We start from the raw sequence: 144,179 nt of genomic DNA on the forward strand, positions 1-144,179 counted from the left end.
TTTTTCCGATTGTAAATGATTAGATATACAATCAATAGTTCTACACCAAAAGGTTGACACGCAATAGGTCGCAGAGAAGATAAAAGGTCAACAGAATCAAAAGGTCAACAGGGTCAAAATGTCAACATGAAAAAGGTATACACATGAAAAGGTAGACATGAGTTAAAAAAGAAAATTGGTGCAAATGTCGACATCCTATATGGATGGCGGTTAAAAAGAAAATCACAAAATACTCATGTCAAACTTGGCATGTGTTTACCTTTTTTATTTTGACATTTTGACCCCGTCAATCTATTACATGTTAACCTTAATTTTATAAATATGTTTTATTAACATTTTTTGAATACATGAAAACCTTGACATGCTCTAGGCCAGGGGTGTCCAAACTTTTTGCGACGAGGGCCAGATTTGGTGAAGTGTAAATGTGTGGGGGCCGACCATTCAGCCTGACATTCTTTGAATCATTAATCACATCAGAATAGTCCCCCACTCTGCCCCCATTCACTCTATGTTCCCCAGCCTGCCCCCCTTCTCTTAATGTCCATAAGTGCCTCCATTCATTGTATGTCCCCAAGCCTGACACTCCTTCACTGTATGACTCCCAATCACTGTATGACCCCCATTCACTATGTACCCCACTCTGCCCCCATTCACTGTATGTCCCCCAGCCTTCCCCTGCTCCCCCTTCTCTGAATGGCCATCACTGCCTCCATTCACTGTATGTCCCCCAGCCTGACCCTCCTTCACTGTATGTCCCCCACTCTGCCCCCTCCCTTCTCTGTATGTTTCCCAGCCCCTTGTGTGAGCCAGAGGAAGGAGAGGCAAAGCAGGCACTGCAAGGACAGGAGATGCTTGGGCTCCCGCTGCTGCCCTCCTCCACTCTGCATGTTATGGGCGCAAGCTTCCCCCTTGCTGCACCCCCTCCCCACACACTGCTGACACTGTGATTGTGGAGTAGGGTGATATACGATTGCAGCAGCAGGGGTAGGATGCCAAACACATCTGACTGTGGCGGCCTGCACCTCCTCACTGCAGCAGACAGCAAGGTAAAGGCGTGCTCGCCAGGGCCCCACCTTTTAGTGTCCTGTGCTGTGCTTCCCACATCTGATGCTCTGCCCGCTTCCAGCTGTAGGCTGCGGGCCGCTTGAAATGACAGCACGGGCCGCAATTGGCCCCCGGGCCTGACTTTGGACATGTCTGCTGTAGGCAGTTTGGCACTCTGGCCCAAAATTAGTACAATTCATAAATGAGGGTCACCTTATGCTGTCATTATGTAAAGCTGCACTAAAGCCATGTTTATTAGTTACATTCATTGAACAAACTGACTTTATTAACAATACAGAGCACTTCTCACAGAAAAAGAATAGACTAGCCAATAGTTTACAGAAGAGCATTTACATATTTATATAAATTCAAAGATGTGCAAAAAGCTTGGGGCGGGGGTATAAATTGCATTTTATAAAGGTGCGTACACACGGGGCAATATGATCGCTGGCAATATATTGCTCAGCAATATATTGCTCAGCAATCATATTGCTCAGTGTCCCGTTTTCATCTGCGACCAGAGATGGTCGCAGATGAAAATGTCACACTGCCGGGAGAAGAGGCAGTGGAAGTCGCTGGTCGGAGGAGCATGCCAGCGACCATTCAGGGGCTGAAAACGGGAGCGCGCACTCAGCGATTTATCGCCGGTGCACACTCCCATCACTGGCAATATGGTCGCTCAGCGACCATATTTCCAGCGTTATTTGCAATAATCGCCCCTGTGTGTACGCACCTTATGTGTAAAAAAAAAAATAGAATCAACTGTAATACATTGGGGGAATTAAATTGTTTCTCTCCACAGCTGCCACTAGATGGCGCCAAATGGAGCAATTCAATTGTTGCTGTGATTAGCTGTGGGTAGACATATTTCAGCACAGATTAGCTGTGGGTAGACATATTTCAGCACACGGCTCCATGTGCCTGTAAACAGAAATGTGCGAAAAGAGTCTCTGTGGTTGGGTTTAGCCTTCAAAGTGGCTAAACTCAAAACTTATGGGCGTGATCAGCACAAAAAACATCAAATTATGAGTAATGCCGATCAAAGAATTTGTGTGCGATAAAACATTTGAATTACCCCATTTAATTCAGGCCATGGCAATCAAGGCTAAGGGGCAGATTTATTAATGCACAATATTGGACTAGTTATTAAAGAATATTTTTAAGGGTACAGAAATTGTGTCTTCTGTGCATATTTTCAGTTTGTTCCTATTTTTACAGTTTTGTACAAAATGCAGGAGGTTTCCTGCTCTTCCCGAAGATTGCTGGCTTCATTCAACTGAAGGAAGACAGGGACGCAGCAGGAGAGCCTTGCTTTCTTCAGCTCCTCACAGTGTGTATTATTTAGACTAGGTACATGCATGGGGCAGAAGAGAAACTTTTTTTTGTCCTCATTTAAAGCTTCTTTTCTTTATGCTTCTTTTTTTGGGGGGGTGTCTATTCATCATTACTTAATTCATACAAAAACATGTAATTAATAATGTTTTACCTACTTTTGTAAAAATAAGTGTCAATGCCATTCATCAATTCTGTAATGCAGGAGATACCGCTGATATCCCCTGATTATAATACCCCTCCTGATAATTTCCACAATTCCCATATGAGGAAGAAAATTCATCAATTTCAGAAAAAGTACTTTTTGGGGGGAACTTATGTTTGAAACTGTATGCCATCTAGGTAGGTGCCTATGTGCCAGCTCCCTGTGAAGCCTCCTCCTGGACCCTCAATCAGCACCTCTCTATTATCCAGACAGATTTTGGAATGACTGGGGGATCTGGGGGCGGTGCATGTGTGACAGACAGCTAAGCCCTCTCTGCCAGTGCAGCTGAAGCATGAAAGCAACTGCAGGTAATAAGTCCAACACTTCTCCGCTGAAAGAGCAGGTCAGAAGTGATACTATAGGTGGGTGTGGATCATAGAGTTGACAGTAATTTGGTCACCAGTGTTTAGTTTGACCCCAAAAAGTGACATGTAAAAAGGTTGACACAAGCAAAAGGTAGACGTGAAACATTTTTCACTTTTTTTGTGTCAGTTTGAAGATTTGACCACGTGGGCCCCCCAATTAGTGTATGTGTACCCTCACTTTGCTCACCATGCTTCTGGACAGATACCTTGCACTTTACTGTTACCAATTCTTGTCAACCTTTTCATGTATCAACCAGTACCATGTCAACCTTTTGATTGTGTATACCTATTGTCCATGTCAACCCAACACATGTCTACCCCAGGGCCATCTTATCGTATGGGCTCACTGGGCAGCTTCCCAAGGGCCGTTGATTCTAGGGGCCTTTGAGCAGAGGCATTCTAGGCTGTGCATTTGCTCCAGGCCAGTCCCTCCGGAAGCTTGGGAGGCAGATAGAGGATACTGTCCAATTGCTCTTATTGTAAATGACAGAGTGGCAAGCCAGCATTCCTACCTGCCTCCAGTCTGCAACCAGACAGTGAATGACTGTCAGAATACTGATTGGTGGATGGATATAGTTATCCACCAATCAGTGTGCTTACAGCCATTACTGTATGGATGCACGTGAAGAGAAGGTGCGGGACTACAGGAATGTGATTTATTATTTTAATTTATTATAAGAATGGGTGTGGAGGGGCCCTAGCGCATTGCTTTTGCCCAGGGCCTACAATGCTGCTAAGATAGCACTGGTCTACCCTAATTTCCCTTCGATTATGAGGCATATGAATGCTTCTAAAATTATATTTTATTTCTGATTAATAGGCCCTTTAGTTTTTACAACCAACAAAGGTAACAAAATATTGGACTGAGGTTATGAGAATCTTTAAGGGCACAATTACTAATTTAGGGCACATACACTATTACACTCAGAATGCCTAGACATCATAAGCTCAACTTCCATGTGTGTTGTACATTGCTCTTATGCAATTTCCAGTTGACTAATAATAACCTCCTTGTGTTATATGCCTAGGAATCCATTCAAAACTCCTGACAATTTCGTTTTTCCAGAACTGTTCATAGAAAGATTTGAGTTGACGGTTATAATAGGTCTTTGTGTCTTCATGGAGATGTATTCGTTTTCTGTGTGTTCAAATGAATCTAAACCAAAGTGAAGAAACACAAAATAAAATGATGAAATATTCAGTGCTACACACAGGTAAACCAGATACACGTCCTCACTTCCTTCCCCTGGTTTTCATATTTGCAACAAAATCATACTTGCAATGCCGACTATTAGGCTGCTTCCTCCACCTGATTATAAAAGGCCTCCTGGCCAATACGTGTAGTGAACCGAATTTGGCCCCTTCCCCGCGATGGTCAGGGTTTGCGCATGCATACCTCCCAACATGACCCTCTCCAGGAGGGACACAATGCTCTGTTTCTGGACTTCCCTCTTAATGTATGATTATCATCACCTGTGTTGAAGCAACTTTCTTATCAATTAACCTGTTTAAAACAGGTGATGGCAATCATACATTATGAGGGAAGTCCAGAAACAGAGCATTGTGTCCCTCCTGGAGAGGGTCATGTTGGGAGGTATGCGCATGCTCATGTGCAAACCTCAATCTGACATCAGCATCCGCATCATAGCTTAATTAGCACAGTCTCTGCTCCTGCAGCAGATCTATGGGGACGCCCATGAAACGCTGGGTGTTCCCATGGGTGTTCCCATGGGTGTTCCCATGGGTGCAAGCCCTTGCTGCTGCCCCCCCCCCCCCCACCCCACCCGCACTGCTAGGTGCAAACTGGCTGACGAATAAGCAATTTGCTGCGCCCATTCGCATAAAGTGGCTGCACATGCGCATAAACGTTCAGTAGCAGGCGCCGCATAAACAAGATTTTAATGTTTAATGTAGGTTATAGAGTACTTTCATGGCGGCCATACTAACATGACAGGCAGATGGGGACTTTCAGAATTACAGGTATATTTTATATGTTGTTTTTAATTACATTTTATAATTGTTTTATATAAGCACACAATTAACTCTGGCTAAAAACCAGTGCACGTGAAAGGCACTGCAAAAAACAGACAAAGTTTGTCTGGCTTTTTGCTGTCCACTCAAAACCGAGAGTAGCCCTTTACCCATGGTGCAACCCAGAGCTGGGCTATTCAAAATCCCATTCTGAGCTGGAGGGCTTGAATAAAGAGAATTGCTGCTGCAGATCTGCTGCAGGAGCCGTGTCCAGAGCCAGCCAACTGCTATGTGAATGTGGAGGACCTGGGAAAACGGTTAGTGGTCGCTACAGTGTAATGGGGCCTATACATCTATTGCCCAATTTGTTGATTAACAGATACATAGTAAATGAAGAATCCCAGACTTGCTGATCCAGAAAATGCTTTTGTCCGAATCTGTGAGTTGAGAATTTCCAACATGCTTGAGTTCCCCGTTCTCTACCCAATATGAGAAATTGCCTTGATATCTGCGTGATGAATTGGCTCCATAACAACTACTTCAATTGTGACTGTACAGTGGCAATATATGGACACTGGGCCTGATTCAGACTTGTTTGCTTGGCTGCGAATTAGAAGCCCAAGCTATTATTAAATAACCTTGCATGCGCATGGTACGTAGTGCACATGTGCAGGGTCCCCCTGTGAACGAAGCTAACGATGGATTGCCATGACTGGCTATTCACTAGGTGATTGACAGCCAGTAGCTGTTTGTGGGCGCAGGCAGCGCCCATGGCCATTGAAGCGCTGCATGAGACAAAACTTACTTGGCGGCCAAGAATAGGGGGAAATCCATTAGATGGAGAGTGATTGCAAATGTATTTTACCCTGTTTGCATGGCTGCAAATGCATTGACACATGCACAGGGGGAAACTCTGACAGGGTGGCGTTTACCTGATCGCTGTGTTCAGAAGATTAGCTGCCCAGAGTGACATCTGGTCAGTGGCGGTTTTTACCTATGGGCTGCAGCCCCCCCAGGTAAAATCATCCACTGTCTCTGCCTAAAGTGAAGCCAGATGCAGTCTGTGAGACCGCACTGGCTTTACTGTGGCTAGCAGTGACTACCTATTGGAAGTCTGACCTGCCAGTCACTCAAGGCATCCCATCGGGAGGTGTTCCCTCCCTCCGGGATGCCTCTCTCTGCGCAAATGCGCGGCAGCCCCCAAATTGGGTTCTGCGCATGCGCAGTACCGTGGACCATACTGCGCATGCGCTGGAACCAGGGAACTCGACCAAGCCTCCGGGGGCTGCTGCTAAGTCAGCCCCCAGAGGCTTGGGCCAGTGCATGCACAGTATCTATGAAGTTACTGCACATGCGCTGGCCCTGTGCAGAGGACCGGGGTGTGCAAGCGCGGCTTCCGGGGATGGCGGCAGCGGCCCGGGACAACAGCGGAGGTGGCCAGGGACAACAGTGGTGGCGGAGGGGGGGGGGGGCCGCATTGCTCCGCCACCACATAATTACATATTATGCCGCACACGATGATGACAATTACACATTATGTCGCACACCGTGATGACAATTACACATTATGTCGCACACCATCGCTGCTGCCCTCCCCTACCCCTACCCCCTCTCCCCTCTCCTCAAGGCCACAGCAGAAGCACATAGTCATCATATTTACTTACATAAATTTAGTCATTCCGAACTCCTGGCTGAGCTGGCTCCCGGCCACTAAGCAGCGTCTGGAGTGGGTCTGCTGGCTGCTGCTGTAGCCTTCTGACTATGTCCCTCCGCACTGCAGTGACAGCCTGCGCATAAACGCGCGGGTACCTCCCTCCCCTGTCCCCTGCTTGGCTAATCCGGATCAGAGGAAGGGGGAGGCACTACCCGGCAGTCACTCTATAGCGCACTTACACAGAGCTCCGCCTCCACCGCCGGGTCCACTCTGCTCTGAGTGGTCTCCCCGGCTGAGGCTCCCTCTATGCCCGCCTCCGCTCCATCATTCAGCCACCCAGTTCCCGCCCTGTGCGCCGCTCAGTCACAGCCGCCTGTCACTAAATAGACTCTCTACACATCAATGTCATTGAGTGACAGGCGGCTGTGACTGTGTGAGCGCCGAGCAGGGCACATAATAAGACACTCTCAAGTCACTGCAGCCTTGTAGCCACTGCCCGGCGCCCTCCGCTACAGCTACAGCCTCAGGCAGCCTACAGCCGCCTACTACAGGTCAGCAGAACAGTCCAGGAAGCATTTAAAAAGCGGGGACGAGCCGTGCGGCGCCCCGGGCAGATGCACGGCTCGTCCCCCTGTAAAAACAGCCCTGGCCATGGCTAGTCATAGTGAGTCACGACCGAAGGAACAAAGTTGACAGGGGCTCCAACTGTATGTAAAGCAAGCTGTGTGTGTAAGGATAGACAAACGTGCGCAGATTAGCAGCCAGGAAAATCCGTAAAACTCAGAAATAAGGTTCTCCTTTAAAACCTTCACCACAAATCACCAAAATACAAGATAGAGTTAACAGACTTATCCAGCGCTTGGTAGCGTGATTTTCTGCTGAAATTCCTTCAGCCAATATTCCACATGTAGGGATAAAACACAAAACCTCTTATGGTGTAGTACCACATGCAACACAATTTATTACATAAGAGACAGTTTCCTCAACAAGGAACAATAAAAACATGAATGATAATAGACATGTTGCTGGACAAAGCTGGATATGCGGTGCGGGCTGTCACCACCGGGTGGTGACAGCCCGCACCGCATATCCAGCTTTGTCCAGCAACACAGCAGGAGTTATCCAGAACACATTGTGAACCAGACGGCGTTACAGAGGGAGAAGGAGAGCCGGTATCCTGACCCCGGGGAATTAACACATCATGCCCTTTTGAACTGTACGTCTACAGTTCCTAGTGATCTGGTAATTAACCCCCTATTTGCTGACAAACGGAAGATTTTGGATGAATGTTTGTTTTGGATACATGTCTATTATCATTCATGTTTTTATTGTTCCTTGTTGAGGAAACTGTCTCTTATGTAATAAATTGTGTTGCATGTGGTACTACACCATAAGAGGTTTTGTGTTTTATCCCTACATGTGGAATATTGGCTGAAGGAATTTCAGCAGAAAATCACGCTACCAAGCGCTGGATAAGTCTGTTAACTCTATCTTGTATTTTGGTGATTTGTCCAACTGTATGTAGTTCAATAGATCAGGTGTCCTTTTTTAGATTTGCTTGACCCCAACTCTTCAGCATCAGAGTAGATTTATTATTTAGGTAATATGTGCAACAGGGCGGTACAAAGGATACACCTGTCCTGGGGCCATGAGGTTTTGAGGGGTGTGGTGCCTTATTCTGATTTATAAACTCACCTCAACCTACTGGGGTACAATTAGAAAAAAAAAAAAAAAAAATAGCTAGCTGGCCCCCTTCTCTCCTAGTCCAGGCTGTGCTGCTTAGAATAAATTACATCACACCATCATTACGCATGATGCTGCACATGCGCCTGTGCTGGCCCATTCAATGCTTAGTCCCTACTGCTGCAGCAGCCACCAACTCATTAGACGATGCACTTAAGGCAGAGTTGCCTACCCTCCCGGAATGGCCGGGAGGGTCCCTGAAATCGTTTCCCCCTCCCGGCCCCCGGAAAGGGTGGCAATCCTCCCGCATATCCCCCCAGCTCCCGCGATGTGTCCCTCGGCGGGGGGGTCCGCAGGTAAAATGGCGCGATTGCGGCATTTTTAGCCCCGCCCCCCGCAGTGCAATGCCTGAAATACCGCCATTGCACGGCGGGGGGCGGGGCTAAAATGATGCGACGCTGTAGGCACGCCTCCACAGGGCATCATCTGTGTGGCCACGCCCCCGAACCGACTCTTTTTCCACTCCTGGATATGGCCCCGCCCCCCTGCCTAACAGAGCTGGCTGCCCTCTCCCAGAGAGCTCAAAATTCGGCAAGTATGACTTAAGGTACATACACACTGTGTGATTTTGGCTTACAGTTTTGAGTATATAGTCAAAATCGTATAGAAAGTTATGCAGGCAAGACAATTTTGACTATGTCACTTGTAATGTATTTGGCCATAAACCAAATATTACATCAGAATCAGAATCACTTTATTGGCCATGTATACTCTCGTATACTAGGATTTTTTTGGGGGGATACAGTGCAGCTTCAAGCATGGTACAAGAGGGATAACAGGACATACATACATACATACATTGCATCAGTTGTGCATACAAATTCACATGTTATGATTTGCAAGGTTAGACAGAGCAGCTAGGTGTTTAGGGGCCAGATGCACTAAGCTTCAAAAGTGATAAAATGAAGAGTGATAAACATCCAACCAATCAGCTCCTGCCTGATATTTTTCAAATACAGTCTGTGACATGGCAGGTAGGAGCTGATTGGCTGGCTGTTTATCACTCTCTATTTTATCACTTTTGAAGCTGAAGTGCATCTGGCCCTCAATTTGCAGTATCTTAGAGTCCTTTGTTCAATAGCTAAATAGCTATCGGGAAGAAGCTTTTTGCGGTTCTTGACGACTTGGCAGGGATGGACCTGAAGCATCTACCTGATGGGAAAATATCAAACAAGTTATGGCCAGGGTGGAGTTTGTCCGCCACGATCTTCCCAGCTCGCTTCTTGATCCTTCTTAAGTATTGTTCCCTCACAGGGGGGAGATCCGTAGTCGCATAGCAGCTACATTGGCCCTAAATCTTGTTTGATTGGTCCCCCGCATGTTTGCATGGGGGACCGCTGTTGAAGCTCTGTGCATAGCATATTCTCTTATGCGCATGTGCAGGACTTCTGTGTGGGGGCCTTTGCCGGCCTGCACAGTTGGCGTGATGGGGGCGGTGTGGCGGTGGGCCATGGGAACGCCTAGCATTTGATGGGTGTCCCCATGCAAATGCTTGGAGTTTCCATGCCAATGAGGATGGGATGCAGTGTGCAGGGGGTAGGCCACTGACGTCACATGGTGTCAGCTGCCAGCCCTGTGTCCACTGACTTATATTTGTGAGCCCAGGACACCGACCATTAAATGATTTCTCCTGCTGCGGGCACATGCCAAGGGATGTGTTTTAATAACACAATCCCTCGCATGGTTGTGAGGGGATATGGTGGTGGGGGGGGTATTTTTTTTTGGTGGGGCTGGGCACTCTGGGACTCGGTAAGCTGTGAGCTTCACAGCTTACCGATTCAACCAGAATCAGCCACATTGTCCGCTCTCTACAGACACCCTTCACACTCCAACCTGTTAGGCAGCCATTGTACTCAGACTGGCACTGCCTGGCCGCTCTGCAGTTTGCCCCATGGGCATGGTGGCATGATAAGTGTGACAGTGGGGATACATGCAGGGGAGGGATGTGTGGGTGCAGAGATCAAAGTGTGAAGGGGGTCATCTCTATTACGCTGTGAGTGGTATTTTGCTGCATCAACAAAATATAAAGATTTGCTAACCCTCTCTGTGTGAGTGGGTGATTCTATTGTATGGCGTACAGACACACAAGGAGCTATATTTACTGAAGTGCGGATTTGCAAAAATTAAATTTTGCCTTCTTGCCATAGTTCCCAACATTTATCCTATACAGATCCTGAATACCTGGTGATAGAGGTTTTTTTTTTACCTCTTGGGGCTGTGCGGACCGTGTGGAGCCCCCTGTGAACCCCTGCAGTGATTCATGCCATGGTGGGATGAGAGGTGGCTGTTATTCCTGACAGTGGCCTGTGAGGGGGCTGAACCGCCGACACCGCACCACTGCTGTGGTGCCCCCAGGCTTCTGTGCTCCCTGTCTCTGCTCACCGCCGCAGAGGTGCCCGTGCGGCTGCCGTGGCACCGGGAGGAAATCCTGTCTGCACTGCGCGGTGCTCCTGGGAGTGACCCGATGCGGATGCGGCTTTCTGCCTAGCAAACATTCGTATTTTTGATTAACCTCATTTGAAGTATCGCTTTAACATTGTACATCAATGATGTCTGGCTCTTTGCACCTGATACTCCAGGCCATTAATTCTTCCACCCAGAGATTTCCTGCTAAACTTGGGGATGTGGATATTGCACCTTCAAATACCGTGTCTGTGATTAGCATACTGTCTATGTCCACAAACCTTCTGAATATATCCTGCCAAGTTATCCCGCAATGCACTCATGGGAACGGGAGGCGGAGAGGGGAGAGCCCGCGGACCAACCAGCACACGCTGGAGCGGGGCCCGGGAGCTCCAGGAGGAATGATTTCATGGTGCACCCACTGCAGTGATTAAAATATCGGTACATTCGGTACAAACTGGATTCGGCAAATTCGGTGCAGTTGGAGGGTAGGGGGTAGGGGGGGGGGGATTAGATGGCATAGAGAAATGAGTTCCCCCACTTCTGTATGTCCATTGTCCAGATTAAGCCCTGGGATTGGGTAGGGACATGTTACGGGATCCAAGTGTGCCTGGGTTGGGGATACTGTAGTTTGTACTGCAATTTGTACCTTGATATCTCTTCTTGCTATATATATGCAATGTCTGCCAAATTTATTGACTTATAGTATGTTTGGTTTCTTTTTGGGTTGCTTTGTTACCAAAATAAATAAAAATGACTAAATAAAAAAAAAATATCCCCTCCTAGATGTATGAGGCCACATATGTCCAAAGCCGATACAGAGGGGGTTTTCGAGTACCTAGTAACCCCCACTGCCTGCCAAACGATTGGCCCAACTAAAGGTGTGTACACACGGCAGATACTGCCGTGAGATGCGAGTCCCGACGCGATCAGATCGCATCAGGACTCGCATCTCACGGCATGCCAGAGGGGCACAATTTACACTATATATAGTGCAGATCTGCACTATATAGTGTTGCCTGCCCTCTCTACCTGGCTGCCGATATGCGCTCACACGGGAGCGCGCATCGGCAGCGCATCGGGCTCGGAAGCTCTAAAAAAGCATGCGATTTGCATGCAACTTGGCTTCCGATGTTCCCTATATCAGGAACATCATAAGCCAAATCTAACCGTGTGTACACACTATGAGCATACTGGCTGTGCGACAGCCAGCAGCTTCGTCCTGTCAGAGAGTGACAGGCTGTAGGTAGGGGGAGCTAGAGTGCAGTGTCAGGCCGTGCTCTTTGTGGATGTGAGAGAGCTGGCCAGGGAGGCCGGGGCTGACTCCCAGCTGCTGAGCAGGTACTCTCTACTGATTTTTGAGGAAGCAAGTGGGGGGTGTTTGTGTGTATATGCTGTGTGTGTGTGTGTGTGTGTGTGTGTGTGTGTGTGTGTTTGTATGTATGTATGTATGCTTATTTATTTATTTATTTACAGGTTCTTATATAGCGCAGCAGATTCCGTTGCGCTTTACAATAGTAGACAGTGATAAAACAAACTGGGTAACAACATACAGACTTGGAGGTAGGAGGGCCCTGCTGCAAGCTTACAATCTATAGGGTATGCTTGCATATATGTGTGTGTGTGTGTGTGTGTGTGTTTGTGTGTAAATACTGTGAGTATATATGCTATGTGGGGGTGTGCATGCTGTGTGTATGTTGCTATGTGTGTCTGTGTATACATGCTCCTTATATATGAAAATACTTTATATTCAAATAAACCCTTTTTCTATTAGCACCGGGGCCCTTGGGAGATTGGGACTTTCCTCCTCTCCTAAGTAAAAAAACTCCAATTCTGTGTATACATGCTGAATGTATATCTTTGTTGCATGTGTGTGTATGTATGTATGTATGTATGTATGTATGTATGCCATGTGTGTGTACAAGTTGTGTGTATGTATGCTATGTATGTCTGTGTTTACATGCTGTATGTATCTATGTGTATGTGTGTGAATGTATGCTGTATATATGTGCATTCTGTGTGTATGTATGCTATACTGTATGTGTGTCTGTCTGTGTGTATATTTTGTCTGAGTACATGGTGTGTATTAATGTGTGAATGTATGTTATGTGTGTGCTTTTTGGGTGTATGCATGCTGTGTGTGTATACATACCTCCCAACTGTCACGATTCCGTCGGGACAGTCCCGATTTTCGGGTCCTGTCCCGCTGTCCCACCCGCGGCAGGCATTGTCCCGCTGCGGGGGGGGTGGCAGTTGGGAGACCCCCCAATCTAGTAGAATAGACGCTGTGCGCATGCGCACAGCATCTATTCTCGTATGAAAATGAGGTCGAGGCTAATTAGCATAAGCCGCGTCCTCATTTGCATACGCCCGCCCCCTTTTTGCCGCGCGAGTGTCCCTATTTTCCTCCGGACGGAAGTTGGGAGGTATGGTGTATATGCTGTGAGCATGTATGCTATGTGTGTTTGTGCCTGTAGTGTGTATGTATGCTATGTATGTATTTATGTGTACGTATAGAAGAATGTGTGTATGTTTTTATCAGTGGCGGTTTTCCGCCACTGTAGTGAAGCCAAATGCAGTCTGTGAGACTGCACTGGCTTCACTGTGCTGGCAGTTACTTCCTTTTGGAAGACCAACCTGCTAATCACCAAGGCAGTCCCATTGGGAGCTGTTCCCTACCTCCATGATGCCTCTCTTCGGGCTGTCAAGCGAAATCCGAAGATTGCGCAAGCGCAGTACCTACATCGGTATTGCACATCTGTATTATACAGGGGCTGGGACCATGATTCCTCTTCTATAGGGAGCGCAGGCAGCCAAAATGGCGCCCGGAGCGGCATAGGGGGGCGGGGCAGTGGCGGACCAAGTCCGAACGAAGGGAAGGTCAGGGGGCAGGCAGGTAGGCCTGACCCCCTCCTTTCACACCTGGCGATCCGGCCAGCCAGTCATAGAGAGCAGGGGGGAGCCTAGCCGGGAGGGGTTTAAATAGTCAGGCCAGTGGGGAAGGCAGCATTCAGCACAAGCAGAGCCAGGACACAGACCTCCCCAAGCAGCATCAGCAGCTTAAAGCTGAAGCACAAGGCCTCCTTACCTGCTTTAAGCAACAATGGGGATATCCATCAGCCAGGGACCAGAGCAGGATATTAGCAGTTTGTGTCATCCTGCTTCACAGCTGCGGGGAAAAGGGCCAAAGTGTGGAAGGGGCTTCAGCGACAGAGGCAGCATACAGCCAGCATCCATATGACTCGAGAGGAGAGGCCACAGCCAGAGGAGCAGCAGCATGGGGACACGGCACAGGCAGAGACAGGAGCGAAAATCACCATCAGCAGCTAGCCAAGGAGCGGAGCGGAACAGTGGCAGCCTATATCATCCTGCCTCGCAGCCGCTAGAAAATCGCCTTAACAACATCGTCGCCAGAAGACATGGGGTAACCTATCCACGCCATCTGAGTGAGTACAGCAGCAGAATCCAGCCATTTGCCATACAGCACCCAGGCCTTGTCCCCATAGCCAGCATGAGCACGAGGAGGAAGAGGGGGAGGAGTCCAGCAGGACAAAGGGAGCAGCAACAGCAGTTGAGGAAGTGGGGGAGGATTTCAGCAGCAGCAGCAGCAGCAGCACAGAGGAGCTCGGTCCGGAGGGGCCCCCCCTAGTGGCAGCAACACATCAAAGCGATCAACATTCGCCAGCGCAGAGCAGCTAACACCAAGGCGCAGCAGTAAGGGTCGGCTGCAACCGCACACTTCGTTTAGAAGAGGCAGGAGCAAGATTTTCATGGTGAGCATGTTTATCAGCACGGATGGAAGATGGGAGCACATCACCGCAGTTGTACAAATACCCACAGGGAAGGAGCACATACATCGGCCCAAGAAGGCGTCAGGGCAGGCCATCAGGCCGCAGGGAGCAGGCAAGGACAGCAAAGTACGGGCACCGCTATGATCGGCGTGGCTTCAGCATTCACGTCGTCTCAGCCAGAATCCATTTGCTCACCTCCTTGCGCATTGCTCGGCGCGGGTAACGGGTGGCATGAGAAGAGGTTTCCAGGGTCAACGCAGGAGCAATACTAACGACGCACAGGATCGGTAAGACAAATGTTAATAACCTGAAAAATGTGTAGGATGCCAAGGTAGATGGTATACAGAATTTTAGCAATGCTATTTAGGATGCCATGAGCTCTATATACATTATCCATAAGGTTAGCAAGGCTGTCTAGTAGTTACTGTTTCCCTTGTGGCGCCTTATAAATAAATGATAATAATAATAATAATAATAATAATAATAGTATGCCAGTAGGCATTATTCAGGATATAATACGCCAAGAAGGGAAGGCAATAATTACCCAGAATGTTAGCAATGCTAGGTAGCATTCCAAGGGACGTAGAATGTTTAGCAATGCTAGAAAGTTATGCATTATGAGAACCAGAATGTTGCCGATGCTAGGGGTGATATTGTAGGGGTGCCTAGGACGGGTTGCAAAATGCAGCTATATTAGAAGGCAGGCCCTTTTAGCATAACCCCTGTGGCACCATATAAAGGTAAGATAGTTATAATAATAATAGTATGCCAGTATGCATTATCCAAGAAAAAACAGAGAGTTAGCAAGACTAGGTAGCATGCCAGGGGACGTAGAATGTCTAGCAATGCTGGGAGGTTATGCATTAGAAGAGCCAAATGCTAGCAAAGCTAGGGGTGATAACAAAACAAAACATATGGCCAATCTATATTAAAAGGCTTGGCCTTATCGCCATCACAAGGGGTACAAATTTAGCCACTGTAAAACGAATTTTAAGGACATTGGTTATGGAGTATTGCTCGCAATGAGGTATAATGGACATTTTCAGTCATTCCTGAGAGACTATAGGAATTCCTTTGTTATACGGCCAGAGGGCAGGTTAGTAGTTGCCATGGTTTTCAGGGCAGGAAGTAGTCTAGGGGGAGGGGGGAGGTAGTATCCCTCACCCCCCAGGGTGATAACAGCGACACAGATCCTATGCTGGGTCTGGGAAGAAGGGAGGGAGGGGAGGTTGTGTTTCTCTCACCCTCCCATAGTGATAACAGGCACACAGATGCTAGGCTAGGTCTGGGAGAAGGAGGGGGGGCTGCATTCTCCTCACCCCCCCCCCCCCCCATGGTGATAGCAGCCACACAGCTGGGCAATCTGTATTGCAAATACAGGGCCAGAAGGTATGTATGGTTGGAGAGATCAGTACAAGTAATGTTCTCATGGACATCATGGCATTTCCTAAGTGAGTTGGGAGGCAGGGGGGAGTCGCGGCAGCGCAGCATCCCCTTGTTTGGAGTGGAAGTATTTTTGTTCGGACAGGCAGGGAGGTGGGGGGCTCGGGGAGGCACCAAGGTGCGAGGAGCGAGCAATGGGCTGCACGGGGGCGGTTGTTAAGACGCCTGGGCGGCAACTACATTGGGAGGATAAGGTCCCTTGATTTTAAGGGAACAGTGCGGCACGACCTGGCATGGGCAAAAGTGCGAGGGCCAGAGTTGCGCATTATACGGTCCCAGGTCGGCCGGGCAAGAGGCGCGCAAGGGAGCGCCAGCGGAAGACAAAAATGCTTAAAAGCATTTTAGGGGTGAGCATCGTACATCGCACGGATAGCATTCAGAAGGCACCAGGCTTATACAGGGGAAAAGGGGCAATGCACGCAAAGGCGCCGGGGGGGCTAAACTAAGTGGAAGCGGCAGGGTGGGGGTTTTTCGGCCCCGGGGCAGGTAGAGGGGCCTCAGTGGCGGGAAGAAGCAGTGCGCAAGGCATCGGGACAGGAGGAGCCAGCTGAGGTTTGCAGATTCACCCTCGGTCGGGCCGCACGCCAGGCTCTAGCTGTCGACGGCAGGCCAACCGGCTGCGCGCCAGCCAACGGGTGATCCGCGGGGGGCTGGCTCACAGGTAAGGGGCGTAGCCAAGGGCCTACAGCGTAGGCGGGGGGCACGCCCCGCGGTTTAAGTCAATGAAGGTCATTGACAGGTTTCTTGCCTTGCCCACTGTTCTCTGTCCCTACCCTGCAAAGGTAATTAAGGTGTGGTAAATAAACTGTGGCCAATGATTCAATCCCACGCACTGTCTCTGAGTATGATTTCGGTTGGGGTTGGGAGTGAGGTCACACGGGGACACAGCACACAGCCCTCGCACCCTTAAGGGAGCGCAGGCAGCCAAAATGGCGCCCGGAGCGGCATAGGGGGGCGGGGCAGTGGCGGACCAAGTCCGAACGAAGGGAAGGTCAGGGGGCAGGCAGGTAGGCCTGACCCCCTCCTTTCACACCTGGCGATCCGGCCAGCCAGTCATAGAGAGCAGGGGGGAGCCTAGCCGGGAGGGGTTTAAATAGTCAGGCCAGTGGGGAAGGCAGCATTCAGCACAAGCAGAGCCAGGACACAGACCCCACCCACCCATCCCATCTAGTATTTATAGGGTCCGGGACCCATAAGGGAGCAGGCATTTAAGTTGTGTGGTATGTAATGAGGTGATATGTAATGGTGTGATATGTACTGTATTATTGTATTATTGGGAAAAAAAAAATAATTAAAAAATAATAAAAAATTAAAGAAAAGAAAAAAAAATTAGAAAAAATTTAATAATAATAATAAAAAAAAAAAAAAATTTAAAAAATAAAAAGATTTAAAAAATTTAAGAAAAAAAGTGATAATGATAACAAGGGAATTAACGTGATCATGTACGAATACATTGGTGTTTCAAGGGGAATGTATTGTATTCAAGAAAGTGTTGAGTGGTGGTTGGGTAACCAGCTATAAAGGGAAATGTTTTTAATGTTATGCAATATTGTCACAGTTGAGTGTTGTAAGCATGTCGCAGGGCGGGAAGAAGCAGTGCGCAAGGCATCGGGACAGGAGGAGCCAGCTGAGGTTTGCAGATTCACCCTCGGTCGGGCCGCACGCCAGGCTCTAGCTGTCGACGGCAGGCCAACCGGCTGCGCGCCAGCCAACGGGTGATCCGCGGGGGGCTGGCTCACAGGTAAGGGGCGTAGCCAAGGGCCTACAGCGTAGGCGGGGGGCACGCCCCGCGGTTTAAGTCAATGAAGGTCATTGACAGGTTTCTTGCCTTGCCCACCGTTCTCTGTCCCTACCCTGCAAAGGTAATTAAGGTGTGGTAAATAAACTGTGGCCAATGATTCAATCCCACGCACTGTCTCTGAGTATGATTTCGGTTGGGGTTGGGAGTGAGGTCACACGGGGACACAGCACACAGCCCTCGCACCCTTAAGGCTGCTGTCGAAGCAGCCCATAGAAGCTGGCTGCATGCGCAGTAAAGAGGTTTGTACTGCACATGCAACAGTCCCAGGGCCTGTTCATCACAGCACAGGCACCGGGTATATGCTGTGGGGACCAGGAGGCACAGTGGCTGCGGTGGCAGGGGGGTGCCTGCATTGCGGGACCCCTGTGGCTGCCGTCAGTGGCAGAACCCTCCCCACAAAAGGTATGAGCCACCACTGGATTATATATATATATATATATATATATATATATATATACACTAGTAAGCCCGCTCAAAGCTAATGCTTGTGTCGACCTAATGACCTGTCGCCCATTAGTCATGTCGACATTTGTGCATGTCGCCCTTCAGTCATGTCGACCTTCATGCATGTCAACCTTCAATGCTTGTCGACCTAATGCTTGATGACCTAGTGACCGTATCCCCATTCTACATAGGGTCCAGGTAGTTACAGGATCCCTAATGCTCTTCCTACTAGGTACATCATTAGTTTGTGGTCCTTATTCTGGTTCACTTGCAAAGGCAAATTCCTTATGAAGTGGACAAAACCCATGTGCACTGCAGGTGGGGCAGATGTAACTTGTGCAGAGAGAATTAGATTTGGGTGAGTTATTTTGTTTATGTGCAGGGAAAATACTGACTGCTTTATTTTTACACTACAATATAGATAATAAATCTAGTTCTCTTTGTACACGTTAAATCTGCCCCCCCCCCCTACAGTGCACATGGTTTTGTCCATTTGAGAAGGAATTTACCTTTTCCAGTGAACCAGAATAAGGGCCTATGTGTATATCATGAGTGACCAAATAAAACTGCCCCTTCAACAGTTTTAGTTTAGGTTGAGCACATATATTTGTATTTATTTTCTGAATTTATTTTTGTCTATTTCTATGGACTGTTTTATTTAATTCTTTCTTGTTTCTTCCTTCCTTCCGTTACCATCACTTTGTAATTTTGTGGTTTTTGCTTAGTGCATATATTTTGAGTAACTGAAATAATTTGAGACTATTGTCTTTATCATTTTCATTTGTACAACCATAATCATTTCATAAATCATAAATCATATTTAGAAGAATGTGGGGTGCTGTTATTATACAGGGGGAGCAGCCTGTGGTATTATTTTGATACAGGGGTAGCAGTCCTGTTAATATACAGGGGAGCAGTATGCGGGGTCCTGTTATTATACATGGGGAGCAGTCTGCGGGGTCCTGTTATTATACATGGGGAGCAGCCTGTGGGGTCCTGTTATTATACAGGGGGAGCAGTCTGTGGGGTCCTGTTATTATACAGGGGGAGCAGTCTGTGGGGTCCTGTTATTATACAGGGGGAGCAGCCTGTGGGGTCCTGTTATTATACAGGGGGAGCAGCCTGTGGGGTCCTGTTTTTATACAGGGGGTGCAGTCTGTGGGGTGCTGTTATTATACAGGGGGAGCAGCCTGTGGTGTTATTTTGATAAAGGGGGAGCAGCATGTGTGGTCCTGTTAATGTACAGGGGAGCAGTCTGCGGGGTCCTGTTATTATACATGGGGAGCAGCCTGTGGGGTCCTGTTATTACATTTAAATAAAATCATATTATCACAACAAATGCATGCAGTATGCAAGCCTTGGTTGGATTCTAAGATAGCATAAGCCTCGGTACTAGTTTCCTAGCACGGTGCCCAGATTTCCTACGTACGGTACCGTAGGGAAATCGCATTGCATCGCCAGGGCCATTATAGCGGCATGCGATGCGATTTTTTTAATGTAATTTTTCTTATGCTCATTGTACCCCACTATATCGCATCGCATTTCATCGCATGTCCTGCAAAATCGCATGCAATCGCTTGCGATTTAATAGGATGTGCGATGCCATGAAATTAGCTATACAATAATATGATTGTATGTCCCAAAAATAGGTTTAACGCACCCCCCCACTATCTACGCCAGCTCGAAGTGTATAGAGTGACGGCGGAACGCGTCCTCCGACCTTTTCATTCCCGCACTATCCACGTTGGCGTGGAGTTGATTTTATATAGTGTGGCGAGCGGACGCGGATTACTTTACATGTACTCCTTGTCTGCTTGCCACGCTTCAGGCTCAGTGGCTCGCTGCGCTCGCCACACTATATAAAATAAACTCCACACCGACGTGGATAGAGGGGTAATGAAAAAGTTGGAGGACGCGTTCCGCCACCCCTCGCGGGGCGCGCGGGGCTCGCTATGCTTCGGGGTGCCGTGGATAGTGGGCTATTTTTGGGATATACAATCATATTATTGTATACCTAATGTCATGGCATCGCACACCCTATAAAATCGCATGCGATCGCATGCGATTTTGCGTCAGATGCGATGCGATTCGATGTGATGGCCCGGGGCTGAGAGAGCAGTGAATAAATTATATAGGAAAATCGCATCACACATCGCATGGCCCTAAAATGGCCCATGCGATGAGATTTCCCTACGCCGAATAGCCCACTAAGCAAATTGCTTAGTGGGCGCCGTTCTAGGAAACAAGTACCTAAGCCTCACATTTGTTAAACGTATTTCAAACTTCTCATCATCCATTTAAAAAAGTTTCTGTACCTTCTTCACTTGTTCAGTTAATTGATTATTGTCAGCTGATTTTGCATGTCTTCTTGTATATGTTCATACTCATGATCAGTATCACTGTCTGTGTAGAAGATATACTTACAGTTATTCTCTTAAATGTAACTTAGTATCATAATCAAAGATGTGGGAAGAGCAAAGCCACAAACTTTATATAACAATAAAAGTCTGTCATCTGATTAAAAGAAAAGTACAGAATATACAAGTTCTTGTTCGTATCCGGTAGATGGATCTGCACTGTCTACATCGATCATGTTATGGTCGAACCCATCCATTTAGATGCCTATAGATCGTCAGGAGCGTGGTCGACATGAGTTTTTTACTTTTTTTTGGTGCCGAATGTCACAGGTCAACTTGGTTCATACCTTACTATCCAAGGTTACATAGAGTGAGACTATAATAGTGTGCCAAGCATAGCGAGGCACAGTGCCTGAAGCGAGCACAGCGAGCCATGAAAGGGGACACTGTGCACACATACAGTGTCCACGGGGACCCGTGTCATGCAAAAAAAAAACATGAAAAACTCATGTAGACCAGGTGACCATTGACCACCCGTTGATCAACCAGTGATCCCATTGATCCTGTTGATCTAACAATTGCATCTAACTTTCATTACTGTTGATCTAGATGGGTCGACTATCTGTAGGCGTCTAAGTTGACGGGTTTGACTAAGGGTGGTCAACAATAATATGGTCGATCAAGACAGCGTTGATCCGCTATACCATAACCGTTTTTGTTTATAGGGATTAGTAATCCTTTTAGTTAGATGCATGAGTCAGGGGACAGTCCAGCAGCAGCGCACAGGTGCACTGTTCCATGCTGCAGCACAGGTCAAGTGGTGCCAGTCAGGAGATATCCTGTCCGCTATTGTAGCTGATTATCAGGACTCTAACTAAAGGCCCCCATACACTATGCGATTTGGGCACGATTTTGCCCGATGCGCGGCCCCGTGCGCATCGAATCGGAGTCGGCAGGTTGGACGGGCTGCACATAAGATTTTCTAAATCTTATGTGCTGCTCGGAGCCATGCGGGGACTGCAGCTGGCAGGGGGACCTACCAGAGCCGGGCATCAGGAGGGAGGGGGGGGGGGCGGCGCAGAGTACCAGGGAGCCGGGCAGGAAAAGACGCTGGCAGCAGCGGGACTCGGGAGCAGAACACTTAGAAAAAATAAAAGCCCATACATACGCATAGGAAGCCATTGATTGGCTGAGACCTCTCTCAGCCAATCGCTAATTGGCTGAGAGAGGTCTCAGTCAATCAATGGCTTCCTATGCGTTTGTATGGGCTTTTATTTTTTTTAAGTGTTCTGCTCCCGAGTCCCGCTGCTGCCCGGCAGCGTCTTCTCCTGCCCGGCTCCCTGGTACTCTGCGCCGCCCCCCTGCTCCCGCTGACGGCAGTGGCTTCTTGCACGGCTCCCTGCACCCCAGCCCGGCCAGCTAAGTGCTCAGGGACCCGCCGCCCGCCCCACTGATGAGGATCCCCGGCGCCCCCCTGCCCCTCACCGCCGCCCCCTGCTCCTCACCACCCGCAGCTCCCCGTTACATGTGGTAAATCGCAAGCGATTTATCACATGTAAATTTGGCTTATCAAGTGACAAATTGTATGTGAGCCTCTCGGGGAGCTGCCGGGCGGCTCACAGGAGAATTGGGTCCGACTTGTCCTAAGGACAAGTCGGCCTAATGTATGGGGGCCTTAAGGGGCAGATTTATTAAGCTTGGAGAAGAGATAAACTGGAGATAAAACAGAGAAAAGGTAAAAGGAGATAAAGCACCAGCCAATCAACTCCCAACTGTCTTTTTCAAACACAGCTGATTAGCTGGTGCTTTATCTCTTCTCCAAGCTTAAAAAATCTTCCCCTCTGTATCTATGCAGGTGTGCTGCAGAGCTTCGTTTGGAAGAATAGCGGTCATATCTGTATCCCACTGTGAACCACGTGGGTGCTTCTATACATGCAGGTGCTCCTTCAGGGCTTGGAGTCCGGAGGCTGGTGCCTCCAATGCCTCTGGGAGTTACACCCCTGTGCAGGGCGCACTTTACAATGAATCACATTATACTGCATAAATCAGGAAAAATGTATTGGCTTTATCTTAAACTGGATGTCTCAAAATATCAGAGGCTTTAATTGCTTCTATCTAGGGAGAGGCCCGCTGTACAATACATTTGCAAATTCCATATTGATGATGATGATGATTATTATTATCTTGTACTAAGTGTGATGGACCAGCAACAAATGCACCTCTTAACATGATTATCTGTGCCCTGCTTCCATCCCTAGATAGTACACAAGGTGCAAAATTTGCCCCTAAATGTAGAGAAACACATTGAGGAGGTATATATCAAATGTATGCCTGCACATGTACAGTAAAATAAAGGGCATTACGCACACAGATGTGGGACTTATGTCAACATACACTGAGACTGTTGTGGCCTAGGGCATGGTGGACTAGGCCACCATGGGCATTAGCCTAGGGCATGGTGGGGCATTAGGCCAAACATCACTTAAACAAGAGGCATAATAGTCACTAATCTCATTCACCCGTATGCAGGGCCGGATTAAGGTCTGTGGGGGTCCTGGACAACATAATTGTGGGGCCCCCCTCTCATCTCCCCCTTCTCTCATCTCAATCCCCCCCAGCATGGCATCTATCCCCCAGCACTGCTGCAATGCTTCCCACGCTGAGATGGATGGGCAGTGGCGGGGTTCCAAGTGACGGGGTCCATCCGCCGCAGGGACCCCACCACTGCCCATCCAGGGACCCACGCTAAGGTGGATGGGCAGTGGCAGGGTCCCTGCGGCGGATGGGAACTAGTTCCCTTCCGCCACAGGTACAGTACCACTGCCCATCCAGAGACCCCGCCACTGCTGACTGCCCAGCTGCCGCAGGGACCTCCTGCCCACCCCACGCTGCCCGGACCCTAAGGAAGCGCTGTCCGGACCCCGCTGCCTGCCACCCACCCACCACCCACCTGGAGTGTGGGGGCGGCTGATGTGCGGGGGCCCGGGGCGGCCGCCCCTAGTCGCCCCTTGGTGGATCTGCAACTGCCCGTATGACTTCTCTTTCTTCTAACCAGGTTGTGTTTCCAATGTTAAGCACTGGTTTCCAACAGCAAACATAACTTTGTAAAAATATATAGACCAAACTTTTTAAGATATAAAATTAGAATGAGTGGAAATAGACCAGATGGATCATTAGTTATTCTCACCAGCGCTGGCATTTGCTCTACATCCACTTCTGTTTTGACTCAGCAGGAACTTCTATTTAAAGATTTCCTGTTTTAGTTAAATGCTTACAGAACACAACACTAATACTTTATGTTACCCCCCCCCCCCCCCCCTGTGGAGTCTGTGTTTTTGGTAACTAGTCATCTTTTATCTATCATTTTAAAGAATGTGCTACATAAATGATATCTAGAACCTGATTGGTTGTTATGAGTAACATCTCTGCCTATCCACTTCTCCTGTTAGACAATTTAAGTTAGGGAACACAAACTAACCTTCATCTTTAACTAAGATCTTTTTTGGTGTTGGAGTGTACTCATTACTCTTCTGCAATTTATATGTCTCACCAATTGTTTTACTTCCATCCGAAGAGCGCCTGCGGGGAATGGCAGGGCCACAAAAGATGTCTTCTGATTTCTGCATCAGGAGAGAGAATACAAATTTTTCTCAGTCATTAACAGTGGGAATTAAGACAAAACAGAGACAGTTGTATTGAAACACTGGTTAAATATAGGTGCATAGATATGGAAATGTAAGTGTCGGGATAAATTAAGAATTTCTGCTAATTGTTTTGTGTCTTATGTTTATTTAAAATGGAGTGCATCACTGAGCAGACTCCATGCTGCTATGCCTTCAGGGAAGCACCAAGGCTATTTATAAGCATGTAGCCATCTTGAGACTATGGGGGAAATTTACTAAAGTAAATTTGTAAAAAATAGGTGTATTTGTATCCAGAAATACACTTATTTTTGACATTTACTATCCCGAAAATACGGCAATTCGTAGTCGTATTGATGTGCTATCAATACGACTATGAATTGCCGTATTTTCGGGATAGTAAATGTCAAAAATAAGTGTATTTCTGGATACAAATACACCTATTTTTTACAAATTTCCTTTAGTAAATTTCCCCGTGTGGCATCTGCCTAGGGTCCTACAGGTCCAAAGGGCTCCATTATGATATCCTGGTCCTTCAAAACGTTCCCAGAGGAGCATTGTGGGACTACTGACACATAGACCTACATACTGTACACTCCCAAAGTTTCTTTCTCTGGTATCCTCCACTGTATGTGGGCAGTCAGTTTACTTTATGTGACACAAGTATTAAGCCTACTTCCAAAAGACCTAGAGTCTGATTCAGATTTGTATGCAATGCCGATGTTTATGTAACAGAGCACTTATCAGTAGACTGTACATGTGCCAAGGTACTCTATCCATGAAGTGTGCATTCAGTGTAAAAAAAACTGTGCTAAGGATTTTTTCAACACCAATTTAACATAGTAACATAGTAGTTGAGGTGTTAAACCTTTTTTTGCAGATCTAACTAAGGTGTATGGCCTAGCTGTGACACCCCCCTGTAATATAATCTACCTATTGTAGCTTTGGGCTAAATACTGATTATGGGTTGTACCCCTGGATGTTTTTTTTTCCAGTAAATGTTGTCCAACCTTATTTAAATGTATTTAATGTGTCTGCTCATACTACCCCCTCCGGAAGGGAGTTCCATACTCTTACTGCCCTAACCAGAAAGAAGCCTTTCCTCCTAATGGTAATTTGAGAGATGCCTTGAATTATTAATACTGTATGTGCTGCTGGTTACACCCTTTCTAATATTTAGTATTCGGCTTATTGCCTACCAGTATTCACCTCACTATTTCATAACACTGTCGTTGGTATAGACCAGGGGTCAGGGAACTTTTTTACCTTTTACATTAAAATATATTTATATCTGCCAATGTTACCCCCTTGATTTGAAAATAAGGAATTCATATATTTGTAATACACACTGTACCCACAGAAATTGATGATATATCCTGCTAGTATGGTACACAGCCTGGCAGCAATTGATGATGATGATGATTACCATGTATGGCTGTGTGTGGTACAAAATTTGCACCACACACAGCTATACATGGTAATCATAGTCATCACTAATGGCTGCCAGGCCGTGTGTGGTATAGTCATTGATAATATGCTATCCAGGCAACTATTAATGTCAGTATTTCAAAGCGATATAGTGACAGTCTGTGCAAGTCGTCCCCCCCCCCCTAGACTACAGATGGGTATACCTTGACAGGAGCCTATAACCAGGCAAAGAAATTTGGCACCACAGCGGCAATACAGACTGCGCTCTACCGAGATGGCGCAGCAACTACTCGACTCTACTGAAGAAGCGGGTGTACTTTGAGGCGGGGCCTGAGGCATCACACAGGGAAGCGTGTTATACACAAGGGCCTGATGCACTGCACTGTCAGGTCCTTGTACACTACAGTACAGTAACACACACTCACAGCCGGGCTTGCATAAAGAATCTATATATAGATTCTCTATGCAATGAAATAAACATTTATATGCATGCCCGGCTGTGTCACGGCAGCACGACCGTCCATTACCCCCAGGAATTTAATTTTTACCCCATTTGGGGTAAAAATGACCTCAAGTATAGAGAAACAGAAAAAGGGGATAGAAATGAAGTACCAACTAACCATCAACTAACTGGCATTTTCTAAACATGATATTTAGGAGCTGATTGGCTGCTTCTTTATGCCCAACCACTTTATCTCTCCTCAATGCTTAGTACATAGACCTTATAAAACATGTACAAAAAGTAATAACAAGAAAAATAAATAGGGAAATATTACCAATAATAACGCACCTTTACACTGAGAGGAATTGTATTTTTTGATGTCGGAGCTTTAGTGCATGGTTTTTCTTCTTTAGTTTGGACTTGTCTTTTAGGTGGCCTTGGAGGCGGCTGTTGATTGCTTGGCAGGCTTCTCAGCAGACTATAGTAAAACCCTTCCTGAAGCTCTTCCACCTTAATGGAAGTAATCTGTGGTTCAAGTGATGTAACGGGATCTTCCAATAAAACCACTGACATATTAAAGTATTTAATAGGCAACTCAAAGCATTCCGAGACCTTGTCAACTAGACTGATCAACAACACTGGTTCTTCAAGTATCTCTTCCAGCCTGAGAGAACCAAAGGAAGCCAAAGGGTCAACGGGCAAAACTGTGTCCTTTGATACAACTTTAACTTCACAAGGAAGTTTAAGTTTCTGGATTATATTAGAAATACTGTATTTTTTGTTATCTTTAACGTCTTCTACAAAACGTCCTTCCATACAGAAAGGTAGCATGATTTCTTCAGGTTCATCATCATCATCATCATCTGCAGATTCTTTAATACACACTAAAACATCTACTTCTTCTGTTCCCACTTGGGTTGACGGGACAGCTTTGGTATGGCGCAAAATATGTAAATGATCTCCGATAGAAAGGGAGGGGTAAGTATCATCAACACTCTCGCAATCCTGGGTTACCACCACTGTTAATTTGCTTCCAGCTATCATTCTGGTCCAAATCTCGTAAATTGATGAAAACTCTCTTGGTTTTTGACGAAATTTCCCTTGGTACAAGTTGTGGATGTAAAAAAACCTGTAAATCTTACCTTTCATGCCTGAAGCTAGCACTTTTTTAGAAATATTTTTTTTGTAAATTATGATTTTTTGTCCTCTTTGTAAAGCAGAGTAATTGTCATTTTTCAACAAATGGTTGCATTCTTCTCTATCCAGAATTTCCGCTACAACTGGAAACTTGTCTTCATGCTCACAAACATCTGTCAACAGCAAAGGCTGGATAAAGGTGATGTCTCCACACCGGTCAGTTATGTCTATTACATCTACCTCTAGGCTTGATGGTATGTTCACAAAACCTTTTCTCACTGAAATAAGGGAACAGAAACGCTTTGAAATTAATATTATTTCATGTATATATATATATATATTTATATATATATATATAACAATAAAATTATAGGTGCGCTGACACTTTTTCTGTCCTTATAGAAACACTTTAAAAGTGATCCTTATCCACACTCAGTCCAATGGTTTAACTTGTTTAGGGCAGCAGCTCCCCTCTGGTGAACCCGATTCCCACGGGAACTTCAGAACATTTCCATCTAAAACAAATAGAGACGGCGCTTCATAGTGTAATACCGGTTATTTAAAACAGGTGGACAATGCTAACAGCAAATCTCCTATTATGATGGTAGACCGCGTACCGAGGTGTTCCTCTGGTGTGGGCTGCCTACCACCCCACTGACGAAGTCCTATGACGAAACGCGTAGGGACGTGGCCTGTGTGACGCACTGTGTGCCGCTGGAGATCGAGCTGTGTGGCTGCTCTCGCTCATAGACGCTGAGGTGCTGGGTTCCGGAATTGACATCGTGCTCCTGGAGCAGTGAGAGGTCCCGTGAGTGAGCTACAAGTGCCTGCAGTTTGTGCCAGTGGTTATTTGATATATATCTTGTGGTAGCCAGCCCACACCGGAGGAACACCTCGGTACGGGTTCTACCTTCCTAATAGAAGATTTGCTGTTAGCATTGTCCACCTGTTTTAAATAAATGGTATTACACTATGCAGTGCCCCCTCTATTTGTTTTATATATATATATATATATATATATATATATATATATATAATACAAAATGTTCTATAAAAAATGTTTTTATACAATCTTTTATTTTGTTTTATTTTTCGACTATACAAAAAGAAGGCACTGAGCAAACCCAATATTATACATTTAAAGTTTGTACTTATCAAAATAATTTGTGTATTTTATGGAATATAAGGGGTTTATTTACTAAGGAGTAAATTTACTAAGACTGGAGTTGAAGGTGGGATGTTGCCCATAGCAACCAGTCAGATCCTACTTCCTATTTATTTAGTACCTTCTAGATCAGGGGTCCTTAAACTATTCTACTCTGGGACCCCATTAGACAATAAAAATAATTCCGGGACCCCAGCAAGTGACTGCAGAAGGTCATCACAAGGTCAGCAGACAGCATATACATGGTGGCAGCATTATGAAGGCATAAAATGATAGTCTAAAATAACAGACAACTCAATAGATTTTTCAGACTCCTTGAATCAATGACTGAGATTAGAAAAGTCATCAGCCTGATGAACAGCATCATGGAGTCGCGACCCCATGCTGAGAAGGTCAGGACCCACTTTGGGGTCAGGACCCACAGTTTGAGAACCGCTGTTCTAGATGATTTTATATAGAATCAGATTAATTGCTATGGGCAACATCCCATCTTCAATAGAACTCCCATCTTAGTAAATGTACCCCTTAGTACAGATATGGGAAACTTTCAGCCCTCCAGCTGTTGTTGAACTACAAATCCCAGCATGCCCTGCTACAGTTTTGCTATTTTGGCCATGCTGAAACTATTGCAGGGCATGCTTGGATGTGTAGTTCAACAATAGCTGGAGGGTTGCTGTGGGCAACATCCCATCTTCCATACAACTCCCATCTTAGTAAATTTACCCCTGAGATGGGAGTTCTATTGAGGGTGGGATGTTGAACATACTGTAGCAAGCAATCAGAATGTACTTCTTAATATTTTAGCACCTTTTAGAAGATAATAGATTGAATCTGATTGGTTGCCCATAGTAACATCCCATCTTCAATAGAAATAAGTAAACCCTAAAGGGTAAATTTACTAACGCTTATAAAATTAAAAGAGGTGTTGTTGCCCATAGCAACCAATCAGACTATGTCTATCATGTATCTTCTACTCCGCAATTGTGGAGTCTGTACTGTGGTCCTCAATACTGGTCTGGTACGGCTCCGCCAGCGAGAGAGACAAATGCAGACTCCAAAAGGTAGTCAGAACTGCAGAGAAGAAAATCGGGACAGACCTTCCCTCTGTCCAGGACCTGTACCTGTTTAGAGCAAAAAAGCGGGCAACGAAGATAGTCAAGGACCAACTACATCCTGGCCATGGCTAGTTTAACCTGCTGCCACCAGGCAGACGTTAAAGGTCTATTCCCGCCAGGTCCACCAGAAGCCTAAAACGTTTCTTCCCTCAAGCGGTTCACCTGTTGACACATTAACTCATGAACTCCTCACTGTCTAGTCGCGCCATAACTCTTTGCCCATAATCTAACACGGTGTCCCCTCGGAATAACTTTCTATATGGCTGTACATGTTTCCCCCACCTGTTTATATTGTTTATTGTTTATATTATATGCTGTTTACTTGTTACCCACCTGGCTGCTGCACAGCAAACCGAAAACAAATTCCTAGTATACACAAGTATACCTGGCCAATAAAGCTGATTCTTATCTATTACATCGTAGAAAATAATAATTGGTTGCTTTGGACACCTGTTAATTTTTAGAAGCATTTGTAAATTAACCCCTAAGTGTTATGTCTGAAAGTGTGGTGAAAATAAAATGCCATTTAGTGACATGTATCAAGCTTCAACAAGTGATAAAGTGGAGAGAGATAAACAACCAGGCAATCAGCTCCTACCTGTCATTTTTTAAACCCAACTTGTAACATGACAGTTAGGAGCTGATTAGCTGGCTGTTTATCACTCTATACATTATCACTTTTTAAAGCTTGATACATCTGGCCCATTAGATGTCTATTTTTGTGCAAATAAATGCACTTGAAAGGACGTACATGTAGACTAGTGGCAAACACATGAGTGCAATATTTTTTTTACAAAGGTTTTACAAAGGTTTTTCTACAATCTTCAATAAGGACATGCTTGTGGTATGAATAATTAAACCAGATAGAAGAATAACCTTTAATGACTCAAAATATTAAAATAGGTTCAAAGTTCCTTTTATTTAATGTTCCTCTATGACCTAAAGACCTCTCTGTTTCTATGGAAGAATGACACAGATTTAAATGGAAATACAGTATGAAAACAGTCTGTTTGTAGTAGTTATTTCACTTAAATTCAAAAACTCACTCTGCATAATAGTTTTGATTTCATACACTGGCTGGAGATTGTATGTTCCAGTTCCAATAGTTCTGCATTTGAAATTACGTTTCAGTAACACTGGGCATTGCAATATCTGATCCAATGTGTATGATTCCTCATTTTCACACTCATAGAATTGTCCCACTGTCGATAAGGGCATGGTGATGCTGTACGACTCGGAACCATGGCAGACGTGACATTCCGCACAACGGGTGTATCTGTCAACTGACACTAAACGAATAGGAAGTAGGTGACTAAGGACATGATCTCCCACGATAAAGTCAGACTTGGAGGTAAACCAGTATGGAAGCATGTCATTTCCACAGGATAACTGCTCGTGTAACGTCCCCAAAGTGGTGTACAAACAATTATGCACACTGATTTGAAAAACACCTGGAATACAGATATTTGATTACATAATCAATAATTTCATCATATCAAAAATATCCAAACTTTATTTTATTACATGGTATTGTAGAAATTGATAATTTGTTAATAAATAAATAAATATGTAATCCCTGCCAAAAACACTGACTTTCAGTCAATTGCTTGGTTATGGAAAACAAAAGGTGAACAACAATTTCCAGTGGAGCAATGGTGCTTCAGAAGTGAGTCTTCCTAGGTTTCACCAACACCTTGGATGATAGTCTAGAAAAAAAGGGCTTGGAAGAGACTCATAGCTTGATAATTAAATTAATAACAATAAATTAATAAAGATAATAAAGAAAAAAAGTTCTTATGTGATTCTTGTGTGTAGCGTGTCCTTTTGTGTTGCGATGACTCCCAATGGTTATGTTTTCAATGATGCACATAAAAAGAGAAATACGATAATAGTGTGGTTAGATAGATGCGTGTAAAAATAAACATATAAATTCACAGTGCCGCAAGGTGGTGGGCGTTGATGAACATTTGAGGAGGGTAAACAGCCACTTGCTTATTGGACTTTATGTATGTATTTTAAACTTTTTTTGGCACTTGTTTAGTTTCACAGCGGCAGTTACGTACTTAGGGGGTTATTCTAGTTCACTCTTTCTGACAAATTCCTTCTTAGATGGACAAAACCATGTGCACTGCAGGTGGGGCAGATGTAACTTGTGCAGAGAGAATTAGATTTGGGTGGGGTTTTACTTCAAAGTGAGAGCTATATTGCAGTGTAAAAATAAAGCAGCCAGTATTTTCCCTGCACAGAAACAAAATAACTCACCCATATCTAATTATCTCTGCACAAGTTACATCTGCCCCCCTGCAGTGCACATGGTTTTGGCCATCTAAGAAGGAATCTGTCAGAAAGAGTGAACTAGAATAACCCCCTTAGGGTAGTGTCCCTTTCAGAATCGGCCTAGTGTTCCCGCGACCAGCGTGACCAGCATAGTCAGCGTAGTCAATCAGAAGTAGCGTAGTGTGTTCCGTAGTCAGTTAGAAGTAACGTAGTGTGTTCCGCACGACCAGCGAAGTTAGTCAGAAGTAGCGTAGTGGGTTCAGCTAGTTATCGTAGGCAGTTCTAGTCAGCGTGTGACAGGCAGACATATTACAGTCATGGCTGCTGAAAAGCTGACACTCTTCAACCTGCCCCAGACTGAGGAGTCGGTGGCATTTCTGCAGAGCCACAAATTCCGGCCTGACACCCAGACCTGCCCGAATGGGCACCCTATGAGGCTCAGTGTTAGGGAGCGGATGTGGTGCTGACATATCCGCAGCTGTGGCAAGAAGGTAAGTGTCAGGACTGTGCAGTGGTTCAGAGGGTGCCATCTGACCTTTGTCACCCTGATCTGGTTTGTGTTCTGTTGGGCAGAGGAGCTGACCAGCATCTGCTTCTGTCAGCGACATCTGTCCATCTTACAGGCAACCACTGTCCTCTATAACAACGTAATGCGGGAGGCCTGCACCGTCGACCTCCTGTCGCAGCCTCACCGGTGAATTGGCGGCCCAGGCACCATTGTGGAAGTCGACGAAAGCCTATTCGTCAAACGGAAGAGCCATGTTGGCAGTGGGTCTTCGGGGGGCATCTCCAGGGAGACCAGAGAGTGCTTCGTTACGGCAGTCAAGAGACGTAATGCCAGCACCCTCATGGCTGGCCTACAAGACGGAGCAGCTTGAGCAGGCTGGGTACGACCACTCCAGGGAGCACCACCGGTACCACTTTGTGGATCCGGAGACCGGGGTTCACACCCAGAACATTCAGAGGCTGTGGGGTTCCTGCAAGTGGCGCAATAAGCACCAAAGGGGCACTGCACGCCATCAGCTGAACTCCTACTTGCAGGAGTTCATCTGGAGGAAGACCCTTGGTGCAGAAGACCCCTTCCAGCGCATCCTGCACACGCTGACTCTGCTCCCCAGGCAGAGAAAGGCGATGCCGCAGAGGCAGAGATGACTTCGGCTGCTGTTTCTGCCGGTGCAGTTTAAGAGGAATTACTTTTTCAAATTTTTTGTGTCATTTTTCTTCTTCTTATTCATCCAGAACATGAATACTGTCACATTAGGAGGGCAAATTCTTAAAAAAAACGCTACGCACTTTTTACCACCTATAGTTTGGGGAGTGAGGTACACCATTAACACCTCCATCAATAAAATAAACCACTACAGGTATTTTTCCCCTTTTATAGTGGTGGGTAAGGTACGCCCTGTCTCCTTAGAGGAAACACTCATTATAAGGGCCCTTTAACTCTTGGGGAGATTACAAATGGGATATATCCCTAAGGTGATATACGGTATATAGGATTTATAATACGAGATTCTCATTTAATTCAATACTACACATTGGAGCTTTTCTGTTTTTTCCTCGCTTCCTCTACACACCTCATCTCAAGTCACTGGTGAGGAATATCAGACGATAGATGAAACTCTAAAAAAGAAACCTTGATAGGAGTTTTCACCATCAACCCTATGTGAGTTATGGTACGCCGACTGTACAACTAATTCACCTAGATATGATGCAACAGCTTGAATACTGAAAAAAAAAAACCACTATATGTTTTACCACGTATGCTTTCTGCGAGTTCTGGGTACGCCCCTTGAGCAATCTTGATTACTCTATTTCTGTAAAGATACCTTGACATATGTCTCACTGCACCTCAAATGGTGAGTGAGGTATGCCGTATCAGAAGAAATATCCACCTTATCTTATGCTGATTTAAATTGAGAAAAAGAAGCTACACATTGTTGTTCTCATTTGTTTTTCATACCATTGGAGCACATTTCAAAGAAATAATGTCCAGACAGCCTGAACTTGAAGAACACCACACTGCCTGGAGGAAAAAGAAACCATTACAGGTTTGAAAACACGTCACTTTAGAGTGAGTTGGGTACGCCCACCACCTTACGGCACCTTGAATTTATATATTTATTTTTCCACGCATCTATCTAACCACACGTTTATCTTACAGATGGGGCAGGCTTCTTCTTTGCTGGCGAATCGCCAAGACGTCACCGCTGGCGATCCGCCAGCAGCCTGCCTCACCATCTGACTGAGACGCGCGTGTGTCTCACGCGCACGCGCGTCTCAATCTCCGTCGGCGGGGCGACGGAGACCCTGTCCGTCTCTGCTTCAGGGAGACGGACAGGATTAGGGATGGTGCGGGCAGGCGGCTGGGACCCCGGGTGACCGCTGACAAGCCGGCGGTGACCCGGGGGAAGCGATGGAAGCGCCGTCGGAATGGTACGCGAGCGCCTCTCGTGCGCGTGCGTCCCCTTCTCGCTATAGAGATGGCGCTGGCGGGGGATGGCGGCTGGCGTCGCCATCGCCATCCCCTGCAAAGATGGGACCTGCCCCATCTGTATTTCTCATTTTATGTGCATCATTGAAAACATATCCATTGGGAGTCATCACACGGAGCACCTCTTTATTAAAAAAAAGGACACTCTACACACAAGAATCACATAAGAATTTTTTTCTTTATTATCTTTATTAATCATTTATTGTTATTAATTTAATTATCAAGCTATGCACCTCCTGAAGATTTGCTTGGTTATGTATACTTAAAAACCAACACAAATAATGTACATTTATTCATGTGTTATAATCGGTATCTGCAGAACTATTATTATGATAGTGGACAATGAACAAGGACTTAACGACATAGGAATTAAACTGCACTGTGAAATAGACCTCAGTAAGGGTTCCATTTGGATAACGTTAAAAGCCGGTTTCAAAATATGGGCTAACGCGCAATAACAGCACCCATTCCAGCAATCAGAGCCTATTAAATAGGAACCAATAGGTTGCCATAAAATGCAAATAGCAACCACACCTTTACAAAGGATATAGACTAAAGTAAGTATACCTTGAAAGTCATTGGGCAGGATCTGGTACTTTCCTGTTTGCAGATTCACAAGCGACAGAGACTGCAACTCTTTGCCAACAACTTTCAGGAAATCCCCAGTTGACAAACAACATTCAGAGCCCTGGATATCATATACTGAACCTGTAAACAAAACAGAAACTAAATTGTAGACAATAGTACGAATTTGAGCTTGCATATGAAATATTCTATATTACACATTCATTAATAACCATTAACTATCTACATATTCATGTAGTATTGATTTTTGTAGGTATTTATTATTAAACATTTATTGTTTTTAAACTTTTTCTTTTATTGTTCGGCACATAGGAGCCAATGCAGAGCTGAAGACAGGTTGGCCATGATTGCTCATGCAATACTTGCACAGGACAACAATGATTGTAATCTTTTACTTAAAAGGTTCTTCAAGGCATCTGCAGAGATAGAGCGACAAGAGTTGAAAATGACCAGCAGATAGCGATTAAGACAGGAAAGACAGAAGGCAAGAGATCTTGGGTCACAGGTCATTTTGGGTATAGTTGACATAAAGGTTGTAAAGGAAGTATCTGATAATCTCATAATTGGAAACTCGAAAATGAAGGGAGGTGGATGTTCTTGTAGTGATAGAGACAGACCGGTTGGACATGGAGTTGAGCCGCAGAGTTTATTTGGATAGTGGGATCACATTCATATCACGTGCATGCAGGCCCTTTCATTTTGCTGATTTTTATTTATAATGGAGATCAGCACTGCTGCCTCCTTTGGTTCACTTAAGACTGCAGTGTAGCCACATGGGGGGGGTTATTCAGACCTGATCACTTTGTCGCAATTTAGCAGCGCCCCGTGACCACCCTGTAATTAGATAGGCAATGCCCAATCTGAGTGAAATCCTGCCCTGGGCGAACCTGCAAATGATGTAGCCTGGCTTGCAAAAATTAGCTGGATCAGGGATTAGCTGCTAATCCATTTGCAACTCACTTACCATCTAATGATATTTCCAGTGTGTTACACGGCAGATACAAGCAGTCGCTTTGGGGCTGTAGAATACATTTTTTGACTTCCCCTGGACACGCATGCATTTGCCCTGACATTCCCAGAAGATGTCCAGTTGCCGCCCCCATAATGCCTAATGCTTGTCGACCTTAGGCTTGTCTATTCAATGATCCCATTCCGATGAGAGGGAAATGAAGAGACAATTAAAGAGGGAGGGTTTGCTGAAGGAAAGGGGTCTGAGGATAAATAAGGGATCTGAGGGCCCAGGGGCTTTCAGAATACTTACCTGGGGAGAGAGAGGACAGCAACAGGGGGGTTACAGCCAGAGAGTTTTTAGAGACATTAAGCTGGGGAGCTTAAAGACAGCAGAAAGAGTATTACCAGTGGCGTAACTAAAGTGGGTGCAGGGGGTGCATTTTCTATGGGGCCTGGTGGCCGGGGGGGCCCGCGGGTCCAGCAAGCCACCCTCTGCACAATTCAAATGTTTTTAATATAATTATGGTGTGGCATGCAAGAGAGCAGTGCAAGCTCACCACTAATAGCAGGGGAGGGCGGCCATGTGAACACTGACACGGGTAACGACCTACATAGAGTCCCTCCCAGTCACAGACAGTGGTTAGATCATGATGCTCTCAGCAGATGTGGATGGGGTTCGGAACTCCGGATGTCCAGTGACACTAACTACTGGCAGAAGCCTGTGCGAGCAGGCAGGTACAGCTGATGCCGGGCTGTGGCCTGTGTGACTCTGATGCCTGGCAGCGGCCAGTGGGGGGTTAAGGTGAACCGCGGCACTGATGCTCGGTGAGCGCAGCGAGCCCGCAAGGGGGGCAAACCATGGCCCCCCCTTGTCGGCATTTCAGCGGTCAGGATTCTGGCGTCGGTATTTCGACCGTCGGGATTCCGACCGACGGCATTTCATACCGAATCCCTGTATATAATTAAAACAGATTTCAGTTATATAAGGGATGAAGCAAACGCAAGTCTTTATTCAGCTTTAACTACTACGTAACTATGTAATTACGTCACCTACAAGAAGCACATAGAATTCTAGGGGACACCAACACATACACCAAACTGAAATAAGACCCAATGATACAGTTTAAATAAGAACTAGAAAAACATTTACAGAAAGGAAACAGTTGAGGTATTCTCAGCCATCAATAAATGAGATGCATGCACACTGCAGGTATATGCCAAAAAAAATCACATGAACCCCATAACTCCACCTGGCAGTCCCTTCATTTCAGGAATAAAATCACTCACATTAAACTTCTCACAATATGCACACATATGCTACAACCATACATTAAAAAACAACAATCATATCTGAGAGACACCACTCATATCCTTGACAAATTACAAAACATCAAATTGGGAAAGTATTTTCGGTTAGTAACCTTCTATGTGACCTCATTGTATTCAGTAATTGGTCACGAAAAAAGGAATGGAAAGCAGTCAATACCACCTCACTCAAGACATGATCATCACACCAGAAAATAAAAATTTCATTATCAGCAGTATCGACTTCATTTTGAAACATAACCACATCTGGTTCGAAAACCAGTTTTACTTACAAACCACGGGAACCATGGGCACGAGATTTGCCACCAGTTATGCCAATCTTGTAATGATCTTTCAACAAACTCATAAAGGGCCAGATGAAAAGTGATAAAATGGAGAGTGATAAACAACCAACCAATCAGCTCATACCTGTCATTAAACACAGTCTGTGACATGGCAGATAGGAGCTGATTGACTGACTGTTTATCACTCTCTATTTTATCACTTTTGAAGCTTAGTGCATCTGGCCCTTTATGAGTTTGTTGAAAGATCGTTACATCTTGCAAAGTGAGTGGCTGGAGGCAAGTCACATGCTCTGGACCCATTACATAGACAACGTCCTCTTCATATAGGCCCTTATTCTAATCTGTGCGGTACGGCCCGCGTGCGGCCGTACCGCCGATGTTTTCACTCTGCACATGCGCAGAGGTCACTCTGCGCATGTGCAGGCGAATTCGCCGCACACAAAAATTATACGCCGCAAAGGGGGCGTATAGGGGCGTGAGGGGCTTGATAGCCTCATTTACCTATGTATACGCCCCGCGTTTCATGGGCGTTCCCATGCAAACGCGGGGCGTATGCATGGTAATGAGGCTATGACGCCAGTGATGGGGGCGGAAAGCTGACATCGCCGGATGTCAGCTCTCCGCCCAAATACAAGCTTTCACACGGACGATTGTCCGTGTGGTCTAAGCTTGCGTGAGCGGGGGGAGCGTGCGGCCCTGCCTTCGATGGTCGTCGACCATCGAATGCAGGGGGCAGCTCCCACCATGGTGGAGGCGTACGCCCCACCATTTTCATGCGGATCGCCAGCCGTCCGCGTACGGACGGCCGTGGCGATCCGTCTTGTAGGCGGGGTTTGGTTTGTGCGGCCGGAGCAACGTATGCGGCTCCGGCCGCACAGATTAGAATAAGGGCCATAGAGAGGAGGCAACGAATCATTAACTAAACTTCCTGACATACATAAACAATAACAAAAACAACCTGATATTCACCACCACATATAGTAAAACTAAAGTAAACTTCCAAGCCCTCAATATCTTCATAGATGATTCCCAAATTCATACCAAGACATAACAAAACTGTTGATGTAAATAGTTACATATTATCAATAAGTTGGCACCACCCAAACTGGCTGAAATCTGCACATAAAAGCCAATTTATGAGACTCAGACACAAGTGTTCCCAATTATCCGACTACATAGAACATGGAAATGAATTGGCTATGCAATTCTTAGAAAAACAATACTTATGCTGCCCATACATATGTGAGATATTGCATGCAATCATTCGATTTCAACCACATCTGGCCAATAAATCGAATGATAGAAACATAGAAACATAGAATTTGACGGCAGATAAGAACCACTTGGCCCATCTAGTCTGCCCCTTTTTTTAAACATGTTACCTCAAACCATATTTGATCCATATTTTTTGTAAGGATATCAATATGCTTATACCAAGCATGTTTAAATTGTACTACTGTATTTGCGTCTACCACCTCTGATGGTAGGCTATTCCACTTATCTACTACTCTTTCTGTGAAGTAACTCTTCCTCACATTTCCCCTGAATCTTCCTCCTTCTAGTTTCAGTGCATGTCATCGTGTTCTGTTGCTCCTCTTCCTGTGAAGAATGTCTCCCACCTGTACCTTGTTAAAACCCTTGATATATTTGAAAGTTTCTATCATGTCCCCCCTTTCCCTTCTCTGCTCTAAAGTATACATATTAAGATCTTTTAGTCTTTCCTGGTACGTTTTGTGATGTAGGCCATGCACCATTTTAGTTGCCCTTCTTTGTACAGTCTCTAATGTATTTATATCCTTCTGGAGATATGGCCTCCAGAACTGAACACAATACTCTAGGTGAGGTCGTACCAATGACCTATACAGTGGCATTATTACTTCTTTCTTTCTACTGCTGATACCTCTTCCTATGCAACCAAGCACCTGACTTGCCTTCTTCATTGCTTTGTTACATTGCCTACCTGCTTTTAAGTCCCCTGAAATAGTGACACCTAGATCCCTCTTCAGTGGTATAACTATGTTTTGGGCGCCCCCCCGCCGTTAGGGGGGGGGCACCCCCCCGCCCCGCCAAGCACCCCTGCCCTGCCGCCCATGCAACCCCCCCCTCAATCCCCCACAGCCTTACCTATCGCACTGGTCCCGGCGGCTCCGTTCTTCTGCTGAGGACCACCAGAAAATGGCCGCCCCCATACAGCAGACTGTGTGCTATATGGGGGGCGGCCATTTTGTGGTGGTCCTCAGCAGGAGAACGGAGCCCCGGGACCAGCGAGATAGGTAAGTGTGCGGGGGATTGGGGGGGGGGGGGGGTGTTTAACTATAGCACCGCAGCTCCCGGCGCCCCCCCGCGGTGGCGGGGGCTGCGGTGCTATAGTTATGCCGCTGTCCCTCTCTTCCTCAGTAGTTTCCATTATAGTGCCATTTATACTATATTTAGTCTTTGGATTTCTGAGACCCAAGTGCATGATTTTGCATTTTTTGGCATTAAACTGTAGTTGCCATGCTCTTGACCATTCCTCTAATCTACTTAGACCCTCAATCATTTGTTTTACCCCTCCTGGTGTGTCTACCCTGTTGCATACCTTTGTGTCATCTGCAAAAAGGCACATTTTACCCTCAATTCCATTTGCAATATCACCAATAAAGATATTAAAAAGCACCGGTCCAAGTACAGATCCCTGGGGTACTCCACTTGTAACCTTTCCCTCCTTTGACTGTACTCCGTTTATTACAACTCTCTGTTTTCTGTCCTGCAACCACGCTCTTATCCATTCAACTATCTTAGAATCCAATCCCAAGCTTTCAAGTTTATTTAACAGTCTGCGATATGGGACAGTGTCAAAAGCTTTACTAAAGTCTAGATAAGCTACATCTACAGCCCCACCTTGATCTATTACTTTAGTCACCCAGTCAAAAAAGTCAATAAGATTTGTTTGACACGATCTTTCCCCAGTAAACCCATGCTGTTTTGGATCCTGTAAATTGCTGGTTTTGAGATATTCTACAACTCTTTGTTTTAAGAGTGTTTCCATCAATTTCCCTACTACTGATGTAAGGCTCACTGGTCGATAGTTGCTTACCTCTTCCTTGCTTCCACTTTTGTGCAGTGGGACTACATTCATTGTTTTCCAGTCCTCTGGGATTACTCCAGTAGCTAGTGACTGGTTGAATAATTCTGTTATTGGTTTTACCAGCTCCCCTTTAAGATCTTTTAGTATCCTTGGATGTATCCCATCTGGCCCCATTGATTTATCCACTTTCAGTTTTGAGAGATCTGTGAGGACTTTCTCCTCTGTAAATGTACTTGTCTCTCCCTCAGTTTTCTGACTATATTTGCAACTTAACTGTGGCCCCTTCCCCTCTCATTCAGCAGTGAATACTGAGCAGAAATAATTATTAATATTATCTGCTATTACATTGTCCCCCTCAAGAAAACTTCCACTCTCTGTCTTCAGTCTAATTATTCCACTTTTTGTTTTTCTCCTTTCACTTATATACCTAAAAAAAGTTTTCCCCCCTTTACCCACTGACTGGGCCATTTTCTCTTCAGCCTGTGCTTTTGCACATCTGATTACCTTCTTAGCCTCCTTCTGTCTAACAAGATACACCTCTTTGTCCTCATTCTTCTGCGTCTGCTTAAATTTCTTAAAGGCCAACTTTTTTGCTTTCACAATACTTGCTACTTCTTTGCAAACCACAATGGCTTTCTTTTTCTTGTGTTTTTCCTAACTCTTTTGACACAAAGTTCTGTTGCTTTTAGAATTGCACTTTAAAATTTTTTCCCACTTATTCTGCACTCCTTCCAAGTTCCTCCACTCTGCCAAAGAATCCCTTACAGAGTTTCCCATCTCTACAAAATCAGCCTTCCTAAAATCTAACACCTTTGTTTTTGCATGCATGATTGCATGCATTTTTAAGCTGACATTCAACGCAATGCGCAGGCACGCCGTCGAATGTCGCATCAACAGATATTATGAGCTGCACATAATATTTAATGAATTGCATGAGCAATTGCATATGTTTTTTAACCACATGCAAATGCTCAAATGCAATCAGCAGCGGGTTCGGGGAGCGGGATCGGGATGGGACCAAAGCGCTGGCGGGGAGCTGGTACCTTAATGCTGGGGACCGGAGGGACTCAGCAGCAGCAGGGGAGGCATGGCGGCTGTGTAGCGGGGACCGGAGTGGTGGAGATTTCAGGCGGCAGGACTCGGCAGCGGCAGCAGATACACTGGACGGCCCTCTGATTGGTTGAGACTGCTGAGAGAGAGCTCTCCCAGCCAATCAGAGGGCCATCCAGTGTTTCAAAGTTAACTGCTGCTGACAAGTCCCGCCGCCTGAAAGCTCCACCGCTATGGTCCCCAGCTCCGGTTCCAACTACACAGCCCCACACCACCCCTTGTCATGACCACCATTTCTGCTACCTGTTTCCTCTGTGCTGTCCCTAGCCCCGAGATCTCTGACAAGTCATCTCCTGCCCTGGCGCTCACCTCCGCTGCTGGTTCCCATGCCGGTGGAGTGCATGCTGTCGCGGGTGACAACAGTGGTGTGTGCTCCTGTGCCAGGCGGGCTCTGGGTAGAGTGAGACATGAACCGCCATGATGGATCCATGTCAGGTCGGGCCTCTGGCTGGACACGCCGGCTGCAGCGCATCCGCGCACAATCACCGCCGGCTGGTTTCCATCGCCATCGCTGGCGGCAGCCATCTTTTGGGATACTTCAGCCTATGCTCCTTTCAGTAAGGTCAAGTGGCAACCAATCACCGCGCAGCTCACCCTTCAAATACTGACTTGCTGGGCTAGACCGGAAGTCAGTGCAATGATGTCTACCCGCATGCATCATTGATCCTCCCTGGCTGTCTGTAGTTGCTGCTACAGTTCTTGCACCTTTGGTGAAGTCTCTTTCAAGTCCTGCTGATAGTTTCACTGCTTGTACCATATAATCACGGAACCCTCTGCCGCCTATACGGATAAGACAAGGTTACCCCTCCAAAGGGGAAATATTTTCTTCTGCATTCCTGACTGTTATTCTCTGTGGTCATCCCTGGTTCTGCAGCTACGATCCTACTCAGCACAGATTCCTTCGGACTTCATCATCCAATCCAATCTTCCAATTCTTCAACCAATCATCCAATCCTCATCCAATCATCCAATTCTTCAACCAATCATCCAATCCTAATCCAATTCTTCTTCCAATTATCCAATTCTTCAACCAATCCTCATCCAACCATCCCATTCTTCAACCAATCATCCAATCCTCATCCAAATATACAATTCTTCAACCAATCATCCAATCTTTCTTCCAATCGCTCAATCATCCAATCTTGCAGTTATTCAATTATTCAATTACCAATCATCTCCAAAGCTCTTCCATAGAGTATTGTATATTATTGACTTTATCATTTATCAGAAACTACAGTTTTATTATTGTGTCATCATTCATATTCTGTACCGCAGTATCTTCATTAAATAAGGTTTACTTTATTCAATTGCTTCACTCCCTTCTGTCGTTAATGCAACAGCCATATATCAAAGCACCCAGCCTCCGTTACACTCCAGCTGGTGCTTCACGAAACATGACACCGCTCTTCCAGCACCCGATGACCATCGCAGGATGGTATGCGACATCGGGTTCTGCACTGGGCATCGCATTGCGATGTCCCATCACATCTGATCGCATAAGTGTATGGGCAGCAATAGACAGTGAGATATACTCAGCCTTCACACAAAAAGCACACACAGACAGAAAATACTTTCTTACAAACAGAGAAAAGAAGAAGATGGACCCTCAGGAAACACTTTCTGTTACACAATATTCAAAACAATCAGAAGCCTTATGACAGATTTTTAGAAACCGGACTCCTAGCAGACCATCTTCCAACACAACCCAAACTAGGATTCAAAAAAGCACCCAGTTTAAAACAAAAACTAGTGAGAATCCACATCTCTCCCAAATTCCCTACTCAGACGACTGCAAACCTAAAAAGTTTTTTTCTTTTGTGGAACTTGCACAGGATGCTCTAACCAACGACAATATCAACAAAACCAACTTCTCGCTTTCAGTCAGCAAATACAGGTACCACATACAGAATCAAGAACGAGATCACTTGTAACAGCAAAGGTGTGATGCAAGAAACATTTAGGCAGCTAAAACACCATATTTATGAGCACATCCGAAATATAAAACAAGGACACGAAGAACATAACCTATCCAAACACTTTAAATATCACCACAATGGAGACCCACAATCCCTGCAGTTTGTATGAAATAGTTAGTACACCCCAATTGGAGAGGAGGAGATTACACACACAGGATTAACACAACATAATTAAAATATATGTATGAACTAAAAACAATATCCCCAAGGGGACATAACTTGGACAATAAAATTCAATCCATAGTGGGTCAAAAAATTCAATAAAAATCCTAAATAGCTTAAACAGTATAAACCCAACCAAACAGAGTTTTCTTGACCATCCATTGTAAAATATCTACAACTGAGTTTTGCAACAGTCTATAGCAGTGGTTCCCAAACTGTGTGCCTAGGCTCCCTGGGGTGCCTCAGGACACTTGCAGGGGTGCCTTGGGTTGGTGGTCCAGGATCAATTCATATTATTAATGGTCAATGTAACAGACAAAACTAGTGCTGGTGGCTGCCAATCATAATATATGTGGACAAGCAGGATCAAATCCTGTCCCTTACCACATAACTGTGACATAAACACAATGTACTTAATTTAATATATTTTTTTCAAAATTTCTCAATAAGAAGCATTTGGCCTAGGGGTGCCTTGGGGTGCCTTGAAAACATTTTGATGCTCTAGGGTGCCGTGATTCAAAAAAGTTTGGGAACCACTGGTCTATAGAGTAAATACTAACATGGTTATATCATACTGAAGCCTCTGATATGTAACACCTTTGTTCATAAGAATGTACAAACTGATAGAATGTTTAAAACACTGAATTCACCTGTCTTTTTTACTTTATAACACAAACAGAATCAGTGGTCCACTGGTAAACATCACTGACCTAACAATAGGAAACACCCACTTCTGATTGACAATTCTTCCAACCAATGAAAGATTCATTAATTTAGCCGGAGGGCTACTTAAATGGAGAACACCACAATGACAATCACCTCTTTGAAGAAGGCTGTAAACAGCTGAAATGCTTTGAGGCATACCACCACATACCCAGGACCAGGACCGGATTATAAAAGGGGCACAAGGGGTCAATACACCTGGGCCCCTCTCTATCTAGGGGCCCCCTGTGGTTGGCATGTGTTAAAAAAAGTAGTAGTGCTGCAGCATCACCTATCTACCACTGTGACAATGATTAATGGTGCTGAGCATAAGGAGTCAAGGCAAACTGACTGCACAAGTGTGCAGTGCATTACTGGGAGTTGACTAAGTCCCATAAGACTTTGCACAAGAGGTCAGAGGCTGAGTGGCTTGTGCTGAGCTCTGTTTGGTGGAGCTCATCATATGCTTCTCATGCCCATGAAGGATAGCATCAGCAGCTGCCTTGTTATGGGAGGGTTTTTAATCAGAGGCAGCGCTGAGCCTGTCAGGGCTCCTACAGAGTAAGGCACAGAGGGACAAACACAGGCTTTTCATGCGGTGTGTGTGTATATATATATATATATATATATACATACAGTACAGATGAGCGGGTCCGGATCTCTGGGATCCGACAGATCCGAATATCGTGATCCGAGTCAGGATCGGAGTCTGTTCGGGAGATCCCGCCTGAATTCCGGACCGAAAACGAGGCAAAACGTCATCATCGCGCGTCGGATTCTCGCGGGACCAGGATATTATAAAAGACACACACGCGCCCCGCCATCTTCACTCCAATCTAGTAGAGGGATGAGGGTGGGTGGGAAAATCCGTGCTCCGTGGCCTGTGCTCCGTGCCCTGTGTTGTAGTGATTTATGTAGGCCTGAGCCCTGTGTTCTGTGATTTAACTAACTAGGTGCTGCAGTGCTCACACGCAGGGGCTGCCGTGCTGCTGAGTGTACACACTGTGTACAGGGGCTGTGTCCAGTGTGTCAGGGGCTGTGTCCACTGTCCAGGGGCTGTCCTGTGCCCTGTGGCCCGTGCCCTGTGTTGTGATTTATTTAGCCCTGAGCCCAGTGTTGTGTGATTTAACTAACTCAGTGCTGCAGTGCTCACACGCAGGGACTGCAGTGCTGCTGAGTGTACACTGTGTACAGGGGCTGCAGTGTCCATAATAAAAGGGGCTGTGTCCAGTGTGTCAGGGGCTGTGTCCATTGTCCAGGGGCTGTGTCCAGGGTGATGGGCTGTATCCAGTGTCCAGTGTAACAAGCTGTGTCCAGTGTGACGGCCTATATCCATTGTCCAGTGCGACGACATATATCCATTGTCCAGTGTGACAACATATTTCTAGTGTCCAGTGTGACGACATATTTCTAGTGTACAGTGTGACGACATATTTCTAGTGTACAGTGTGACAACATATATCCAGTGTCCAGGGTGACGACATATATCCAGTGTCCAGTGTGACATATACAGTGGCGTAACTATATAATTTGCGCCCCCCCGCCAAAAAATTTTCGGCGCCCCCGCCTCCCTACCTGACAGAGCCGCATCTGCGGTCACTGTCCCGTCCAGTCTCCCGCTGCTCCAGTCTCCGCTGCGCTGCTGCCCGGCCGCATCTGTCTGTGGTCACTGTCCCGTCACTCGCTCCCGGCGCCGGCTCCTGCTGATAATGAAAAGTGACTCTTAGAAAATGGCTGTCAAAACTGTCTGCAATACGGGGGCAGCCATTTTCTAAGTGTCACTTTTCATTATCAGCAGGAGCCGGCGCCGGGAGCGAGTGACGGGACAGTGACCGAAGATGCGGCCGGGCAGCAGCGCAGCGGGTAACTATAGCACCGCAGCCCCCCCCGGCGCCCATAGTTACTCTGCGCCTCCCCGCCACGGCGGGGGCTGCGGTGGCTTAGTTACGCCAGTGGACATATATCCATTGTCCAGTGTGACGACATATATCCATTGTCCAGTGTATATCCATAGACCTCACAACCTAGATAGGGGTCTATAGGGGTAGATAGGGATCTCCAACCCAGGGGTCCTAGAGAGGTGGAGGAACTCGTTCATGTGCCACCAATTACCCCCCTCCCCTCTACCCATTAGGTAATGGATTAAGAGGCGACTGGTAATGATCCCAAAGTTGACCAATCAGATTAAATTAATTAATAATCAATCAATCAATCAATCACACAATCACGCCAGATAGGGGTCTTATTGGATATTAAACTGATCAAAACAGATAAACACTTGCAGACAAAGTCAGTGCTGCACCAAACGCCCACTGCTCCTTGGCTGCACACGGTAAAAACAGTGCACAATCAAGCCACATAGGGGTCTTGGTACTTGTTTTAAGGTTCTAGAGGAGCGCAGCTACTAGTAAAACTAAGGGTGGGTGGGAGGGCCCAAGGACAATTTGAACTTGCACATCTTTGGATTCTTTGCTCTTTTTTTGGGGGGTAGTTTATTAAACTGCCACCCTGTCTGCCCCTGTAGAGCTGCTCGGCTTCCAAGATGTGCCAGGTTGGAAGTGTAAGGTCCACATGTATGTGATGCCCATTGCTGTCGCCTAAGTCATCCAGTTACCTCGGTATAACCTTTTGGCCCTACTACAGTGAATTAAAACAATTTTGTGAGCTGTGAAGTGATCAAAATTGACTAGAAATGAGTGGAAATTAATGTTGTTGAGCTCAATAATACTTTAGGGGCAAAAACAGGCCGAAAATCACTTATTTTAGAAATTTTTAGCATTTTTCCCAAAAAATCCAGATCCAAAACCAAAACCCGCAAGGGTGGTTTTGCCAAAACCAATCCAGATCCAAAACCCGAAGGGAGATCCAGATCCAAAACCAAAACCCAAAAAAGGGCCCGCCGCTCATCTCTAATATATATATGAGCTCATGTTTGCACTTGTTGCACTTGTATCTATTTATGACCTGGCACTCGAGATTACTAAAGGAATGGTGTGCGTTCCCTACAAGCAACATATATATATATATATATATATATATATATATATATATATATATATATATATATACATATATATATATATATATACAGTATATATATATTTATTTTTTTTTACACCGAGAAGTATTGCACGGATCTGACTGATCTGTGTGATGTTTTCTGCTGAATCACTTCATCACTGGAAAATACAAATCCGGAGAATACAGCAGCTTTGTAAAATAGCCGTATGCTCTGTTCATATAACAGCCGATCCCGGTCATACCCGCACATTCACATTACCATCGCATCTATCCTGAAGTACTGTGGGAAATGTAATACAGTATTAGTACTATAATTTGGCAAATCTCAAAATTTGCCTGTTTGTTCTTGTTTTACTCACCAATTAATTGAATTTTTTTTTAACTAATGACCCAAATTGTTCAGGTTCACTGCATAATTCTGTTCACCGCAATGAATTAACTGAAGCATTACCTAGAATATTGAGGTTACCCATACCCGTGTAATTCAACCCATCAGCGTGTCATTTCAAATTCTGTTCTCATGCTAACCATAATGCATTGGTGCAAGAAATAGGAACGAAGGAGAATAATACAAAACCACAGTTGCACTTCTGTTCCTCTTTCCACTAACTGAAACAATAAATAAAATTAGTTTATAGAAAAGTATAGACCTATGAACCATAGGTCTATACTTTAATTAGGGACTGTTCCTCTTTTCTAGATGTTATTTGTTGATTACTGGAAAACGTACAGTTTTAGGACAAGTTATTTACCGTGCCAAGCGGCTTTTCCTTATCAATAAGCCCTAACAAGAGCTACAACCCTGTAGTGAGATGAAAATACATCTTGGGCCCTTTTATCATATAACAGTTGTGGCTTCGGGTGTTTACAGGGGTTAGCCGGAAAAATGAAGTATCCACCCAAATGTATGGATGCAGTGCTGCACAATGAATAATGTCAGCTAGCATCACATCAGGTCCTGGGGCTACTGCCATTCTGAGATGGTGGTAGCCCATTGTAGCCTATGGGCTGCAGACCGCACTGCGGTCAGTGGGGTTAATGCCCCCAGCAACTGGTAAAGCAGATGGCAGGGAAGTGTTCCCTGCCATCTGCAGGGACATACATTTGGCCAATAGGATCTTATATTGCAATGCAATCCTGGTCAGTAGATCTCGCCCAGATCACATTGCATATGTGATCCTTTAATAAATGGGCCCCCTTGTGTGGAGGCTAGGCCTCAGTACATTAAACAAGCAAGATTCTCTGTGTTATGCAAAGATTAAACACCCACCTGCAGTACATGGGGCAGGGGCTACACTAGAAATGTTGTTGCATGTTCATTAAGATGTACTGTAATATATATGTGGCCTCTCCAGTTGCTATACACTAGTTTTTCATGCTGTATAATCTCATTTTGTCTAATTCTCAGGATGGCCACTTCCCCTTTAGCAGTGTGCTGATGTTTGGTGTGTCATGGGACCATATCATTCATTTCCCTCCATGTCCTTCATACCCAATTCTGACACTGCCCACGACTTCCAGTTGATTACCATAAGCTGGGTACATACTAGGCCATATATTGGCCATTCAAGCGAAATGGCAATATATATTGAGCAGGTCAGCAAGTGTTTATACCTAAGATGTCTGTGCACGATGCTGTTCACAGACATATTGCATCGTCTGGTTAGCACAGCCAATGGACCATATATATTTTCAGATATATTAATGCATTGGCTGTGGCGCAGCTGTTCTGCCAAATGTCCCTACACTGCTTGTGGCACTGTAGTCAAAGCTGGATGGGAAAATTCAAATGCCTGCCCAGTTGTGACGTCAAGACAACACATTAAGGAGACAATTGGTAAGTGTATATACCAGGGGTGGGCAATAAGAGGCCCTCCAGCTGTTGATCCCAGCATGCATGGCATCAGTTTCAACATGGCAAAACGAAGGCAAGGTATGCTGCGATGTGTAATTCATTAACAGCTGGAGGGTCGCCTATTGCCCACCCCTGGTATATACTCACCTGAATTTGCCACTGTGTCAGGGCGTCGTCTGGTCCGCTAACTGGTCATCACAATATTTGTCCAGCATTACCAACACGGATAACGTCAGAGGGAGAGTGAAAGACAAATGGAGTTTTTTCCTGGACAAAAAGTGAGGTGCATAATCATACAATATCATACATAACGTAATGACCCACATACAATACAGTTGGCTTTTAATGGTAACTGGTATACAATACTGATTATTCTTTGATGCACGACATAGAGTAAATACCCCTACCACCCTGTGGAGAGCAGTATGCTGTACAAACCCTTTTTGTGTCCCATATAACTTTCATTGGTAATATATATTCCATGGCATACATTTTAAAACCTCCCTTTTGGTGTCCAGATTTATTAAAATGTAATGCTCCTTAAGTTGTCCAGTTCAATATGCAAACCGAAAGCCCCCGTCACTTATATGAGCCCTCGGAAGCTTCCCTCTGCTATATATAACACTATGGGGCCTATTTATCAACAAATATTTGCAGGCTATTGTCCATCACACGCATTAAGTAGCCCTTGTATGTATCTAGAGAGGATTGCAGCAGGAGATATCTGCTTTTATCATCTCTTTTCTAACAAAAAAAGCAACTCCAATAGGTATTTATACATGCTGCTTAATTGCAGAGATTACTGGAGGCAATGGAAATGGCAGGGGGATGTGAAGTGGTATAGAGAACATACAGGTTATCATGTCAGATGCACAATATAGAAAATACAGACAGGGGATTGAAATATAAATATATAGTGGGTGCAGGGGCATATTAAGAGAGGGGGGGGGGGGGGGTTTATGTGCTGTCACCGGTCAGGCCCCCTTCTCTCTAGCACAGTAGAATAAATATGAGCAGTGTGAGCACAGTAGAGTATAATGCTCATGCACAGATCTCTGGGAAAATGGCAGTGCAGCCATTTTACTGGGTATTTTCCAACTGCGCATGCACAAATTGCCAGGAAAATGTCCGCCACACCATTTTCTCAATGATTTGTGTAGGATGGTTGCCCATGACATGACACCATGGTGAGGTAATTATTAAAAAATAGTTGAAGGGTGTGCATTGTGCACCCCCGGGTGCCCATGTATACAGATTCAGGAGCCCATTTCATATTAAATGTATGATAAAGGGATGCAGGAAAAATAATCCGAAGTTTAACCTTTAACCAGCTAATACCATTTGACGATGACATTGCTCTGCTTTTGGCCCTCCAGCAATGACTGCCGTGCATGTGTGGTCAGTGGGCAGCGCCAGCCCTAACTAATTTGATGCCCTAGGCAAAATTTGGATAGCTAGTTCTGCTTCTGTCCCACCAAATCTAAAATCAAAATAAAGGAAGTCATGGCAACAAACATTTACCACACAAGACGGTTAGGCAATAACCTTAGGACAGTGGTAGCCAACTCCAGTCCTCGAGAGCTACCAACAGTTCTCATTTTCCAGACAACCTAGCTGCTGCACATGTGCACTCATTACTCACTAACACATTTGAAAAGATCCACAGGTGGAGCTAATTTCTTCACTTGTGATTCTGTGAGGAGATCTGGAAAACATGAACTGTTGGTACCTCTCGAGGACTGGAGTTGGCTACCCCAGCCTTAGGACAAACCATATGCTGGTCATCACCAGGTTTACTACTGCTTTCTGGTAGAGAGATTCTGATTTTACATAATACTGTACTTTATCTGTGAAACAAACCCCATGTCATAATATTTATATAAGATAGTAGTATGTACTGTAATAATTTATCCCTATTAATTAACAAAGCACTGCTGTATTCACAAATAAGGGACATGGCTCTCTACATAATTGGACTTTCTATATATATGACCTGCAGACTTGTTAACTGATAGATTAAAAAAAACCCTTGTAATACATTCTCTCATCTCAATGCTATATAGCTTGAGGTAGAGAGGTGACAGGATGACCGAGCTTAGTGACCTAAGGATGAAATCAGGGGCAGATATAGACTTTACATTTAGGGAAAGCAGTGGCAGGGCCACTTATTCCTCCACAGATGTGGAAAAGGTGTCAAACAGACTCTGATTTCAGCATTATGGAACACCCATCGCTCTTACTTAACCTGGGTGGCCTCGGTGCCCGGATTGTATTACTCTGAAGTCGGTGGCCGTGGGCTGGCTACTCCAAGTTGTCCCTCCTCCTTCTCCCAGTGTGCGCCGCAGCGGCTGATGGAGGAGGAATAGTGGGCCTTTCTCAGAGGCAAATTCCTTCTCAAATGTACAAAACCATGTGCACTGCAGGGGGGGTGGGGGCAGATGTAACATGTGCATAGAGAATTAGATTTGGGTGAGTCATTTTGTTTCTGTGCAGGGAAAATACTGACTGCTTTATTTCTACACTGCAATATAGAGCTCACTTTGAAGTAAAACCCCACCCAAATCTAATTATATCTGTTATATCTGCCCAACCTGCAGTGCACATGGTTTTGTCCATTTGAGAAGGAATTTGCCTCTGAGAGTGAACCAGAATAAGGCCCAGTGTCTCAGAGTGAGCCGCGTCACCACGTGTCAAATGGGGGTGCGCGATTATAGGCTGGCGGCTGCAGTACCAAGGCCCAAGGAGAAGTTGGGAACAGAACTCCGGACGCCGGTAAAGCTGCCGCCCCTAGGCATAGGCTGCCACACTAGACAATTGCCTAGTATGCCTATGCCTAGGGCCAGCTCTGTCAGCGGGCCATGCATGTGCAGGAGTCTGAACACAGCAGTGGACACATCTCAGGGTAGGACTCCTTTTTAGCCCTGTCATTGCCTCTGTTCATTCAAAGATTATATAAATACATATACTGTTGTGATTTTGGATGCTAATTGCGCACCCATGTAAATGTGTGCCCCAGTGTTGGGACAGCTTCCCTGATCCCAGCACCAGAGCGAGCAGCAGCAGCACCAGCAGGATGAAGGAGCTGTGTCAGCAGCGATACCGAGCTCCAGTCAGCGGTGGGATCAATGGTCCGATCCCAGCGCTGGAAGTGCGGCGATGAGTAGCGGTGTGTAAGCTTATGATAGAAAAACAAAGCGCTCTAAAAAGAAAATATGTAAAAAAAATAAAATAAAAATTGCAATACCAAAAAGAAAAAAATGAAAAATAGGTGATAAACAGTGTTTACGCCCTTTTTGAGTATAAGTGCAGAGTCCCGTTCCAAACCTTTGGCTTATGTCTCAGAGGGGTTTATTCTAGTTCATTCTTTCTGACAAAATCCTTCTTAGATGGACAAAACCATGTGCACTGCAGGGGGGCAGATGTAACATGTGCAGAGAGAATTAGATTTGGGTGAGTTATTTTGTTTCTGTGCAGGGAAAATACTGACTGCTTTATTTTACACTGCAATATAGATCTCACTTTGAAGAAAAACCCCACCCAAATCTAATTCTCTCTGCACAAGTTACATCTGCCCCACCCGCAGTGCACATGGTTTTGTCCATCTAAGAAGGATTTTGTCAGAAAGAATGAACTAGAATAACCCCCAGAGAGACTAGGGTGCACATACAAGGTCTAACTTTCCCTTAATATTAGTTGGGATCTTGCTTGTAGCGGCTTCTCACACTGCTCCGGAGTCCCGTGCGGTGACTTCCGGGTTCGTTGAAATTTCCCAAAAGCTTTTATTTCACCATTTTCTGAGTTCCTCCCAACTTTGTTATGAAATCCATGCAAACCAACTACAGGTAGGGAGAGTATGTGGCTGTTTGGTTAGACAGAGTGTGTCGCACCACACACACACATTGTCAGTTTGAGGGCTTTGTGATGTAGTTTAGTTAGTTATGCCACACTAGGTAGCATTAGGCCCTGCACGGCTGTGTTGTCTTGTCTCCTTACAGGGACCTGTAAGGGCTGTTTCACACAGTACGGTTCCTGCCGCACGGTGAAATCCCGTACGGCCAGGGAGCCGTGCCGCACTCAGCAGTTGTGAATGGACACTATTGTGTCCATTCACACGGGACGGCCACGGCCCGGCCGCACGGCTGCAGCCGGATCCCCCCACTGGAAGGGACGGCTGCCGGGCTGTGGCCATCCCTGCCATTATAAAATTCTGAGTGCGGCGCGGCTCCCTGACCGTACGGGATTTCACCGTGCGGCAGGAACCGTACTGTGTGAAACAGCCCTTAGGGGCGTACTCGATTAACTGCAAGTTTAGTGTCGAAAAGTGTCATCTTCATTCATCTGTCTCTGTGTGTCTATTTTGCCTATCTCCATTCCTTCTGGGCAGAATGTGGCCCTCGCACCCCGTTGCAAGTTTGAATTTTCACCTAAGATGCGCAAGCGCTGATTGTTGTTAATTCAGGTTCTAAGGCCAAGAGTGCCAAGGATGACCTTTACATAGGCCAGAAACTCTTTTTTAAAGGCATGGAACTTACACCCAGATCACAGTGCAAGTGCAATTATTCATACTTGGGCCTCATAGAAAGGTACAATAGGGGGACACTTGCAGACATAGAGGAAGGATAAAGCAATGGAAAAAAAATAATTTTATATATACAGTATATATACTTATATTGCAGGAGGTCATGTTGGTGTGAAGTCCAAATATATAAACATCATATTGTGTTATAGAGAAGGTAAATATATAAACATCATATTGTGTTATAGAGAAGGTAAATAGAGTAATTTAAAAAAAATAGAAAATTGGGGGCGTGGCTTGGTCCGTTCCGTGAGCGGACGTGTGTGGCGTGGGCTCCGCAAAAATCCTGTCTGTACATCCTGCCCTGGGCACGAGGACCTCCAGCTCCCCTCTACTCACCCTCCGGAGCGCCTTCTGCTTTTCCAGGGCCATCCGCGGCTCTCCTGCGTGGCCTGCTCAGCATGCTGTGGTTGTCTGGACGTCTGCCCTCCGTGCTGCCGGGCGCCATTGTGGGACTTTTCTCCTGGCTGCTCCGACAGCAGCTTTGATTGGCGGCTGCGCCGACGGGACCCGGAGCTGGGCGCACTGATGTGGCGGCTGTCTTCCCTGCTCAAAACCTCCTGGTGTGGCAGGAGCCACAGATCTGATATCCTGTAGGTGTGGTGCGACTCGGTGTCAGTGAACACCGCCATCTTGGGCCTTAGCAGTGGGCATGGTGATGCCAGCATACAACAACACCATTTAGCCTGCTCCATTGCTTGGTGGATGTTTGCAGATATCTCACTTTTGTGGGTGTCACGCTGCCGACTGATCCCTGTTTAGTGTGTCTGCCCTGCTGCCACTGGAATATACACATAATATATTGCCTTATAACTATCTGGATAATTAATTCTTATTGTTTAGTAATTGCTGAGCTTTGGTGGTGTGCTAGCCTCCACCGGGCTACTCTGCACTTCCTTGAACTATTTAGCTAACACCATTAATATGGCTGATCCTGTACAGCTGTTGCTGGAGGCAATTTAAGCTTTTACCCAGAAGACTATTGCGGCACTTGATAGTGTACTATCTGTGCTACCACACCATGTGCCCATGCCTTGTACAGAGTCCCCAAATCTCCTGGATACACACTGCCATAAGGATAAGATTACACAGAGGATCCTTGTGGCACTTGGGGATGTGCATATCTACACAACATCGTTGCCTGTTACTTCCGCACCATCTTCAGCTGTGCCCCCTCTGGATCTAGTCTGCCAGATGAAGATAGCCCCTACTACCGATGTTGCGGGGGGTCTGCCTTCTGATCTGGTGAACTATATGAAGCCCTGTCCCATAGCCCCGGCTGCTCCAAATCGGTACTCCTGCTCTCTCTACTGTGGACGCTATCCTGGCAAAGAGGAGCCAGTCTACACATAGGGCGGGATGTATTAAAATACATCGCCACCGCCCCCCCGCCGCATATGTACTAACATATGCGGCTGGCATCGCAGTGCGGTGACGGAGGCCCCCCGCGATACCTGTACTCTGGGGGGTCTCCATCATCTCCCTGCTGCCACGCTCTCCCCTCACACCGGGGACAGCTAAGCATGCTGTCCCCGGCGCCTCCTCCTCCCCCTGCAGCCGGAAGGATGTCTGGCTGCTTCACTAGGGGGAGGAGGGGTTTACCTTCCAGGGTCCAGGAGGACCCTTCAGGAAGGTAAGCCAGAGGGGGGGTCGGCAAGGCGGCGGGTTTGCGTCGGCGGGCAGCGAAAAGAAGCCCATAGGCTTCTATAGGGTATCGCCACCCAAAGGTGGCGATACCCTTCAGTGCGGTATCATTTTTGATACATTGGAAAATGCGGTAAAACCAGGGTTTTACCGCATTTTCCATTTGATACATCTCGCCCTTATCCTGCTCCTTTGTTGATTTCCCCTATGTTCTCCCGGCGCTACAAGTCTCCCTCCTGGCCTTTATATACACTGGGTCGTGACTTTTATCCTGACTACACGAATGAAAGGCTACGACATCTGGCCGGATTGATATACTGTATTGTGTAGTTTCTCTAAAACAAAGGACTCTGTATCTGCAGTCTGATTTTTTTTTTCCTTTTTATTTTTTCCTTCCTATTTACATTATTTGCTGCCATTCCCTGTTTCAGTATGTATGTATTATATACTTGTGACTATATAACAATAGGGTGTGTACAGTTGAATTAGGCGGGAGAGTCGCTTATCACAGTTCTGGATCATTTATGTTAAACTTTTTTGTTTTTCACACCATCCTATTACATCCTGTTTCTAGAAATTATTTACCCCATTTCTGCTAATCCACGTTGTAAAATATATCCTGTTCTTTATGCCCCGGTAGTTCTCCTTTCAACATCCTTTATTTTGGTGGGATAGTATGGGTGGGAGGGGATATTTAGTGGGATAGTTGGTAGGTGGGGGGTTAGGGTGCGAGGGGTAAGTTAGGTTTTCTTTTTGGCTAGAGTAGCTGCTTTTGTCAGCTAAGGCCACTAACTTTTTCTCCTCTGTGGTTATTGCTAGTGTAGGATTAGTGGGGGTTTGGTTACAGGGAATAAAGTACACCTAAGTTGGGGGTGGGTAGTACAGGGTGGGGGGTTTTCTGGGTGGGTTGATTTGGGCCTTTTGGGAGATTTTATTTTATTACTGTTATCTGGTATAATAGCTTTATTTTAGTTCAGTGATTTTTTTGATAATTGATTATGTGGAGCTGCAGATTTAGGGTGCTTCATGGTTTCTCATGCTTTATGTCCCTATGATCGTGCCTTCTTGCATTTTTCTTTTTTCGTGAGCTCGGATGGCGCCTCCGATTGGATGAGTAAATGTATACATATCCTTATTATGGAGGGGTGACGTCCATCAAATTCATTCTATTATTGTGAGCATGAACATGTACTGTACGTATATTTTTCCATCTGCCTGCATATATCCTAATCTGGATATTACATATCTCCTGCATGCACCTACTGATCTGTTGCCCTACTACTGTTTGTACGATTTTATTTAATTTTTTTGCTTTTGTTGTTTGTTTTCTTATGAAAATTTATTAAAAAATTACTGTTTAAAAAAAAAAAATAATAATTATTATGAATTGACCCCGTTTACAGCTATACCATCATACCCCTGTTGCACACAGATATGCAAGTGTCACATATCAAATGAATCAGCAGAGACTCCTCGAATGTCCTTGTCACATTGTGTTGCATTTATTGTAAAAAAAGAAGCCCAACATTAGCAGAAAGCGTCATGGTATCTGTCAGCTCGCTCAGGCCCGGCTTTTTCTGCATTGTGTCATATTAAGACTAGATGATGGTTTGCATGTGGACAGTAATGTAGTAGTGGCTTCAGCAAAATTATGCAAATGCCCCAGCTGATGCGCTATCCAATGAGAAGCCTGCCAGTTGTTGCTCTAATCCACTGAAGTGTGCAAATAGTCACAACTGGGGCCCTTATTCTGATCTGTGCGGCCGGAGCCGCATACGTTGCTCCGGCCGCACAAACCAAACCCCGCCTACAAGACGGATCGCCACGGCCGTCCGTACGCGGACGGCTGGCGATCCGCATGAAAATGGTGGGGCGTACGCCTCCACCATGGTGGGAGCTGCCCCCTGCATTCGATGGTCGACGACCATCGAAGGCAGGGCCGCACGCTCCACCAGCTCACGCAAGCTTAGACCACACGGACAATCGTCCGTGTGAAAGCTTGTATTTGGGCGGAGAGCTGACATCCGGCGATGTCAGCTTTCCGCCCCCATCACTGGCGTCATAGCCTCATTACCATGCATACGCCCCGCGTTTGCATGGGAACGCCCATGAAACGCTGGGCGTATACATAGGTAAATGAGGCTATCAAGCCCCTCACGCCCCTATACGCCCCCTTTGCGGCGTATAATTTTTGTGTGCGGCGATTTCGCCTGCACATGCGCAGAGTGACCTCTGCGCATGTGCAGAGTGAAAACATCGGCGGTACGGCCGCACGCGGGCCGTACCGCACAGATTAGAATAAGGGCCATTGAGAGGACATTGGCAGCACCATCTCATCTGACACAGTTATGCCCCTGAATTGCCCACCTATAATAGCAACCCCCCCAAGTCATCACCCAGGAACGCCTATTCTGATCCGGGTCCACCGACGGTAACCAGGACGAATTTGCAGTACCTTATATCTCTCCTCAGACTAGCCCTGAATCAGGCCATGAGGCTTTTGAGCAAAAACCAGCCTCCCGTAGGACAATTTAAGAAATAAAAATGCTGCAGTTTACTTGTGTGATTTTCTCACTTCCAATTTGAAAGGCATCGTTTTGTGCTTGCGGTAATGTATGCTGCCATGAAGTGGTGGGCTGTGTAGGGGGAAGAGGACCTAGGACTGCACACCCTGATTAAATAAACAGTAAGAGGTGCTATCATACAGGGACTTGTAGTTCAACAAAGTAATACAAATATAGGGGGTTATTCTGGTTGCACCGGGTGAGTCCACCAAACCCCACCCGGTAAATGCTGGGCTGTCCACCCCCCTCGCAGCTTGTGTTCCCACACACAGGCTGCGAATTGGATGTTTAACATAAACATCCATTCGCATGCTGCAGGGAATACCCACATCTTTCGATGGTCGCCAACCATCGAAAAATGTGGAAGGTCACACACATATGCATGCACGCTGGGATGGAAATGGGCATGCAGCCAACATCTGGTGATGTCAGCTACCCGCCCACCACCCTCCCGTCACGGCCTCACTACCATGAGAACATCAGAGCCAAAGGACTATCAGGGTGCGCTGTGGCTGGGGGGGATCGGAGGGGTCTTGCCAGCGGGGGTGATAGGCTTGCGCTTTGGGCCCTTGGGCAACTGCCCTTCAAACCCAGATGAAACCCCCACTGGAAGTTTTGGGAGAAGGAGCTCTACTTTACCAACAGAGGGGACGCCTTTTTGGGACTGAATCCAGATGCTGTGTATGAGAACATCCCTAAAACGGATTTCTCATACATTTCTGGTAATTACAAAACTCTGACTTTCCCTCATTGCTCTTGTCATAGCCCACTTGCTTTTTATGTTTTATATGTTTACATGTGTTTTATATAAATAAAAGGAGTATTGCACTATATGCATTTCCTTTACACATTTGTTTCATATAAACTGGACAAAACACCCTGAGAACAGGATAGGACTTCAGGATACATTCTGATGTGAAGCCTGTCTTTCTGGTTAACCCCTGATCGACCCGTACGGAGAAGAGGAAAGGTACTTCCCTATAAGGGATGCACATTTCTTGATTAAATTCCTCTCCTCACCAGTGGCGCCGATAGTGGGTTTATCCCAATCTTTTCTTGTCGAGCCACATGGGGCAAGCTGCGATTACCATTGGATCATCATACACCCTCGCGCCTAGATCTATCCCTGGTCTCACAGATTTATGCATACAGTCCAATGGGATTGCAAATAAATATCAGCAAGTCTATAGGTTCAATAAGGTGGCATACAGCCAGGGGTAAGAGAAATATGGATCTTGGTGTGTTGGCTGAATTTAAGTGCTGATTCAGATTTGGAAGCCATAGCACAGGCACAGCACCTATGTCTTTGTATGCAGCAGCTTTGCTAAAATGTGCATAGCTGCAGGCAGGGCCGGTGCAAGGCATCTAGGCGCCCTAGGCAAACCTACAGATTACCGCCCCTGTTTCACTGACACCCCGCCCCTGACACGCTGATGTTACCGGTCACTCTGCTTCTGGCGTGGGGAACAGGGGGGTGACACAGGGAGCTGGGCAGGGTAGAAAGCTGCTGCCATCAGTGGAAGCAGGGGGTGGCACAGGGAACCAGGCAGAATATGCTGCCGGGCAGCGGTGCAGCGACAGCGTCAGAGCACAAAAAAAAGCCCATACAAATTAATAGGATGCTATTGATTGGCTGAGACCATTTGCAGATCACATACTTAGTTTTAGCACAAAACACTTGTACATGCTCCCAAACCCTTTATTATTAAGCTTTATTTATACAATGCCAGCAACATACTACAGTATGTGGTGTGGAACATCTTGACGTATTGCTGCTGGAGTCTGGACAGCAACAATCCCCCCCCCCCCCCCCCTCCCCGAAGATTTGAGTTGATGGCTGCTGTGTCCAGCACGGGGGGCAGCAGATTGCGGCGATGGCTGCTGTGTCCAGCACGGGGGACAGCAGATTGCGGCTGATTATCTGGGGCGGGGATTCGGCCACCACCCGCCAAAGGTTTGCGCTAATGTAACAACTGCTGTGTCCAGTCCAGCATGGGGGGGGGGGGGCAGTGGATTGCGGCCCACTAGCTGGAGGGGGGCGGCCACCACCTGCCGAAAATTTGCGCTGACAACCAGCCAGTGGTCGTCAGCGCCAAACTTCGGTGGGTGGTGGCCGCTGTCAGCCAGGGATGTGGGGGCAGCAACTTTAACGCGCCAGTAACACGGGCGCGCTCTGGGGAGGGGGGCGGTACCGGGGTGTACAGCTCACCAAATTGCTGAATAGGTGCTGTGCTTGGCAGATGCAGGCAGCTGGCAACTTCCTTCCTTCCTGGCTCCTGCTCTCCTCTGCGGACTGCGGGAGCTTTCCTGCTGCTGCTCCTCCTCCAGCTCTTTACCGCCCTCCAGTGGCCGGCGCCCTAGGCAAATGCCTAAAGCTGCCTTGTGGTAGCGCCGGCCCTGGCTGCAGGAGGCACCTTGTGTAAATAGATGCCCAATTCCAGCTTCTTCTGTGATCTGCTGCTGCAGTAGATGCAGCATGAAATCCATCTGAGTCTGACTGAGCATCTGAGTAACCCTCGGGTTATACAGGATGTCTGGTGAAATCAAGGGACAGCTAAGCTGCGTCTGAAGAAAGCAAGTCCAGAAGATGGCGCTGACGTGCCCTTCCTCATGCAAAGCACCAGCAGCATGTCTTGCTGCATTGCTTTGACTCTTGGTGCACCGTGAGGGACACTGCAGCCCCAGATGTGGCTCCATTGCATGCACAGATCTGCAAATATTGGCCACCGGCGAAAACATCACTATAGCATCCATCTCTGAAATTAGCCACTTACTGTGGATATGTTATCTCTGTATAGTTAGTATAAATTGTGATTCTTCAATATACAGTACTTATAATGTATTCAGCTTCTACACCTATCCCTTTTTTGTAGCCTTTTTTCCCCTTGTTTTATCTGATTCACCGTAGCTGCACCTGGATTTTGCATTGTTAAACATAAGTCACATATTATAATTTATAGCTGTTCAATAGACTATCACATTTGTACACAACACATCTGCATGGTTTTATACTTACTTTGTAAATAGACTCCAGAAGCAATCTGTAATATTCTTGGCAATGAGGACATTGGCAGTGAAACAATAAAATCCTTCAAAGGTACAGCATTTTCATCTTCCATGGTTTGGATTCCACAGATATCTTTCTGTTGTAATGATGGTAACAATGATTGTGCACTTACGTATTCTTATTCCTCAGTGTCAGAGTATTTCCTGTGTCACAGAACATAACTACGAATGCACAGTGAAACTGCAAGAGAGGAACTTTCAGATTAAACGAGTTTGGTTGAATAATGCTTTAACTAATGTATCCCATACCCCTCCCTAATGTCCTTGAAGGCTCTTAAAGAATGTTTTTTTTATTTTATTATTTCTTTATTGAGACCAGTTGGTTATTACTAGGAGTGTACATTTTTGGGGTTTTGTGTGTTGGTTTTAGATCTGGATTAGTTTTACCAAAACCGTCATTTCGTGTTTTTGATCTGTATTTTTTTTTTCCGATAAATAGCTAACATCACAGATTTTTTTTTTGTTCTTATGCTATTGCTATTATTAACATCAATGACATTACTTTCTACTTATTTCCAGGCTAATCTGAACTCCTCCCACCTCACAATATTGTTTTTAGACCAATAGGTTGCACTGTGGTAGCTGGATGACTATGCAAAGCAACAGAAGTGGCGGCACAAACACCTGCCACATCTAGCAGTGGCAATGCGGTGGCAGACAGGATGGCAGTTTTAAATACTAGGCCAAAGCACATAATGCAAAGTAAAAGTTTAATAAACCCATAATTCCAGCGGCCGGTGCTCTTACTGGAAAAAGCTGGCCAAATTCTCCAAATCATACAACCTCCATTTTTTGGATGACTTTTCACAGTCTGAGAAGCAGCAAGAGAATGATAATTAAAAAAATATATGATTCTTAAAAATGATGTTATTCAAAAGGAATACGGTCAGTTGGTCAACCTAAAGATGATTGACACCATTGGGTCGACATTCCGCAAGGTTGACAGGGGTCTAGGTCGACACAAGCCTTACGTCAACATGGCCTAGGTCGTGAGTCAAAAGGTCAACATGGGGTTGTTCACGGTTTTAGGTGCCAACAGGCAGCATTTCATGCTATACCATCCACTAGGGCTTTGTAGGAGAATAAAATAGTGCCCGAAGCGCAAGCCATGCGAGGGGACGCAGTGCACTTTAACCTGTGTCATATCGATTGTGTCCACATTATGGTCAAAAACAGTGAAAAACCCCATGTCTACCTATTGGCTGTCAACCTAAGGCTTGTCGACCTAAGCACCTGTCAACCTCGTCTCATGTCGAGCTAAACCCCTGTCGACCTTGCTGTATGTCGACACAACACTGTACACCATCTTTAGGTCGACCCAATGATCCCATTCCATTCAAAAAAAGATAAATCCACCATCACAGGTCCCTCTGTTCTTCATTATGATGAAAATAGGTAAAATAGAGCCCGTTTGTACAGGGGCCTCCAAACTGCATATTTATCCTGCCAGTACAGATATGGACTGTCTGACATGCATACTTGGATGATGTCACTGATGCAATCCTCCACCATTTTTTCAATGATGACCGCATCATATGCAGTGACAGTAGACATGTCACAAACCGTTTGCAGGTCCTTCAGTCTAGACCAGATGTTGAAACTTGCGCGTTGGTTAGGAAATCTAAGTTGTTTCCTTGCAGCCCCAGTTGTGGGAAAGACTGAAGGAGGCGCTGTTGCAGTGTCACCTTCCGCCTCAGCTAACAATTTTCTCACCAGATAGAATTAAAAAGAGCGCAAATCAAATTATTATCAGAATATATATATATATATATATATATATATATATATAACATTTGTTTAGTAACCAAATATTAATATGATTAAATTCAAAATACATACAAAAACATATACAAATCAGCATGGGATATATCACATCACAATCCTCTTGCTAGCTAAATTATTAATGCACAAATGTGTTTAATATATTAATAACACTTTTGGTTTAACTTTCACTAGCACTATTCACGCCACAGATATCACTTTTTGGGATATAGGCAATTTTCCTTAGATTCTGATAATATATTGTTTTTATTCGATCACATTGCACATAGAATAATGGGAATCACCCTTATGCCATCAGCTAGGTCTCAGGATAGAGAATATTAAGCATATTAAAGAGTGTTCGGTTGGGACCTGGCACCTAACATATGTAATTTCCCCAATTCCCATACAGATCACTGGCAATCAATGATCATCGAATGGTGAGTCAGGTCATTATTGCCAGCAAGTTGGGAAAGCGATGTATGGGGTCTCGTCGACATCCATTGCATTCTAAAAGTAGACACCTACAAAACTTTTTACACTCCTATCATAAGGTTGTGGACGCTGCCAAACAAGTTTGTCTAACAGCTCAGCTCAAGCAACATAAACCCACAACTTTTTAAAACATTAAAATCACTCCTTACAACACCAACACCCAAATAACCAGTTATAATCAGGATAGTACATTCTACTTCAAGATCCTAAACATAGAAACAGTTTGACTACAAATAACCATTTGTTCTCATCTAATCTGCCGATGTACACACACACACACACACACACACACACACACACATTAATTCTTGTTGTGAGCACCCGTATATTTTTGGATCATGGGAGGAAACTGAAGTACCTGGAGAAAACCCACACAATCACTGGAATAATGTACAAACTTCACACAGACTAATGGTAGCAATAAAAACCATAACATCAGAGCTGAGAGGGTGTAATCCTGACCAGTATAACACCTGTACTGCCCTTGTACTAAATGAAATGGTATCCTCTTCCTCAGTCAATGCCCTGCTCAATTTCATGCCTGAACCCTTTGGCAGCTGCTCTTCATTTGATTCCATAAATGAAGAAGAATCCAGTTTTCTCATCTTCCTACTGTAATTTGTATCATATGCCCTCAGAAAGAAGTAGAGCTGGGTTACACAAAGTTTAATAAAACCTAATATCTTTCTCCCTCTAGTGGCCAATTTCCATCATTAGGTACATATGCAGTGATTACTCCCAATTTGAAAAACAAAACAAAAAAAACATAATTATGACAACAACTCAACTATCATGCTCCTCCAAACTACCTGCCTACACCCACTTCACACTTTCTTGAACTTGTTCAATCCACTCAGTCAAGCTTTTGTACCCAACAATCCATGGAGATGGCACTAAGGTGGTAAATGACTAGATAAGTCTAAAGGTGCATTCCTATATACTTTGACCAATATTGTTCAATTTGGCTCTTCTGAACGATAATGGTCAAAAGATCAGCCAGTGTGTATTCTAGTAACAACTATGCGCAGTCCCACTGCTCATTCACAAAGTTTGTTCGTCGACTATGGAAGCAGCTCAATATTAGACGTCTTTCACAAAAGGCTATAGAGCCTAGTCAGATCTTTCGTTATTAGTCATTTCATTCAGTGGGCGGTATTCAATGACCTGAATCGTTGGTCACAGCGATTCAGATTTTACATTCGCCAGCCATTCACCGTTTTTTTACGTCGATTCGCCAAGCGTCGGGAGTCGCCGGGACTAGCTGTGTCACCCTATTCAACGTGGCTGAGAATCGCCGCCCCCAACGGCGATTCTCAGCCAATCCGGCGTTTCCCTAAACAGCTTCAGTACTGTAAGAAATTGCAGTGAAATGCAAGAAAAATGCAAATTACCCTGAAAAAACGATTCCAATACAGCAGACTGCAAAAGCTGTGTAATCTCCGCAAACGCCAAACGAAGGAGTGAGGTGGGGAGGAGAATCATGGGTAAGTGAGGTGCACCATGGGTAAGAACATTGCTTTGTGGGAGAAAAAAAAAATACCAGAAAAAATTAAATATATATTTGTATAGCACTTCTACGACCATCACATCACACAAGGGCAGCAAATAATAATACATTACACTTGCAGAGTTAAATTGAACACTTAAAACCAATTATTTCCCAGGTTCCGATAAAAGTTCACCACAAAAAGATGACGAGGGACACTCGGTGAGGAACGGCGATATGAAACAAGAAATAAGAATCGCCAACTTCTCATTGAATACACTTTTGGCGATTCATGGTGATTCCCGTCGACTACCGGCGAATCCCCATGAAAATTCCTATAGACAAAAACCGGCGATTTGTAGAGAATAACATTTGGCGATTGGTGCTTCATTCACCGGTCGTCATCGGCGAATAGAGGTCGTTGAATAGGGTGATTCGCTTTTTCAGCTCAAAAAATCGCCGGCACACACGAAAAAAACACAGAATCGCCATAAAACTTGGCGATTCTGCCTCATTGAATACCGCCCATTGGGCGGTATTCAATGACCTGAATCGTTGGTCACAGCGATTCAGATTTTACATTCGCCAGCCATTCACCGTTTTTTTTACGTCGATTCGCCAAGCGTAGGGATTCGTCGGGAGTCGCCGGGACTAGCTGTATCACCCTATTCAACGTGGCTGAGAATCGCCGCCCCCAACGGCGATTCTCAGCCAATCCGGCGTTTCCCTAAACAGCTTCAGTACTGTAAGAAATTGCAGTGAAATGCAAGAAAAATGCAAATTACCCTGAAAAAACGATTCCAATACAGCAGACTGCAAAAGCTGTGTAATCTCCGCAAAGGCCAAACGAAGGAGTGAGGTGGGGAGGAGAATCATGGGTAAGTGAGGTGCACCATGGGTAAGAACAGTGCTTTGTGGGAGAAAAATAAAATACCAGAAAAAATTAAATATATATTTGTATAGCACTTCTACGACCATCACATCACACAAGGGCAGCAAATAATAATACATTACACTTGCATAGTTAAATTGAACACTTAAAACCAATTATTTCACAGGTTCCTATAAAAGTTCACCATAAAAAGATGACGAGGGACACTCGGTGAGGAACGGCGATATGAAACAAGAAATAAGAATCGCCAACCTCTCATTGAATACACTTTTGGCGATTCATGGTGATTCCCGTCGACTACCGGCGAATCCCCATGAAAATTCCTATAGACAAAAACCGGCGATTTGTAGAGAATAACATTTGGCGATTGGTGCTTCATTCACCGGTCGTCATCGGCGAATAGAGGTCGTTGAATAGGGTGATTAGCTTTTTCAGCTCCAAAAATCGCCGGCACACACGAAAAAAACACAGAATCGCCATAAAACTTGGCGATTCTGCCTCATTGAATACCGCCCAGTGTGTATTCCCAATATCATTTGTCCAGGACACTGGGAAAGTTCGAGTAAAATTGGTCACCACTGTCTTTCATTGCATACATCGTAGAGTTTATGCCTCTGTACTTTTGTTACTAGATCTCTGTGACGTTTAACATGTCTGTGGGACCACTCACTTTTTTAGAAAAAAAAAGGCAACAGGACACAGAGCAATATATGCGACCGATCGAGCAGACCAGCATATCTGCTATATAGCTCAATGTGTACCGGCAATGTGCGTTCCCACAAGACAACACTAGGTTTGACGTATTGCACAAACCTAGCAATACCATGCATGCTAATGAAGTGTGGAACAGCGTTTGTACCATCCCTCATTAACATTGCTTCAGTACGTACATACATCTTAGCTGTGGGGGATTCCTTCGATATCGGAATACAAGTTGCTCTAGAGCATGGGTCTTCAACCTGTGGCCCTCCAGATGTTGTGAAACTACATGTTCAACATGCATTGCCACATTTTTCCCTATAAGAGCATGCCAAAAAAAACTCAGGGCATGCTGGGACATGTAGTTCCACAACATCTGGAGGGCCACAGGTTGAAGACCTGTGCTCTAGAGTATACACAGCTTTAGTTTCTCTGAATCCACCTCCTCTTCACTACCTGGATCAGTTGGAGTACAAGGTTAAGTCTTAAGTCCTCTGCTTTCTTAATCTAGACCACATATGCTCAAACTCTGTTCTCAAGACCCCACACAGTGCATGTTTTGCAGGTCTCCTTACAGAATTAGAAGTAAAATATTTAGCTCCACCCTTGGGTCTATGAAAATGTGTCAGAGTAATGAATGCACCTGTCGAGTGACCTGGAAAACGTGAACTGTGTGGGGTCCTGAGGCCCGAATTTGAGAACCCCTGATCTAGATCATATTCCTTGGCAAACCAACAGCTTTTGGATTTCTGTATTATTTCTATGAAAATAATACATGTATCGTTACTTATGTAGTAGCCAGGCGGCCACTAAGCAAATATCTTAGCGGGCGATTCTGCGTAAGAAAATCGCATGTGATCGCACCACACCGCAAAATTGCATGCGATTTTATAGGGTGTGATACCATTGACTTTGCTATATATTTGTATGAGATGCAATGAGATTTAGACACCCCCCCCACGCCACTCCAAAGCGTGGCAAGCGCAGCATGCCCCATGAGGGGCGGCAGAACACGTCCTCCCGACCTTTTCATACCCCCACTATCCACGTTGGCGTGAATTGTATATAGCGTGGCAAGCGTAGAAAATCCAGTGAGGGGACACGGAATACATGTAAGGTAATCCACCTGCACTCACCACACTATATAAAATAAAGGTACTCTTTACCTAGAAGGGCGCCCGTCGCGGGCATCGCGGGTACATTTATGTATGGCCGCGACGCGACCGACGCGATGCCCGCGATTTCCCATTGAAACCAATATTAAACATGGAAATCGTGTCGGTCGCGTCGCGGCCGGCCATAAATGTACCCGCGATGCCCGCGACGCTCCCGATTTCCCATAGGAATCAATGTTAAAAGGCGCGATGGACCCGATTTTACTGTTAAATGGCTCAATCCACCCGATTTGGCCATAGGAATCAATGTTAAATGGGCCACAGAGCCCATTAACCCTTAAATGTCCCCCCAAATTTTTAATGCCACCCCACGATCCACGCCAACCCGAAGCGTGGCGAGCGCAGCGAGCCCGCGAGGGGCGGCGGTACGCGTCCTCCGACCTTTTCATGCCCTACTATCCTCTAGGGCGTGGTGTGAGAATATAATAGTGTGGCGAGCGCAGCGAGCCACCGAGCCCGAAGCGTGGCGAGCCCCGCGAGGGGACGCGGATACCTTCACAGTTATGCGCGTCCCCTCGCGGGCTTCACAGGTGTCCGTGGCGAGGCGGACACCTGTGAAGCCCGCGAGGGGACGCGTCTACCTGTGAAGGTATCCGCGTCCCCTTGCGGGGCTCGCTGCGCTCGCCACGCTTCGGGCTCGGTGGCTCGCTGCGCTCGCCACACTATTATATTCTCACACCACGCCCTAGTGGATAGTAGGGCATGAAAAGGTCGGAGGACGCGTACCGCCGCCCCTCGCGGGCTCGCTGCGCTCGCCACGCTTCGGGTTGGCGTGGATCATGGGGTGGCGTTAAAAATTTGGGGGGACATTTAAGGGTTAATTTGGCCTATTTGGCCCCAAATCGGGTCCATTGAGGCATTTAACAGTAAAATCGCGGTCAATCTGCCGTTTTAACATTGTTCCCTATGGGAAAATCGCGGTGATCGCGGTCATCGCGGCCATCCCGATTTACCCGCGATACCCGCGATCACCGCGATTTTTACCCCCGACGACCGCGATTTCAATCGCTGGCGCCCTTCTAGGTAAAGAGTGCTATACATTTGTTTTACAATGAGATTTAGGCACCCCACACACACACACACACACACTATTCACGTCACCCCGAAGTGTGGCGAGCGTAGCGGACCACGTCCTTGTGACCTTTTTCATACCCCCACTATCCACGTCGGTGTGGAGTTTATTTTGGTACTCTTTACCTAGAAGGGCGCCAGCGATTGAAATCGCGGTCGTCGGGGGTAAAAATCGCGGTGATCGCGGGTAAATCGGGATGGCCGCGATTTTCCCATGGGGAACAATGTTAAAACGGCAGATTGACCGCGATTTTACTGTTAAATGCCTCAATGGACCCGATTTGGGGCCAAATAGGCCAAATTAACCCTTAAATGTCCCCCCAAATTTTTAACGCCACCCCACGATCCACGCCAACCCGAAGCGTGGCGAGCGCAGCGAGCCCGCGAGGGGCGGCGGTACGCGTCCTCCGACCTTTTCATGCCCTACTATCCACTAGGGCGTGGTGTGAGAATATAATAGTGTGGCGAGCGCAGCGAGCCACCGAGCCCGAAGCGTGGCGAGCGCAGCGAGCCCCGCAAGGGGACGCGGATACCTTCACAGGTAGACGCGTCCCCTCGCGGGCTTCACAGGTGTCCGCCTCGCCACGGACACCTGTGAAGCCCGCGAGGGGACGCGCATAACTGTGAAGGTATCCGCGTCCGCTCGCCACGCTTCGGGCTCGGTGGCTCGCTGCGCTCGCCACACTATTATATTCTCACACCACGCCCTAGTGGATAGTAGGGCATGAAAAGGTCGGAGGACGCGTACCGCCGCCCCTCGCGGGCTCGCTGCGCTCGCCACGCTTCGGGTTGGCGTGGATCGTGGGGTGGCGTTAAAAATTTGGGGGGACATTTAAGGGTTAATTTGGCCTATTTGGCCCCAAATCGGGTCCATTGAGGCATTTAACAGTAAAATCGCGGTCAATCTGCCGTTTTAACATTGTTCCCTATGGGAAAATCGCGGTGATCACGGTCATCGCGGCCATCCCGATTTACCCGCGATTTTTACCCCCGACGACCGCGATTTCAATCGCTGGCGCCCTTCTAGGTAAAGAGTACCAAAATAAACTCCACACCGACGTGGATAGTGGGGGTATGAAAAAGGTCACAAGGACGTGGTCCGCTACGCTCGCCACACTTCGGGGTGACGTGAATAGTGTGTGTGTGTGTGTGTGTGTGTGTGGGGGGTGCCTAAATCTCATTGTAAAACAAATGTATAGCAGCAAAGTCACCCTAAAAAAATCGCATGTGATGCGATTTTCCTAATACATGTATTATTTGCATACAAATAATTGCGTACATATGCTAATTAGGCGCCAGGCTACTACATAAGTACCCATGTATCTAACCATTCTTCCCAGACTTGTCATTTTTAAAGTTCCTTATTACGGAATGGATTTCTATTTCACCTTGAATGTCAGGTCACCACCTCAAATGAAAAATCTTTCCAAAACAAAAGTTATATTTCCTCCAGCCAATAGTAGTTACCAACCTGATAGTGCCATCATGGTTAACTCATATCTTATACAAGACACTGCAAACAGGAATGACTGCACTGATCCTTTGTATTGATTATTGTAATAGTCTCCTTACTGGTATGCCCTAAAACAGATTTCACAAGAAAAAATCCATTTTTAATGCAGCTGCAAGGCTAATAATTATTTGCTATATATTCATCAGTTGTTCACTGCCAATGGGGATGGGGGGGGGGGGGGGGGGGGGGGATTTTGAATGCCGGGAAACTGACCACATCCCCTTTTCACTTACCTCAAGGTGCCACCCAACCAGACCTCTCCACTCTGCACGATGGGGGAGTTATTCTGGTTCCCTCGCAAAGACACAATCACACTCTAATGCAGGCATTCCCAATCATGGTCCTCAAGGCACACCAACAGTGCAGGTTTTAGTGATATCCAGGCTTCAGCACAGATGGTTTAATCAGAATACAAGTCGGACCTGATTTCCCCTGCAGCACCCCAGCACACATGATTAGGCACTTGATGTGCCAAGCTTTGCATATGATAAATCACATGGATTTATCATATGCAGTCCCCGGGGAGCTGCAGGAGGGAGCCGTGTGGGGGACATCGGCTAATAGAAAGCCAGGCAGAGGAAGCAGGGGGGAGGCTGCATAGGGAGCCGGGCAGGCGAAGAAGCTGTCGCAGTACTTGTGTAGTTTCACGGCGCCAACATGGCCGTGCGTCAGTGTCCCAACTCCATGCCAACATGGATAGTGGGGGATATGAACTATCCACATTGGCATGGAGTTAATTTAAAAAGTATGGCGAGCACCGACCCGTCAGTAGTGCACAGCCATGCTGGTGCCGTGACACTACAGTACCGCTGTTGCAATGCCAGCGGGAGTAGGGAGCCGCCGGGCAGCAGCGGGTGGAACAGAGAACTTGGAAAAAAACAAAAAAAAACCACCGCCCATACAGATGAATAGTAAGTCATTGATTGGCTGAGACCTCTCTCAGCCAATCAATGGCTTTCCAGTCATCTGTATGGGCTGGGGTTTCTTTTCAAGTTCTCTACTCCTCCCGCTGCTTCTTCTACTACCCGGCTCCCACTGGCACTTCTGAGCCCAACAGCTTCCTCGCCTGCCCCCTCTGCCTGGCTCTCTTTTCGCCCACCCACCCGCTGCCGTCCCCCGCATATCTCCAGGGCCGAGCTGCACATAACATTTTGCAAATCTTATGTGCAGCCCATCCGACTTCCCGACTCCGACCAGATGCGCACAGGACCACGCACCGGGTCGGACGGGATGTCTACAAGTGCGATTTGGCCGGATTTCACAGCCCAATTCATCCGAATCAGGAGAAATCGTGCCCAAATCGCATAGTGTATGGGGGCCTTAATCCTCTTCCTCTTTGTATTTTACCCAGTCTTGTTTTCATCACTGTTTTTCAATTGTAAAGTGCAATGGAATAGATTGCACACAGTCTTAACTCAAAACTAATATAATAAATGGAAATGGGAGAAAGGACAATTGAAAAAGTCATATAAATTACAGGGAGAAATTTAGAAGTGAGACAACAAACTGGAAGATCTATCATTGTACATCACAATGCATACTCTAAGACAAGACACCATCCATAGCGCCTTGTTTTGTAAATCAATGTTCCAAATGAACACCCAAGTGCACTTACTCTGTGACACTTAAACCAGAATCTGCACCAGGCACACAAATAGCTGTTAAATGCATTACTTCCACTATATGTAACTCGTATACCCACTTTGCTGATAGCACAGTTTTGAACTTTGTTTAAAAGAGACATTACAAAGAGAACACGCTAAAATCGTTAGTATCTCCTATACTCGTTATACAGTACTGCACACCTCGTTTCTGATACTGGTCAGGCTCACTGTCTGAAGAAAATCTCACCCTAATGGTGTGTACACACGGTGAGATTCCTTTACTGTTCGACTTGCTATGCAATCTTTGCTATATCATGTGCTATTTACATACAATTCATGCTATCTGCTTTAGATTGCCACTATATAATCATTGCTGCCCTGTCTATCTGGGTTTTGATTTGTACTGTCCTGGGAGTGTGCATGGGGATCGCAAGGTAAAAAACCTGTGCAATTTGCATGCGCTTTTGACTATATAGTCAAAATCTCATGCTGGATTGTACCGTGTGTACACACCATAACTTTATCCACTGAGAGCAAAACAAAGTTGTGAGCTCTACAAAAGGCGGATGGCAGCAAATAAGCATGAGATGTAACCTCTACCTTACTTCCACAGAGTTGGAGGTATAACTCATTATTTTCTTCGGTACTTATGTAATACCTGGGCTCCCGTTTTTCTTATGAGACCGCGTCCGCTCGCCACGCTTCGGGCACGGTGGCTCGCTGCGCTCGCCACACTATATAAAATCAACTCCATGCATAGTTGGATTGTAGGGGTATGAAAATGGGGTGCATTTAACATGGGAGCCAAGAGAATACATAAGTACCTTTACTTCAATGTGTGTACAGAAGTAGACAGCATAAAAACAAGTTTTACATACATATATTTAAAACTAATTCACATATACAAAATCCATATACTGTAGCTGTACATATGTATGTGGGTCTACTCAGACCACTTCCCCCCCCAAAAAAACAAAAAAAAAAACAAGAAAAATGATATATATACACACTTTTGTTTGGTAATATTGGTCCGTATGTTGCGGTTCTCCACTTTTGGGTCACATTCAAGGAGGTTACTGCACAGACGCTCATCACCGCTATATATGGGAGTGCACATCGAGAGTACTCCTCCCCTAGTGCAACAGATTCATTATCAGGAGTACATACACAGCGTTAATATAAAAAGTGAGTTCAGATCAAAAGGATATTTCAACATTTAAAAGGATTAATTTATTTAGTGACATATCCTACTCGCTGCCCATAATGTACCAGCAAAGGGAGACTATGATAGCCCTCATTTCTGTACAGAAGTGTAAGATGAATATAATCGCCGCTTTAAAAGTTCCTCTCCCAAATTCCAATTTCTGTAACACAATAGTTTTGCATGGGTCTTTTATATAAGAGGAGTAGTCTTTTTTCCTGGCCAGGCTTCCTTTGCATACTTCTTTTTTTTGGGCTCATTAACAGCCTCTGAAATAAAGCTGGACGCAGTGGGGGCCGCAGTGATGGGGACAGATGTTGGTGTGGTTGGGGCAATATCCACCTCTGGTGCCAAGTTAGGGAATGGCATGCCACCCATCAATGCTGTACCATGGCCACCAGCAGTCTGTGCTCCGGCTTCAGCATGGGTAGGAGGGAGACCACCATACAAGCCTGCAGAATATGGAAAGTTCTGCACACGACGTCCTACAGAGTCTTCTAGACTGAGCGATCCAGAGCTTTCCATTTTTTTCTTCTGTGGAAAAAAATATATATTTTAGAGACAAAAAGGAAAAAAAAATGATAAAAAAAGACAATATATCTGTGACCTCCAAGGAAAAATTTACCTTCACAGGAACGACAGCAGTCTGCACCATATTCCTGAAGCGTCCAACTGAGGGGTCCACATCCTCTGTTGGGGAAAAAAAGAAAATATATTGCAGAATTCACACACCGTTACACTAAATGAGTACACACTTGCAGACTAGCAGGACTGGGGGCAGTTCACTATCGGTGGTTCCACTGGTAAAATGAGATAGGGCATACACAAACAATATTGCTTAGTGAGTCCAAAGCTGTGGACCCCAGGGGTAGGGGGTCGTTAATGATGCACAGGAGCACACATCGTGAACATTTTTAAAGCATACACAGTAAACTAACTTTTCTGGTTTTCATATTTTACATTATTTAAAAAATTTAACAAAAACCTAATACATACAATACTACCATGATAAAATGAGTTGCATAATCCCCTTGTATACACAAATTTATACACTTTCCTCTCAGCATGCTTCCATCATAATGCCCATAAACTGAGGTGATAATGCAATATGTACCAAAAATATTGCTTTTGGTCTTTGCAGTCAATTACCATATACATACATACATATTATATACACACACATAAATATATACACACACACACACACACACACACACACACACAGTCTCTCATCACTAAAATACAGAATGATAGACCATGTTCCCGCATCTATACGGAGAGGAAATCGAGGTCTTCAAATATTAAGGTGCGAGGCCCGGTGGATAGCGAATGTTGGCACGGTCGCCCCCAAGGGGCTTAACAAATTTTCAGGAATTAATGTATTATGTTGTTACAATATATTCTTGTAGTATATGTAAATCACGGTATTTGCCAACTTTGTATTTGTTTGTATATATTTTTTGGTATTTTATTATTTCTTTAGATTTTTTATACATTGTGAAGCACCCATGTTGCCCGACAAGGGTTAATAGACCTAGACCTGTCACAGACATTCTCCTTTGGGAGATTGGTCTGGTGGTCAGGTGTGTTAAAGCACGCTGTTACATATGTGGTGGTCTTTGTTGCCACTCAAACTCCGTAATGTACACCAGGGGTGTACATAAGAGGGTTCTTGTATTTGTATTATTGAGCCTGCTCAATAAAGTGATTTGAAGATAAGAAAGAAAGAAAGAAAGAAAGAAAGAAAGAAAGAGACAAAAAAGTCAATACAGTTAAAGGACATCAGCAGAAGTGAATTAAAACCAGTCTCTCAGAGCTATATCAACTCTAAAGTGAACTTAGAAGTAGGTACATAGAAAAATTGGCCTTTTTCTACAATATTAGCAGCGGATATGAAAAGTAGGATAAGTCATTGAAAGACTGCTTAATATTCACTTCTGGAGAGGTTATTAAAAATGGGATTTTGTACTCACCGATACATCCTTTTCTCCGATTCCACAGGTGGCACTGGCATCACAATAGGGAATAGAGGGCGACCATTAGGAGCATGGGCACTTTAAAAATAATTTTAATTGTGGCTAGCTCCTCCCCTCTACTTTCCCCCTACAGGCAGTCTGAAGAGTTGTGCCCTGATTGAGCTGGAGAGAACAATCATCCAGGAGGAGGATACAACACACCAAGAAACTCACAACAAGTAGAAAATTTGAAAAAGGTGAGAACAACAAACACATAAGCCAAACAGGCAACTAGGAGACAATATTCAAAACACATAGGCAGGAGACTTAAAACCTCAAGAAGTCTCCAAACTGTCTAAAACGGTAGAAAAAAGAAGGAAGTGCTGGACAGGCAGCCAGTGCCACCTGTGGAATCTGAGAAAAGGATTTAATCGGTGAATACAAAATCATTTTCTCCTTCATCCACTAGGTGGCACTGGCATCACAGTGGGGACGTACCAGAGCTCCCACCATGGGCAGGACGGCGCTGAGCCCCTTGTAAAACTGAACGGCCAAATTGAGAGGCATTGGCCGCGAAAGTCTCAAATAGATTAAACCTAACCAAGGTTCTACGACCTGACCATGTAGCTGCTCGACAGAGTTGTTGAATGGAGACCACCCTGGCGGCAGCCCAAGATTAAGTCCTGGAGACGTAAATCCGTAGAGCATGTACGTCATCAAGGGACTGAGATTCAGGTGACACATCAGTAAAGGACAGGACCACAGCAGGTTGGTTTATGTGGAACGAGGACAAGACCTTAGGGAGAAGACACATCCATGTGCAATTCTGCCCTATCCTCGTGAAATACCAGGAAGGGTGGACGACAAGATAAAGCACCAAGCTTGCCAAGGCCAAAAGAAGGGCAGTCTTCCATGAAAGGTATGAAACATGGGAGGTTGCAGAAAAGAAAGAACCAAATTCAAATCTCACGGTGAGCTGGGAGGTTCAAGTCGTAAAAAAAACCCCCTGAAAGAAAGTCTGTATCTGAGGAACAAAAGCCAACTTTCTCAGGAAAAAATAGATAAAGCAGACACCTGGACCTTCAAGGAGGCCAATCTAAGGCCAGCAGAAAGGCCCACCTGAAGAAAAAGCAAAAGGCGAGCCAACTTAAAAAAGTGCGGAGAGACTTGGCAACCCTCACACCAAGAGACATAGGCTCTCCATATGCGGTAGTAATGCGTTGAAGTGACTTCCTTTCTGGACCGAAGCATGGTGGGAATACTTGCCCTCCTCAAGATGGCTCTCTCAGTAGCCAGGCCATCAAATGAAGACAACTTAAGTCCGGATGGAGGAACGGCCACTGAGACAGCAGGTCTTCTCGAAGGGGCGGAGGCCACGATTCGTCTACCAATAGAGAGGTCAGGCTGGTGTACCAAGATCTGCGAGGCCAATCCAGCGCTATTAGCAGGACAGTCACCTTCTCCCTGCGTATACTCTGGAGGAGCCAAGGTAGCAGGGGAAGAGGATGAAACAGGTACACAAATTGGAAGGTCCACGGAAGTGTGAGGGCGCCCACTCCCACTGCTACCGGAGCGCAAGTTCTTGCACAGTATCGGGGTAACTGGTGGTTACGTTGGGATGCCATCAAGGCTATCTGAGGATACTTGAGGATGCAACATCCACTCCCCCTGGTGTATCTTGTGGTGGCTGAGATAATCGGCCTCCCAGTTGTCCATGCCGGATATGAAGACCACCGAGACTTCGAAGTGATTATGCTCCCAGAGAAGAATCTGGACGGACCTCTCATGGCTGCTTGGCTTTGCGTTCCACCCTGCTTATTCATACGCCACGGCCGTGGCGTTGTCCTACTGAATTCTGACAAAGTGGCCCCTTAGAAGGTACTCTGCCACCCGCAAATGTTGTAGATCACAGAGTTCTAGAATGTTGATGGCGACGCCTCCTCTGTAGTCCACAACCCCAGAAACTGGCGACAGTTTATGACAGCTCCCCAACCGGTGAGACTGGCGTCCGTCATCAGGAGGGTCCAAGAGCAGATGCCAAACTTCTTGCCTTGAATGAGGTTGTTGGTGTTGAGCCATCAAGCTAGAGACAGCCGAGCCCTTGGAGAGAGACAAATTCAGTGGTGAAGAACTCGACCACTGTTGGAGAAGACTCAGTTGAAAAGGTCAGGATCAGAAACAACCATACTGTATTGCTTCATATGAAGTCACCAATTTTCCAAGGAGACGTGTGCAGAGGTGAACAGAGACTCTGAGCTGCTGGAGAACCGACAACTACGGAGGGAGCTTTTAGCAGCAAGTCGTCTAAATAAGGTATTACCGTTATGCCCTGGGTTTGAAGAACGTGCATCATGACTACCATGACCTTGGTGAAAATCCTGGGAGCTGATGATAGAACGAATAGTAATGCCTGAAAATGGAAATGTTGGTCCTGAATGGCAAAGCATAGATACGTCTGATGGGCCTCGAAGCTAGGGACATAAAGATAAGCAGCTTTGATGTCGAGAGACACTAAAAACTCTTCCTGCTCCAGGCCCACGATGACTGACTGCAAGGACTCCATCTTGAACTTGACTACTCGCAGGAAGGAGTTGAGATCCCCGAGATTGAGAATGGGACACTTTGAGCTGTCCGGTTTTGGGACTAAAAAGAGTGTGGAATAGAAACCCTGCCCCTGTAGGTTCTGAGGCACTGGAACCACCACTCCTGCCTCCAACAGCATTTGAACCGCTGTGAGCAGGTCTAGGCCCTGTCAAGCGAAGCTCCTAAACTGGTTATAAAAAACCTTGGAGGCGGATTGTGTTGGAATTCCAACCTGCAACCTTGGGAGACAAGGTTCCAAACCCTCAGAACCTGAGTAGACCAGAACTAGACGTCTTTGAAAAGATTCAAACGGCCTCCCACCTTGGAAACTCCCAAGTGGGAGGGAAGCGAGTCATGCCGAGGGTTTGGCTGAAGACTTGGATTCCTGGGAGGCGAATGAGGAGCCTTTTCCCCAACCCCTACCTCCTCGTCCAGAGGTAGCGTTGGGTTTGGGATGGCCCCTGAATCCAGGCTGGGGACGAAAGGAAGGGTCTTGAGGAATCCTCCTGGTGGAGGATCAGCCAAGGGGAGAAATGAGGATTTACCCCCAGTGGCCCAAGATTTTATCCAATTCGGGGCCAAATAAAAAAAACTCACCCAGAAACAGAGAGCTTCAACCACTCTTAGATTCTGTATCTGCCTGCATCTGAAGATGCTTCAATCACATAGGCCGAGGCCTCCGTGATGTGATTCGCCAGCCTGGAAATCTCAGCCAACTCAGGGTACTTACTGAGCGCCAGAGAGAACTTGGAAGCCCAGATTTCCATAGCCCTAGGGACCCAACAGCTTACCTGAGTTGGGCATTGAAGGACACAAGCAGCTGAGTAAATCATCTTCAGAGGGACTTCTTATCGGAGGAGTCCTTAAGAGACTTTTTTTGGCCAGTCGAGAAACCGAAGGATCCACCACAGGTGGGGTTTCAGAGGGTTTCCTACTGTCTGCAGGAAAAGGATAAGAGTTGAGAAATTTGCTGGACACCTGGAAGAGTTTGTCCGGATGCAGTCAGGCCGTCTTTAGAACAGTCTCTAACTTCTGATACTGGGAAAAATACAGCCTGTCTAGGTCTTTTTCCCAAAAAATGTGGGTGGACCTGTTGGATGTCCTCCACAATATTTAAGGTGGACTTCCCCCATTGCGTTGAGGTCCTCCAGCCCCTGTGAGGCCGGTTCAACCAGCTGGTGAACCTCCTACTCCAGGCACTCAACTTCATCCTCCTCCAATGGAGGTATGTCTTCATCGGACCCAGCCGCCTCAATGCTTTCAAAGATCCACTTGGAAGCAGGGATGGCCAGGGGATCCTGTGCCCTAGAGGCAAGGGTCCTGGAAAGGGATGCTAGATCAGCCTGTTGCGCCGGAACTGTCTCTCTCTCCCCCTGTGAGAGGCAGACAGTTCAGAAGCAAGGTTAGAAATAACCTCAGTTAACTGCGACGCCCATACAGGGACGTCCTGTTGGGGCGAATCACAGATAAGGGTACCTTCAGCCTGAGGTGAAAAACTTAGCGAATCACAGATAAGGGTACCTTCAGCCTGAGGTGAAAAACTTAGCATGACACCGTTTGTAGGTTTTCTGAGCTTTAGTATTACTTCCAGCCATGTTTGAAAATAACCCACACACTAAAAACACAATGCACATAGCAGAGTGTTAAAGAAGAGCGAGTACAGGAGATGGCAGCCACAGTCAGAAATACGCAAGGGTCTATGACACAGGGCGATCGGACACTAAATTTCCCCGCAGCCTATACTCCTAAAAAACACCTCAAGTCCCCACTGTACTCGGGACTTGAGCGGGCCAGCGGCACAGCAAAGGTCCTGATCCGAGGCCCTGGGCGGAGGCAGATGCAGACACCAGGCTCTCCTCCACTCCGGAGCACATACAAGATGTAGAGGTGCCAGAGCGGCTGGGAGCGCGCTGTTAAAAAAAAAAAAAAAAAACGCTGCTGTCCCTCACCGCACTTAAGCTCGGCTTCCCTGATAATCAGGGAGCCGGGTATACTCACTCAATGCCGCGCTGGCGGTGATGGCACAATTGCCGGCGTCCGGTCACACTGATACTGATGTCCAGGAGCTGGGGACCCTGGCGCAGACTGCCTGCAGTGGCGCTGAGGTCCCCCCGGCAGCTCCCACGGCGCAGACAGGTAGAGGCATGAAGCTCCCATTGGTTCACCCAAGGACTCTCATTCTAAGGACTCACACCCGTTCCAGTGCAGGTCATATTGTTGCTATTCCACCACACCTTATTTTATCAATTCGTTTTTTATTGTGTATTTTTTTATTCCTATCCGGATCAATATTTTATATGTGCCAATAAATTTGTTATACTTTTCCAACAAATTGGATTCACTTGTTACCCATTAGAGAAAATTGTACAGCGCTGCTTTTTCTGTATTTTCTAGAGGCATGAAGCTGCCTGTCTGTCCTCAGTGAAAACCAAGCTTGTAAAATAAAGATAATCAAAAAGAAAAAACCTAACTGCCCAGCAAGAGCAGAACAAACCAGCTCCTGAAGAACACATTCTAAGACTGCCAGTAAAGGGGGGGGGGGTCTTTTTAAAGTACCCATGCTCCTAATGGTCGCCCTCTATTCCCCACTTTGATGCCAGTGCCACCTAGTGGATGAAGGAGAAATCCTATTTACTATACTTTTGTTCTAGTTACGCCTACCTTTTGAGCTTCTGTAACACACACAGGAAAAACCGCATCACTACAGGGGTCTTTGTAAATAGCTTTAGTAAGCAATAATCAGGTGACATGCACAGGTGTTGCACATCGAAAAGTTGACCTATGTGCATGTCACCTGTTTATTACTTATGATTATTACTTACTAAAACTATTTACAAAGACCCCTGGAGTGACGCTGTCTTTCCTGTGTGTGCTATCCATATCCCACTGAAGGCACCCAGGGCAATTTATTTCATCAATAGAAAGTGCCGATTTTTCTCTGGAAGCCGGCACTCCTCTACGCACAAAGTATTCGTTGCAGCCGGTGCCTTTCCTAGATTATCTGTGCAGGATCCCAAACATTCAAATAGGCGGTACTCCGGTGTCTTTAATAAAGGAAACAGAAGCCTGCTGTCGTCAACATTTTGGGGATTTATCTCGTCGCATGCGATCCTCTGCCTCAAGCTCCTCCATGGACTATCACCCATGTACAGCACTCAGCAGGTGTGGACATTTTTTTTATGTTTAAAGTTTTCTATGTGAATTACTAATAGTACCTATACACGGAGCGATGTACTTCGTACTTTTTACTAGATCACATGGCATCTAGTACTAAAAGCATGCTATGTGCTGGAAGCTAGTACAAAAAGCACAGGCTGCCCATACTTTTTTGTGCTGCACGATGTGATGAGCGCACACACATAGCATGGAGAAAACACTCTGTGTATGGGCACCATAATCACTGATTCAGGTGTGTACACACCTGCTGAGAAATGCACCTGGGTGATTGTCCAGGGAGGGTCTCGAGCCAGTGTTTCACATGTGATGGGGGCTTTATTAAGCCAGCAATTGTTCAGCACTTTTGTACCCTGATTATGAGATAGATTCTTGAAACGTTGAAGAAACGTTGAAGAAAACCGGCTTCCATTTCCTTTAGTATTCACTGTAAGTGATTTTTGCAGGGCGCCGCACCTTGACTATTTTTTCTACTTATTCATCCTTGTGCTGCCCTCTGCCACGCCAACAGGTTGAGGGCAGCGGAGGATGGGATGTGTCCAAGAACTAAAAGGATTCAGGACCTAAAATATTAATTGATTCCACTAGTTTGAATATTGTTCTGAGTTATGTTATGATACACATTTTGATTTGAAGGGTCTGTAAAAGTCCTTTAGCAAACTACTATGCTCACCTGGATTAATAATTTCATCATCCTCACTGAAAGCAACACGATAATTTCTCTTCTTCCTCCTAGACCTCTGGATGTCCAAGTTACCCTCTTCAATAGTAAGTGTAGATATCCTCTTGTTGTGGGCTGTATTGAACTCTGTTAGGTTCTGCACAGTGAAGAGCAGTTGGTTAACACAGTACTGTAACAGCTATACAAAAGCAGAGGACCCATCTGCCCCATAATATAAAATGTATCACTCAAATCAAAAAGATTCTGAAATGTAAATGTTGAACCTTTGCATTTGGCTAATGCAAGATAAGAGGCATTATAGTGGAGATACATTAAAGCATTTGTGCACACAAGTGACAGTACGGATACAATGTGCGACCGTTACAATGATAAGATGGCGTATTGCACCAAATAGTGGGGCATATGTATTAAGCCTTAACAAGAGATAAATGCAAGGGTGATAAGGAGAGATAAATGCAAGGGTGATACGGAGAGATAAACGTCCAGCCAATCCCCTCCTAACTGACTTTTTTCAAACACAGCCTGTAACATGGCAGTTAGCAGGTGATTGGCTGGACGTTTATCTCTCCTTATAACCCTTGTATTTATCTCTTCTTAAAGCTTAATACATCTGCCCCAGTATTCCGTAGTTTGTGCCGGATTCAGACTTGATCGCTGATCCGCAAAGTTGCAGATGAATGTGAGTAGATAGCTGCCCACCAAAATGGCAGGTGTCCACCCACAAAGGCCTGCATATCAGTCAACCTCAATCCAATTTCAGGTAATAACCCTAATTTATTTAGCTATTTGGGCCCGTGCATTCACACTACTATACATACGCATTTACTTGATAATCGCTCAATCTGCAAATTTGCAGTTCAGTGATAAACTCAGAATCAGGCCATAACCTTTGCAGAACACACAAGCCCTACTTGATTAGACAATTTTCCACATCACAACTCACTAAAAAGTTCATCGGGTCTAATAATGTGAAATGTACAGTATTGTGTCAGTCATTGTTCAACTACTTGAATTAAAACCATTACAAGCTGTAAATAAGATAGTAAGACAATTCCTAAGGCTAGAGAGCTTATGTTTAGAAAAGTCTTGTTCTATTGAAGTCACAAGCTACAATGTGCAAAAGAGGAATATACAAAGTATTGTTATAAGGTTTTGTGCCCGTGATAAATTGAAATCATGTTTATTAAAAACTGTGTACTTGTGTTTGGTCCATACTATAAAGCATTACTCACATCAAGCTCCGTCTCCTCTTCTGGAAGGCCCAATAGACCTTTGAGTTCATCATCATCTCCAACTTTATCATCTCCTTTCAAAGCAGATGGAAGAGTTTGAGGTTTCTCACGAAGAGTATACATTCGTGTTGAAGCACCAAATGAAACCGTGGAATCAATAGGGATCTGTTGAGGCTTGTGGGGTTCTAACCGGATATGACCAAGGAAAGTTCCATGTGCTGGAGAAGAGTGAAACATGGTCTACAATTAAAACATGTTTAATTTAACAGAATGCGATAGCACTTGCGATCTCCACATCCAATGAGCAAAGGACCGCGCATTGGATTGGAAGTTAGGCACATACGATTTGGGAACTTTTCACTCTCTGCTCGATCCGTCAGAATTGCGTGAAAAGGGCAGACATCGTACACAGACAAAATAATAGCGTACAGACAAAAATAAATAGAATTTCAGCCTCTTGTTTAAATGTATCAAAATTCGGTACTTATGTAGTATCTGGGCGTCCGAGTTTGTGATTGTATGCCTTACCTTAAGGCATACAATCAGATGCGATGCGATTTTGCATAGGATTCAATGTTAAGAAGGTCCTGTTCATTTCCCCACTATCCAAGTGGGCATAGAGTTGATTTTATATAGCATGGCGAGCGCAGCAAGCCACGGAGCCCGAAGCGTGGCGAGCGAAGCGCGCCCCGCGAGGGGATGCATATTTCTTAAAAAGTATTCTGTGTCCCCTCGCCACGCTTCGGGCTCGGTGGCTCGCTACGCTCGCCACAGGTTTATATCCAACTCCATGCCCACTTGGATAGTGGGGAAAGGAAAAGGACCCCTTTTTCCCCATTGAATTCTATGTTAAAATGGACTCAGACCATTTTAACATTGAATCCTATGGAAAAATCTTGACCATCGCATACGATTTGGTCGCATGCGATGCGATTTCTAAATCGGACGCCCAGATACTACATAAGTACCCAAAATTCCCACCTAGGAAGTAACTAAATATTTTAGGCTAATACATTAACTTCTAGAAATACACAGTACATATTATTGTACTTTATAATGGCAGAGTTATATATAGTTTGCAGAGTCTGGCACTCTCACGGTCTTAGCAGCAATGAAGACGCAACACAGCAGTGTGACCCACAACTGCTGTGTTGCGTCTTCATTGCTGCTAAGACCGTGAGAGTGCCAGACTCTGCAAACTATTTACTTTTTCTCCGGCACCCCGGCCATTCCACCATCCTGATTAGACTGAGTGCCTACCCTCTGCACGCTAATATATATATATATATATTTTTATACATATATACACACACACACACACACACACACATACATATATTATACATACACACACACACACGCTCAGGAGTTCAGCCTCTAAAGTCAGGTTCTGAAATAATGGAGTTCCTTAAGGAACATTAATGGTCTAGGTTTTATGCATATCCATGCTTGGCCGCAGGTGATTTCATTCATACTGTAATGAATAAACAATCTGTGCGAAGTCATTGATATACAGAATATTTAGACTGCCATGCGCCATAAGGACCATGTTAGGGAACTTCCTAGGCTAGCCCACACCCCACCCCCCCACCCCCTTCCCCAAGAATATTAGAATTTTTGGTACTTGTTTCCTAGCACGGCCACACCGATTTGCATCGGGGTGGTCATGTCGGAAAAATCGCGTCGGTCGCGACAGACGCGATTTTTACATTGAATCAAATGTGAATAGGGTCCCTGGGACCCTATTTTACATTGCCTTCAATGTAAAATATTCCCCAGACCCCCAATTTGACCCCCTCAACGCCACCCCACGATTGACGCGCACCGCCGCGAGGGGCGGCGGTGCGCGTCCTCCGACCTTTTCATACCCCTACTATCCACGTCGGCGTGGAGTTGAGAATATAAAGTGTGGCGATCGCAGCGAGCCACCGAGCCTGAAGCGTGGCGAGCCCCGCGAGGGGATGCGTATAACTTCACAGGTATACGCGTCCGCTCGCCACGCTACGGGCTCGGTGGCTCGCCACACTTTATATTCTCAACTCCACGCCGACGTGGATAGTAGGGGTATGAAAAGGTCGGAGGACGCGCACTGCTGCGCTCGCCACGCTTCGGGTTGGTGTCAATCGTGGGGTGACGACGGGGCCATATACAATTGTTTCCTATGTCAGATTTTTACATTGGAATCAATGTAAAATGGTCCCTGAGACCCGATTTTACATTGGCCCCAATGTTAAATGGCCCCCAGACCCCAATTTTTATTGTTTCCCAACCCTGATGGGTCAAATGCCCCCCCATTGTTAACGCCACCGCACAATCAACACCAGCCCGCGAAGGGTGGCGGTACGTGTCCTCCGACCTTCACCCCCACTATCCACGTCGGTGTGGAGTTGATTGTATATAGTGTGGCGAGCGCAGCGAGCCACCAAGCCCAAAGCGTGGCGAGTGCAGCGACCCCCACGAGGAGACGCGCATTACTTCACAGGTATTACGCGTCCGCTCGCCACGCTTCGGGCTCGGTGGCTCGCCACACTATATAGAATCAACTCCATGCCAACGTGGATAGTGGGGGTATGAAAAGGTCGTACGATGCGAACCGCCGCGCCTCGGATTGGCGTTCATAGTGGGGTGGCGTTAACAATGGGGGGGGGGGGGGGGGCATTTGTCATGTAAAATACCCATAAGGGTGGGTATACAATGAAAAGTCGTGTCCATTGGCCCATTTAACATTGTTCCCTATGTAAAATTGCGTCCATCGCATCGGTCGTATCGCATGCCTTAACTTAATTGTCAGGGAAAAGGCTAAAAATAGCCCTGAAATCGCGTCGGTATGCGATAATCTACGACAGGCGCCGTGCTAGGAAACAAGTACCAAAAAAAAAAAAAAAAAAAAAAAAAAAAAAACAGAAAACAAGCCCAGGAATATCAGATAATAATATCCTGTTAAGGTTAATACGAATACCACCTTGTCGTGATGAAAGATGACCAAGGGAGGGTTACAGAATAAGGATGAAAGCTCGGAAATCTGGCAAAGAGAAGCAATGGCAAGTAGAAAGGCCACCGTCAAGGCAAGGTACAGTAATCTCACACTCAAGAGGGCAGCTGGAGAGCACCCAAACACTTTTACTGGAGCTTATAGGAGAAGAATGCCAGCTCAAAGACCTGGCGAGCAGATTTCCATGAGAAATACAACTTCCAAAAGTAAGATATTGTAGCTTCATTTGAGTCAAGGGGTTTGAAGGGGGAACGCTGAAGTGTAAATCCAAATCACACGATGAAGGAGAAACATAAATGGGCAGCACGGACTGTGTAATGGTTAGCATTACTGCCTCACAGTGCTGAGCTCATGGTTTCGATTCCCACCATGGCCCTAACTGTGCAGAGTCTGTATATTCTCCCCGTACTTGCGTGGGTTTACTCGAAAAAGAACAAACAGGGCAGAAACCAGCCTTGAGGGATGACAGAGGATGGCCCCGAGACAGATCCTCTTGCAGCAAAGCCAAGAGGCAGGCAGACAATAGGCAGCAGCTCAGTTCTTGCAACATTCGTATCATAAAATATAAAATCTCCAGACCCTATGGTGTATCAAACCACTGGATTGGAAAACCCATGAGACCTCAAAATCCATTTCAAGATGACTGACTGACAATGTATATGTCGACAAGCAAAAAGGTATACATTGTCATGATTGCCATGAAAAGTCCAACAAAAAAAATAGAAGGAAAGGAGCAAAATGCTTTCACACTTAACCATTCCTAATCGGGAAAGTGTGCCTCGCACACACCAGTAGAGGCCGAGGCACCTGGTACATTAATTGGGGGTTCAAGTGCTTAGGTGTCGACATTGATGCCAAAACACAATCTGAGTTACACTATACCCCTGAGGATCTAGGTCTCAAGAATCAAGCCGGAAAAGAAGCAAAAATCGGGATGCAGACAGCAGGTCATGACAGAAAAAGTTAAAAAGGTGGAGTGGTCAGCATGCTCTGAAGCAGTGTATCACTGTTGACAAGGCCAATCTGAAGCAACCAAAAAGACTGGAAGAAAGCCCTTTGGACTTAAAAAAAAAGAAAAAGAAGGAGTACCATCATGGCACACTACAAAATGAAATAAAAAGAGGCTTAACTTCAGTTAAATTTATGAGAACCATATCTAGCAAGCCTCCCTAGTTCACAATCACTTGTCACATGCTGGTACAGTTCTGATTCTCTAATATGGACAGTGTGGCAACTGAGGTAGTCTGCCTCCCAGTTGCCCACACCCGGAATGTGAATGACCAAAAAAGAATGTACCCACTATTGAAGACTATGGCAGAAATTCCAATGGCATAAACTGGAGAGAGGCTGTGCCCAGAAAAGCATCCCTGCTATAGACAGAGGTCTTACAGATTTGATCCACCATGGCAAGGAGATCAGAATTTCTTCCACCAGCAATCTGGACACCATCACAGTCCAGGATTTAATGGCCATATTGTCCCAAGCAATAGCGAGAAGATGCCAAAGAGAACACCTGCAAAAGCAAACCATTTTAAGCTAGGCTTCATATTTTGGGTCTGTGTGATCCTTTAGCGTAACTAAATGCACTATAGTCCTAATCAGAGCCTCAGACAATATGGCTATTTTATATCTACATGCACGATGTACAGGAGGTGTCTTGTAACTCAGAAGGAAAGAAAGTACATTCTACCCAATGATTTATACATAGTATGTATACTAGAGGTCTATGCAACCGAGAGAGGATATGTTAGTGACAGGATACATATTATGGACAGCATACCACCTAAGTGAAATACTCGCAATGCTTCGGGCACACTATTTTATTCTCCCACCACCCCCTAGTGCAGGCGTTCCCAACCACGGTCCTCAAGGCACACCAGCAGTGCAGGTTTTGTAGATATCCAGGCTTGAGCACAGGTGACTTAATTAGTATCTGAAGGATTCTGATTAAACAAAGTCACCTGTGCTCAAGCCTGGATATCTACAAAACCTGCACGATTGGTGTGCCTTGAGGACCGTGGTTGGGAATGCCTGCCCTAGTGGATGGTAGGGCATGAAATACTGCCTATCGGCACATGTCGGCTCAAAAAACAGGAAAACACCCCATGTCGACCTTTTGACTGTCAATCTAGCGCTTGTGTCGACCTAGACCCATGTCGACCCAATGCTTGTCGACCTAGTTGGTCGAGACCTAATGACCGTATCCCTTGGGCTGAGCCAGACACACCCTCTATCTCTCTATAATAGTTTCACTTGAATTATACATCAAAAGTATGTACAGTGGGGATCGAAAGTTTGGGCACCCCAGGCAAAAATTCATTTTAAAGTGCAAAAAGAGGCCAAGGAAAGATGGATAAACCTCCAAAAAGGCATAAAATTACAGATTAGACATTCTTATAAACATGTCAAAAAAAGTTTGATTTTATTTCCACGATTTACATTTTCAAAATAACAGAAAACAAAAAATAGCATCTGCAGAAGTTTGGGCACCCTGCAGAGTTAATACCTTGTACTGCCCCCTTTGGCAAGTATCACAGCTTGTAAATGCTTTTTGTAGCCAGCTAAGAGTCTTTCAGATCTTGTTTGAGGTATCTTCGCCCATTCTTCCTTACAAAAGTCTTCCAGTTCTTTGAGATTCCTGGGCTGTCTGACGCACTGCTCTTTTAAGGTCTATTTTCCATATGTTGAGGTCAGGAGATTGTGAAGGTTTACGCCTCTTGATGTAATCCACCGTGGATTTTGAGGTGTGTTTAGGATCATTATCCATTTGTAGAAGCCAGCCTCTATTTAACTTCAGCTTTTTCACAGATGGCATCAAGTTAGCGTCCAACATTTGCTGGAATCTTATTGAATCCATTTTTCCTTCTACTCGTGAAATGGTCCCTTGCCACCCACTGGCTGCAATACAACCCCAAAGCATGATTGATCCACCCCCATGTTTAACAGTTGGACAGAGGTTCTTTTCATTAAATTCTGTGTCCTTCCTTTGCTCATTCAGGACAAAAAGGTTTATTTTAACCTCATCGGTCCACAGAACTTGATTCCAAAATGCATCAGGCTTGTCTATATGTTCATTTGCAAACTTCTAACACTGATTTTGTGAGGACGTAGAAGTTTTCTTCTGAGGACTCTTCTATGAAGACCATATTTGTACAAGTATCTCCAGTGTCTGCCAGATCTTGCTGGAGGAATCGTGCAGTCAAACGTGAATTTTGACTTGCTTTTCTCACAATCCTGCGAGCTATACCGTCTGATATTTTTCTTGGTCTTCCAGATCTTGCTTTAACTTCCATTGTTCCTGATGACCATGCCATTTCTTAACTACATTCCGAACAGAGGATATGGGCATCTGATAACGCTTTGCTATCTTCTTATAGCCTTCTGCTGCTTTCTGAGCATCAACTATTCTCAATTTCAGTGTTCTACACAACTGTGGCCCTGCAGATGTTGTGAAACTACATGTTCCAACATGCATTGCCACATTTTTCCCTTTAACCCCTTCCTGACACAGCCAGTTTTTGCCTTCCTGACAGAGCCCTTTTTTTCAAAATCTGACATGTATCACTTAAGTGGGGATAACTTTTTTTTGCTTTTACTTATCCCAGTGATTTTGAGATTGTTTTCTCGTGACACATTGTACTTCAAGTTAGTGGTAAATTTGGGTCGATACAGTCTGTGTTTTTTTGTGAAAAATACCAAAATGTCGCAAAAAAAATGGAAAATTTAGCAATTTGCAAAATGTTAAATTTTCTGCTTGTGAGACAAATAATCATACCACTCAAAATAGTTAATAACTAACATAGACCATATGTCTACTTTATGTTTCCATCATTATTTCAACTTCCTTTTAAATTTTTTGGACACTAGGAGGCTTAAAATATGAATAGCAAATTCTCAAATTTTCAAACACTGATTTTTTTAGGGACCAGTTCAGTTCTGATGAGACTTTGAGGGACTTGTATGTGAGACACCCCCATAAATGATGCCATTTCAAAAACTGCACCCCTCACAGTATTCAAAACAGCATTTTGGAAGTTTGTTAACCCTTTAGGTGTTTCACAGGAATTAAAACAAAGTGTAGGTGAAATTTCAAAATTTCATTTTTTTTTGCAGATTTGCAATTTTAATACATTTTTCTAAGGAACACAGTACATTTTACTAGAGAAATGTGACTAAAAATTGATTCCCCCAATTCTTTTGTTTTCATAAATATCCTATATGTGGCCCTAGTGTGCACGTTGACCAAACCACAGGCTTCATAATAGAAGGAGCACATACTTGATTTTGGAGCCTCCTTTTTATGAGATTATATTTTAGGCACCATGTAGGTTTTTAGGCACCATAAGATGCTAAAAGTTAGGAACCTCCCCCACAAGTGACCCCATTTTGCAAACTACACCCTTCAGGGAATTCATTTAGGGGTATAGTGTACATTTCAAACCCCCAGGGGTTTCACCAATTTTGATACAACTGGGCTGTGAAAATGAAAAAATTTAATTTTTCATTTTCACAGCTCAGTTGTATCAAAATTGGTGAAACCCCTGGGGGTTTGAAATGTACACTATACCCCCTGATGAATTCCCTGAAGGGTGTAGTTTGCAAAATGGGGTCACTTGTGGGGGGGTTCCACTGTATGGGTGCTTCAGGGGTCATTCAACCAGAATCTGTGCTGCAAAATCCAAATATCACTCCTTCCCTTCTGAGTCCTGCCATGCACCCAACTGGTATTTTTTGGTCACATGTGAGGCATTGCCATACTCGGGAGAAATTGGGGCACAGATTTTGGGGTGCTTTGTCTCCTTCATTCCTTGCGAAAATGAAAGAGACAAAGCACCCCAAAATCTGTGCCCCAATTTCTCCCGAGTACGGCAATGCCTCATATGTGACCAAAAAATACCATTTGGGTGCATGGCAGGACTCAGAAGGGAAGGAGTGATATTTGGTGGTGGAATGAATGGTGGGTGCTATGTCGCATTAGCAAGACCCCCGAAGCACCAATACAGTGGAACCCCCCCACATGTGACCCCATTTTGCAAACTACACCCTTCAGGGAATTCATTTAGGGGTATAGTGTACATTTCAAACCCCCAGGGGTTTCACCAATTTTGATACAACTGGGCTGTGAAAATGAAAAAAATTTAATTTTTCATTTTCACAGCTCAGTTGTATCAAAATTGGTGAAACCCCTGGGGGTTTGAAATGTACACTATACCCCCTGATGAATTCCCTGAATGGTGTAGTTTGCAAAATGGGGTCACTTGTGGGGGGGTTCCACTCTATGGGTGCTTCAGGGGTCATTCAACCAGAATCTGTGCTGCAAAATCCAAATATCACTCCTTCCCTTCTGAGTCCTGCCATGCACCCAACTGGTATTTTTTGGTCACATGTGAGGCATTGCCATACTCGGGAGAAATTGGGGCACAGATTTTGGGGTGCTTTGTCTCCTTCATTCCTTGCGAAAATGAAAAATTTTGAGCCAGATCTGCATTTTTGTGTAAAAAAATGTAATTTTTTACACAAAAATGCAGTTCTGGCTCAATTTTTCATTTTCGCAAGGAATGAAGGAGACAAAGCACCCCAAAATCTGTGCCCCAATTTCTCCCGAGTATGGCAATGCCTCACATGTGACCAAAAAATACCAGTTGGGTGCATGGCAGGACTCAGAAGGGAAGGAGTGATATTTGGATTTTGCAGCACAGATTCTGGTGGAATGACCCCTGAAGCACCCTTACAGTGATATTTGGTGGTGGAATGAATGGTGGGTGCTATGTCGCATTAGCAAGACCCCCGAAGCACCAATACAGTGGAACCCCCCCACATGTGACCCCATTTTGCTCACCAGCTTTGGGAGGGGGGCTGGCGCTGCGGCTGGTGGGAGGGGTGCTGTATAATATATATATATATATATATATATATATATATATATATATATATATATATATATATATATATATATATATATATATATATATATATATATATATATAACAAACAAATATATATATATATATACATACATACACACATATATATATATATATAGTTCATTTCATCCCATATAATTTCTGCGGCTGGCGGGGGGGTGGGAGGGGGGCTGGCGCTGCGGCTGCTGGCTGGGTGGGAGGCTGCCGGGTGGGTGGGAGGTTGTGCTGCCGATCGGTGGTGATCGGTGCTGTACTTAACAGCACCGATCTCTGTGTTACCGAGCGGCTTAGCCGCCGGTAACACAGAAAACGCTGCAATTGGCTGTTCACTTTTGAACAGCCAATCGCAGCGATCGCCGACCGGGGGGGGCATCCCTGCCCCCCTGGGCGGCGAGAGGGGATGTCTGCTGTCAGGGACAGCAGACATCTCCAAACTGTCACCGCGTCTATAGACGCGGTGACAGTTTAAAGCCATGACGTACATGTACGTCATGTGTCGGGAAGTACCTCCCGACCATGACGTACATGTACGTCAAATGTCGGGAAGGGGTTAAGAGCATGCCAAAACTATCAGGGCATGCTGGGACATGAAGTTCCACAACATCTGGATGGCCACAGTTTGAAGACCCATGGCTTAGACTCGAGGATCCCATGATGCTGACTGTTGGGGCAAGGTCAGATGAGTCTTTTAAAGGGCTTTTAAAACCCTTTGAGATGATCACCTGGTCTTCCCAGACGTTGATTGAGAACAATCCAAGACACTTTCAGGTCTCAGCTGTCCAAAGGGGGCGGTGCATGCTATAAACTCTGCAGTGTGCACAAACTTTTGCAGACGCCATTTTTGTTTTCTGTTATTTTGAAAGTGTAAATGATGGAAATAAAATCAAACTTTGTTAGACATGTTATAAGGATGTCTAATCTGTAATTTGATGCCTTGGAGATTTTTCCATTTTTCCTTGACTTATTTTTGCACATTGAAATGAATTTTTGCCTGGGGTGCCCAAACTTGCGCTCCCCACTGTAAGTATGCTGCACATTACATCACTTTTTGTCCAAGCAAAGCTCCTGTACAGTCCGTGTTACCACACCATGGAGTGGGGGTGAAGTTGATTTTCTGTGCTACAGGTAAAGATACTCTGGCTAATGTCCTAGTCCCATTCCTGCCTACCATCCCCCAGTCAGCAGAACCTTGGTCCAGTTTCATAAATTTCATGGTGACATTTTATAAATTATGTCAATTAAGCATAGTAGTAAAACCAATAACGGTTACAAAATAGAAAAATCTTTATAGGACCACTATTGTTATAATTAGAAATGTGTACATTATCCACTATAACCCATATCTGTTTATTATTATTAATCGTTTCTTAGGTAGAACACACATTCTGCAGCGATGTACAGAGAATATTTGAACATTGGCATCAGTGCCTGCCCCAGTGGAGCTTACAATCTATATTCCCTACCACGTGTACATGCACACACAGACATTCTAGCGTTAATTTGTTGTGAGCCAATTAGCTTGTATGTTTTTGGATTGCGGAAGGAAACACACGCAAGCACGGAGAGAATATACAAACTGCACACAGTTAGGGCCATGGTGGGAATCAAACCCATGACCTCAGTGCTGTGAGGCAGTAATGCTAACCATTACACCATCCGATGCCCCATACATTTGTTAATTTTAAAATATAAGATTTAAAGTTACATCATAACTAGCTATTGGTAGGTTATACAGAAACAAAGAGAAAACTTGCATGCTTTTAAATTGCAGAAGTTAACACAATGATAACATTTCAGTAACATGCATTACATAATTCGGACTACCATATTTCACAAAAGGAATGTAGTGAGGAAGACAAAGGCTAGGACATCCAGAACAATCCAAAGCCTGGAGTGGTATTAGGCTAGATGAAATATTCTGCCATCATCTTACAAATACAGAAAAGCCACTAGGACCACAACATCTAGTAGCGTAAGGACTTACTGCTGTTGAGATCGATCAGAAAGACTCTCTTCAAATGCTTGTGGTAGACTAGGGCAGAATGAACTCTGGAACAAGACTGATGGTCGATTGTAAAGTCACACATGTCCGGGTTCCTCCCGAAGAGGTAGTATTTCTTCTCATCAATAATCAATTTCTGCCGGGTATTTAAGACACAAGTTATTATTGTTAAAGTTTTTACCTGTCCTACTAGAATATAAATGCCACATGCCCATACATAACAATTATTAAACCAAGCTAAGGTATTTAATATTCAGTGTTAAATTAGTTCAGCTGCGCACTGCCTCAATCAAAATAGAGTTAACAAATTTACCAACGGTTCAATCTCCATTGCCTCAAACCCCAAGTAGACTAAATGAATATGGCTGCCATTCATAAAATATGTGGACAAAAAAATAGCAAATATTGTCCTTCACTACATAATTAAACCTAAATAGGACATACAAACACAATTTAAGGTACTTGCTTCCTAGCAGGGCACCCACTAAGCAAATAGCTTAGTGTGCTATTCTGCATAGGAAAATCGATGTGATGTCCATATTAACTGCACAGGAGTGCTTATACAATTAAATATTGCATACGATTGCATGGCACCAAATGCGATGCGATATTTGATTGTACATGCTATGAGATGTGAGGAGTGCTTACAATGAGATGTGATGGGTGCTTACAATTGTAAGCACCTACGCCATTGTTTAGCGTCAACCCCAGTATCCACGCCACCCCGAAGCGTGGTGAACGCGTCCTCCGACCTTTTCATACCCCCACTATCCACGTTGGCGTGGAGTTGATTTTAGATGTGGCGAGCGCAGCGAGAGGACGTGGATAACTTTACATGTATTCCGCGTCCGCTCGCCATTCAACTCCACGCCGACGTGGATAGTAGGGGTATGAAAAGGTCGGAGGACGCTCGCCATGCTTCGGGGTGGCGTGGATACTGGGGTTGTGGCTAAACAATGGCTTAGGTGCTTACAATTGTAAGCACCCATCACATACTATGCACACATCACATCTCATGGCATCCCTGCTAGGAAACAAGTACCCAATTTAATTCATATTTTTTTCATTAATTTGTCAGTAAGGAACTTTTGACTTTGCGGTGTCATTGATAAAATAGATACTGGGTGAAATTTAATAAGATGAGAGATTCAGAAAGTGAGAGATTTGGTAAGAAATCACCAGTTTTTTTTTAAAGCAGCAATCATTTACACTGCCAAATCAAACTGGTTTTGTGCAGTGTAAAGGATTGACGCTTTAAAAATAATAATAATAAAAAAAAATAAAAAAATGGAGATTTCTTACCAAATCTCTCACTTTCTGAATCTCACATCCTATTAAATTTCACCCACTATGAGGTGCCTTGATTCTAAAGAATAATTTGGAAACCTCTGTTATATAATAATTTGGTTAAGCCACCAAAAGCTGTTCCTACAGCTAAATTAATTCAAGACTATGGAGTTTATGTCCGAGCATGTTTACAGATGGGGACACCCTCGTTGTGGCCTCCGGCCCGCCATCCGCTAGTTTCTGGTGGATGGCAATCTGGTGGCCAAGGAATGGACACGCGAACGAGAATGGAGCGCCATACAGCGCAGGTTGGCAGATGTTGCAATGGGAGCCGCTCCGATGAGAGGCTCCATCTATAGGTCAGATATTTAAAAGGTAAAAACACAGAAATATCTAGGAGTAAACTTCCAAATGAAAGGATTATAATAAACTAAATGCTTTGAACTACTAAAATAAGTCAATGAGCATGGCATTTGTACAATAAGTTATAACCCAGTGCATCACTGCACACACCGAGCTTAAATGCTTATCAAGATAATGTGGCACTTCTAGGACCAAGATACCATGGGATACGCTCTAGAGGTGATCAGAGCGTAGATATCTAGGTTAGTATCAAGTGCATAGAATAAATAGCTGCCTATTAAATGCACCATGTGCGTGTCTCTAGGAAACATTAATAAAGCATCATAATATCTTTGTACATTGCTACAATCTTTTGTGATACCTAATATGGTAATAGGATATATTTTAGGCTTGTAATAAGATACTGCATATTTATTTTGTATTGCTTTAAAACTGGAAGGTCTGTCCCAGTAATACAGAATAACATTGCAAAGAGCACTAGCACGGCTGTGTACGGAGAAAATTATTTTTATGAAAAAAAAGTCAGTAGTCCATCTTTTACAATAAAGTACAGCAAAGAAGTCTATATAATCATAATCAGTGGCATTGCAGGAGAGCCCATGTTTCCACAGTAACTTTGAAGAGAGAAAAGCATCAAATCACATTCGGAGACCAGTATATTAACATGTCCCATACAGTAACATTTGGCTTGCTAGTTAACTGTGCTGCTAAAACACTACAACAAAGGTTCCCAAACACGGTCCTCAAGGCACCCGAAAGGTCCGTACACGTTTGATTGATCAGCCAATATATTGATGTGTACAAGCGATATATCTGCAAATGGCATCTTTCACAGATATATTGCATTGGCTGCGCAACACAGCGGATGCCTATTATATGAGCGCATTTTACTGTTTGTATAGGCAATCCGCCGATCACCCATAGAGTCAGGCCGTGAGCTGCCATTGACTGACAGCTCAGTGGGCAGGCGCATGCAAATGCAACCACCGATTTGTGATGTCAGTCCCAAGGATCATGCAGCATGTATAGAGAACACGCTGCCCAATCCGTCTGCAGATATTTCGACTAGAGTGTACACAGCTTAATGGTCCAAGTTTTAAGTATATCCATGCTTAGCAACAGGTGACTTCATTAGTACTTCAATCAATTTGATTTATCCATCTGTGCTGCTCCATGGTTATACTTAAAACCTGGACCGTTGGGGAGCCTTGATGACCCACATTTGTGAACCTCTCCACTAATCACTGTGCACACAAAAATAAAAAGTCTTCCTGACATAGTCTGCCTCTGATAGTTTGCAGGACCCAGTGGGCCACAGAAGCCCACCATAGCAGCTGAGGGTATGAAGCACAAACAAGTAGACCAGATATAGCAGCCCTGGGCACTGGCTAACAGTGCTTTACAGTGTATAGGAGCTTCCTATAACCAGGGCAGCCAAGTAACATGCAACAGCAGCTACAACACTACGTTTTGCACATACATGTGTGCCCCTGTGTATTGGAACATCCATACCTCTATGAGCTTGTCTCCTTTAACAACATCGAGGTGCAGTCCAGGAGGGGGCTTCCCTGCCCTGGATATGGAGAAAGATATACATATATAAGAAATCAGAAAGTCAGATGTTGTGGCAGCCATTCCCATTTATTAACAGTTTCTTATACAGCACAGCATATTATGTTGCCCTTTACAATAGGAGACAGTGATACAACATACTATTTACAGTCAAAGGTATGAGGGACCTGCTCGCAAGCTTACAATCCATAGGATTGTAACTATACTTTATGAATATAAACAAGAAAAATGGCCTCTGCCTGCATGCCCTCCCCAAAACCGGTGCAGAGGAGCAGCACTTGTATCACCCTACCAAATGCCTGCACCAGGGAAGACTGCTATCCTCCTAATGCAGCTCAGACAGGGCAGCGCAGCGGGACTCTGCACCATAAATCATCCTGGTGTAATATTAATGCCTGCCCTAATCATGCACCATACCGTGCCCACACCCCGCATCTCACCAGCTCGGGCACTCAAATAAGCATTTGTTGGAGTTCGGATTCGCCGCCATGTTTGCTCCTACTCCTCCTCCCAAAGCATTATGGGTTATGATCGCTGACCCGACATCCTCTGCTGCTGCGCATACGCTCTCCCTCTTCCGACGCCAAGTCTCCTATCTGTACCCTCCGACTGCCAACACAGCACCACCTATCGCCTGACTGGGACAACGCAATTAATAGGGTCATGAATATAGGAAGATTTTTTTTTGTTGGCTACGATCTGTATGCCACAGCAACACAGTATTTAGATTACTGTACTGTAGGAATATTGGGATTTATTAGGTCAACTTGACTTATATTTGTCCATGTATTTCCAAATTTCCATACTAAGGTGCGTACACATAAGATCAGTCATAATGACACGCTTCAGTAAAGTTACAGAAGCAAGAAAAGTTTTGCCTGGACTAATCCATGTTGCTATGTTTGTGGAGCATATAAATAAATATCTCTCTCTATATATCTATCTATCGATATATACATACACACACACAAGGGCGTAACTACCATAGGTGCAAGGGGTGCAGCTGCTATGGGGCCCAGAGCTGAAGGGGGCCCATCTTTACTGTTTAAGTAATATGTTTTACATACATTTATCACCATCAGTTGCTAAATAAGGGGCCCTTAAAAACTTTTGCTATGGGGCCAATGAATATCTAGGTACGCCACTGCACACACACACAAAAGAAAGGATGATGCGCAAAACCTTAGAAAATGTCCACAATAATTAACTGGTAGACCCAGCGTATAAATCGTGACCAGCAGCTCCACTCATAGGCACCTGGATTCGCAGGTCAGATTGATCTAAAGAATTTGGAGCGCTCCATAGTGCGTTTATTAAAAGGTTAAAATGTATTCAATAAAAAATTCCTGAGTTGGGAGAAGCATAAGGTAACCTACCAAGGGCAAGTTTCTCTAATATTCGCTGCTTAGCTCCGCCCCCCTTTGCCTCTCTTCGCATACATAATTATTGCATATGCAGTAACATATGCGATAATTATAGCAAAGGACAGCTCTTGCGTTAAGAGCTGTCCTTTGCGGTGAGAGTGGCCGGGTCCCAGGTAGGTCCCTCCCTCCCACACCCGGTGCTGCTGCTGCTGCGCCGGGCTCTCCTCCTCCCTGCACCCGGAAGAGGATCAGTGCAGGGAGGAGGTCACAGGTCCGGGCAGCACAGCTCTGTGCTGCCCGGACACAGGTGAGGGGGGGTGGCAATGCGGGGTGGCGGGGGTCCGTGCAGGGCGGCGGTGGGTTCGCGTTAGAAGCCCATTGGCTTCTATGGGGCATCGCCAGATTTTTCTGGCGATGCCCCCCGCCGTGGTAACCCGGCGGGGGATGCTTAGAGCATCCCGAAATGCTGTAAAAACCTGATAACGGGGTTTTTACAGCATTTTTACCTTAGAGAATCTCCCCCTAAAAGTGAAAGTTCACACAACTGATGTGTTAACAGCATAGGTCTGCGTCTCTCACACAGAATGTAGGAGAGGTTGCACTCTCTCGTTTACATACATAGGGCAGTATTCAATGAGGATAACTCGAATTTGTGCTATTTTCGCATTGGAAGGTGATTTTTTGGGTCAGAAAGCGAATCACCCTAGTCAACGTGCACTTCTCGCCGTCTTTCTAAGTAATTTTCGCCGTGTGTCGCTGTGTAGCAAATCGCCATCTTTTCATGGTGAAGTGGAAAGTGAACTTTTAAAATAAAGTTGTTGTTGTTGTTTTACATTTGGTGTCAAAAAATCAGAAATTTTATTCTGAGCAGGGGCATGCTATTTTTATTCATGTGCTTATAGCACATGAATATATATTTAATTTTAAAAATATATATATTTTTTTTTACACAGAGCTGCCAGCAGGGGGCCGGGAGCCGAGAGCCGCTCATTAGATATTCATATATTCACTGCACCCGATCATTACATATGCACGATCGGGTGCAGTGAATACCTGGTCCCCTGTTGGCTCTCCCGGGGGGCAGCGTGTGCTGCCTGGGTCCCGGGGAGCCCACCTTCCCCCCACATACGTTCTGGGGCAGGCAGGGAGACGTCCATCTCCCTGCCTGCCACCGTCCTCAGGCTCGGGGTTCACACTTGCCATCAGGGGCAGTGAGCCCCTGCGACATTGAATAGGGGGGACAGCAAGGCTCCGGAACACGGCTGGCAGTGGCGAGTGTGCAGCGAATCCTAAACAGGATTCGCTGCACGCTGTCAATATTTTCATTGAATACGTCCCATGGCCTAGCGTCGATCGTCTGTGAATAAGAGAGTGCAATCGCTTCTACATTCCGTGTGAGAGATGCAGACCTATGCTGTTAGCATCACAGTTGTGTGAACCATCTATTTTGGTATGTTACCTTATGTTTCTTCCAACTCAGGAAATTTTTATTGAATACATTTTTACTGCCAGCTGTGTGCTGCCTGTGTGTCCAGGGCTCTGGCTGCTGACATCATTAATGGAGACACAGGAACAGCCATTCAGCACCTTTTGCTTTTTGGTTGAATAACCCGGATCAGACCCTTTTACACATACCGTACATACATAGGCGAATCTAGAATTATGGTAATGGATGGTCCCAGATCTAGACATAATAGCAGGGGGACCTTTGCGCGGCGTAGCCACGCGGCAAAAAGGGGGCATGGCCTCATGGGAAGGAGGCATGGCATCACAAAAAGGGGTGTGGTATTACACTTTAGACCATACACAGTAATGCCCTTTACACATTTTAGCAAACTCCGTAATACCCATTACACATAAAGCCACACGCCGTAATGCCAAACACCATAATGCCCATTACACATTGTGCCACACATCATGATGCCCATTACATACTATATAACAAACCGTAATGCCCATGACATATTTGCCACATAAGTGCTGCTTACCTACGTGCTCATTGCTAGGGGGTTCTTGCTTAATGGCACCATAGTACCCATTACACATGGTGCCACACACCATAGTACCCATTACACATGATGCCGCACACCATAGTACCCATTACACACGATGCCGCACACCATAGTACCCATTACACACGATGCCGCACACCATAGTACCCATTACACATGATGCCGCGCACCATAGTACCCATTACACATGATGCCGCACACCATAGTACCCATTACACATGATGCCGCACACCATAGCAGTGTTCGCGAAAACCACCCAAAAAAGTGGGTCCCGGGGACCCTTCACTTCTAAAGATTGGGGTCCTACCGGACCTTTTCTGGGTCCCAACGGAATAAATCCTCCTCTCCCCTTCTCCCTAGCATGGCACATGTGGGTCAGGGGGGGGGGGAGAGTATCAATTGGTCCACTCGCATAAAGGTACATATATACTAGAAAGTATCTAAACCTGAAAACAGGGACAGTGCGCGCCGAAGGCGCGCGTTAAAAATTTATGGCATGTTTTTTGGGGGGGAGGTGGTGTTGCCACATAGTAGTACACATTACAGCACACACCGTACTGGCCAGTACACATTATAGCACACACCGTTATGCCCAGTACACATTACAGCACACACCGTTATGCCCAGTACACATTACAGCACACCCCGTAATGCCCAGTACACATTACAGCACACCCCGTAATGCCCAGTACACATTACAGCACACCCCGTAATGCCCAGTACACATTACAGCACACACCGTAATGCCCAGTACACATTACAGCACACACCGTAATGCCCAGTACACATTACAGCACACCCCGTAATGCCCAGTACACATTATAGCACACCCCGTTATGCCCAGTACACATTACAGCACACCCCGTAATGCCCAGTACACATTACAGCACACACCGTTATGCCCAGTACACATTACAGCACACCCCGTAATGCCCAGTACACATTACAGCACACCCCGTAATGCCCAGTACACATTACAGCACACCCCGTAATGCCCAGTACACATTACAGCACACACTGTAATGCCCAGTACACATTACAGTACACCCCGTAATGCCCAGTACACATTACAGCACACACCGTTATGCCCAGTACACATTATAGCACACACCGATATGCCCAGTACACATTATAGCACACACCGATATACCCAGTACACATTACAGCACACACCGATATGCCCAGTACACATTACAGCACACCCCGTAATGCCCAGTACACATTATAGCACACACCGTTATGCCCAGTACACATTATAGCACACACCGATATGCCCAGTACACATTATAGCACACGCCGATATGCCCAGTACACATTATAGCACACACCGATATGCCCAGTACACATTATAGCACACGCCGTTATGCCCAGTATATATTATAGCACACACTGTAATGCCCAGTACACATCATAGCACACACCGATATGCCCAGTACACATTATAGCACACGCCGTTATGCCCAGTACACATCATAGCACACACTGTAATGCCCAGTATATATTATAGCACATAAGTGCTGCTTACCTACATGCTTGTTGCTAGGGGTTACATGCTCCTTGCAGGGGTCACATGCTGGGGGGGATGGGGGCATTTTATGCTGGTTGCCACAGGGGAGGGGGCGTTTTATGCTGGTTGCCATTGGGGGGGGGGAGCGCATATTAGGTTCGTTGCCACAGTGGGGGGGGGGGGGACGGAAAACATGCCGACATGCTGCTCAGCAGAGTAGGTGAGCGGGCTATCAGCGCGGCGGGGGACTGGAATAGCTGACACGCTGCTCTGAGTTGCTTTAGCCACATCCAGTCCCCCGCCACCCTGATAGCGCGCTCATCTACTCTGCTGAGAGCGGCTGTCCCCCCCCCCCCCCCCCCCCCCCGCTCTCAGCAGTGGAGTGGACTTAGGAAGCAGAGTTACTTTGAAACGGTAACCTGCTCTCATGCAGACTTCCGCTTCCGGCATGAGTGGATGAGCAGCACATCCACGCAGCTCCGTTGACAGAGGGATTAAACACAGCGTCAAACTGCCGAAACCTACCAGAACCCGGTCCCGATCCCCCCGCAGACAATCCCCCGACATGGACAAATTTCTTGGTCCAGCCGCGACGGGTAAACAACAGCCCTCAGCTCCGTTACAGCAGCGACAAGACAAACGCCGCGGAGACAACATGGCGGCGGAGGAGAAAGACGCGGTATCCCTTCCAGCGTCTAAGAAGCCAATTCCCGAGGACAGAATGAAGGGCACAGGTATTTCAGACAGCGCTAGTCTAGCTGCGCTACATTACAGGGATCTTATTGCCGCTATACAATCTACCGTCTCCCCACTGCTAAACCAGGCAGTACAAGATATCACCGCGCAAATCTCAGGTCTAACGACCAGGGTCTCTGAGGCGGAATCCCGCATTAGTAGCAACTCTGATGACATCCATGAGTTGAAGCGCACAGTAGCCACTATCTCTCAAGAAAACATACGACTTACTGACTCTCTCCAAAATATTGAAAATAGACTGCGACGCAATAATCTGCGTATAGCAGGGATCCCTGAGTCGGTCAAAGGACCCGCACTAGAGCGCTTAGTCAGGCACACTTTGCCTAAGATATTACAAATAGAGCAAATCTGTGCCGACCTCGTTATTGAAAGAATCCACAGACTGGGCCCCGCTACTCCGCAGGAAAACACTTCATTGAAACCTAGAGTGGTTATTTTCAAAGTGCTAAATTTCCTACACAGACAAGCCATTTGGTCTGCCTCCCGCAAGATCCAACCTATTATGTGGGAACAACACCCCTTAAGGGTATTTCAGGACTTTTCAATGGAAATATCCAGGGCTCGACGGGCTTTCACCCCTGTGTGTACTAAACTAGTTAATGAAAAAAGAAAATTCTACGTTATGTATCCTGCTACCCTAAGGATCGTTACCCCTACGGGTTTTAAGGATTTTAAAGATCCCAAAAAAGCCGAAAGCTTCCTCTCATCAGGCCCAACTCGGGAACTACAGGAAGATATTTCTGATACACCTCACACCTGAAGGAAAATATCCTTGCTATTTCCCACTAACGGTTTTATTTGAACCTTTCCCCTTCTTCCTCCCTCCTAAACGCCTTGGAAGAACTAATAATAAGTTTTGATGTTCAACCTAAGTTGCCGCTTTGTAAGGCTAACCCCACATATTCCCCCCCCTCTGGAAATGGAGTTTTGCTGCCCCTGACATGAGAGCATCTCATATTTTCGAAGAGATGCCCTCCTACCTGTCATTTTATGACACAATTAATATAATGTTGTCATGGTGTTACTGTGACATTATTAATGTAGGAAGTCCAAAAGTTACTGTTTTTGATTACTGCTGCATTTATGTTGTTTTTATGTTTGTCTTTGTCTATGTCTACCCTTTCCCTAATGTGTTTCCCTTTTACATCATTTATGCAAAGAAATGGAAGGTATTGATTTTGTATTACTTAGGACAATATGGCTATTAATATTGCTTCTTTAAATATTCGTGGTATACACACTCCGGCCAAACGCCGTAAACTTCTGACCTATTTAACGAAACAAAATGTGGATGTCGCCTGCTTACAGGAGACACACCTGCTTCCAGAGGAGGTTAAAAAATTAAATATACTGGGCTGGAAAGTCGTTGGATCGGCCTCCCACACATCAAAATCTTGTGGTGTGATTACACTGGCACGTAAAAATCTCCAGCTGACAGCTGACTTACTTAAAGCCGACTCTGGGGGCAGGTATGTCATCTCAAAGCTTTCACTGGGTAATGTAGTAATAACAGTGGCTAATGTTTATGCTCCTACTAAATATGACAGAATATTTTTTACCAATCTGATTTCGATATTGCTCGGATATGATCAGGAAAACCTAATAGTTTGTGGAGACCTCAACCTCGTTGCATCCTATGTGTTAGATAGATACCCTACTCCAAAACGTCCCCCTTCTTCGCCTAGAGTCGGAATACCTTATATTTTGAAATCCCTTCATCTTCTCGATTCCTGGAGAACCCTGAACCCTACAGGTTCTGAGTTTACCTGTCAATCCCTTACTCACCAAACATGGTCTAGATTGGACTATATCCTTATTGCGGAAAATCTAATCACGAAAATTAATAACCCCAAAATTTTCCCCCCTTTGCTATCAGACCATGGTTTAATTTCAATTACTCTATCTCTTGAACCTCGTTTAAAGAAACCTCCCTCATGGAAATTTCCATCCCATTTAATTAAGTCCCACTCTTTTAAAGATAAATTAATATCTTTTTGGAAAAGATACGCTAAAACCAATGAAGAATATGAAACTTCCAAACCAGACATTTATTGTATGGAAGTCGAGTTACACACACGCCATTTTAGGATAGTATGGCCGCCATTTTGGTCCGCAGAGTTGCGCAAATAAAGTTTCCATACCCGAGTATGCGTGGCAAAGTGGACCAGAAGAGTAGCCATACTATCACACATAAATTCATAAATACATACTGACCCTAAGTAAAATATAGTTAAAGGTTTAGAACGCCACACATAGCTTAGTTAGCCCTGCATACATCTATCTGTATCGTGTTTAGTACCGTTCCGTTCAGTTCATTATGCGAAGTATTCCGGTCATTGCGAATATTTCGCAATATACACTGCCCGATAGTTATGGACATAATCCATAATCCAGGGACAGTTTCTGTTGAAAGAATGTAACAAAGAAATCCAGATGAAACCAGTTCTTATCACTGCTGACGCCGAAACCACCGAACAAAGGACTCTTAAAGTTCACTCCCCTGGACCTAGCCAAACCAGGTGTATCAGCTTACCCCCCAATCACAGCTGACCTGACATTCGACCCCTGACCAATGAGAACGGCCTTTGACCTCCCCTTTCTGACCCTATAAGATAGGCGACCCAGAGCAGCCAAAGTCTCTTCGGCACATCTACCTTTCCCTGACCTGACCACCGGACTATAGTTCATCCCTGAACGATAGTGAGCTCTGACCGGACTACACTTCGCATATTTGATGAGAACGGTAACGGTTGCATTAACGGTATTTATACTTATTGTATAGTTGGCTGGTTGTGTCTTGTATCTGTTTTCTTTCCCCTTAGCAGAGTTTGTTTAGTATTCATTGTTAGTATTTTGTATTACTTGTTATACCTGTTTATTCTCATTTCTGTAACCCCCTTTTGTCCATTAGGGACTTAAATACAACCTTTTACGGAGTTCTTATCTCCTTATTTCTATACAGTGGTCGTGTCTGTTTATTCGCATAATAGCGACAAGGTATATTACGGACACTGTCCGATAAGGTATATTCGCAGTTTAGAGACAAAATACTGCGAAGGAATCTCTGATTAAGGTACTGGTTCTCTGTGTACATAATACAATAAAAGGTACACTACGCTGCGCTACGCTTTGTACGCACGTAGTTAGGTATAAAGGGTACGTTGGTTGCGGACTTATTACGTAACCTGCGCTTTTCACTTATTGTCTCTCTGGTCATATTTAATCGCCATTAACAATTGAGGGCTCGTCCGTCCGCTCCACAGTCCAGAACTCAGTACCAGGCGTGCGACCCGACCTATACCAGCAAAAGGGTGGAAGTATTTATTTGTTTCCATTGCTGGATAGGCCGAGTCCGCGGCGGTGCGGGGTTCGGGAAGTGCTAGCGCTGAACCCGGAGTACAATAAGTGAAAGCCACGTGTTTTAAAACATATATTAAGTGTTTAGTAAACTGTACTTCTGCCTGCCACAAGTAGTTTAACGGGGTATAGTGTCTTGGGTTGCTTGTTTATTACAGTATATGTACCACGTGCGATAAGGTTCGCACACGTGGAATCTGTGTTTATTATAGTACATAGAGGATCCCCTCTGTGCAAAACTATAATTGTTTATTGTTAGTTACCGCAAAAACAGGGACTCCGCCACGTGGCGACAAGTCCTGGGCCTTTTGCAGTAACGTAAAGCGTCTATTGTGTATTACGCAAGGTGCGCGTGCACGTGCCCATATCGGGAAATTTTCGCATCTTTGTACGTGATTTACGGATTAAGTGCGGGATTTATTTCGCATCTTGATACGTAACTTTCGGACGGAGTTAAGGGATTTATTTCACATTTAGGCGCAATTACTGCGTATAGCGAAACCCGAGTGCAACCTTGCAAATACACTAGAGAACACGTGGGTGGCCGATTCACCGGCGGCCTGTGAACAGCGCATGTACACACGTGGCTGTTCATTGGTACTGCACATGCAGCACACATAGGAACTCAAAGGTGAACAGTATTGAACCACTAGCTTTATTTAAACAGTATAGCAATATACTGTGGATAAGGTGGTGATTTAATAAAGAAAAAGAAAAAATAAGTTTTTTTTTTTTTTTGTTTTGTTCATTTTTTTCATAAGCAAGCAACTCAAGCATTATTTTAATAGATTCCTATAGCGTATTATAAGGGATTTATACCTGCATAAGTATCTAGTGACAAGCTACCGGCCTGGGAAGATTTTCTGTACAGAAATATTTCAAATATATGCATAAGACCAAGGTGTAACCAGCGCCCAGTGTGAAACATAACTGAGGCGAACGGGTGTGTGACGACACGACTCAAGCGCAGTGTAGTCCAGTGTAGGACAGTCCAGGTAGGACAAGGTTAGGGTTCACGTGACGACGTGCCCATAGGAACTGCCCCTTCAGTGGAATTGATTCCGCTAGGAGGGTACAAGAAGATACATCGGAACGTACTTGTTTCCGATTAGCTACTTTAGAAATCCAATTTTTGGGGGTATAGGAAAACAAGTTTGTTATACCCTGGAAAAATTGTGCCGCACCAAGCAAGTTGGCTAGAAGTTCGCTGCTAGTTTAAAGACTTGGTGATTGAGTACGTTACCTCGCATTGTGGGCTCTTCGCTTGATTGCGTTGTAGTGTCGCTGTGTGGAGAAGTGAGTGGTTGGGGAGCTCTCAGATAAGTAATAACCCACCGATTATCTATTAAGCTGTGAACGTTTATTCCTGTAACTATGGGTAATAACGGGTCACGCTGTGATAACGTGCAGGATAGGGAGGAAGCAAGCCGGCCAAGAGGATCGGCTGCTTTTATTATGTGCAGGAAGCACGGTGAACTCGCAGTTGTTTACCAAAATAAATGGAGAAAAATGACACAAGGCAGCAAGTTAGAATTTCCCAGTGTTGGTAGCTTCGATCCGGAAATCTTATCAGCAGTAAAAGATGAAATATGCCTACTCTCCAGTCGTAAGGAGAGAGTGAAGCATATCAATATTCTTAAATTGTGGCAGAAGGAAGGACAGGAACAATGGGGAAGCAGAGGTCTGGCAATACCTGACACAATCAGCCAAAATATAAATGCAACCGCTGCCATAATAGAATCAGCTCCCCCACCCCCATATGTGCCGAAGGGGATAATGACTCATAAGAAAGGAATAAGTAATAATGTATCCGTTGCTAACCTGTACCCTGTCTTATCCCCTTACAAGGAAACCCGAGAGGAAAACGAGCAGCTGTTGGCACTGGCCGTCTCTCATGCAATTAACATGATTGAGGGAAAAGCTCAACCCGCTGTTGAGGCCCCAGCACAGGAGGAGGAGACGGCTGATGCCAACAGCATAGTATTGGACTCAGGTAATGATGCACCACACAGCACAGACACAAATGACTCCCAAGCAGGTCCCAGTAATGCGAATGTGGTACAAACATACCCTGTACGCACACTGGAGGTTCCCTATGGTACCAGAAAGATGACCATGCTAAACCCATGGACACGGTTAGAGCTGCGGTCCATCATTACAGATTTCCCTGACCCAAGGAAAGATCTAGCATCGTGCCGGAAATTTGTAAGGGATCTGGGAAACTCTGATGAGCCCACCAACAAGGATTGGAGAATCATGTTGAGGGCCTGTCTCCCCACTCACATTGACATCCCGAAATTCATTCAGGATAGTGGATTGAAAGTGGACAAGGAGATAAATGATGAGATCAACCAGGAGAATATACGCCTGATTAACTTACAGTTGGGAGTGTATTTTCCTGCAGCAGTGGAATATAGCAAGGTATTCACTATCAAACAACAAGATGGTGAAGTAGCTAGCGAATATTTCAACCGGGGTCTGATGGCGGTATCAAAGTACACTGGTGTCTCCGAGCCTAAGGACGACCCCCACCTGAGGGAGATGATTGTCTCTGTGCTGGTGGAAGGGCTTAGGGAAAACCTGAGAGCCAGAGTCCAAACCTCTTTTCCAAATTGGCGTGGAATGACAGTGGATGCCCTACGGGAATCTGCTGTGGACCACGACCGCAACATTAAGAAGCACAGGGAACTGCAAACTGACAAACTGATGATGGTTAGCATCCAAGCCCTTACTAATGCCCCAAACAAAGCTGCATACCAACAACCACGAAACACCAGGGACACAGGTAGAAAACAAATTATCTGTTACAACTGCAATCAGGAGGGACACATTGCAGCTCATTGTAGGTTAGGAAACCACAGGAGTTACCAAACACATAAGCGAGAATGGGAATCTCACAGAGGTGAGACACGGAGATACCCAGCCCCTAGACAATGGGAGGAGACAGACAGGTCACGCAACATGCCTCCTCCCCATCTGATGGCTGACACTGTGCTAAGGGCAACCCAGGTCAGACCATAGGAAACAGGTCATACCTGTATCCTACAGCCAGTTAGACTAACACAACACCTTGGAGAGGAACCTCAGGTGAAGGTTGATATAGCTGGAGTAAGGCAAACCTTTTTGGTTGATACAGGGGCGGCCAGATCTGTTCTCAACACTCCTCTTCACTTGGGTTTCACTAACCAATCAGTAGCGGCAATTGGGGTAACAGGAAAAATACAACATTACCCACTGACGAAACCAGCGGAGGTTACAATCGGGCCTCTGCATACCAAACACTCTTTTCTGTTGGCTGCAGCGGCCCCGACTAACCTCCTGGGTAGAGATTTACTATGTAAAATGGGATGTGTCATCTATTGCACTCCCGATGGGGTATTCCTAGATACTCCTAAAAATCTTACACAAGAAGTGCAAGATATGCTGGACAGTCCTCAGAGGCTAATGTTGTATTCCACTGTTGTAGAATCAAATCCATCTAAGGTAGCTGAAATTACAGCACAAATACCGAGTTCCCTTTGGACTAAAGATGGACAGGATGCTGGGCTGATGGCAAATGTAGCTCCAGTAGAGATCCGTTTAAAAGAAGGCAGGATAGCCCCAAAAATACCGCAATACCCTTTAAAACCTGAAGTTGAGCTAGGAATATTTCCAGTGATCCAACGATTGCTCCAACAGGAAATCCTAGTTAGAACTTCCAGCACGGCCAATAGTCCCATCTTTCCTGTGAAAAAGAGCGGGGGGAGGGGCTACAGACTAGTGCAGGATTTAAGAGGGGTAAACAAGGTAGTTGAGAGCCAATTCCCCGTAGTGCCAAACCCAGCTGTCATCCTAATGCAAATCCCACCTCATTGTACTCATTTCACAGTCATTGATTTGTGTTCAGCATTCTTCTCCGTCTCTTTGCATCCTGACAGCCAGTATCTGTTCGCCTTTACTTACAGAGGAGTACAGTATACCTGGACACGACTCCCCCAAGGATTCATAGACAGCCCCAGCATCTTCTCCCAGGCCTTGCATGATTGTTTACAATCCTTTCAACCCATGAGTGGTTCGATACTGATACAATATGTTGATGACTTATTGTTGTGTTCTGAGTCACTGGAGTCATCAGTGGATGACACTAGACAGCTGCTGATGCATCTCTCAGAGACAGGACATAAAGTATCTAAGGATAAGCTGCAATTATGCCAGACCAGGGTTAAGTATCTGGGCCACTGCCTTACCCAAGGGCTGAGACACCTCACCGACGACAGAATCCAAGCGATTCAGAATATGGTACTGCCACAGACCCAGCATCAGATCCGTACGTTCCTAGGCATGTGTGGATACTGTCGCAATTGGATCCCAGGATTCTCTATTCTGGCATTACCACTGCAAGAGATGGTTTCCTCAACTAAGCCTGAGCGGGTCTCTCATACTGAGGAATCTGAACTGGCTTTCGAGGAACTAAAGGTGAGCCTAACCAAGGCCCCAGCACTGGGAATGCCAGATTATGGGAAACCCTTTGAACTGTACGGAACTGAATCAGGTGGGTGTGCGGCAGGAGTGCTTGTACAAAAACATGGTGATGCCAACCGACCAATAGCGTACTACAGTGGCCAGCTGGACACAGTAGCACGCTCACTCCCAACTTGCTTACGAAGTGTGGCTGCAATAGCACAACTAGTAAGTAAGAGTGAGGACGTAGTGTTGGGACACGATTTAACTGTTCATGCTCCCCATGCTGTCTCTGCCCTCCTAAATTCTGCCCAAACACGTCATGTGTCCTCAGCACGGTTCACTAAGTGGGAACTGGCGCTGATGGCCCCAGTAAATATTACCATCAAAAGATGCAACACACTAAACCCAGCCACATTCCTTCCTCATGTGCCTTCCAAGGCACAAAGGGTGGAGGGTGATGGGAATGTTGCTGAATATGGTAAAGCAGAGTTTAGTGAGAGTGAGGACAAACATGATTGCATGTCCTACCTGAATCAGACCTTCACAGCACGTCCTGACATAAGCGACAGCCCATTAAGTGAGGTAGACATAACCTTATTCACAGATGGTAGCTGTCATAGACAGACGGACACGGGAGAGCTGTGCACAGGTTACGCAGTAGTAGATGGAGAAGGTATTGTGGAAGCTGAACCCTTGGGACCACCTCACTCAGCACAAGTAGCGGAACTGGTGGCACTGACCAGAGCATGTGAACTGGCCCAAGGAAAATCAGTCAACATATATACCGACTCCAGATATGCTTTCGGAGTAGTCCATGATTTTGGAGCCCTATGGCGCCTCCGAAATTTCATGACGGCGGCTGGCACACCAGTGGCGCATGCGACATATATTAGGAGACTTCTGGGAGCTATTCAGCTTCCAGACAGAGTGGCTGTTATCAAGTGCAAAGCTCACACATCAGAGAAGGACCCGGTGTCACTTGGTAACAGCCGCGCTGATGAGGCAGCGAAAAGGGCCGCATGCCCTGTAAATATTTTCACCCATCCTACCAACCTTTGTACACTGAACATAGTATCCACATCCAAACTGATAGACATGCAGAATTTGTGTTCCCCACAGGAAAGAGCAGTATGGAAATCGAAGGGATGTGGCCAAGAGTCTACCGGACTTTGGAGAGATGGACACGGGAAACCAGTGGCCCCCAGAGCATACCTTCCTAGTCTAGCCGAGGCGGCCCATGGGCTGACACATCTTGGGAAGGAAGGTATGTGCAAGCTGGTAAAGGCCTACTGGTGTGCACCAGGGTTCGCTTCTCAAGCAGGTAGAGTGGCAATGTCATGCCTCACCTGTTTAAGGAAGAACGTTGGAAAAGCCATCCCAACAGAGCCATCCCACATCCCTCCTACAGAAGGCCCTTTCCAGGTAATACAAATCGACTTCATACAGTTACCACCCTGTAGGAATTTGAAATATGTATTAGTATGTGTTGACATGTTTTCTAGCTGGGTGGAGGCTTTCCCCGCTGCCTCCAACACTGCTACCTTTACAGCAAAGAAAATATGTCAGGAGTTTGTCTGTAGGTATGGTATCCCAAAGGTCATTGAGAGTGACAGAGGCACTCATTTCACAGGAGAGGTCTTCCAAATCATGTGTAAACTCCTGGGGATTAATAGTAAACTTCATACTCCATATCGTCCCCAGGCGAGCGCCAAAGTTGAGAGAATGAATGGTACTATTAAGAACAAATTGGGTAAAGTTATGGCTGAAACAGGGTTGTAATGGCCAGAGGCATTGCCTATTGTGCTGTATAGCATTAGGACCACTCCCAGGACTCCGCTCAACTTGTCCCCCTTCGAGATATTGTTTGGTCGGCAGCCACACATCATGATAGACCCACAGGATGATCTCAAATGTAACAATGAGCTAACTGTACAGTATCTCCTAAAGCTAAACAAACAGCTAAGGGAGCAACAAAAGCAGCTGAAATTACTGAACCCTGATATGCCTACAGAGAATTGTCATAATCTTAAACCAGGAGACTTTGTTATGATCCGAAATTTTTTACGCTCAGGTTGTTTGATAGACCGTTGGGAAGGACCGTACCAAGTTTTGTTGACCAGCACTACATCAATTAAAGTCGCAGAAAGAGAGACTTGGATACATTCGTCCCACTGCAAGAAAGCCAGTAACCCAGAGTCCCAGTGTGCAGAGAGCGAGAGAGAAGAAGTGTCGCTAGAAGCATTGTTTCGGGAACACTGAGAAGCAGCCAAGGTCGAGCAACCTGAGCGAACAAAGGTCTAAGAGCAGAGCAAAATAAAAGTCCCCTGGTAGAGATGATGGAAGGACTCCAAGCAAAAGGTTCACAGTTATGCATATATGTCTTTGTTTTCTTTCTGTGTTCTTTTATTCACCCAAAGATACTCGGTGGCTGCCACATCCTAGAGCGATCGGAGCGGAGTTCTGACAGTGTAATAATGGACCCAGATATGGGTGAGGTAGAATCCCTAAACCAGCTTGACACTTTGCCCATGACAGGAGAAGGTAAAAGGTATGAGGGAAACGTAGTTCAAGGGCTATGTGATGAGTTATTGTCTGGTGAGTACTGTGTCTGTAGATATTGTCAACCTAAAATGGAAGAAGAATGCATCCAGCGATGTCAGTCGACAAGTAAGGCAACTACCGGCCGACATCCCTTGAGTGATTACCACTTACTAGTGGGTAAGGTTTTAAACCAAACAGAATGCTGGGTGTGTTCACAAGTGCTACATAAAAGGAGTAGTGTAGGCCTAGTCCCATACCCGCTTAATATTTCAGAGATAAGCGTATTAAATAAGGGGAGGCCATTGGATAAGAGATACCTGTATACCAGGTCCCCTAGTCTTAGATTACACCCATACCAAGTGGATAAATCCCTGGTATGTATGAACTTCTCAAGTTCCAGAGCGATTGGTACTTGGGAAGTGACATGGCATAACCAGACAATAACTTACTCCCAGCGTCCAGATGGAGAGCCTATTGATAAAGAATTGTTGTTAAAAATCCGAACCAGTGGGAGACATTATAAATATGTCTACACGGTGAAGAGAAGTAAAATGATGGCCGGCAGAGTATCAGCCGGCTACTGTAATGTAACCCTACAGCCAGAAATCTGTGAGGAACAAGTCAGGGAACAGGGGACGGGGATGTTCTTGTGGATAATGTGTGACAAGATCATGAAATACTCTGTCCCTTTTTTTCTCCCTGACGATGTTTATTATATTTGTGGTAGGAGGGCGTACAAATGGCTCTCCATGAACTACGTTGGTATTTGTTATCTAGGCAGAGTGTTACCGGAAGTGATGACCCTCACACATGATGAGATGATGAACATACACAGAGGTATTTCTCCTCCTTACACTCATACCCATTATGACCAAATCCATAAAAGGGATTTAACCATCAGGAAAGAACCCCTAGCTTCCGAAATGATACACGAGTCGTTCGGTATCCAACTCCTCATTGCTTTAGACATCACCCATACCGCCAGAGGAGTCATAAATTTTAAATATATACAAGCATTAGCCAGCTTGGTAGATAACATCACAGAGATTTATGATGACACCTTTAGATACACTGGGAAGGAGTTGCAAGCATATAAAAGAGAGCTAGTCCAACATCGGATGGTGCTGAACTATCTGACAGCTATGACAGGAGGATATTGTGTCACCCTCTCTACACAGTTTGGGGTGAAGTGTTGTACATATATCACCAACAATACTGAAGACCCAGAAGAAATCATCGATCATCGGATGGATGAGATTCTTCAGCTTAAATGGGAATTTAGAAGGGAACATAATATCAGCCTGGCAGAAATAGGTAACAAAGTTAGTGAATGGACCTCCTGGTTGAATCCAATGCACTGGTTCTCTGGTTTAGGAGAATGGGCGCAAGGGATCATAGCTAGCATAGGAAAACTCCTTCTCTGTATCGGTGGTGCCATCATAGTCTTTGTGCTATTGTTCAAATGTATAAAGGTGGTGACCCGGGGAAAGACAAAACGTACCGAAATCATGAGTGTAAGAACGAGAGATACAGAGGAAGACCAGGGTTTGGTATATGACCCTAAAATCGAAACCACCTCCCTTTAAAGAAACCATATTTGTGAACGTGTATATGTTGTAACCACCCCTGTTTTTATTTTTATCCCAAAATTGTACATTATCCTTCGTGACCCTGAGTAGGTTGTTCGATAAATGCGGCCCATCGTTTATCCATGATCCTGGATCGGCCGAGAGCAGATGGTTTACTCCCCTTATATGTTTAATTCATGTATCCCAATTTCTCTGTTAGGATTATGAATTTCTGTATTGTCGTGTGAAATGTTTTGTATTGTAACAGTTTTATAATTACTGTTAAAGGGTGGACTATGGAAGTCGAGTTACACACACGCCATTTTAGGATAGTATGGCCGCCATTTTGGTCCGCAGAGTTGCGCAAATAAAGTTTCCATACCCGAGTATGCGTGGCAAAGTGGACCAGAAGAGTAGCCATACTATCACACATAAATTCATAAATACATACTGACCCTAAGTAAAATATAGTTAAAGGTTTAGAACGCCACACATAGCTTAGTTAGCCCTGCATACATCTATCTGTATCGTGTTTAGTACCGTTCCGTTCAGTTCATTATGCGAAGTATTCCGGTCATTGCGAATATTTCGCAATATACACTGCCCGATAGTTATGGACATAATCCATAATCCAGGGACAGTTTCTGTTGAAAGAATGTAACAAAGAAATCCAGATGAAACCAGTTCTTATCACTGCTGACACCGAAACCACCGAACAAAGGACTCTTAAAGTTCACTCCCCTGGACCTAGCCAAACCAGGTGTATCAGCTTACCCCCCAATCACAGCTGACCTGACATTCGACCCCTGACCAATGAGAACGGCCTTTGACCTCCCCTTTCTGACCCTATAAGATAGGCGACCCAGAGCAGCCAAAGTCTCTTCGGCACATCTACCTTTCCCTAACCTGACCACCGGACTATAGTTCATCCCTGAACGATAGTGAGCTCTGACCGGACTACACTTCGCATATTTGATGAGAACGGTAACGGTTGCATTAACGGTATTTATACTTATTGTATAGTTGGCTGGTTGTGTCTTGTATCTGTTTTCTTTCCCCTTAGCAGAGTTTGTTTAGTATTCATTGTTAGTATTTTGTATTACTTGTTATACCTGTTTATTCTCATTTCTGTAACCCCCTTTTGTCCATTAGGGACTTAAATACAACCTTTTACGGAGTTCTTATCTCCTTATTTCTATACAGTGGTCGTGTCTGTTTATTCGCATAATAGCGACAAGGTATATTACGGACACTGTCCGATAAGGTATATTCGCAGTTTAGAGACAAAATACTGCGAAGGAATCTCTGATTAAGGTACTGGTTCTCTGTGTACATAATACAATAAAAGGTACACTACGCTGCGCTACGCTTTGTACGCACGTAGTTAGGTATAAAGGGTACGTTGGTTGCGGACTTATTACGTAACCTGCGCTTTTCACTTATTGTCTCTCTGGTCATATTTAATCGCCATTAACAATTGGATGACTGCTAAGTCTGTAATAAGGGGAGATCTGATAGCTTACTCCAGTAAATTAAAGAAGAAATATAAAGAGGACTATATTTCCTTACAAAATAACCTTACTTGTGCCTACCAAAATTTTAAACTTGACCCCTCACTTTTGAATAGGAAAAACCTCCAAAATGCGCAACTAACCCTTAAAGAATATTTAAAAATACATGGGGATAAATATCAATTTAACGTAGATGCTAAATTTTATGCCCATGGGAACAAGATAGGTAAGATGATGACTAATCTGCTAAGAGGACCTAGACAGATAAATACGATACACCCGCTGCGCCTAGACAGTGGTGATCTGACCAGGGACGAGGAACAGATTGCTGAAACCATGAAAGACTACTATGAAAAGCTCTATTCTACCCCACAAACCCAAGACAATACAAACTCCCTTCCATCTGATCAAACTTCCTGGGACCTATTGCCTTTGCCTCAATTACCTGCACAATATTTAGAGACTTTGATATCCAAAATTACAATCGAAGAGGTGAAATGGGCGATAAATCAACTAAAACAAGCCAAAGCCCCGGGCCCTGATGGCTTTTCAACAGAATTTTTTAAAATCCTCTCAGACTATATTTCCCACCCCCTAACCAAATTTTTTAATTTTATAATAACATCTGGCACCCTCCCAATTTATTTTTCTGATGCGACCATAAAGGTCATTCCTAAACAGGGAAGAGATCTTAGCCTCCCAGGCTCATATAGACCGATCTCTCTTCTTAACATTGATTTTAAAATTTTTACAAAAATTCTGTCGGAAAGAATGAAACCCATCCTTCCCTTTCTGATACATAAAGATCAGTCGGGCTTTGTGACGGGGAGGCATGCCGTGACTAATGTTAGAAGAGTAGTGGCTGCTATTAAGAATTCGGGTGCCTTCTCTGCGTCAGATGGCCTACCCAATATGGTTTTGGCTCTCGACGCAGAGAAGGCATTCGATATGGTCCTTTGGCCTCACCTTTACAGAACCCTGAAAAACTTTGGCTTCCCAGATCAATTTGTTGAAATAATTCAAATCTTATATAACACTCCTAGATCCTCAGTTAATTGTAATGGCCTATGTTCTACATATTTCACCCTACAAAGAGGCACAAGGCAGGGATGTCCCCTTTCCCCTATCCTTTTTGACCTGGCCGTTGAGCCTTTAGCAGCAGCGATCCGTTCCTCTCCCCTGATTCAAGGTATAACTATTAAACATCAAGAACTTAAGATAGCCCTTTTTGCGGACGACGCTCTTATTTTTATTTCTAAACCCACCCAGACTATCCCGGCCATTTTAAATTTAATAAAATCTTTTGGAATAAGATCAGGATTCCAGGTTAATTGGACAAAATCGGAATTAGTCCCACTAGGCGCCTATGACCCAAAAGCTCTGGAAGCTATCCAAATTCCCTTTTTGATTAACAACAAACATTTCAAATACTTAGGTATTAAAATCCCAGCCCAATTAGAGCAGATGTATTCTCTTAACTTCCCACCAGTAATCTCTGAAATTAAACTTAAACTTCAATCATGGTCCTCCCTCCCTTTGTCGTTACTGGGTAGAGCAGCCATCATTAAATCGATTGCCTTTCCCAAGATTTTGTATTGCATGCAAATGATACCCTTAGCCCTGAAAAAACTAGACATTAAAAATTTAGAGCAGATTTTTTCTAATTTTATTTGGAAAGGGAAACGTCCTAGGATTGCAAAAACGAGGTTGAGGTCTTCTAGAGCGAACGGCGGATTGGGGATTCCAGACCTTTTATCTTATTCACTTGCTATATTTTTTAGGTACGCTAGCGATTGGCTACTCAATAAGGAAGTTTATACAGATTTAGAAATTGAACACGCTATTTTTTCCCCATACTCCCCAGCCGCTCTTTTGCAATCTCCACGATCTAAAATCCCTGAGGATATTTATTCACATATCTTATTTACCGATACTTATAAGTCATGGTTGTTGCTGAATAAAAAATTATCTAGAAATCCTCACAGCTCACAATTTATACCACTGTGGGGGAACCCTAACTTTGCCCCATCCCTGGAAAATGCATGGTTCTATCAGTGGAAAGCAAAAGGCCTCGACACATCTTCAAAAATTTTTGACCCAGGCGGCTGCCTACTTTCATTTGAAACCCTTTCTACTAAATTCAAGTTACCGGAGAAGCACAGATTTATGTATCTACAAATATGCCACTATCTCAAGTCTTTCCAGATCATTAACAAACCTCCTGGAAAAACCAAACTTATCTCACAAGTCACGAACCTGCTCTCATGCAGGGTGCGTGGCTTTAAGGTGCGCAGCGGCAGCAAACTGTGTAAAACCTACAGTGATTGGCTGCCGGCGGCCACTGTTCAGTGATTGGGTCCCGGCGGCCGCTGCAGTCACAGTGATTGGCTCGCAGCGGCGGCTGACAGGTTTAGTACAGCGCGTCCTCGGGGACCCCTAGTTTTAAAAACTGAGTCCCCGGGGACCGTTTTAGGGTAAAATACGCGCTATAACGCGTTTTTGCGAACCCTGCCATAGTACCCATTACACCTGATGCCGCACACCATAGTACCCATTACACATGATGCCGCGCACCATAGTACCCATTAGACATGATGCTGCACACATAGGGCGGTATTCAATGAGAATACCTGCGAGGTGCAGCAAATCCTTTTTTGGATTCGCTGCACATTCGCCACGTTCCGGAGCCTCGCCGGCTCCGGTATTCAACGAGTCAGGGGCAGCGAGCCCCTGACCGGCGAATATGAGCTCCTGCGGCGAACGCCGCAGGGAGCCTGAGGACGGTGGCAGGCAGAGAGATGGAAGTCTCTCTGCCTGCCCCAGAACGTTTGTGGGGGGGAGGGGGCTCCCCGGATGCCAGGCAGCACAGGCTGCCCCCCGGGGGTGCCAGCAGGGGACCGTATATTCACTATACCCGATCGTAACGATCGGGTGCAGTGAATATATGAATATGTAATGAGCGGCTCGGCTCCGGCGCCCCCTGCTGGCTGCTGTGTAAAAAAAAATATTTTTTTTTTTAAAAATTAAATATATATTCATGTGCTTACAGCACACGAATAAAAATAGCATGCCCCTCCTCAGAATAAAATTCCTGATTTTTTTTATACCAAATATAAAAAACAAAACACTTTATTTTAAAAGTTCACATTCCACTTTTCCATAAAAAGATAGCGATTGCTACTCGGTGAATCATGGCGAAAAAACCCTTCAAATGTATTCGCCATGTGGTCATTGAATAGGGTGATTCACCGTTTTAGTCCAAAATTCGCCAAACAGCACAAATTCGCCATCAAAACATGGCGAATCAGGCTCATTGAATACCGCCTTACACATGATGCTGCACACATAATGCCCCTTACACATGATGCTGCACACATAATGCCCCTTACACATGATGCTGCACACCGTAATGCCCATTACAAATTGTGTCACACATCATGATGCCCATTACATACTATATAATAAACCGTAATGCCCAAGACATATTTGCCACATAAGTGCTGCTTACCTACGTGCTCATTGCTAGGGGATTCTTGCTTGATGGCACCATAGTACCCATTACACATGATGCCGCGCACCATAGTACCCATTACACATGATGCCACACACCATAGTACCCATTACACATGATGCCGCGCACCATAGTACCCATTACACATGATGCTGCACACATAATGTCCCTTACACATGATGCTGCACACATAATGCCCCAGGTTCCCGAGTCGATGTTTGGGTCTCTTACGCCTTAGTTTCCCAAGCCTTCATTTGGGTCTCTCTAAACTCAGGTTCCCAAACCTTCATTAAGGGTCTCTCTTGCGTCAGTTTCCCAATCCTTTGTTTGGGTCTCTCACCAAAGATTCCCACATCTGCCTGTGGGTCTCCCTCGCCACAGGTTTCCATGCTGATGTTTGGGTCTCTTTTGCCTCAGATTCCTAAAAAAATATTGCCTTGGTCCATGGTGGCTTTGGAACTGCCAATTCTTAAAGAACTGGTAACCACATTGCCAATGGGTCATGTCCGATAGCCATGCAAAAACAGCCACGGGTGGTGTGGGTTTCTTTGCCTCAGGTTCCCAAGCCTGTGTTTGGGTCTCTTTGCCTCAGGTTCCCAAGCCTGTGTTTGGGTTTCTTTGTCTCAGGATCCCAAGCCTGTGATTGGGTTTCTTTGTCTCGGGATCCCAAGCCTGCATTTGGAAAACTCACGCCTCAGGTTCCCGAGTCGATGTTTGGGTCTCTTACGCCTTAGTTTCCCAAGCCTTCGTTTGGGTCTCTCTAAACAAAGGTTCCCAAACCTTCATTAAGGGTCTCTCTTGCGTCAGTTTCCCAATCCTTTGTTTGGGTCTCTTACCAAAGATTCCCACATCTGCCTGTGGATCTCCCTCGCCTCAGGTTTCCATGCTGATGTTTGGGTCTCTTTCGCCTCAGATTCCTAAAAAAATATTGCCTTGGTCCATGGTGGCTTTGCCACTGCCAATTCATAAAGAACTGGTAACCCCATTCCCGAGAGGTCATGCCTGATAGCCATGCAATAACAGCCACAAGTGTGTAGGTTTCTTTGCCCCAGGTTCCCAAGCCTGTGTTTGGGTCTCTTTGCCTCAGGTTCCCAAGCCTGTGTTTGGGTCTCTTTCGCCTTAGATTCCTAAAAAAAATATTGCATTGGTCCATGGTGGCTTTGCAAATGCCAATTCTTAAAGAACTGGTAACCACATTGCCAATGATTCATGTCCGATAGCCATGTAATAACAGCCACGGGTGGTGTGGGTTTCTTTGACTCAGGTTCCCAAGCCTGTGTTTGGGTCTCTTTGCCTCAGGTTCCCAAGCCTGTGTTTGGGTCTCTTTGTCTAAGGATCCCAAGCCTGTGATTGGGTCTCTTTGTCTCAGGATCTCAAGCCTGTGATTGGGTCTCTTTGTCTCAGGATCCCAAGCCTGCGTTTGGGAAACTTACGCCTCAGGTTCCCGAGTCGATGTTTGGGTCTCTTACGGCTTAGTTTCCCAAGCCTTCATTTGGGTCTCTCTAAACTCAGGTTCCCACACCTTCATTAAGGGTCTCTCTTGCGTCAGTTTCCCAATTCTTTAATTGGGTCTCTTACCAAAGATACCCACATCTGCCTATGGGTCTCTCTCGCCTCAGGTTTCCATGCTGATGTTTGAGTCTCTTTCGCCTCTGATTCCTAAAAAAATATTGCATTGGTCCATGGTGGCTTTGCAACTGCCAATTCTTAAAGAACTGGTAACCACATTGCCAATGGTTCATGTCCGATAGCCATGCAATAACAGCCACGGGTGGTGTGGGTTTCTTTGCCTCAGGTTCCCAAGCCTTTGTTTGGGTCTCTTTGCCTCAGGTTCCCAAGCCTGTGTTTGGGTCTCTTTGTCTCAGGATCCCAAGCCTGTGATTGGGTCACTTTGTCTCAGGATCCCAAGCCTGTGATTGGGTTTCTTTGTCTTAGGATCCCAAGCCTGTGTTTGGGTCTCTTTGTCTCAGGATCCCAAGCCTGCGTTTGGGAAACTCACGCCTCAGGTTCCCGAGTCGATGTTTGGGTCTCTTACGCCTTACTTTCCCAAGCCTTCGTTTGGGTCTCTCTAAACTCAGGTTCCCACATCTTCATTTGGGTCTCTCTTGCGTCAGTTTGCCAATCCATTGTTTGGGTCTCTCGCCACAGGTTCCCACATCTGCCTTTGGGTCTCTCTCGCCTTAGGTTTCCATGCTGATGTTTGGGTCTCTTTCGCCTCAGATTCCTAAAAAAATATTGCATTGGTCCATGGTGGCTTTGCAACTGCCAATTCTTAAAGAACTGGTAACCACATTGCCAATGGGTCATGTCCGATAGCCATGCAAAAACAGCCACGGGTGGTGTGGGTTTCTTTGACTCAGGTTCCCAAGCCTGTGTTTGGGTCTCTTTGCCTCAGGTTCCCAAGCCTGTGTTTGGGTTTCTTTGTCTCAGGATCCCAAGCCTGTGATTGGGTTTCTTTGTCTTCGGATCCCAAGCCTGTGTTTGGGTCTCTTTGTCTCAGGATCCCAAGCCTGCATTTGGGAAACTCACGCCTCAGGTTCCCGAGTCGATGTTTGGGTCTCTTACGCCTTAGTTTCCCAAGCCTTCGTTTGGGTCTCTCTAAACTCAGGTTCCCAAACCTTCAGTAAGGGTCTCTCTTGCGTCAGTTTCCCAATCCTTTGTTTGGGTCTCTTACCAAAGATTCCCACATCTGCCTGCGGGTCTCCCTCGCATCAGGTTTCCATGCTGATGTTTGGGTCTCTTTCGCCTCAGATTCCTAAAAAAATATTGCCTTGGTCCATGGTGGCTTTGCCACTGCCAATTCATAAAGAACTGGTAACCCCATTCCCGAGAGGTCATGCCTGATAGCCATGCAATAACAGCCACAAGTGTGTGGGTTTCTTTGCCCCAGGTTCCAAAGCCTGTGTTTGGGTCTCTTTTCCTAAGGTTCCCAAGCCTGCATTTGGGTCTCTTTCGCCTTAGATTTCTAAAAAAAATATTGCATTGGTCCATGGTGGCTTTGCAACTGCCAATTCTTAAAGAACTGGTAACCACATTGCCAATGGTTCATGTCCGATAGCCATGCAATAACAGCCACGGGTGGTGTGGGTTTCTTTGACTCAGGTTCCCAAGCCTGTGTTTGAGTCTCTTTGCCACAGGTTCCCAAGCCTGTGTTTGGGTCTCTTTGTCTTAGGATCCCAAGCCTGTGTTTGGGTCTCTTTGTCTCAGGATCCCAAGCCTGCATTTGGGAAACTCACGCCTCAGGTTCCCGAGTCGATGTTTGGGTCTCTTACGGCTTAGTTTCACAAGCCTTCATTTGGGTCTCTCTAAACTCAGGTTCCCACACCTTCATTAAGGGTCTCTCTTGCGTCAGTTTCCCAATCCTTTGTTTGGGTCTCTTACAAAAGATTCCCACATCTGCCTATGGGTCTCTCTTGCCTCAGGTTTCCATGCTGATGTTTGAGTCTCTTTCGCCTCTGATTCCTAAAAAAATATTGCATTGGTCCATGGTGGCTTTGCAACTGCCAATTCTTAAAGAACTGGTAACCACATTGCCAATGAGTCATGTTCGATAGCCATGCAATAACAGCCACGGGTGGTGTGGGTTACTTTGCCTCAGGTTCCCAAGCCTGTGTTTGGGTCTCTTTGTCTCAGGATCCCAAGCCTGTGTTTGGGTCTCTTTGTCTCAGGATCCCAAGCCTGTGATTGGGTTTCTTTGTATTAGGATCCCAAGCCTGTGTTTGGGAAACTCACGCCTCAGGTTCCCGAGTCGATGTTTGGGTCTCTTACAGCTTAGTTTCCCAAGCCTTCATTTGGGACTCTCTAAACTCAGGTTCCCACACCTTCATTAAGAGTCTCTCTTGCGTCAGTTTCCCAATCCTTTATTTGGGTCTCTTACCAAAGATTCCCACATCTGCCTATGGGTCTCTCTCGCCTCAGGTTTCCATGCTGATGTTTGAGTCTCTTTCGCCTCTGATTCCTAAAAAAATATTGCATTGGTCCATGGTGGCTTTGCAACTGCCAATTCTTAAAGAACTGGTAACCACATTGCCAATGGTTCATGTCCAATAGCCATGCAATAACAGCCACGGGTGGTGTGGGTTTCTTTGCCTCAGGTTCCCAAGCCTTTGTTTGGGTCTCTTTGCCTCAGGTTCCCAAGCCTGTGTTTGGGTCTCTTTGCCTCAGGTTCCCAAGCCTGTGTTTGGGTCTCTTTCGCCTTAGATTCATAAAAAAAATATTGCATTGGTCCATGGTGGCTTTGCAACTGCCAATTCTTAAAGAACTGGTAACCACATTGCCAATGGTTCATGTCCGATAGCCATGCAATAACAGCCAAGGGTGGTGTGGGTTTCTTTGACTCAGGTTCCCAAGCCTGTGTTTGGGTCTCTTTGCCTCAGGTTCCCAAGCCTGTGTTTGGGTCTCTTTGCCTCAGGTTCCCAAGCCTGTGTTTGGGTCTCTTGGTCTCAGGATCCCAAGCCTTTGATTGGGTTTCTTTGTCTCAGGATCCCAAGCCTGTGTTTGGGTCTCTTTGTCTCAGGATCCCAAGCCTGCATTTGGGAAACTCACGCCTCAGGTTCCCGAGTCGGTGTTTTGGTCTCTTACGCCTTAGTTTCCCAAGCCTTCGTTTGGGTCTCTCTAAATTCAGGTTCCCAAACCTTCATTAAGGGTCTCTCTTGCGTCAGTTTCCCAATCCTTTGTTTGGGTCTCTTACCAAAGATTTCCACATCTGCCTGTGGGTCTCCCTCGCCTCAGGTTTCCATGCTGATGTTAGGGTCTCTTTCGCCTCAGATTCCTAAAAGAATATTGCCTTGGTCCATGGTGGCTTTGCAACTGCCAATTCTTAAAGAACTGGTAACCCCATTCCCGAGAGGTCATGTCCGATAGCAATGCAATAACAGCCATGGGTGGTGTGGGTTTCTTTGCCTCAGGTTCCCAAGCCTGTGTTTGGGTCTAGTTGTCTCAGGTTCCCAAGCCTGTGTTTGGGTCTCTTTGTCTCAGGATCCCAAGCCTGTGATTGGGTCTCTTTGTCTCAGGATCCCAAGCCTGTGATTGGGTTTCTTTGTCTTAGGATCCCAAGCCTGCATTTGGGAAACTCACGCCTCAGGTTCCCGAGTCGATGTTTGGGTCTCTTACGCCTTAGTTTCCCAAGCCTTCCTTTGGGTCTCTCTAAACTCAGGTTCCCAAACCTTTATTAAGGGTCTCTCTTGCGTCAGTTTCCCAATCCATTGTTTGGGTCTCTTACCAAAGATTTCCACATCTGCCTGTGGGTCTCCCTCGCCTCAGGTTTCCATGCTGATGTTTGGGTCTCTTTCGCCTCAGATTCCTAAAAAAATATTGCCTTGGTCCATGGTGGCTTTGCCACTGCCAATTCATAAAGAACTGGTAACCCCATTCCCGAGAGGTCATGCCTGATAGCCAAGCAATAACAGCCACAAGTGTGTGGGTTTCTTTGCCTCAGGTTCCCAAGCCTGTGTTTGGGTCTCTTTGCCTCAGCTTCCCAAGCCTGTGTTTGGGTCTCTTTCACCTTAGATTCCTAAAAAAAATATTGCATTGGTCCATGGTGGCTTCGCAACTGCCAATTCTTAAAGAACTGGTAACCACATTGCCAATGGTTCATGTCCGATAGCCATGCAATAACAGCCACGGGTGGTGTGGGTTTCTTTGCCTCAGGTTCCCAAGCCTGTGTTTGGGTCTCTTTGCCTCAGGTTCCCAAGCCTGTGTTTGGGTCTCTTTGTCTAAGGATCCCAAGCCTGTGATTGGGTCTCTTTGTCTCATGATCCCAAGCCTGTGATTGGGTCTCTTTGTTTCAGGATCCCAAGCCTGCGTTTAGGAAACTCACGCCTCAGGTTCCCAAGTCGATGTTTGGGTCTCTTACGCCTTAGTTTCCCAAGCCTTCGTTTGGGTCTCTCTAAACTCAGGTTCCCAAACCTTCATTAAGGGTCTCTCTTGCGTCAGTTTCCCAATCCTTTGTTTGGGTCTCTTACCAAAGATTCCCACATCTGCCTGTGGGTCTCCCTCGCCTCAGGTTTCCATGCTGATGTTAGCGTCTCTTTCGCCTCAGATTCCTAAAAAAATATTGCCTTGGTCCATGGTGGCTTTGCCACTGCTAATTCATAAAGAACTGGTAACCCCATTCCCGAGAGGTCATGCCTGATAGCCATGCAATAACAGCCACAAGTGTGTGGGTTTCTTTGCCTCAGGTTCCCAAGCCTGTGTTTGGGTCTCTTTGCCTCAGGTTCCCAAGCGTGTGTTTGGGTCTCTTTCGCCATAGATTCCTAAAAAAAATATTGCATTGGTCCATGGTGGATTTGCAACTGCCAATTCTTAAAGAACTGGTAACCACATTGCCAATGGTTCATGTCCGATAGCCATGCAATAACAGCCACGGGTGGTGTGGGTTTCTTTGACTCAGGTTCCCAAGCCTGTGTTCGGGTCTCTTTGCCTCAGGTTCCCAAGCCTGTGTTTGGGTCTCTTTGTCTAAGGATCACAAGCCTGTGATTGGGTATCTTTGTCTCAGGATCCCAAGCCTGTGATGGGGTCTCTTTGTTTCAGGATCCCAAGCCTGCGTTTGGGAAACTCACGCCTCAGGTTCCTGAGTCGATGTTTGGGTCTCTTATGGCTTAGTTTCCCAAGCCTTCATTTGGGTCTCTCTAAACTCAGGTTCCCACACCTTCATTAAGGGTCTCTCTTGCGTCAGTTTCCCAATCCTTTATTTGGGTCTCTTACCAAAGATTCCCACATCTGCCTATGGGTCTCTCTCGCCTCAGGTTTCCATGCTGATGTTTGAGTCTCTTTCGCCTCTGATTCCTAAAAAAATATTGCATTGGTCCATGGTGGCTTTGCAACTGCCAATTCTTAAAGAAATGGTAACCACATTGCCAATGGTTCATGTCCGATAGCCATGCAATAACAGCCACTGGTGGTGTGGGTTTCTTTGCCTCAGGTTCCCAAGCCTTTGTTTGGGTCTCTTTGCCTCAGGTTCCCAAGCCTGTGTTTGGGTCTCTTTGCCTCAGGTTCCCAAGCCTGTGTTTGGGTCTCTTTCGCCTTAGATTCATAAAAAAAAATTGCATTGGTCCATGGTGGCTTTGCAACTGCCAATTCTTAAAGAACTGGTAACCACATTGCCAATGGTTCATGTCCGATAGCCATGCAATAACAGCCAAGGGTGGTGTGGGTTTCTTTGACTCAGGTTCCCAAGCCTGTGTTTGGGTCTCTTTGCCTCAGGTTCCCAAGCCTGTGTTTGGGTCTCTTTGCCTCAGGTTCCCAAGCCTGTGTTTGGGTCTCTTGGTCTCAGGATCCCAAGCCTTTGATTGGGTTTCTTTGTCTCAGGATCCCAAGCCTGTGTTTGGGTCTCTTTGTCTCAGGATCCCAAGCCTGCATTTGGGAAACTCACGCCTCAGGTTCCCGAGTCGATGTTTTGGTCTCTTACGCCTTAGTTTCCCAAGCCTTCGTTTGGGTCTCTCTAAACTCAGGTTCCCAAACCTTTATTAAGGGTCTCTCTTGCGTCAGTTTCCCAATCCATTGTTTGGGTCTCTTACCAAAGATTTCCACATCTGCCTGTGGGTCTCCCTCGCCTCAGGTTTCCATGCTGATGTTTGGGTCTCTTTCGCCTCAGATTCCTAAAAAAATATTGCCTTGGTCCATGGTGGCTTTGCCACTGCCAATTCATAAAGAACTGGTAACCCCATTCCCGAGAGGTCATGCCTGATAGCCAAGCAATAACAGCCACAAGTGTGTGGGTTTCTTTGCCTCAGGTTCCCAAGCCTGTGTTTGGGTCTCTTTGCCTCAGCTTCCCAAGCCTGTGTTTGGGTCTCTTTCACCTTAGATTCCTAAAAAAAATATTGCATTGGTCCATGGTGGCTTCGCAACTGCCAATTCTTAAAGAACTGGTAACCACATTGCCAATGGTTCATGTCCGATAGCCATGCAATAACAGCCACGGGTGGTGTGGGTTTCTTTGCCTCAGGTTCCCAAGCCTGTGTTTGGGTCTCTTTGCCTCAGGTTCCCAAGCCTGTGTTTGGGTCTCTTTGTCTAAGGATCCCAAGCCTGTGATTGGGTCTCTTTGTCTCATGATCCCAAGCCTGTGATTGGGTCTCTTTGTTTCAGGATCCCAAGCCTGCGTTTAGGAAACTCACGCCTCAGGTTCCCAAGTCGATGTTTGGGTCTCTTACGCCTTAGTTTCCCAAGCCTTCGTTTGGGTCTCTCTAAACTCAGGTTCCCAAACCTTCATTAAGGGTCTCTCTTGCGTCAGTTTCCCAATCCTTTGTTTGGGTCTCTTACCAAAGATTCCCACATCTGCCTGTGGGTCTCCCTCGCCTCAGGTTTCCATGCTGATGTTAGCGTCTCTTTCGCCTCAGATTCCTAAAAAAATATTGCCTTGGTCCATGGTGGCTTTGCCACTGCTAATTCATAAAGAACTGGTAACCCCATTCCCGAGAGGTCATGCCTGATAGCCATGCAATAACAGCCACAAGTGTGTGGGTTTCTTTGCCTCAGGTTCCCAAGCCTGTGTTTGGGTCTCTTTGCCTCAGGTTCCCAAGCGTGTGTTTGGGTCTCTTTCGCCATAGATTCCTAAAAAAAATATTGCATTGGTCCATGGTGGATTTGCAACTGCCAATTCTTAAAGAACTGGTAACCACATTGCCAATGGTTCATGTCCGATAGCCATGCAATAACAGCCACGGGTGGTGTGGGTTTCTTTGACTCAGGTTCCCAAGCCTGTGTTTGGGTCTCTTTGCCTCAGGTTCCCAAGCCTGTGTTTGGGTCTCTTTGTCTAAGGATCACAAGCCTGTGATTGGGTCTCTTTGTCTCAGGATCCCAAGCCTGTGATGGGGTCTCTTTGTTTCAGGATCCCAAGCCTGCGTTTGGGAAACTCACGCCTCAGGTTCCTGAGTCGATGTTTGGGTCTCTTATGGCTTAGTTTCCCAAGCCTTCATTTGGGTCTCTCTAAACTCAGGTTCCCACACCTTCATTAAGGGTCTCTCTTGCGTCAGTTTCCCAATCCTTTATTTGGGTCTCTTACCAAAGATTCCCACATCTGCCTATGGGTCTCTCTCGCCTCAGGTTTCCATGCTGATGTTTGAGTCTCTTTCGCCTCTGATTCCTAAAAAAATATTGCATTGGTCCATGGTGGCTTTGCACCTGCCAATTCTTAAAGAAATGGTAACCACATTGCCAATGGTTCATGTCCGATAGCCATGCAATAACAGCCACTGGTGGTGTGGGTTTCTTTGCCTCAGGTTCCCAAGCCTTTGTTTGGGTCTCTTTGCCTCAGGTTCCCAAGCCTGTGTTTGGGTCTCTTTGCCTCAGCTTCCCAAGCCTGTGTTTGGGTCTCTTTCGCCTTAGATTCATAAAAAAAATATTGCATTGGTCCATGGTGGCTTTGCAACTGCCAATTCTTAAAGAACTGGTAACCACATTGCCAATGGTTCATGTCCGATAGCCATGCAATAACAGCCAAGGGTGGTGTGGGTTTCTTTGACTCAGGTTCCCAAGCCTGTGTTTGGGTCTCTTTGCCTCAGGTTCCCAAGCCTGTGTTTGGGTCTCTTTGCCTCAGGTTCCCAAGCCTGTGTTTGGGTCTCTTGGTCTCAGGATCCCAAGCCTTTGATTGGGTTTCTTTGTCTCAGGATCCCAAGCCTGTGTTTGGGTCTCTTTGTCTCAGGATCCCAAGCCTGCATTTGGGAAACTCACGCCTCAGGTTCCCGAGTCGATGTTTTGGTCTCTTACGCCTTAGTTTCCCAAGCCTTCGTTTGGGTCTCTCTAAATTCAGGTTCCCAAACCTTCATTAAGGGTCTCTCTTGCGTCAGTTTCCCAATCCTTTGTTTGGGTCTCTTACCAAAGATTTCCACATCTGCCTGTGGGTCTCCCTCGCCTCAGGTTTCCATGCTGATGTTAGGGTCTCTTTCGCCTCAGATTCCTAAAAAAATATTGCCTTGGTCCATGGTGGCTTTGCCACTGCCAATTCATAAAGAACTGGTAACCCCATTCCCGAGAGGTCATGCCTGATAGCCAAGCAATAACAGCCACAAGTGTGTGGGTTTCTTTGCCTCAGGTTCCCAAGCCTGTGTTTGGGTCTCTTTGCCTCAGGTTCCCAAGCCTGTGTTTGGGTCTCTTTCGCCTTAGATTCCTAAAAAAAATATTGCATTGGTCCATGGTGGCTTTGCAACTGCCAATTCTTAAACAACTGGTAACCACATTGCCAATGGTTCATGTCCGATAGCCATGCAATAACAGCCACGGGTGGTGTGGGTTTCTTTGACTCAGGTTCCCAAGCCTGTGTTTGGGTCTCTTTGCCTCAGGTTCCCAAGCCTGTGTTTGGGTCTCTTTGTCTAAGGATCACAAGCCTGTGATTGGGTCTCTTTGTCTCAGGATCCCAAGCCTGTGATGGGGTCTCTTTGTTTCAGGATCCCAAGCCTGCGTTTGGGAAACTCACGCCTCAGGTTCCCGAGTCGATGTTTGGGTCTCTTACGCCTTAGTTTCCCAAGCCTTCGTTTGGGTCTCTCTAAACTCAGGTTCCCAAACCTTCATTAAGGGTCTCTCTTGCGTCAGTTTCCCAATCCATTGTTTGGGTCTCTTACCAAAGATTTCCACATCTGCCTGTGGGTCTCCCTCGCCTCAGGTTTCCATGCTCATGTTTGGGTCTCTTTCGCCTCAGATTCCTAAAAAAATATTGCCTTGGTCCATGGTGGCTTTGCCACTGCCAGTTCATAAAGAACTGGTAACTCCATTCCCGAGAGGTCATGCCTGATAGCCAAGCAATAACAGCCACAAGTGTGTGGGTTTCTTTGACTCAGGTTCCCAAGCCTGTGTTTGGGTCTCTTTGCCTCAGGTTCCCAAGCCTGTGTTTGGGTCTCTTTCACCTTAGATTCCTAAAAAAAATATTGCATTGGGCCATGGTGGCTTCGCAACTGCCAATTCTTAAAGAACTGGTAACCACATTGCCAATGGTTCATGTCCGATAGCCATGCAATAACAGCCACGGGTGGTGTGGGTTTCTTTGACTCAGGTTCCCAAGCCTGTGTTTGGGTCTCTTTGCCTAAGGTTCCCAAGCCTGTGTTTGGGTCTCTTTGTCTAAGGATCCCAAGCCTGTGATTGGGTCTCTTTGTCTCAGGATCCCAAGCCTGTGATTGGGTCTCTTTGTTTCAGGATCCCAAGCCTGCGTTTGGGAAACTCACGCCTTAGGTTTCCGAGCCGATGTTTGGATCTCTTACGCCTTAGTTTCCCAAGCCTTCGTTTGGGTCTCTCTAAACTCAGGTTCCCAAACCTTCATTAAGGGTCTCTCTTGCGTCAGTTTCCCAATCCTTTGTTTGGGTCTCTTACCAAAGATTCCCACATCTGCCTGTGGGTCTCCCTCGCCTCAGGTTTCCATGCTGATGTTAGGGTCTCTTTCGCCTCAGATTCCTAAAAAAATATTGCCTTGGTCCATGGTGGCTTTGCCACTGCCAATTCATAAAGAACTGGTAACCCCATTCCCGAGAGGTCATGCCTGATAGCCATGCAATAACAGCCACAAGTGTGTGGGTTTCTTTGCCTCAGGTTCCCAAGCCTGTGTTTGGGTCTCTTTGCCTCAGGTTCCCAAGCGTGTGTTTGGGTCTCTATCACCTTAGATTCCTAAAAAAAATATTGCATTGGGCCATGGTGGGTTCGCAACTACCAATTCTTAAAGAACTGGTAACCACATTGCCAATGGTTCATGTCCGATAGCCATGCAATAACAGCGACGGGTGGTGTGGGTTTCTTTGACTCAGGTTCCCAAGCCTGTGTTCGGGTCTCTTTGCCTCAGGTTCCCAAGCCTGTGTTTGGGTCTCTTTGCCTAAGGTTTCCATGCTTATGTTTGGGTCTCTTTCGCCTCAGATTCCTAAAAGAATATTGCATTGGTCCATGGTGGCTTTGCAACTGCCAATTCTTAAAGAACTGGTAACCACATTGCCAATGGGTCATGTCCGATAGCCATGCAATAACAGCCACGGGTGGTGTGGGTTACTTTGCCTCAGGTTCCCAAGCCTGTGTTTGGGTCTCTTTGTCTCAGGGTCCCAAGCCTGTGTTTGGGTCTCTTTGTCTCAGGATCCTAAGCCTGTGATTGGGTTTCTTTGTATTAGGATCCCAAGCCTGTGTTTGGGAAACTCACGCCTCAGGTTCCCGAGTCGATGTTTGGGTCTCTTACAGCTTAGTTTCCCAAGCCTTCATTTGGGTCTCTCTACACTCAGGTTCCCACACCTTCATTAAGGGTCTCTCTTGCTTCAGTTTCCCAATCCTTTATTTGGGTCTCTTACCAAAGATTCCCACATCTGCCTATGGGTCTCTTTGCCTCAGGTTCCCAAGCCTGTGTTTGGGTCTCTTTCGCCTTAGATTCCTAAAAAAAATATTGCATTGGTCCATGGTGGCTTTGCAACTGCCAATTCTTATAGAACTGGTAACCCCATTCCCAAGAGGTCATGCCTGATAGCCAAGCAGTAACAGCCACAAGTGTGTGGGTTTCTTTGCCTCAGGTTCCCAAGCCTGTGTTTGGGTCTCTTTGCCTTAGGTTCCCAAGCCTGTGTTTGGGTCTCTTTCACCTTAGATTCCTAAAAAAAATATTGCATTGGGCCATGGTGGCTTCGCAACTGCCAATTCTTAAAGAACTGGTAACCACATTGCCAATGGTTCATGTCCGATAGCCATGCAATAACAGCCACGGGTGGTGTGGGTTTCTTTGACTCAGGTTCCCAAGCCTGTGTTTGGGTCTCTTTGCCTCAGGTTCCCAAGCCTGTGTTTGGGTCTCTTTGTCTAAGGATCCCAAGCCTGTGATTGGGTCTCTTTGTCTCAGGATCCCAAGCCTGTGATTGGGTCTCTTTGTTTCAGGATCCCAAGCCTGCGTTTGGGAAACTCACGCCTCAGGTTCCCGAGTCGATGTTTGGGTCTCTTACGCCTTAGTTTCCCAAGCCTTCGTTTGGGTCTCTCTAAACTCAGGTTCCCAAACCTTCATTAAGGGTCTCTCTTGCGTCAGTTTCCCAATCCATTGTTTGGGTCTCTTACCAAAGATTTCCACATCTGCCTGTGGGTCTCCCTCGCCTCAGGTTTCCATGCTCATGTTTGGGTCTCTTTCGCCTCAGATTCCTAAAAAAATATTGCCTTGGTCCATGGTGGCTTTGCCACTGCCAGTTCATAAAGAACTGGTAACTCCATTCCCGAGAGGTCATGCCTGATAGCCAAACAATAACAGCCACAAGTGTGTGGGTTTCTTTGCCTCAGGTTCCCAAGCCTGTGTTTGGGTCTCTTTGCCTCAGGTTCCCAAGCCTGTGTTTGGGTATCTTTCACCTTAGATTCCTAAAAAAAATATTGCATTGGGCCATGGTGGCTTCGCAACTGCCAATTCTTAAAGAACTGGTAACCACATTGCCAATGGTTCATGTCCGATAGCCATGCAATAACAGCCACGGGTGGTGTGGGTTTCTTTGACTCAGGTTCCCAAGCCTGTGTTTGGGTCTCTTTGCCTAAGGTTCCCAAGCCTGTGTTTGGGTCTCTTTGTCTAAGGATCCCAAGCCTGTGATTGGGTCTCTTTGTCTCAGGATCCCAAGCCTGTGATTGGGTCTCTTTGTTTCAGGATCCCGAACCTGCGTTTGGGAAACTCACGCCTTAGGTTTCCGAGTCGATGTTTGGATCTCTTACGCCTTAGTTTCCCAAGCCTTCGTTTGAGTCTCTCTAAACTCAGGTTCCCAAACCTTCATTAAGGGTCTCTCTTGCGTCAGTTTCCCAATCCTTTGTTTGGGTCTCTTACTAAAGATTCCCACATCTGCCTGTGGGTCTCCCTCGCCTCAGGTTTCCATGCTGATGTTAGGGTCTCTTTCGCCTCAGATTCCTAAAAAAATATTGCCTTGGTCCATGGTGGTTTTGCCACTGCCAATTCATAAAGAACTGGTAACCCCATTCCCAAGAGGTCATGCCTGATAGCCATGCAATAACAACCACAAGTGTGTGGGTTTCTTTGCCTCAGGTTCCCAAGCCTGTGTTTGGGTCTCTTTGCCTCAGGTTCCCAAGCCTGTGTTTGGGTCTCTTTCGCCTTAGATTCCTAAAAAAAATATTGCATTGGTCCATGGTGGATTTGCAACTGCCAATTCTTAAAGAACTGGTAACCACATTGCCAATGGTTCATGTCCGATAGCCATGCAATAACAGCCACGGGTGGTGTGGGTTTCTTTGACTCAGGTTCCCAAGCATGTGTTTGGGTCTCTTTGCCTCAGGTTCCCAAGCCTGTGTTTGGGTCTCTTTGTCTAAGGATCCCAAGCCTGTGATTGGGTCTCTTTGTCTCAGGATCCCAAGCCTGTGATTGGGTTTCTTTGTATTAGGATCCCAAGCCTGTGTTTGGGAAACTCACGCCTCAGGTTCCCGAGTCGATGTTTGGGTCTCTTACAGCTTAGTTTCCCAAGCCTTCATTTGGGTCTCTCTAAACTCAGGTTCCCACACCTTCATTAAGGGTCTCTCTTGCGTCAGTTTCCCAATCCTTTATTTGGGTCTCTTACCAAAGATTCCCACATCTGCCTATGGGTCTCTCTCACCTCAGGTTTCCATGCTGATGTTTGAGTCTCTTTCGCCTCTGATTCCTAAAAAAATATTGCATTTGTCCATGGTGGCTTTGCAACTGCCAATTCTTAAAGAACTGGTAACCACATTGCCAATGGTTCATGTCCGATAGCCATGCAATAACAGCCACGGGTGGTGTGGGTTTCTTTGCCTCAGGTTCCCAAGCCTTTGTTTGGGTCTCTTTGCCTCAGGTTCCCAAGCCTGTGTTTGGGTCTCTTTGTCTCAGGATCCCAAGCCTGTGATTGGGTCTCTTTGTCTCAGGATCCCAAGCCTGTGATTGGGTTTCTTTGTCTTAGGATCCCAAGCCTGTGTTTGGGTCTCTTTGTCTCAGGATCCCAAGCCTGCGTTTGGGAAACTCACGCCTTAGGTTCCCGAGTCGATGTTTGGGTCTCTTACGCCTTACTTTCCCAAGCCTTCGTTTGGGTCTCTCTAAACTCAGGTTTCCACAACTTCATTTGGGTCTCTCTTGCGTCAGTTTCCCAATCCTTTGTTTGGGTCTCTCGCCACAGGTTCCCACATCTGCCTTTGGGTCTCTCTCGCCTTAGGTTTCCATGCTGATGTTTAGGTCTCTTTCGCCTCAGATTCCTAAAAAAATATTGCATTGGTCCATGGTGGCTTTGCAACTGCCAATTCTTAAAGAACTGGTAACCACATTGCCAATGGGTCATGTCCGATAGCCATGCAAAAACAGCTACGGGTGGTGTGGGTCTCTTTGCCTCAGGTTCCCAAGCCTGTGTTTGGGTCTCTTTGCCTCAGGTTCCCAAGCCTGTGTTTGGGTTTCTTTCTCTCAGGATCCCAAGCCTGTGATTTGGTTTCTTTGTCATAGGATCCCAAGCCTGTGTTTGGGTCTCTTTGTCTCAGGATCCCAAGCTTGCATTTGGGAAACTCACGCCTCAGGTTCCCGAGTCGATGTTTGGGTCTCTTACGCCTTAGTTTCCCAAGCCTTCGTTTGGGTCTCGCTAAATTCAGGTTCCCAAACCTTCATTAAGGGTCTCTCTTGCGTCAGTTTCCCAATCCTTTGTTTGGGTCTCTTATCAAAGATTTCCACATCTGCCTGTGTGTCTCCCTAGCCTCAGGTTTCCATGCTGATGTTAGGGTCTCTTTCGCCTCAGATTCCTAAAAAAATATTGCCTTGGTCCATGGTGGCTTTGCCACTGCCAATTCATAAAGAACTGGTAACCCCATTCCCAAGAGGTCATGCCTGATAGCCAAGCAGTAACAGCCACAAGTGTGTGGGTTTCTTTGCCTCAGGTTCCCAAGCCTGTGTTTGGGTCTCTTTGCCTCAGGTTCCCAAGCCTGTGTTTGGGTCTCTTTCACCTTAGATTCCTAAAAAATATATTGCATTGGGCCATGGTGGCTTCGCAACTACCAATTCTTAAAGAACTGGTAACCACATTGGCAATGGTTCATGTCCGATAGCCATGCAATAACAGCCACGGGTGGTGTGGGTTTCTTTGACTCAGGTTCCCAAGCCTGTGTTTGGGTCTCTTTGCCTCAGGTTCCCAAGCCTGTGTTTGGGTCTCTTTGTCTAAGGATCCCAAGCCTGTGATTGGGTCTCTTTGTCTCAGGATCCCAAGCCTATGATTGGGTCTCTTTGTTTCAGGATCCCAAGCCTGCGTTTGGGAAACTTACGCCTCAGGTTCCCGAGTCGATGTTTGGGTCTCTTACGCCTTAGTTTCCCAAGCCTTCGTTTGGGTCTCTCTAAACTCAGGTTCCCAAACCTTCATTAAGGGTCTCTCTTGCGTCAGTTTCCCAATCCTTTGTTTGGGTCTCTTACCAAAGATTCCCACATCTGCCTATGGGTCTCTCTCACCTGAGGTTTCCATGCTGATGTTTGAGTCTCTTTCGCCTCTGATTCCTAAAAAAATATTGCATTGGTCCATGGTGGCTTTGCAACTGCCAATTCTTAAAGAACTGGTAACCACATTGCCAATGGTTCATGTCCGATAGCCATGCAATAACAGCCACGGGTGGTGTGGGTTTCTTTGCCTCAGGTTCCCAAGCCTGTGTTTGGGTCTCTTTGCCTCAGGTTCCCAAGCCTGTGTTTGGGTCTCTTTCGCCTTAGATTCCTAAAAAAAATATTGCATTGGTCCATGGTGGATTTGCAACTGCAAATTCTTAAAGAACTGGTAACCACATTGCCAATGGTTCATGTCCGATAGCCATGCAATAACAGCCACGGGTGGTGTGGGTTTCTTTGACTCAGGTTCCCAAGCCTGTGTTTGGGTCTCTTTGCCGCAGGTTCCCAAGCCTGTGTTTGGGTCTCTTTGCCTCAGGTTCCCACATCTGCCTGTGGGTCTCCCTCGCCTCAGGTTTCCATGCTGATGTTAGGGTCTCTTTCGCCTCAGATTCCTAAAAAAAATATTGCCTTGGTCCATGGTGGCTTTGCCACTGCCAATTCATAAAGAACTGGTAACCCCATTCCTGAGAGGTCATGCCTGATAGCCATGCAATAACAGCCACAAGTGTGTGGGTTTCTTTGCCTCAGGTTCCCAAGCCTGTGTTTGGGTCTCTTTGTCTCAGGTTCCCAAGCCTGTGTTTGGGTCTCTTTCGCCTTAGATTCCTAAAAAAATATTGCATTGGTCCATGGTGGATTTGCAACTGCCAATTCTTAAAGAACTGGTAACCACATTGCCAATGGTTCATGTCCGATAGCCATGCAATAACAGCCACGGGTGGTGTGGGTTTCTTTGACTCAGGTTCCCAAGCCTGTGTTTGGGTTTCTTTGTCTCAGGATCCCAAGCCTGTGATTGGGTCTCTTTGTCTCAGGATCCCAAGCCTGTGATTGGGTCTCTTTGTTTCAGGATCCCAAGCCTGATTTTGGGAAACTCACGCCTCAGGTTCCCGAGTCGATGTTTTGGTCTCTTACGCCTTAGTTTCCCAAGCCTTTGTTTGGGTCTCTCTAAACTCAGGTTCCCAAACCTTCATTAAGGGTCTCTCTTGCGTCAGTTTCCCAATCCTTTGTTTGGGTCTCTTACCAAAGATTCCCACATCTGCCTGTGGGTCTCCCTCGCCTCAGGTTTCCATGCTGATGTTAGGGTCTCTTTCGCCTCAGATTCCTAAAAAAATATTGCCTTGGTCCATGGTGGCTTTGCCACTGCCAATTCATAAAGAACTGGTAACCCCATTCCCAAAAGGTCATGCCTGATAGCCATGCAATAACAGCCACAAGTGTGTGGGTTTCTTTGCCTCAGGTTCCCAAGTCTGTGTTTGGGTCTCTTTGCCTCAAGTTCCCAAGCCTGTGTTTGGGTCTCTTTCGCCTTAGATTCCTAAAAAAAATATTGCATTGGTCCATGGTGGATTTGCAACTTCAAATTCTTAAAGAACTGGTAACCACATTGCCAATGGTTCATGTCCGATAGCCATGCAATAACAGCCACGGGTGGTGTGGGTTTCTTTGACTCAGGTTCCCAAGCCTGTGTTTGGGTCTCTTTGCCGCAGGTTCCCAAGCCTGTGTTTGGGTTTCTTTGCCTCAGGTTCCCACATCTGCCTGTGGGTCTCCCTCGCCTCAGGTTTCCAAGCTGATGTTAGGGTCTCTTTCGCCTCAGATTCCTAAAAAAAATATTGCCTTGGTCCATGGTGGCTTTGCCACTGCCAATTCATAAAGAACTGGTAACCCCATTCCTGAGAGGTCATGCCTGATAGCCATGCAATAACAGCCACAAGTGTGTGGGTTTCTTTGCCTCAGGTTCCCAAGCCTGTGTTTGGGTCTCTTTGCCTCAGGTTCCCAAGCCTGTGTTTGGGTCTCTTTCGCCTTAGATTCCTAAAAAAAATATTGCATTGGTCCATGGTGGATTTGCAACTGCCAATTCTTAAAGAACTGGTAACCACATTGCCAATGGTTCATGTCCGATAGCCATGCAATAACAGCCACGGGTGGTGTGGGTTTCTTTGACTCAGGATCCCAAGCCTGTGTTTGGGTCTCTTTGCCTCAGGTTCCCAAGCCTGTGTTTGGGTCTCTTTGTCTAAGGATCCCAAGCCTGTGATTGGGTTTCTTTGTATTAGGATCCCAAGCCTGTGTTTGGGAAACTCACGCCTCAGGTTCCCGAGTCGATGTTTGGGTCTCTTGCGGCTTAGTTTCCCAAGCCTTCATTTGGGTCTCTCTAAACTCAGGTTCCCACACCTTCATTAAGGGTCTCTCTTGCGTCAGTTTCCCAATCCTTTATTTGGGTCTCTTACCAAAGATTCCCACATCTGCCTATGGGTCTCTCTCACCTGAGGTTTCCATGCTGATGTTTGAGTCTCTTTCGCCTCTGATTCCTAAAAAAATATTGCATTGGTCCATGGTGGCTTTGCAACTGCCAATTCTTAAAGAACTGGTAACCACATTGCCAATGGTTCATGTCCGATAGCCATGCAATAACAGCCACGGGTGGTGTGGGTTTCTTTGCCTCAGGTTCCCAAGCCTGTGTTTGGGTCTCTTTGCCTCAGGTTCCCAAGCCTGTGTTTGGGTCTCTTTCGCCTTAGATTCCTAAAAAAAATATTGCATTGGTCCATGGTGGCTTTGCAACTGCCAATTCTTAAAGAACTGGTAACCACATTGCCAATGGTTCATGTCCGATAGCCATGCAATAACAGCCATGGGTGGTGTGGGTTTCTTTGACTCAGGTTCCCAAGCCTGTGTTTGGGTCTCTTTGCCTCAGGTTCCCAAGCCTGTGTTTGGGTCTCTTTGCCTCAGGTTCCCAAGCCTGTGTTTGGGTCTCTTTGCCTCAGGTTCCCAAGCCTGTGTTTGGGTTTCTTTGTCTCAGGATCCCAAGCCTGTGATTGGGTTTCTTTGTCTTAGGATCCCAAGCCTGTGTTTGGGTCTCTTTGTTTAAGGATCCCAAGCCTGCATTTGGGAAACTCACGCCTCAGGTTCCCGAGTCGATGTTTGGGTCTCTTACGCCTTAGTTTCCCAAGCCTTCGTTTGGGTCTCTCTAAACTCAGGTTCCCACACCTTCATTAAGGGTCTCTCTTGCTTCAGTTTCCCAATCCTTTGTTTGGGTCTCTTACCAAAGATTCCCACATCTGCCTGTGGGTCTCCCTCGCCTCAGGTTTCCATGCTGATGTTAGGGTCTCTTTCGCCTCAGATTCCTAAAAAAATATTGCCTTAGTCCATGGTGGCTTTGCCACTGCCAATTCATAAAGAACTGGTAACCCCATTCCCGAGAGGTCATGCCTGATAGCCATGCAATAACAGCCACAAGTATGTGGGTTTCTTTGCCTCAGGTTCCCAAGCCTGTGTTTGGGTCTCTTTGCCTCAGGTTCCCAAGCCTGTGTTTGGGTCTCTTTCACCTTAGATTCCTAAAAAATATATTGCATTGGGCCATGGTGGCTTAGCAACTGCCAATTCTTAAAGAATTGGTAACCACATTGCCAATGGTTCATGTCCAATAGCCATGCAATAACAGCCACGGGTGGTGTGGGTTTCTTTGACTCAGGTTCCCAAGCCTGTGTTTGGGTCTCTTTGCCTCAGGTTCCCAAGCCTGTGTTTGGGTCTCTTTGTCTAAGGATCCCAAGCCTGTGATTGGGTCTCTTTGTCTCAGGATCCCAAGCCTGTGATTGGGTTTCTTTGTTTCAGGATCCCAAGCCTGCGTTTGGGAAACTCACGACTCAGGTTCCCGAGTCGATGTTTTGGTCTCTTACGCCTTAGTTTCCCAAGCCTTCGTTTGGGTCTCTCTAAACTCAGGTTCCCACACCTTCATTAAGGGTCTCTCTTGCGTCAGTTTCCCAATCCTTTGTTTGGGTCTCTTACCAAAGATTCCCACATCTGCCTGTGGGTCTCCCTCGCCTCAGGTTTCCATGCTGATGTTAGGGTCTCTTTCGCCTCAGATTCCTAAAAAAATATTGCCTTGGTCCATGGTGGCTTTGCCACTGCCAATTCATAAAGAACTGGTAACCCCATTCTCGAGAGGTCATGCCTGATAGCCATGCAATAACAGCCACAAGTGTGTGGGTTTCTTTGCCTCAGGTTCCCAAGCCTGTGTTTGGGTCTCTTTCGCCTTAGATTCCTAAAAAAAATATTGCATTGGTCCATGGTGGATTTGCAACTGCCAATTCTTAAACAACTGGTAACCACATTGCCAATGGTTCATGTCCGATAGCCATGCAATAACAGCCACGGGTGGTGTGGGTTTCTTTGACTCAGGTTCCCAAGCCTGTGTTTGGGTTTTTTTGTCTCAGGATCCCAAGCCTGTGATTGGGTCTCTTTGTCTCAGGATCCCAAGCCTGTGATTGGGTCTCTTTGTTTTGAGGATCCCAAGCCTGCGTTTGGGAAACTCACGCCTCAGGTTTCCGAGTCGATGTTTTGGTCTCTTACGCCTTAGTTTCCCAAGCCTTCGTTTGGGTCTCTCTAAACTCAGGTTCCCAAACCTTCATTAAGGGTCTCTCTTGCGTCAGTTTCCCAATCCTTTGTTTGGGTCTCTTACCAAAGATTCCCACATCTGCCTGTGGGTCTCCCTCGCCTCAGGTTTCCATGCTGATGTTAGGGTCTCTTTCGCCTCAGATTCCTAAAAAAATATTGCCTTGGTCCATGGTGGCTTTGCCACTGCCAATTCATAAAGAACTGGTAACCCCATTCCCGAGAGGTCATGCCTGATAGCCATGCAATAACAGCCACAAGTGTGTGGGTTTCTTTGCCTCAGGTTCCAAGCCTGTGTTTGGGTCTCTTTGCCTCAAGTTCCCAAGCCTGTGTTTGGGTCTCTTTCGCCTTAGATTCCTAAAAAAAATATTGCATTGGTCCATGGTGGATTTGCAACTGCCAATTCTTAAAGAACTGGTAACCACATTGCCAATGGTTCATGTCCGATAGCCATGCAATAACAGCCACGGGTGGTGTGGGTTTCTTTGACTCAGGTTCCCAAGCCTGTGTTTGGGTCTCTTTGCCTCAGGTTCCCAAGCCTGTGTTTGGGTCTCTTTGCCTCAGGTTCCCAAGCCTGTGTTTGGGTCTCTTTGCCTCAGGTTCCCAAGCCTGTGTTTGGGTTTCTTTGCCTCAGGTTCCCAAGCCTGTGTTTGGGTCTCTTTGTCTAAGGATCCCAAGCCTGTGATTGGGTTTCTTTGTATTAGGATCCCAAGCCTGTGTTTGGGAAACTCACGCCTCAGGTTCCCGAGTCGATGTTTGGGTCTCTTACAGCTTAGTTTCCCAAGCCTTCATTTGGGTCTCTCTAAGCTCAGGTTCCCACACCTTCATTAAGGGTCTCTCTTGCGTCAGTTTCCCAATCCTTTATTTGGGTCTCTTACCAAAGATTCCCACATCTGCCTATGGGTCTCTCTCACCTGAGGTTTCCATGCTGATGTTTGAGTCTCTTTTGCCTCTGATTCCTAAAAAAATATTGCATTGGTCCATGGTGGCTTTGCAACTGCCAATTCTTAAAGAACTGGTAACCACATTGCCAATGGTTCATGTCCGATAGCCATGCAATAACAGCCACGGGTGGTGTGGGTTTCTTTGCCTCAGGTTCCCAAGCCTGTGTTTGGGTCTCTTTGCCTCAGGTTCCCAAGCCTGTGTTTGGGTCTCTTTCGCCTTAGATTCCTAAAAAAAATATTGCATTGGTCCATGGTGGCTTTGCAACTGCCAATTCTTAAAGAACTGGTAACCACATTGCCAATGGTTCATGTCCGATAGCCATGCAATAACAGCCACGGGTGGTGTGGGTTTCTTTGACTCAGGTTCCCAAGCCTGTGTTTGGGTTTTTTTGTCTCAGGATCCCAAGCCTGTGATTGGGTCTCTTTGTCTCAGGATCCCAAGCCTGTGATTGGGTCTCTTTGTTTCAGGATCCCAAGCCTGCGTTTGGGAAACTCCCGCCTCAGGTTTCCAAGTCGATGTTTTGGTCTCTTACGCCTTAGTTTCCCAAGCCTTCGTTTGGGTCTCTCTAAACTCAGGTTCCCAAACCTTCATTAAGGGTCTCTCTTGCGTCAGTTTCCCAATCCTTTGTTTGGGTCTCTTACCAAAGATTCCCACATCTGCCTGTGGGTCTCCCTCGCCTCAGGTTTCCATGCTGATGTTAGGGTCTCTTTCGCCTCAGATTCCTTAAAAAAATATTGCCTTGGTCCATGGTGGCTTTGCCACTGCCAATTCATAAAGAACTGGTAACCCCATTCCCGAGAGGTCATGCCTGATAGCCATGCAATAACAGCCACAAGTGTGTGGGTTTCTTTGCCTCAGGTTCCCAAGCCTGTCTTTGGGTCTCTTTGCCTCAAGTTCCCAAGCCTGTGTTTGGGTCTCTTTCGCCTTAGATTCTTAAAAAAAATATTGCATTGGTCCATGGTGGATTTGCAACTGCCAATTCTTAAAGAACTGGTAACCACATTGCCAATGGTTCATGTCCGATAGCCATGCAATACAGCCACGGGTGGTGTGGGTTTCTTTGACTCAGGTTCCCAAGCCTGTGTTTGGGTCTCTTTGCCTCAGGTTCCCAAGCCTGTGTTTGGGTCTCTTTGCCTCAGGTTCCCAAGCCTGTGTTTGGGTCTCTTTGCCTCAGGTTCCCAAGCCTGTGTTTGGGTTTCTTTGCCTCAGGTTCCCAAGCCTGTGTTTGGGTCTCTTTGTCTAAGGATCCCAAGCCTGTGATTGGGTTTCTTTGTATTAGGATCCCAAGCCTGTGTTTGGGAAACTCACGCCTCAGGTTCCCGAGTCGATGTTTGGGTCTCTTACAGCTTAGTTTTCCAAGCCTTCATTTGGGTCTCTCTAAACTCAGGTTCCCACACCTTCATTAAGGGTCTCTCTTGCTTCAGTTTCCCAATCCTTTATTTGGGTCTCTTACCAAAGATTCCCACATCTGCCTATGGGTCTCTCTCGCCTCAGGTTTCCATGCTGATGTTTGTGTCTCTTTCGCCTCTGATTCCTAAAAAAATATTGCATTGGTCCATGGTGGCTTTGCAACTGCCAATTCTTAAAGAACTGGTAACCACATTGCCAATGGTTCATGTCCGATAGCCATGCAATAACAGCCACGGGTGGTGTGGGTTTCTTTGCCTCAGGTTCCCAAGCCTGTGTTTGGGTCTCTTTGCCTCAGGTTCCCAAGCCTGTGTTTGGGTCTCTTTTGCCTTAGATTCCTAAAAAAAATATTGGATTGGTCCATGGTGGCTTTGCAACTGCCAATTCTTAAAGAACTGGTAACCACATTGCCAATGGTTCATGTCCGATAGCCATGCAATAACAGCCATGGGTGGTGTGGGTTTCTTTGACTCAGGTTCCCAAGCCTGTGTTTGGGTCTCTTTGCCTCAGGTTCCCAAGCCTGTGTTTGGGTCTCTTTGCCTCAGGTTCCCAAGCCTGTGTTAGGGTCTCTTTGCCTCAGGTTCCCAAGCCTGTGTTTGGGTTTCTTTGTCTCAGGATCCCAAGCCTGTGATTGGGTTTCTTTGTCTTAGGATCCCAAGCCTGTGTTTGTGTCTCTTTGTCTCAGGATCCCAAGCCTGCATTTGGGAAACTCACGCCTCAGGTTCCCGAGTCGATGTTTGGGTCTCTTACGCCTTAGTTTCCCAAGCCTTCGTTTGGGTCTCTCTAAACTCAGGTTCCCACACCTTCATTAAGGGTCTCTCTTGCGTCAGTTTCCCAATCCTTTGTTTGGGTCTCTTACCAAAGATTCCCACATCTGCCTGTGGGTCTCCTCGCCTCAGGTTTCCATGCTGATGTTAGGGTCTCTTTCGCCTCAGATTCCTAAAAAAATATTGCCTTGGTCCATGGTGGCTTTGCCACTGCCAATTCATAAAGAACTGGTAACCCCATTCCCGAGAGGTCATGCCTGATAGCCATGCAATAACAGCCACAAGTGTGTGGGTTTCTTTGCCTCAGGTTCCCAAGCCTGTGTTTGGGTCTCTTTCGCCTTAGATTCCTAAAAAAAATATTGCATTGGTCCATGGTGGATTTGCAACTGCCAATTCTTAAAGAACTGGTAACCACATTGCCAATGGTTCATCTCCGATAGCCATGCAATAACAGCCACGGGTGGTGTGGGTTTCTTTGACTCAGGTTCCCAAGCCTGTGTTTGGGTTTCTTTGTCTCAGGATCCCAAGCCTGTGATTGGGTCTCTTTGTCTCAGGATCCCAAGCCTATGATTGGGTCTCTTTGTTTCAGGATCCCAAGCCTGCGTTTGGGAAACTCACGCCTCAGGTTCCCGAGTCGATGTTTTGGTCTCTTACGCCTTAGTTTCCCAAGCCTTCGTTTGGGTCTCTCTAAACTCAGGTTCCCAAACCTTCATTAAGGGTCTCTCTTGCGTCAGTTTCCCAATCCTTTGTTTGGGTCTCTTACCAAAGATTCCCACATCTGCCTGTGGGTCTCCCTCGCCTCAGGTTT

General features: G+C 45.8%; 2 protein-coding genes, 1 long non-coding RNA gene and 1 other non-coding gene across 6 annotated transcripts; 1 reads left to right on the plus strand and 3 right to left on the minus strand.

Moving 5' to 3' along the window:
- The first annotated feature begins 2,261 nt into the window (after positions 1-2,261).
- LOC146060333 (uncharacterized) lies at positions 2,262-31,209 on the plus strand. The gene is made up of 3 exons (XR_014470413.1): positions 2,262-2,374; positions 27,331-27,455; positions 30,674-31,209. It is a non-coding gene; the product is annotated as an uncharacterized LOC146060333 (long non-coding RNA).
- THEMIS2 (thymocyte selection associated family member 2) lies at positions 3,792-61,292 on the minus strand. Of its 2 annotated transcripts, none has more exons than XM_083173425.1 (7): positions 61,092-61,292; positions 34,820-34,960; positions 30,528-30,932; positions 26,413-27,479; positions 24,104-24,173; positions 20,512-20,599; positions 3,792-4,102 (listed from the first exon to the last, which is right to left on the minus strand). In XM_083173425.1, the coding sequence occupies exons 1-6, from the start codon at positions 61,192-61,194 to the stop codon at positions 20,529-20,531; spliced, it is 1,857 nt and encodes a 618-aa protein (XP_083029551.1). In that variant the 5' UTR covers positions 61,195-61,292; the 3' UTR covers positions 3,792-4,102; positions 20,512-20,528. The 2 variants fall into 2 exon arrangements, with proteins under 2 accessions (XP_083029551.1, XP_083029550.1); XM_083173424.1 differs by having other exon boundaries at positions 24,032-24,173; positions 61,092-61,291.
- Positions 61,293-72,701: 11,409 nt separating this feature from the next.
- PPP1R8 (protein phosphatase 1 regulatory subunit 8) lies at positions 72,702-97,398 on the minus strand. Of its 2 annotated transcripts, none has more exons than XM_083173427.1 (7): positions 97,245-97,398; positions 96,745-96,805; positions 93,565-93,718; positions 82,665-82,882; positions 81,424-81,568; positions 73,664-73,728; positions 72,702-73,572 (listed from the first exon to the last, which is right to left on the minus strand). In XM_083173427.1, exons 1-7 carry the CDS (start codon positions 97,292-97,294, stop codon positions 73,231-73,233), a joined length of 1,035 nt encoding a protein of 344 aa, XP_083029553.1. In that variant the 5' UTR covers positions 97,295-97,398; the 3' UTR covers positions 72,702-73,230. The 2 variants fall into 2 exon arrangements, with proteins under 2 accessions (XP_083029553.1, XP_083029552.1); XM_083173426.1 differs by lacking the exon at positions 97,245-97,398 and adding an exon at positions 97,097-97,208.
- On the minus strand, positions 95,341-95,491 carry LOC146061862 (small Cajal body-specific RNA 1). Its single transcript, XR_014471306.1, has one exon.
- Positions 97,399-144,179: the final 46,781 nt, after the last annotated feature.

The sequence above is a fragment of the Crinia signifera genome, chromosome 2 (assembly GCF_055691185.1).
Source record: "Crinia signifera chromosome 2, ASM5569118v1, whole genome shotgun sequence".
Classification (NCBI taxonomy): domain Eukaryota; kingdom Metazoa; phylum Chordata; class Amphibia; order Anura; family Myobatrachidae; genus Crinia; species Crinia signifera.

Bases quoted from the DNA above. Each gene is read 5' to 3' on its own strand.
- PPP1R8 (XM_083173426.1), bottom strand. From the start codon at position 97,173: ATGGTGCAGAGTCCCGCTGCGCTGCCCTGTCTGAGCTGCATTAGGAGG. The intron at 93,719-96,744 runs GTATGGATGTTC...AATACCCGGCAG, and splicing joins AAGGAGACAAGCTCATAGAG to AAATTGATTATTGATGAGAA. The intron at 73,573-73,663 runs GTAAATTTTTCC...TTTTTTCCACAG, and splicing joins CTGCTGTCGTTCCTGTGAAG to AAGAAAAAAATGGAAAGCTC.
- THEMIS2 (XM_083173424.1), bottom strand. From the start codon at position 61,194: ATGGAAGATGAAAATGCTGTACCTTTGAAGGATTTTATTGTTTCACTG. The intron at 27,480-30,527 runs GTGAGTTTTTGA...CCCTTATTTCAG, and splicing joins AATCAAAACTATTATGCAGA to TGAGAAAAGGTTTTGTGAAC. The intron at 20,600-24,031 runs GTTAGTTTGTGT...TCTTCTACACAG, and splicing joins GATCTTAGTTAAAGATGAAG to ACAGTGATACTGATCATGAG.